Genomic DNA, 142,712 nt, shown 5'->3' with positions numbered 1-142,712 from the left:
TGAATGCTTAAGTAAATTAGATGTTTAATTTTCAATAAATTTGATAACATTTCTAGAAAAGTGGGTATGAATACTTTCTGGAGGCACTGTAGACAGACAAATCAGACCTGGAATGGAGACCTTGCCCAGGAGAGTGGAATGAAGAGGTCGGAACATGAAATCGCAGTTGAAATGTGAACTGAAGTTGAAGTTGGAATCAGATGGGGCCTTTTTTCTATCAAACCTGGTACCCAAGTTTTCAAAGAGGACAATTTTCTTCTGGCACATTTGTAGGGATTCATGTACTCAGGTAAGCAAAGGTTACAGTGCTGTGCAGAATGTAAACCTGGTTATAGTTTGATAGAATAGGGGCCTAAATCTGATTCCAATTTGGACATCTAGTTCTATGATTTCATCTCTTCCTAGGAATCCATTGTATTTTGCTTCCATGTGTTTTATGTTAAAACATATCCGCAATACAGCATGGACTGTAGCCCAGCACGCACACACACACAAACACAGACACACAGAGAGAGAGACACGCCCTTAATGTACAGCACATCTGGAACGGAGAGAGAAGGGTCCCACAACTCGTGTTCTCTCATGCTGACAGCTGCACATGTGTGACCAATTAGTGGCATATATTCATATACTGTACACACAGGTGGACACAGGGACACACACATACTACATACACACAACTGTGCAAACACACATACACAGAAATTGGCTCTCATACAGCTGCAGTACACTGCCCTACCATAGCCGCCGCAAGTAGGGGTGCTGAGGGTGCTGCAGCACCCCCTGAAAAATCTAAATTAAAAAATAAATACAAAATTGGTGAACTGGGCCTTTATTACTCCTGTATGAGTGGGGAAATTCACTTACAGTGTGTTACATTTAGTTTAGTATTGTGTCTCAAATTCCTAGCACGCAATGACTACTTCAAGCTTATGACTCTACAAACTTGTTGGTGTCACGACTTCCGCCGAAGACGGCTCCTCTCCTCGTTCGGGCGGCGTTCGGCGATCGACGTTACCGGCTTTCTAGCCATCGCCGCTCCATTTTTCATATATCCATTTGTCTTGTCTTGTTCCATACACACCTGGTTTTCATTTCCCCAATCAATCTACTTGTAATTAACCCTCTGTTTCCCATCATGTTCTGTGTGTAATTGTTTCATGTTATTGTGGTGTTTTATTACGCGCTTTATTTTTGTTATGTTCCGTGTTTTATGTAGTGCTCTTGTTTTTGGAACTAAAATAAAAGTGTGCCTGTTTACATCACTCTACTCTCCTGCACCTGACATCGCCTCTAATACACCCGTTGACAGAATTACACACCTCTAAGGAAGTCAGCAGGAGCAGGTACCCCGGTTAGAGGAGTCGAGGAGCGCGTCCAGGAACATTCGGCCATGTTACATCATCTTGGTGCCATGATGGATTGCGTTGTCCAGACCATGGACCGCTGGGAGAGACAGGAAGTCTCTCCAGTGCCTCGACCAGCACAACCGGGGTTACCTCTACCCGTCCCGTACGGATCCAGCTCCAGGGGGATGCGTCTCTCCCTTCCCAGGGAGTATGATGGAACGGCAGCACAGTGCCAGGGATTCTTGTTACAACTGGACCTCTACCTGGCCACTGTGCACTCAGCTCCCTTGGGAGGGGAGAGAGTGGCCGCCCTCGTCTCCTGCCTCACAGGAAGAGCGCTGGAGTGAGCAAACACCGTGTGGAGAGAAGGAGACACGGCGCCAGACCACTTCGAGGAGTTCACCCGTCGCTTCCGGGCCGTCTTCGACCATCCACCTGGCGGCAGAGCGGCGGGGGAAAGGCTCTTCCATTTGAGGCAGGGGACGAGGAGCGCCCAGGACTTCGCCCTGGAGTTCCGGACCTTGGCCGCCGGAGCAGGCTGGAACGACAGGGCCCTCATCGACCACTATCGATGCAGCCTACGAGAGGGCGTCCGACGTGAGCTGGCCTGTAGGGATGCCACCATTTCCTTTGACCAACTGGTGGATTTGTCCATCCGGTTAGATAACCTGCTGGTCACTCGCGGACGTCCAGAGGGGGCTCTGTCGGTTCCATCGTCCAGCACCCCCGCTCCGGTGCCCATGGAGTTAGGAGGGGCTGCTCATAGGGAGATTGGAGGAGGAGCCATCACGTGCGCCATCTGTGGCCGCAGAGAACACACTGCCGGTCGGTGCCGTGTTGGTTCCTCTGGGAGTCGAGGCAACAGGCAGGGCACTCTGGCGTCACCCCAATGCTCTGTCAATAAAATTCCCAGCTGCGCCTGAATCGACGAGCGCCTTATGCTGGGAATATGGGGAAAACCCCAGAAACTGGATCTCAGGAGTGCGTATAACCTGGTGCGTATCAGGGAGGGAGACGAGTGGAAGACAGCGTTCAGTACCACCCCAGGGAATTATGAGTACCTCGTCATGCCGTACGGGTTGATGAATGCTCCATCAGTCTTCCAATCCTGTGTAGACGAGGTTTTCGGGGACCTGCACGGGCAGGATATAGTGGTGTATATTGATGACATTCTGATTTACTCAGCTACACGCGCCGAGCATGTGTCCTTGGTGCGCAATGTACTTGGATGGCTGTTGGCGCATGACCTGTATGTCAAGGCTGAGAAATGCCCGTTCTTTCAGCAGGCCGTTTCCTTCCTAGGGTATGCATTTCGACATCAGGGGTGGAGATGGAGAGTGACCGCATTGCAGCCGTGCGTAATTGGCAGACTCCCACCACGGTAAAGGAGGTGCAGCGATTTTTAGGGTTTGCCAATTACTACCGGAAATTTATCCAGGGTTTTGGCCAGGTTGCTGCGCCCATTACCTCACTGCTGAAGGGGGGTCCTGTAAGGTTGCAGTGGTCGGCTGAGGCGGACAGGGTTTTTGGGCAGCTAAGAGATCTGTTTACTTCGGCTCCAGCGGTGGTCCATCCAGATCCCTCTTTGGCATTCATAGTGGAGGTGGACACGTCCGAGGCTGGGATAGGAGCCGTGCTCTCACAGCGCTAGCTCGGGCATACCACCGAAACTCCGCCCCTGTGCTTTCTTCTCGAAGAAACTCAGCCCAGCGGATCGTAACTATGATGTGGGGGACCGGGAGTTGTTGACTGTGGTTAAGGCGTTGAAAGCATGGAGACATTGGCTTGAGGGGGCTAAACACCCTTTCCTCATCTGGACTGACCACCGCAACCTGGAGTACATCCTGGCAGCGAGGAGACTGAATCCTCGTCAGGCAAGGTGGGCCATGTTCTTTACCCGTTTTGTGTTTACCCTATCCTACAGACCAGGTTCCCAGTATAAGAATGCAGACGCACTGTCCCGGCTGTATGACACAGAGGAGCGGCCAATGGATCAGACTCCCATACTCCTGGCCTCCTGCCTGGTAGCGCCGGTCGTGTGGGATCTGGATGCGGACATTGAGCAGGCTTTGCGTACACAGCCCGCTCCCCTCCAGTGTCCCGTTGGGCGTCTGTACGTTCCGTCTGCTGTCCGTGACCAGTTGATCTATTGGGCCCACATGTCTCCCTCCTCTGGTCATCTGGGGATCGGTCGGACGGTGCGCTTTCTGACTGGAAAGTACTGGTGGCCCACTTTGGCTAAGGACGTGAGGGTTTATGTCTCCTCCTGCTCGGTGTGTGCCCAGTGTAAAGCTCCGAGACACCTGCCCAGAGGTAAGTTACATCCCTTACCCGTTCCACAACAACCTTGGTCACATCTGTCAGTGGATTTCCTAACAGATCTTCCTCCCTCACAGGGAAACACCACGATCCTGGTCGTTGTGGATCGATTTTCTAAGTCCTGTCGTCTCCTCCCTCTGCCTGGTCTCCCTACGGCCCTACAGACTGCGGAGGCCCTGTTTACACACGTCTTCCGGCACCACGGGGTGCCTGAGGATATAGTGTTGGATCGGGGTCCCCAGTTCACGTCGAGAGTTTGGAAGGCGTTTATGGAATGTCTGGGGGTCTCAATCAGCCTTACCTCAGGTTTTCACCCCGAGAGTAACGGGCAGGTAGAGAGAGTCAACCAGGATGTGGGCAGGTTTCTGCGGTCCTATTGCCAGGACCGGCCGGGGGAGTGGGCAGCGTTCGTGCCCTAGGCCGAGATGGCACAGAACTCGCTTCGCCACTCCTCCACTAACCTCTCCCCCTTTCAGTGCGTATTGGGGTACCAGCCGGTTCTGGCACCGTGGCATCAGGGTCAGACCGAGACTCCTGCGGTGGACGACTGGTTTAGGCGCGTGGAGGAGACATGGGAGGCCGCCCGTGTCCATCTCCAGCGAGCCGCACGTCGCCAGAAAGCCAGCGTGAACCGTCACCGCAGTGAGACCCCGGTGTTCGCATCGGGGGACCGGGTCTGGCTCCCTGGCGTACATTGTTTGTTCCATCCTGGATTCGAGGCGTCGGGTGGGGGGCCTTCAGTACCTCGTGTAGTGGGAGGGGTACGGGCCGGAGGAGAGGTGCTGGGTTCCGGTTGCAGATGTTTTGGATCCTGAACTGCTGCGGGAGTTTCAAGGGGGGGTATTGTCGGTGACGTCAAGGGGGGGTATTGTCACGACTTCCGCCAAAGTCGGCTCCTCTTTTTGTTCGTGCGGCGTTCGGTGAACGACGTCACCGGCTTTCTAGCCATCGCCGCTCCATTTTTCATATGTCCATTTGTCTTGTCTTGTTCCATACACACCTGGTTTTCATTTCCCCAACCAATCTACTTGTAATTAACCCTCTGTTTCCCATCATGTTTTGTGTGTAATTGTTTCATGTTATTGTGGTGTTTTATTACGTGCTTTACTTTTGTTATGTTCCGTGTTTTGAGCGCGTTTGATTTATGTAGTGCTCTTGTTTTTGGAACTAAAATAAAGGTGCGCCTGTTTACATCACTCTACTCTCCTGCACCTGACATCGCCTCTAATACACCCGTTGACAGTTGGATGCATTTGTTTTGGTTGTGTTTTGGATTATGTTGCGCATAATAGAAATGAATGCCAAATAATGTATTGTGTCATTTTGGAGTAACTTTTATTGTTAATAAGAATGGAATAGGTTTCTGAACACTATTACATTAATGTGGATGCTACCATGATTGCTAAAAATCGTGAATTATTCGTGAATAAGGATGAGTGAGAAGGTTACAGAGGCATACAGTAAATATCATACCCCCCAATGACTGCTAACCTCTGAGAGATTAGTATGTTTTGGATGCTTTGTACAAAATACAACCAAAAGAAACTGCAAATGCATTCAATAAGTTTGTAGTCAGGAGTGTATCAGCATGCCCCAACCATAACACACAACCAAAACCACAGCCTATGTCAATACAACAAAGACAGGAACAAATATTCAATATACAGTACACTCATTGAAAAACAAATGCAAGCTCTCGATTTTTAAATGATCTGAAATAATCAACTGATTTACTCATCTATCCAAGGGCCAAGCCAAAGCCCAGCTCAGCCTAGGTGGGACAAGCTCTGTCTAGGCATCACATACAGTTACATAGTGTCATAGACAATGTGTGTGAGAGAGAGATAGAGGAGGTCTGAGCTGAGCTTACCTGCAGTCTGCAGAGAGACAGAACCAGCCAGAGCCCACAGAGACAGCAGCAGCACAGAGTCCATCCTTCCAGCCTAGACCCTGGTTTCAGCCGTTATGAGGGAGGCACACTGGGAAACAGAACACTTTGGGGAGAGGGGAACAAAAGGGAAAAGGGGGGAGAGAGAGGGAGGGATAAGGTAACAGCCCGGGAACACACATCTGGTTTGCGTTGAGTGTTTAGAACACTGGGGAAAATTCCATTGGAAGAGACCTTTCACCCATTTATGTTGATAGAGCTGAGAGAAGGGGGTCAAGAGGTCAAACATAGCAGCTGACATTACAGTCTCCCACTCACACACATACACAGAAACACACACACATACACACACACACACCTGTAATCAACAGGGTCTACTGATCAAAAAGTTACAGGTTCTATTATTACTACCTGAGCCAGATCACACACACAAACACACACACACACACACACACACACACACACACACACACACACACACACACACACACAAACACACACACACAATGATAAAGGTCCATAGACATCTGCTGATGTCATCTCTGTTGGACAGTTGTTTTTATTGAGTCACTTCAACAGTGTTACAATCAAAGAAAAACTATACCATTTTACAGTTACTACGATAGTCTTCTGTCTATATCCTCTTTTATATTTAAAGAAAATACATATTTTGATAATAATGGAAACATTATTGTCATATCTTCTTATCATATATTATATGAGTGTTTATATTATATGAGTATTTATATTATATTAGTATTTGTATGATATGAGTATTTATATTATATGAGTATTTATATTATATTAGTATTTGTTGTAAGGGGTGCGTAACTGGTGGCAGGGAAGTCAGACGCAGGAGAGCAGAACTAGGTAATAGCCGGAGCAGTTTAATTCCAAAACCAACGGCATCAAGAAAATAACAACTTGGGTACAAAACCCGACGCGCACCAGTCCACATGTGCACAAGCACTTACAACAAACAATACCACACAAAGACATGGGGGAAACAGAGGATTAAATACACAACACGTAATGAGGGAATGAAAACCAGGTGTGTGGGAAAACAAGCCAAAACAAATGGAAAATGAAAAATGGATCTGCGATGGCTAGAAGACCGGTGACGGCGACTGCCGAACACCGCCCGAACAAGGAGAGGAACCGACTTCGGAAGAAGTCATGACATTTGTATTATATGAGTATTTGTATCATATTATTATTATTGTTATTATTATAACAAGTGACCACAAAGCACATCCATCCAAAACAATATGTGTTTAAGGGTGAAATGTGATACATTTATGAATGATCTTGTCTTTATCTTTGGCCATAACCACAATGCCCCAGCACTGAACCATGCGTGTTTGGACTATCTGGCTTGATTACAGAAAGTTAGCTATGTGAAACTAAATGAAGTCTCATGGGACTGCTGTTTCACCACATGACATTGTTGAGTTTTAGTTCAATCTGTCAGGGGGCGACAGGACTTCCCATCAAGAATAAACAAGTTACAAGTTTCAAGAGTTTCACAGATGATTCGACACATGCACCGGATACAACAGGTGTAAAACAGTACAGGGAAAGTATTTCCCAACAGTGCAGTAATATCATTAATAAAGAAGTAGGATATAAGTTGAAGAAACACGAGAATGCAAATATATATATATATATATATATATATATATACAAGTATATATAGAGTCAGTGCGAGTACCTTATTCAGTGTGCAGGGGTACTGGAGTGGTTGAGGTGGGTTTAAACTTAAAAAGTGACTGGTAGCAGGATATACAGGTTAACAGGGCTGAAAAGTGACTGGTAGCAGGATATACATGTAAACAGGGCTGAAAAGTGACTGGTAGAAGGATATACTGTACAAGTACACAGGGCTGAAAAGTGACTGGTAGCAGGATATACATGTAAACAGGGCTGAAAAGTGACTGGTAGCAGGATATGCATGTAAACAGGGCTGAAAAGTGACTGGTAGCAGGATATGCATGTAAACAGGGCTGAAAAGTGACTGGTAGCAGGATATACATGTGAACATGGCTGAAAAGTGACTGGTAGCAGGATATACATGTAAACAGGGCTGAAAAGTGACTGGTAGCAGGATATACATGTGAACATGGCTGAAAAGTGACTGGTAGCAGGATATACATGTAGACAGGGCTGAAAAGTGACTGGTAGAATGATATACATGTAGACAGGGCTGAAATGTGACTGGTAGCAGGATATACATGTAGACAGGGCTGAAATGTGACTGGTAGCAGGATATACAGGTTAACAGAGCTAAAAAGTGACTGGTAGCAGGATATGCATGTAAACAGGGCTGAAAAGTGACTGGTAGCAGGATATGCATGTAAACAGGGCTGAAAAGTGACTGGTAGCAGGATATACATGTGAACATGGCTGAAAAGTGACTGGTAGCAGGATATACATGTAAACAGGGCTGAAAAGTGACTGGTAGCAGGATATACACGTAAACAGGGCTGAAATGTGACTGGTAGCAGGATATACATGTGAACAGGGCTGAAAAGTGACTGGTAGAAGGATATACATGTGAACAGGTCTGAAAAGTGACTGGTAGCAGGATATACAGGTTAACAGGGCTGAAAAGTGACTGGTAGCAGGATATACATGTAAACAGGGCTGAAAAGTGACTGGTAGCAGGATATACATGTAAACAGGGCTGAAATGTGACTGGTAGCAGGATATACATGTAAACAGGGCTGAAAAGTGACTGGTAGCAGGATATACATGTAAACAGGGCTGAAAAGTGACTGGTAGCAGGATATACATGTAAACAGGGCTGAAAAGTGACTGGTAGCAGGATATGCATGTAAACAGGGCTGAAAAGTGACTGGTAGCAGGATATACATGTAAACATGGCTGAAAGTTACTGGTAGAAGGATATACATGTAAACAGGGCTGAAATGTGACTGGTAGAATGATATACATGTAGACAGGGCTGAAAAGTGACTGGTAGCAGGATATACATGTGAACCGGGCTGAAAGGTGACTGGTAGAATGATATACATGTAAACAGGGCTGAAAAGTGACTGGTAGCAGGATATACATGTAAACAGGGCTGAAAGGTGACTGGTAGAATGATATACATGTAGACAGGGCTGAAAAGTGACTGGTAGCAGGATATACATGTGAACCGGGCTGAAAGGTGACTGGTAGAATGATATACATGTAAACAGGGCTGAAAAGTGACTGGTAGCAGGATATACATGTGAACCGGGCTGAAAGGTGACTGGTAGAATGATATACATGTAAACAGGGCTGAAAAGTGACTGGTAGCAGGATATACATGTGAACAGGGCTGAAAGGTGACTGGTAGAATGATATACATGTAGACAGGGCTGAAAAGTGACTGGTAGCAGGATATACATGTGAACCGGGCTGAAAGGTGACTGGTAGCAGGATATACATGTAAACAGGGCTGAAAAGTGACTGGTAGCAGGATATACATGTAGACAGGGCTGAAATGTGACTGGTAGCAGGATATACAGGTTAACAGAGCTAAAAAGTGACTGGTAGCAGGATATGCATGTAAACAGGGCTGAAAAGTGACTGGTAGCAGGATATGCATGTAAACAGGGCTGAAAAGTGACTGGTAGCAGGATATACATGTGAACATGGCTGAAAAGTGACTGGTAGCAGGATATACATGTAAACAGGGCTGAAAAGTGACTGGTAGCAGGATATACACGTAAACAGGGCTGAAATGTGACTGGTAGCAGGATATACATGTGAACAGGGCTGAAAAGTGACTGGTAGAAGGATATACATGTGAACAGGTCTGAAAAGTGACTGGTAGCAGGATATACAGGTTAACAGGGCTGAAAAGTGACTGGTAGCAGGATATACATGTAAACAGGGCTGAAAAGTGACTGGTAGCAGGATATACATGTAAACAGGGCTGAAATGTGACTGGTAGCAGGATATACATGTAAACAGGGCTGAAAAGTGACTGGTAGCAGGATATACATGTAAACAGGGCTGAAAAGTGACTGGTAGCAGGATATACATGTAAACAGGGCTGAAAAGTGACTGGTAGCAGGATATGCATGTAAACAGGGCTGAAAAGTGACTGGTAGCAGGATATACATGTAAACATGGCTGAAAGTTACTGGTAGAAGGATATACATGTAAACAGGGCTGAAATGTGACTGGTAGAATGATATACATGTAGACAGGGCTGAAAAGTGACTGGTAGCAGGATATACATGTGAACCGGGCTGAAAGGTGACTGGTAGAATGATATACATGTAAACAGGGCTGAAAAGTGACTGGTAGCAGGATATACATGTAGACAGGGCTGAAAAGTGACTGGTAGCAGGATATACATGTAAACAGGGCTGAAATGTGACTGGTAGCAGGATATACATGTGAACATGGCTGAAAAGTGACTGGTAGCAGGATATACATGTAGACAGGGCTGAAAAGTGACTGGTAGCAGGATATACAGGTTAACAGGGCTGAAAAGTGACTGGTAGCAGGATATACATGTAAACAGGGCTGAAATGTGACTGGTAGCAGGATATACATGTGAACAGGGCTGAAAAGTGACTGGTAGCAGGATATACATGTGAACAGGGCTGAAAAGTGACTGGTAGAAGGATATGCATGTAAACAGGGCTGAAAAGTGACTGGTAGCAGGATATACATGTAAACAGGGCTGAAATGTGACTGGTAGCAGGATATACATGTAAACAGGGCTGAAATGTGACTGGTAGCAGGATATACATGTAGACAGGGCTGAAAAGTGACTGGTAGCAGGATATACATGTAAACAGGGCTGAAATGTGACTGGTAGCAGGATATACATGTGAACATGGCTGAAAAGTGACTGGTAGCAGGATATGCATGTAAACAGGGCTGAAAAGTGACTGGTAGCAGGATATACATGTGAACAGGGCTGAAAAGTGACTGGTAGCAGGATATACAGGTGAACATGGCTGAAAAGTGACTGGTAGCATGATATACATGTAGACAGGGCTGAAAGGTGACTGGTAACAGGATATATAGATAAATACTAATGTTAATGGCAATCAATAACCAATGAACAGCAGCATAATGGTAGTAATACATCTAATCAATAATAATTTTAGCAGCAGTGTAGGTGTGTAGTTGTTAGACATTTAACAGTCTTATGGCCAGGGGGTAGAAGCTGTTTAGGAGTCTGTTGGTCTGGGCCTTGATGCACTGGTACCATCTGCCAGACCTGAGCATGGAGAACAGCCCATGTCTCAGGTGGCTGGAGTCTTTGACCATTTTTTGGGCTTTTCTCAGACAGATAGTGTACGTCCTGGATGGCTGGGAGCTCGCCCCCAGTGACGTGTTGGGCCGTCTGCACCACCCTCTGTAGGGCCTTCCGGTTGAGGGCGGTGCAGTTGCCATACCAGACGGTTCTATAACCAGTTAGAATGCTCTCGATGGTGCAGCTGTAAAAGTTCCTTGTGATCTGAGGGGCCATGCCAAATCCTTTCAGCCTCCTGAGGGAGAATAGGCACTGCAGTGTTAAGTCCTCAGTGATGTGGACAAAGAGGAACTTGAAGCTCTTGACCCTGTTCACTACAGCCCTGTTGATGTGGGTGGCCCCCCTGTTTCTTATAGTCCACGAACAACTCCTTGGTCTTGCTGATGTTGAGGGAGAGGTTGTTGTCCTGGCAGCGTGTCCTGACGGTCAGTGTGGCGGAGGTGTTGTTACCTACCTTCACCCCCTGAGGGTGGCCCGCCAGGAATTCCAGGAGCCAGTTGCAGAGGGAGGTGTTCAGTCCCAGGGACCAAAGTTTGGTGACGAGGGCACGATGGTGTTGAACACTAAGCTGTTGTCGATTAACACCCAGGTGGGAGAGGGCAGTGTGGAGTACACCTGAAATTGCATCGTCGGTAGATCTGTTGAGGCGGTATGCAAATTGGAGTGGGTCTGTAGGGTGACTGGGATGATGGAGTTGATGTGTGCCATGATCAGCCTTTCAAAGCACTTTATGATTACAAACAATTCCATTAACAATGATCAAATAGTTGCTTTAAGCCACAAACATTTAGTTCATGGAGTTCCACCTAAAAACACAACCACCCACACATACACCCACACCCATACACACACCCACACTCATACACATACACACACCCACACCCATACACACACCCACACTCATACACATACACACACCCACACACCCATACACACACCCACACTCATACACATACACACACCCACACACCCATACACACACACACACACACCCACCCACCCACCCACCCACCCACCCCCCCACACCCACACCCACACCCACCCCCCCACACCCACACCCACCCACACACACCCATACACACACACCCACACCCACCCACCCACACACACACACACACACACACACACACACCCACCCACACACCCACCCACACACACACCCACCCACCCACACACACACACACCCATACACACACACACACACACACACCCACCCACCCACCCACACCCACACACACACCCACCCACCCACACCCACACCCATACACACACCCACACTCATACACATACACACACCCACACCCATACACACACACACACCCATACACACACACACACACACACCCACCCACACCCACCCACCCACACCCACACCCACCCATACACACCCACCCACACACACACACACACACACACACACACACACACCCACCCACACACACACACCCATACACACACACACACACACACACACACACACACACACACACACACACACCCACACCCACACCCACCCACCCCCACACCCACCCACACACACCCATACACACACACCCACACCCACCCACACACACACACACACACCCACACACCCACACACCCACCCACACACTCACCCACACACTCACCCACACACACACTCACCCACCCACACACACACACTCACCCACCCACACACACCCATACATACACACACACACACACATATATACATGCACACACATATACTTAAATATTAGCTAAAATAAATATAAAGAGAGGACATCAAACTATTGCTAAAGAGTAGTACCACTACCAGTGACTTTGCTGATAAATACTTTGTTGAGGGAAAATGTACATGATACGATTGTGATGTGTTGTTGTCTCACCTAGCCACACTACATGACCAAAAGTATGTGGACAATTGCCTCGAAGAACGTCTCATTCCAAAATCACGGGCATTAATATGGAGTTGGTCCCCCCTTTGCTGCTATAACAGACTCCACTCTCTTCTGGGAAGGCTTTCCACTAGATATTGGAACATTGCTGTGGAGACTTGCTTCCATTCAACCACAAGAGTATTACTGAGGTCGGACACTGATGTTGGGAGATTATGCCTGGCTCACAGTCGGCGTTCTAATTCATCCCAACTGTGTTCGATGGGGTTGAGGTTAGGGCTGTGCAGGCCAGTCAAGTTCTTCCACACCGATCTCGACAAACCATTTCTGTATGGACCTCGCTTTGTGCGGGATCCTGAGTGGCGCAGCAGTCTAAGGCGCTGCATCGCAGTGCTAGAGGCTTCACTACAGACCCGGGTTTGATCCCGGGTTGTAACACAACCGGCCGTGATCTGGAGTCCCATAGGGCGGCACACAATTGGCCCAGCGTCGTCCGGGTTAGGGGAGGGTTTGGCCGGGGTAGGCCGTCATTGTAAATAAGAATTTGTTCTTAACTGACTTGCCTAGGTAAATAAAGGTTAAATAAATACATACAAAAATTGTGCACAGGGGCAGTGTCTTGCTGAAACAGGAAAGGGCCTTCCCCAAACTGTTGCCACAAAGTTGGAAGTCTAGAATGTCATTGTATGCTGTAGCGTTAAGATTTCCCTTCAATGGAACTAAGGGGCCTAGCCCAAACCATGAAAAACTGCCCAGACCATTTTTCCTCCACCAGACTTTACAATTGGCACTATGTATTGGGGCAGGTAGCGTTTTCCTGGCATCCGCCAAACCCAGATTCGTCCGTCGGACTGCCAGATGGTGAAGCGTGATTCATCACTCCAGAAAACGCGTTTGCACTGGTTGTGTGCGGCTGCTTGGCCATGGAAACCCATTTCATGAAGCTCCCAGCGAAGTTGTTGTGCTGAAATTGCTTCAAGAGGCAGTTTGGAACTCGGCAGTGTGTTGCAACCGAGGACAGACTATTTTTACGCGTTACATGCTTCAGCACTTGGCAGTCCCATTCTGTGAGCTTGTGCGGCCTACCACTTCGCGGCTGAGCTGTTGTTGCTCCTAGACGTTTCCACTTCACAGTAACAGCACTTACAATTGACCGTGGCAGCCCTAGCAATTTGATGAACTGACTTATTGGAAGGGTGGCACCCTATGACGGTGCCACGTTGAAAGCCACTGAGCTCCTCAGTAAGGCCATTCAACTGCCAATGTTTGTCTATGTGCTCGATTTTATACACCTGTCAGCAACGGTGTGGCTGAAATAGCCAAATCCACCAATTTGAATGGATGTCCACATACTTTTGTATATATAGTGTATCTTAAGATGAATGCACTAATTGTAAGTCCCTCTGAATAAGAGCGTCTGCTAAATAACAAAAATGTAAATGTAAAACGTGAGTAAATATAAAGAAAACAGAGAAGCAGTAAATAAGAACAATCTTTTATTTGTGTTTTCGGGGAAAGTTTGACTACATCCCCATTGCCAGCACTGAGTGGGCTGGAACAGTGGACACCACCGGTGCAGATGGGTAGTTGTAGTTCAATAAAAGTCACTATATGAGTTATCATCATCCACGTCAGGGAGATCAGGAACAACATCCAGTTGGGAGAGCATACATACAGTCACTGAGGTGAAAATAGGCTGCAGAAAACCAAGAGGAAAACTGTGGCTAGAGTGCATAGTCCATACACAACTAGAGAACTGAACAGACGTGTACAGTCAGAAGTGCATGGGATTCTACCGCTGTCGTTCTCCAGGTATGAGATGAGCCAGCGAGATTGTGGAATCCATGATCAACAGAGAAACCAAGATGGCCGCCTTCCTCTGGGAACTGTGTTTCAGTGAAGTCTGGTTAGAAACTGTACGTAGGGGTCATGAACAAACCAGCGGCCCTCGGGGGACCAAAACAGGATGTACATGGTGCAGGGCAGGAAGTGACATAAAAACAAGGATGCATTTCTGAATAGTCTCTCTGTGAGGATAGCTTGAGATCAAAGATGCTTCAATACGAAACAAATCATGTTCATCCAAAGAAATAAAATCATTCAATTATATATAACAGCAACAATAAAGGGGGGTAACAATCATCATAATCATAATAATAGTAATGGTAGTTATAACATGGTCGTTGAGGAAAAGAAGCACTATCACTGGGTTGACTGGGCCCTTTCTCTCCCCTGGGTTTAGTGAGTCGGTAGTGAAACATGACACTATGTGGATACTAAGACGATGCTCAACAACACAGAAATGCCGGAAAACTAACAGAAAGTATCAACAACCTTAATAAATCAACATTTAAAATTTTGGCTTTTTTATTAGTCCCAGAAATCTGAGAATTTAACACCATTCCGATCGATGGGGAGAGTAATAATAGCATAATCTCGAATGATAACCTATTCCCTATGTATATGGGAGAATAGGGTCACATTTGATATGACACCCTACCACAAACCCCATCTCCTGGAATACATTTGCATATACGCAGTCATACACACATCTCATCTCTGCAACATTCACACTTAGCATATACCTATGTAAAATACACAAACTGGTATATTTAATATAGACAATATTTATCTTCTACCAATAATAAGAATGCTAACTAAAATCATGAATATTGTACAGTAACACAAGTGTGCTTTTTCCTGGGTAGTTGGTGGACTATTTAGGAGGGTGTGAAGACATTGTGGTATTATGTATACAATCTACAACCACAGAGACCGGTTGTTAGGATCGGTTAAAGGTAAAAGTAGCCTTTTCGTGATTGGTTGTAGGCAACATTAACCATGTTGTAATTGGGTCAATTCGATATAAAAAACCTAGGAAGGAAGAAAACATCACAATGCAGAGAGAAGATCAAAACGGTCCACTGTAACCAGAACAACTAAAAAATCCTACCAACCCAGCTTGGGAAATATATTCTATATCAGTTAGAACTGACAGCAATCTAAAAGGACAAAAAGTGACAGAAAGAGAGCGAGAGAGAGAGATGGCCAAGGGCTCAGCAATATGAGTTCATAGTATACATAATAAAAACTAACAGTCGCCCCATCCATTAGCTGTAGTGTGATTGAATGCCCTGCTAGTCTTGGGGTCACATAATACAATTCTCTATATGACAGAGGAGATAGTGCAGCTATAATCAAACGTAAGAGCTGTTGCACCAAAGCCCAGACATCCAGACAACTACTAAACAGTCCAAACTGTTAGTAAAGGTTGCAAAAGTTGTAACAATATGAAGGACTTGTTATTTACAAACACAGGACAAGTGCTGAAGATTGTGCTGGGTTAATAGTGTTTCTCCCATTTCTCTCTCGCTCTCTCTCTCTTTCACTTTCCTACCATTTCAGCCCAACCCCCATCAGTTAGAAACACAACAAAGAAAACAAATTAAGTGCTTGAGTAAAATCCACAAAGAAATGTTGAACTGTACAATTTTAAAATCATTTTGCTCTCTATTTTACAGTTTAAAATGGCCGCCTTGCCTCCTAGTCCCTGACTCTGAATCCTGTCTAAAAATCCCTGTCTACCACCTCTAAAATAGCATCTCCTTTATCAATCTACTTTAAAAAGATATTTTGTCATAGCCCTCCATCTCTCTGTATCTTACATCTTTCCCATTCATATAGAAAATATACAAAAATTATTTCCAAAATTTGCTCCCCCTCTAGTCTTAATATAAAAATATACAATTCTCCGATATCAAAATCCTCAAAGTCAAGTCTTCTCTTCTTTCGTCTAAAGGGGCAACAGTCCTCCGGATTATGTAATCTCTCTGTCCCTAACCTTTAACCCTGCCCACTGACATCATCAAAATGTGACACCTGAGCTTCTTTATATCACCCTTCTCATCGTCTCATACATTCATCATCATCATCATCGTTATCATCATCATGTCACCCCATTCCACCCATCAGTTCGTTCTCTTTCTCCTCCTCTTCTTCACTGGTCTCCATGGCGATTCTCATATTTGTTGAGAATGTTGCGGCAGCGACCGAGCTCCTTCCTCATATCAGCCACTTCCTGTCTGAGTGCCTGGTTCTCTCTCTCCAGGAAGGCGGCGCGGACCGAGATCTGGTTTTCCTTCAAGCGCCGCGCGTCACGAGAACGCTTGGCTGCCTCGTTGTTCTTACACCGCCGGGACCAGTACTTATCATCCTGAAAGAGGGAGACACCGTTAGATATAGAGCTACTGACATTACCTTGTAGAGAATGATCTGACCCTGGACCAGAGGTTAGGGACAACTTCTACCAACTCTTAATACTTCTACCTACTCTCTGACTACCAACCTTGAGGTCTGCTGGCACCAGCATCTTGCGGGCCTTCTTGATCATGGGCTGTGGTTTGAGTTCGTCCTCGCTGAAGCGGTGTCTGCGGGGGTCGAAGGCGTCCTGGCCGGGCACGCTGGACAGAGCCACGTCGGCCGCATCGGGTTCAAAGCCACCCATCACATCTGGACCGTTGGATGTGGGCGTCATGAGAGGAGTGCAGGACGAAGAGGAGACAGAGGAACCAGGCGAGCCGCAGTCGTCGTTCATGCTCGATTGACTGCCTCCTGAAAGAGAGAGAATCGGTTGTTATTTTCTTATTAAACCTTTATATGAACTAGGAGATTCCATGTAGAAACATTATGACTCACTGACCCCTCAGGTCCATCAGATCGGTTGTTATTTTCTTATTAAACCTTTATATGAACACACAGCATTTATCTACAAGTCAAAATATGTAAAGTAAAAGAGCTGTAGAGCTGTTAGGCTGCAGTTACAGACCATGTCCACCAGGTGGTGGAAGAGAGCTACTTTCTGCTCTGAGTAACTAATAAACAGGAACGTTTTTCTCCCTGCTTTCAAGTGTGATTTCTACAGCCCAACGTCTTTCCAAGTATCATGAGCGTGCGTTTCACTTCAATATGAATCAATTATCATGGGGAAATTGAACTCAAATGGGAACTTTACATATGCTAGAGCACTTTTCTCAAGTTATCTTGTGTATAAACATTCAATATCACCCTTTTAGTCAGAGTTTATATTTCAATCCTGGTTTAATATTATTATTAACATGCCCAGACTCCTATAAGGCTGGTTTTGACAGTTTTCTTGAAATGTTTCTAAAACTGTTATACAACCGTCACCCCACCCCACCCCTTGAAATCAGTTCCCTATGTTCTATAAAGCTCACTCACCCCCTTTAGGGCCTAATGCACATAACACCTTGACATTCCTATCATAAAGACTCCAAACAGCCTTTTCCTCTTCCTATTCCTCCTTTACGAGAACACAATCAGAACACAGCCTACACTACACCCACCTCGAGTTAAGTCAATGGTCAGGTGTCTGAATGAAAACTCAAGATCATTACAAATACGTTCTCCTGTCTTGCCTCATAATTTGTGTTACACTGTAACGACTATGTAGCAAAAACATCATCCAACCCGCAATATCAATTTTGGCTTCGTCAATGCTTCTTTTACATAAATATCAGATTTATCTTGTAAATGTGAAAGTGTCGTATTTAACTCATGTCTAAACTGTCTAAAGTGTATTATTGTGACATTGGAATACAACTGGAATGCAGCTAAAAAACAACCAGAAGGGTTAAATACAATGGCTACTGACATTCTCCATCTACTGTACAGCAGCACATCTTAATCATTACTATCTCTGTAAATCTCTCTCTTCTGCATTCAAACATTCCATTTGAACTTCAGTATCAGCAGGCAATGGGAACCTCTTCCTCCCCCCCTCCCTCCCTCGCTCTCCCTCACTCTCCCTCCCACCCTTGCGTGCCTCTCCACTCCTCCCAGTTCTCCGCTTGGCCCTGCCTCTCGTTCTCTTGCTCCAGTGCTCACAGCCTCGGCACGTGAAGGGACGCTGCACGTGCACATTGCTGTAGCGTGTGAGGTGAGGAGAGATTTAAAGACACGCGATCACAAACACTCACTACACACACCTACTTCCGCTCCCTCCCCTCCTTATCTCTGTCTCGATCTCCCTATGTACAGTAAGACCTTAGTGTTCAGTAAATGGCTGGTTGGACCTGAATTGAACATAAAACCGACCAAACCAAACCCCTTTGTCAGCGCTGTGAGATTAATTTGTTAAATGTCTCCCCTGTCTCTTTCTCTCAGGCAGCCTAAATGTTAAACCTAGCTCAGTGTGAAGGGTAGTTGGTAGCCTACAGGAAATTCCTGTCGTTGCTTTCTCAACCCCTCCTTGTTGTTCCCTCTCTGTCAAGTTAACTCAGCGTTAAGGGATTCCATTTGGCTTCACAGAAAATGATGCTTGGTCACCATAGGAGGATGTCAATATGAGTACTGAGGACAACTTAAAGAGCTGAATCACATGCAGACTCTACTACAGCCTTCTCTCTAAGGACATAGCCGTCCTGTATTGATACAGGGTCACCATGGTATCTGCCATGTCACTGATACTCCATTTTAGTCCTTCATCTAGTTGCCACTTCACAAGGCCAAAACAACATGGCACCATAATCCTTGCTTCATTTGGCCAAACTGGACCACTGAATACATTGTCGATACCATGTAAACTGAGATACATTCACCAACCACCCACCACCCCTACAATCCCTTTCCATAGAATCACCATAAACCGTCTCAATCTCCACCCCTCTCCCCATTTTCCTATTGAAGATGTGTACAATAAACAGATGTACACTGTTCCGTATTGTATCTATGGGATAAAATCATCATAGAAATCCCTGCATGTTGCCCTCCCCTCCTCCGACACCCGGTTCAGGTTACTCACCATAGTCAAGTCCTCCCTGCATGTTGGACTGGGCCACCTCCAGGCCGATGAGTGACGGGGAAGATGATGATGACGAGGAGGAGGCTGAAGAGCAGGGTGGGGGCGATGAGGGGGGGCACTGGGAACTCTGATTGGGCACCGCCGACTGGGAACTCTGGGACGGGATCTGGGCTGTACTGGAACTGTTTTGGCCGTGGGCACCGCCCATGCCGTTCTCTGTGAGGAATTCCTCCAGGTCCATGTACTGCAGCTGGAAGAGGCCTCCTTCCACTGGCAGGGTCCTCTCCCACAGGAGGGGTCCCAGGAACGCAGACTGGTTAAATCCTCCACCTGATCCTCCACCTCCTCCTCCGCTGCCACAGCCGTTACTGTTACTGCTGCTCACCCCGCTGCTGCCGGTACGCATGTTGCAGCCGCCGTTCCCGCCACCCAAGGAGTCCTCATCCATGTCTGTGATGGTTCTGTCTTTGTCTGTGATGGTGGGAGAGAGACAAAATGGAGGTTATTGGTTAGTAAAGGATGGACAGGGGTTGGAACTCTCAAGAGTTGTTGTTGTCACATCAAATGTTTGACCCTTGGTGCTGTCAGAGGTGGTTTTGGGATTATAAGAAAATAAAAACAAAAAGTGTTATGGTATCCCACTAGATACACTCCCTCAAGTCTGGTTCCTCACAAGGTTTCTTCCATCTACACGCTTTGCATTTTAGTTTTGGGGGGGAATTTATTAGGGTCAAATGACAGGATATAATTATCTTATGTCCAAAGCTGTAGGCGTTCTTGTAAACCTATTTAATTTAATTCAATGAGACAAGAGGGTGCTATGGCCCAAGCCTCATAGCTGTTGAGGTCCAGAGGCACAATTATCCTATAGATGCATCAACTCTACAGATATTGAGAGATGGATGATATCTGTGGAATGGTGTGACAGTTGGATGCATCAGCTGCACTGCTCAATGCTTCAGTCAGACCGTAACAGATGGTCATACACGAAACTGCACAAGAATCAAAATCAGAATGCTGGATGAAAAGCAATAGGATTTTTACTACATGTATGCATGTCTATGTCTATATTTGGTGAGACAAATGAATTTGTGAATATAGGCATCCATACCACAGGCCTCGCTGGTACTGTTTAGCATGTCAGATATTATACCAAAAGATGTCGTCTTAATCTGCATGCTAATCTAAAACTAAACCAGGGGATTGGAGGGGCGGAGATTATAATCCATATGAGAACATCATGCTCAGCTCACAGCAGAGTGCAACATGGGATGGCACCATCATTCTATTGGACATTTGGGGGTCATAATTGGACAGTGAGTGACCTTTGTGTTTGGATAAAAGTGTTTGTTATGCTTAATGACCATGTAATAACGTAATGGCATATTGGTTTCCTTACCCTGTAAACTGTCTATGGATAAGGTATGACAGTAGTTCATGCTTCGGTTTAGTTTCCCTCTCATTGTTTCCACATGCTAACGTATTAGCATTTGTGGCACAAATCCTATTAAAGTCATGGGACCAATATTATGTCCAAATCATCCAAAGGTATCTCAAGTTGATTGTGAAGCTCAACAAAGTCACTTATAGATGATTTGAACATGATTACTATCCCATAATTTCTTTTCTGGTTTACTGCTCTATACTATAGGAGTGGTTGGATTCCATTAACATTTTCCAAAGAGCATTTGATCCTACACTCTTAGAAACAGGGTTCCAAAAGGGTTATTTGGCTGTCCCCGTAGGAGAACCCATTTTGGTTCCAGGTAGAACCCTTGTTGGTTGCAGGTAGAACCCTTTTGGGTTCCATGCAGAACCCTCTACATTGAACCCAAAAGGGTTCTACCTGGAACCAAAAATAGTTATTCAAAGGGTTCTCCTATGGGGACAGCCGCAGTACCCTTTTAGGTTCTAGATAACACCTTTTTTTCTAAGAGTGTAAGTTCTGTTCTGAGACAAAGTTTCCTATTGTGGTCCTGACCTGTATTATCAGAAGTAAAAATACAAACTGACCATGAATCAGTTCTAAAGGACAACTTCCACCGCCATGTATATCCTATGGTGTGTGTTGGTTGCAGAATGTCAATCATGAATCATTGTTCAGAGCTGAGTTCTGTACTGAAGAACCACACCAGTATACCTTCTCTGTTTTGTTTCCAAACAACAAGTCAGACAGTGGTGCGTGTGACAATGGCAGGGCCAGATATTAAGTTATGCTGGTGAGCACAGCTGTCTTCACTGTACTGTACTCAATTGAGTCAGGCAGACAATGGAGACTGGTAGATATGATTTCATTGAATGTCAGTTACAAAATATGCTAAATAACAGAAAAACAACATAGGCATGCAGTGTCTGTTAGCGTAAGTGCAGCAAACTCCATCAGCAACATTGTTGCACTGTAGAGCCTTCAGTGGTAACAGCATGATAACAATGTAACAATCAAATGAAATCAAAGTTATCTTCTCACCTTTAACGTCGCAGCAGTCTTTGACAATTGCACGGTCTCCCTTCATCGGATGCTGCAGGAGGGATTTCAAACTAGCCATGGAGTTGAGGTGTCCACCGCTGATGGAGCCACCAGACTGGTTGCAATTCCCGAACTGCGGGCTAGCGCCGGCTGGGAGGTCCGGGGTCAGGAGCTGGGTGAGCTGCCTGGACATAGTTGGCCGGACCTGGTTGTTGATTAGGATCCTGGGGCGCAGGCGGAGTCGAAACGACTGGCAGATTGATCACCGCTATTCAATTAACGAGAATATTGAAATAACATGTATTATAGTTAGAATTGGGTACAAACCAGGTGCAATGAATAGTCTATTGGAAATTACATTACAAACTTGTTGAAATAATATAAAACGCATATGTGAGTGCATATCTCGACAAGATATGAGAACATTTAAGTTTGATTCCCAGGCTCAGTATACCAGAGTGTAGCCTAATAATAACAAGCAATAGTTGCAAAACATGTCCCTTTGATTTGTTTAGAATGTCAATAAACATGTTCTTACCTTTCCCTCTATTTAGGCTATGAAGTGTTATTATATCCACTGTTGTATCATTATAATAAACAGTATTCCAGTAGATATGGTGCAACACTATATTATTTTAAATCCCCGGTGCAGATCAAGGTGTTATTCTCCAATAGAGACCAGTTGTAAACGTCAAACTAATGACTGGTGCCCATGGTCAATTCAAAGGTGGACAAAATAAAATCCGAGCTGGAGATCAATAAATTGTTGTCGAAAAATATCCTGAGTTGATCAACACCCCAAAAAATGACGATTCAAATATGACCAAAATGAAACTCGAAGCAAGGAAAAAGAATGTCCTGCTCCACAATGCCAAATTAACAAATAATGAAGAGCGAAAAGCGGAGAAGGCTCTGAGTACGCGCGCTATTTGTCGGGTGACAAGCTGTATTACTTTTTTCTTTAAGCTTTCCTGTCGCTCTATCGTTCTTTCGGGAGGGGGGGGTCCTCTTTTCCCCCGCGTACTTTGTGTAGCCAATGTACTGAAGCACGGGCTTGGATTTGGGCTGCGCGACGGCTGTCTTCTCAGCTGGAACGAACACGGGCAGTTCACGTGACGTCACAACTCATAGGGCAAGGCGCGAGAGAAGGCATGATTGGCTTATTTGTTCAATATGCATGACACAAACACACAACCCCCCTCGTGCCACACCTCGAGGGGGCACGCCAAGCACTTGTTGTTTGTATGCTCATGGACAGACGGACGAAAACAAATGGACAGTTAGCAATCACCCGCCACCGTTATCATCATGACTTTAAATGAACGTCTTTAAATGACACTAGCAACTGAGGGGACCTTGAGACATATCCTCTATAGAACGTTCATCTAGGCATAAAGATTATTGCCCAAATAGAGTGCCAATATGATTCTTTCATTATAATGGCAAAGGGCCTAGCACCATTCTATGAGAAAGCAACTGAGTGTAGACTACAGTTTTCCCAGTTCGCTTGTAATCCAGAGAAAACGTGAGTGGCTGCCGGGTTTTCAGGCGAAAGGAACACAGCAGCACGTTGCTTCCTAAAAGCAGAATAGCTGTAATAGCGCACATGGCCCAGTCACGAGGAGGTGCAACCCTTATGCATGTTGCTCTAGCTTCGATTGGTTGGAGAAAATAATGTCTCCTCCCCTAGTGAGCGCTTATTGGAAAGAACTAGGCCACCCGCCCCGCCCTACGGATTCCCCCCATGCTACGGCCGCGTGAGACCGATTCAAAGCAGAACAGCGCGAGGTGTATGCAGTATTGTATTTTAACCCACAGCCAAAGAGCCACAGGAAATTGTTTCCTTTTTTTTTTTTACTGCTAGTCGGACATCGGAAAAACAATATTTAGACAGATCCCAGGAACAATATACATCCTTATGAGGATATTACTGTGTGTACCACTCACTTGTTTTCTTTACAAATAGGCATATGCATGAGTATAATTAATGGGGAAACAATTGATACATTGATTGATGATAAACTATTATACATGTGTGTTTACTGCAGAAGTTTACTGCAAAACGAACCTTGCATGCCTTTATGCCTGACCTATTCATGATAATTAATCGGTTAGTACAATTTGAGAAGGTTTGAGAGATCATAGAACAGGCCTACAGAAGAGGTAGTTAGAATATAGAAAAGACTGACAATGACCTTAAATTACATTCACATTGTCTAAAAATTGTTTTCTATTTTAAATCGTATACTCTTGTTATTGTGGCAGCACCATCTCAACAGGTCAAATTCCTGTTACATGTAAATGTACTTAGCGAACAAAGGTGACTCTGATTTGATAGGTAGGCTATAATATGCTTCTTCGGCTGTAGTCCTACATGACATGTGGAAAATGCACTAACACATGAACAGACCATGGTATCTAGAAATTCAAATGATAGTTAGCATTTCATGTTTATTTTAGTATTTAGACATGAATGATTGATGTTTAGTAGTATTTGGTATTGAAACAGGGGGAATAAATCCTAATGAAGCTAAATGTGCATATCCCTCTGTAGCAGTTAGTGTGACAGTGCTGCTGCCACCTAAAACATACTTAAGTCAAACCAGAACAACAGACCACAGCTGTCATATTTCATTAAGGTGAACTCTAATACTGTAGTCTACATTACAATAGCCTATATTCACACAAACTAACAGAACTAGGTCAGTAGGGCAGCCACAACTGCCTTGCAATTCTGGATGAAGACTATGTATGTTTGTATGTATGCATTTATGTTGATGTTCTATCTGTGTCTTAAACAAATAGATTTATCTCACACTCGCATGCAAGCATGAGTCTGCAAACACACACACACATTTGTACACACTCGGTCACTCAGTCCCTCACATGCACGCACGGCTCAGACACGCGCACTCACTGACACACACAGCTCAGACATGGACACTGCACGTTCCGACTCTTGAATCCACCCCCTATCAGTGTAAAATCCATGTGACTGCCACACTCTAAAACACAGGGGCCAGAGTACAGTGAGCAGAAATGAGGTGCCTAATGCCATCTAGTGGATTTAACATAATACTCTAGGCTGTAGATGTCCATTATTTATTTATTTTGGGTGGTTGTGATTTGTGACCATTTCAAATTGGGGTCATGGAAAGCAAAGCAAAAAAAATAAGCATTTCTGGTAGAATATACAACATTAATTGGATTGACCTGCCAATAAGTTGGATAACCATAGTTGTGCTGGATAACCATAGTTGTGGTGCTGGATAACCATAGTTGTGCTGGATAACCATAGTTGTGGTGCTGGATAACCATAGTTGTGGTACTGGATAACCATAGTTGTGGTGCTGGATAACCATAGTTGTGCTGGATAACCATAGTTGTGGTGCTATAAACCATAGTTGTGGAGCTGGATAACCATAGTTGTGGTGCTGGATAACCATAGTTGTGGTGCTATAAACCATAGTTGTGGTGCTGGATAACCATAGTTGTGGTGCTGGATAACCATAGTTGTGGTGCTATAAACCATAGTTGTGGTGCTGGATAACCATAGTTGTGGTGCTGGATAACCATAGTTGTGGTGCTATAAACCATAGTTGTGCTGGATAACCATAGTTGTGTTGCTGGATAACCATAGTTGTGCTGGATAACCATAGTTGTGGTGCTGGATAACCATAGTTGTGGTGCTGGATAACCATAGTTGTGGTGCTGGATAACCATAGTTGTGCTGGATAACCATAGTTGTGGTGCTGGATAACCATAGTTGTGGTGCTGGATAACCATAGTTGTGGTGCTATAAACCATAGTTGTGCTGGATAACCATAGTTGTGCTGGATAACCATAGTTGTGCTGGATAACCATAGTTGTGGTGCTATAAACCATAGTTGTGCTGGATAACCATAGTTGTGCTGGATAACCATAGTTGTGCTGGATAACCATAGTTGTGTTGCTGGATAACCATAGTTGTGGTGCTGGATAACCATAGTTGTGGTGCTGGATAACCATAGTTGTGGTGCTGGATAACCATAGTTGTGCTGGATAACCATAGTTGTGGTGGATAACCATAGTTGTGGTGCTATAAACCATAGTTGTGCTGGATAACCATAGTTGTGCTGGATAACCATAGTTGTGCTGGATAACCATAGTTGTGGTGGATAACCATAGTTGTGGTGCTGGATAACCATAGTTGTGCTGGATAACCATAGTTGTGGTGGATAACCATAGTTGTGCTGGATAACCATAGTTGTGCTGGATAACCATAGTTGTGGTGGATAACCATAGTTGTGGTGGATAACCATAGTTGTGGTGGATAACCATAGTTGTGGTGGATAACCATAGTTGTGGTGGATAACCATAGTTGTGCTGGATAACCATAGTTGTGCTGGATAACCATAGTTGTGGTGGATAACCATAGTTGTGGTGGATAACCATAGTTGTGGTGGATAACCATAGTTGTGGTGGATAACCATAGTTGTGCTGGATAACCATAGTTGTGCTGGATAACCATAGTTGTGCTGGATAACCATAGTTGTGCTGGATAACCATAGTTGTGGTGGATAACCATAGTTGTGCTGGATAACCATAGTTGTGCTGGATAACCATAGTTGTGCTGGATAACCATAGTTGTGGTGCTGGATAACCATAGTTGTGGTGCTGGATAACCATAGTTGTGCTGGATAACCATAGTTGTGGTGCTGGATAACCATAGTTGTGCTGGATAACCATAGTTGTGCTGGATAACCATAGTTGTGGTGCTGGATAACCATAGTTGTGGTGCTGGATAACCATAGTTGTGGTGCTGGATAACCATAGTTGTGCTAAGTTGAAATGTATTTGTATATCCATGATGACATCCTGAAATCCATCAGGCCCACACAGCTATTTAACTATATCTGGGACAAAACTATTATACTGATTTTGGTATTTGTAACATTTTTCTCATTAAAGAGTCAATACCCACATGATTAGTTATCAGTAACTTTCCAGTTCTTCATCATTAGCCTTACATGATACATGGAGAAAAAGCACAGCAGAGAACACTTATGTTTTATTCAATGCTGAAGTATAATCAACAACTAACTTTGTTTTAAGTAAATAAAGTGATAGAAATGTACTTAGAACTATTATTTTTCTTTAGAAGATAAAACAAGGCTTGACAGGGTTATGAACATGATTGCAACAACAAAAAATAAGAGAAGAGGACAGGATAAAATCCAGGTTTGGCAGGTAGACAGATGGAGTTAAACACACATTAATACATGTAATCATAACTGTTTTTGCTACTATGAAGGAACAGTAAAAGCTAAATAAAGTACTTTGTGAAAAGAGAAACACAGCAGTGATAAGATATTAACACAATATACGTTACAGTGAGCTTTTTTCATCCTGTCTTGTCTCAATATCTTGGTATAAAAGCTACAATTGTTTCCACAGGCATGAAAATTAAACAAAGTGATCATGATTAACAAGGCTTTTTGTAAGATACACTTTTTTGTCTGGAAGTGGTATTCACTTCAATCTATTAAGATTCTCAAATGTATTTTTAAAGACGTGATTAAATCACTGGGACATTTATCAGGACTTTGTTAACTTCCGCTTAAAACCCGTCCTTTTTGGATGTACTGAATGAATCATCACATAGTGAGTTCACAACCTCCCCAACAAACTGACCAAAACACACACACATGCACCGACAGACAGACTGTCTCTCTACCAACCACAAGTCTGTGTCTCACCCTCTCCCTACTCCTACTAAATGCACTTTTTACATTAAAAAAATCCCCAAAAGGGCTCTAGGTGAACATCAACAAGACATAGTACACAGCAGAGACAGAGTTATCATACAGCTAGGGGTATAGAAGGGATGCTAGTAAGGCTGAGGGGGTAGAGTTAAATTAGCAGGTCAAATCACCTAAACATGTCTAATAACTGCACAGTGTCAGCCAAGCATAGTGTCAATGCACTTAAGGGTTAATGATCATATGAAAACAGTAATGTCTTTCAACATCCTCCCATACAGTTTGGATGGAAGAATTCCGGGTGATCCTTGGTTGATCTACAGTAGTTCATGTTGTTAAAACACTCGTTCTAACAGTCAGTTAGTTGAGTTGATGAGGTCCAGACAGACACCAGACCAATTCAATCGCCCCCCCCAAAGGCTTTTGTTTTTTAAAGTCCATCTTCTTATATGTATAGTCCAAAACTGATAACCTCTCCCTTTCCTATCAATGAAAATCTAAACACCACTACCTTAGAATTCAGCAAGCTCAGTATCTGTACTCTGTAAGCAGGGAGTGCGACATCTCCCCCTGCTCCTCTCTGCTCTTCCTCTCCCCCGCCCTCTTGGACAACTTCAGGCTAATAGCGCCACCTCGTGGCAGTCCCTTGGCCCTATGTCGGCAGGTCAGCTTGTGCCTGCGGAGGAGGGGGGCGTTCCAGAAGCGAGCAGAGCAGCGTCTGCAGGAGAAGGACCCTCGGGCGCGATGAGTCGCCCGGTGGATGAAGGCTTCCAGGAGCCTGTGAGACTGCTTCCCACACACACTGCAGCACAGACGCTCCTGGGGGGACAGGACTCTCTGGGTATGTTTAGCTGCCCTGTGGGCTAGCAGGCCGGCCTGGCGGGCGAACATGGCGTGGGGACAGATGGAGCATGCAAAACGTTTCACTGGGACTTTGAGAGATGACAGGATTTGTATCTTCATCCCTCTTGTTGTAACCAGCTCATATCCTCCCCCTCCCGCTTCCCCCCCTCGTCTAATCTTCAACAGAAGCTTTTTCTTCCTCAGCTGTTTTTGGAAAACAGACCTCCTCTTCCTCTGGTTTTTCCTCCCCTCGTCTCTGACGAAGCCTGAGGACTCCCCCCACATGTCCCCTCTTCCCTCCCTCCTGTCGGACTTTCTCTTCTTTTTCTTGTGCCTCCTCATGTCATCGTGTGATTGGATGTTCCTGTGGTGTTGTTGCTGGGACTGTGGCTCTGAACGGTGGTGGTGATGTGAAGAATGGTGGTGGTGGTGGTGGTGGTGGTGATGGTGGTCGGATGGCAGCTCCGTGAGGGGCTGGAATGGAGCTGTGGTGTGAAGGGTGTGACTACTGGACCCAGCTGGGTAAATGTGCTCCCCTTTCACCCTTGCTGGGGAATGCTGGTGCTGAGGGGGCATGATTGTGGAGTTGGGTGGCAGGGGCTGAGAGTAGGGAGGGACACTGGAGGCTGAGGAGTGGGCCGTACCAGCATCATAGAAAAGGGGGGAGTAGCCAGCTGGGGGCTGAGGTGGCTGTTGTTGATGACTGTGGGTGACAACACTGTGACTCTGCTGCCCCCCGTGGCCCTCAGTGGAAGGTGCCATCTGAAGGAGGGCGTTGGTGGCTGCCTCGCTCTCTGACGCAGTCCCAATCACTCCACCTCCAGCTGCACTGTTTACCCCTGACCCACTGCCGTCCCCTTGTGCGTTGTCAGGGCCGGTGCGAGCCAGGCCGTGCTGTGACAGCCTGTGTCGAGTGAGACTATTGGAGTAGGCAAAGGCCTTCCCACACACCTCGCAGCTGAACAGCTTCTCACCTCCGTTCTCATGGACCGTCTGGTGATGAGCCGTCAGGTGGAAGTGATGGCGGAAAGACTTCCAGCATATGGCACAAGTGTAGAGCCTGGGCGGGGGCTGGCTGTTGGAGCCTTGAGGCTTGACATCTTGGGGGTATGAATAATAGGAGGAGGAGCTGTTTCCTTGGTTCTGTTCCCTGTCTTGGCCCATCCCACATGACGGGTTTGTGTTGAAGTTGTTGAGGTTCTCCCCTCCTGGTGTAGCGGGGACCTCTTCCAGCTCCCCTTTCTGATGGAGCTTCCCGTGCCTCTTGAGGCTCTGGGAGTAGCCAAACTCTTTCCCACATAGGCTGCACTTGTAGTTCTTCTCCCCAGAGTGAACGGTGTGGTGCTTGGTGAGGTGGAAGGCCTCTCTGAAGTGCTTCCCACATGTACTGCAGCGGTGGGGCTTCTCCCCAGTATGGACACGGTCGTGCCTACGCAGGGTCTCGCGGCGTGCAAACCCCCTGCCGCAAACACTGCACAGATATGGCCGCGGGATGTTGCTCGACTCTCTGGGAGCTCTGGGGGTGTACTGCCTACGTTTAGGGGGAGCGTTGGGGTCTTTGGGCTTTCTGGGTTTCCGGGGACGTTTTGGTTTGGCAGCAGGGTTCTGTGGATCATTCCCCTGCTGTTGGTTGTGGTTAATATTACCACTCATACCATCCTGGTTCCCTGCTCCTCTATAGGTCTTATCCATCCCAGATGTTGATGAAGGGGACCCCAAGGGGCCTAAGTCCAGCCCCCCCAACAGCCCTCCGATGATATCCCTCCTATCGTCGCCTCTGTTCCCACTGTTCATATCACAGTTGGCGGCAGCAGCGGCGGCGATGGCTGAGATGGCGTTGTTGACAGAGCTGGTGACGTCGTCTTCAGAGTCATCCAGGAGAGAGGACAGGGGGAGGTGCTGCTGGTGGTGATGTTGGGTTTGACTCTGAGGGTGGGGGTGCAGCGTCGGGGCCAATGGTGCCTTCCTCAGCGCCGGGCCCACCATCCCACTGCCACAGGGGGAGGCTCCAGAGTAACACGGAGACGGGTTACCTTGAGAACGGTGGTCGTCATGGTAGCCTGTGTAACGATTCCGAGAGTAATCAGTGGGGTATTTACCATCTGGCCTGTCCCTGCTGTTAGCATTCCCTCCCCTCTCTGACTGAAACAGACCACCATCACACCCTAGCCTTGACTTCTGACCTCCCTCACCTCCCATGATCACACCCTCTTCATCTTCCTCAGTTTTCCCATAAATCACCCCTCTACTACCCTGGTAATCCCCACCTCCTCCACCTTCTCCTCCTCCCATTCTGCCCTCCCCTACAGCTCCTTCCTTGCTGCTGCCCTGTGGTTTTGATGCCCTACCTGGCTTGCCGCATGTGCCAGAGGCAGCATGGTTGAGTAGAGAGGTGCTCTCACGGAAGCATCGACCGCAGGCTGGACAGCGAAAGGGCTTGTCCTGGTGAATCTTCTCGTGTCGCGTCAGTGACTCACGGCGGTTGAAAGCCCGGGAGCAGATGCTGCAGCCATACGGGCGAGCCTCTGAGTGGATGACGCCATGCTGGAGGAGGTGCCCCTTTTTCTTGAAGTGCTTGCCACAATCTGAGCAATTGAAGGTCTTGTCAGGGCTGGGGCAGGAAGATGAGGCCTGGACTGAGTTGGATGATTGTTGGGAGGACAGCGAGTTAGATTGAGAGTTCAGATCCTGGGTGGAGTGTTCCTGGGTGGAGTGTGGGAGACTGGGGTCAGTTAGTGGTTGGATATGAGTCGGGTTTGGGTTAATACTGGCATTATTGCTAGTACCTGCTGCCGTAGACTCATGCATACGCAGGTGCCTGCGAAGGCTGGAGAGGTGAGTGAAGGTTTTGCCACACTCACCACAGTTATAGAGTGGCTCAGTGTCAGCCTGTGTAGATGCAGATGGCATTGAGCCCATGTTATCAGGTTTGGATAGGTGAGAACCATTAGTAACCAGGACTGATGCTGCAGTGGAGGAGGGGCCAGAGGAAGAGGAGGATGAGACAACTGATGATGATGATGATGATGAAGAGGCAAGGAGGGATGGATCTCCTCCCAAACCTGACATGCCAACCCCTCCGCCCCCACCCCCAACCAGCCCTGGGGAGGGGTCGTGGCCCAGCCCCCCTGCACTGCTGCTAGCATTGGGGTTCCCACTGCTGTGGCCGCTGCTGCTGTTACTGCCGCCATCTGACTTCCTCTGTGGCAGGTAGCCAGCCATCGCTTTCTTCCTCCTACTGCTGCTGCTTCCGCCCCCACTGCTGTCCCCCTTGCCGTCATCCTTGGAGAGGGACAGATGAAGCGGCAGGGGGAGTGGCAGGCCTGCTTCCTGCTGCATCAGAGAGGCCAGCTGGTTGGAGGAGAGCACTGGGATGCCCTGGAAGTCAAAACCACCCAGGGAAGAGGGCTGGGAGCCTGGGTGTAGGGGGTGGTGTGAGTGCGTGTGGGGGTGGGACAGGGTATGGGGAGGCAGCTGCTGCTGCTGTGGAGGCTGCTGCTGCTGTGGCTGAGCGGTAGAGAGGGAATGCGAATGAGAGGAATGCAGAGCTGGAGGAGGAGCAAGGCCTGAGCTGGATCCCTCACTCTGACCTAAACCTATCCCCAGGTGGTTGTGGGTTCCCTGTTGAACCAGAAACTGCTCTAAGCTAGAGTTAGCAGGCACCCCAGAGAGAAAGTACTGATTAGCAGCTAGCATGCAACTGAACTGCTGATGAAGGCTCCGTGCATCAGACTGGGCCCCAACCAGCTGGTGTCCCAGAGAGGTGACTGCACTGCTACTGGGGGGATTGTTAGTTACCACTGAACTGGAGGGGGAGGGGGAAGAGGATGAAGGGCCAGGTGATGCTTGGGGGACAGAGAGGCCCGGATGCAGAGGGGGTGGTGGAGGGGGGGCAACTCCCAATCCCCCAGCACCCCCACTACTGCTACCCCCAGAAAAGTGCTCGAAGCGGCCGACCCCAGAATGCAGTTGCTCCTGTGCCAGAGCTGCCTCTGTCGGGTGGAAGGAACGCAGGAACTGTGGGTAGCCCGACACATGGCTTGAGCTGCTGCTACTCATCTTGCTTGACTTGGATCTTGAGCTTTGTGAGGACGAAGAAGGTTGTTGTTGTAGAGGGGGAGGAGGGGCGCTCATTTTGGCAAAAATAGAGGCAGAATCGGAAAAGGCGTTGCTTCTGGCCCCTTGAAGGGACCCAAGGCCTAGCCCAGACAGGAGAGCTCCTGAGGTCTCGGCCTGCTGTTGTTGTTGCTGCTGGAGCTGGTGCTGGTGAAGCTGCACCTGCTGCTGATGCTGTAGCTGTCGTTCTAACCCAAGGCCTTTGAACTGATGGGCCTGGTGTCCGCTTAACATCTCTATTATGTCCAAATTGTATTTTCCAAATTGGAACATCTCCCACTCACTGGCACATGGGGGTGCAGGAGCCACACCTCCAGCACCAGGAGCAGCGACAATGATCCCACCACTGCCGCCAACGGACGAGCTTCGGCCGAGGGATCCTGTAGTGCCACTATTTGACCTGGAACTGCCTGAGTCGCCTCGGCTCGATCCCGAACTCCGCCCGATAACACTGCCGGTCCCCCCTGTTCGCGCACTTCGGCTGCTGCTACTTCCGCCCGATCGCCCACTGCCCCCACTCTCCATCCAACAGGAGAGGGAGCAAGTGTGTGGGGAATGGGGTTATTTAGTGTAAAGTGTGGGGGGGGGGGGGGGGGTCTCAAACGCGAACAGTTCTCACAGTTCTTTTCAACATGGATACCGTATTCTCTTTTTATCTTGATGGGTTGGTGCCATTTTATTTAGTCTTAAACACTTTGTACAGTTTCATGGGGAGAAAAGGCCTTGTTTTGGTGTGCAATCGTTGTTGGTCTGTTGTTGGTTGTTGGTCTCTTGGTGTTTTATGGCACAGAACAATCTTTATTAGAGAGCAGTTCATCCATATCATGGTTTCCCTTCATCCACGTCAGTTTATTCACTCATTCTCTGGGAAGAGATGATGTTTTCTTCTCCTCACTGAAAAACAGAGACTACATTAGTCAAAATACATATTTCTGTTTGATAAAAACTGTTAAATTGAACAGCTTACATTTGTAAATACACCAACATTTGTACCATTATGATACACCAAAGTATGTAGGATAAAATATAATTTTCTTTAGCTTAAAATAATTCACACACAACAAAAAAAGGTATATAATATATACACACATATATATTTTAAACAATGTATTTTTTAAATTATTGAAAAGGGATAAAGTAGGTCATGGAAATGCAACCACGAACCTTGAACATCACATTCATAGATGCCACAAAACAAATTACACATGGTTTTGTTAACAATGTGTATATTTATGTTGTATTATCCAGGGGGCAATTGAATAAGAGACCTAGGTCTCAAAATGTCGTACATGTTAAAATAAAGGTTAAATAAAATAAAACTTAGTAATGATATATTTTTTCAAATGTCAGTCTTACTAAAATTAATAGTTTTCCAAATGTAAGTATAGTATGCTGAATGACTATTTTATTACTACTGTTATTATAATGTATTTATTGTTTATTACTAGGGTATTACCGCATATAGTTTCGTATGAACTGAGCACTGTGTCACACTTTTTAAGTCCCCCTAACTGTAAATAAAACATTAATTATTATGAATTATTATTGCATGTTTATAAGACGTCAGCGAAATGTTGATCACGTTATGGAAAATCTTACCTTTGAATTTTGACAGATGTCAATGAGTCAAAATATGTTTTTCCCCCGACAGCGGAGGGAGATGGATTTTATTTCACAATCGCATCTTTTTGATTGCCTTTCACATTATGTAGATGACCAATCCTGTGTGGAGGACAGAAATTCAGAATCAGCAACTGTTATTCAGCCACTGCAAAAATTGCATAATTGCACAATACTAGCTACGGGAGCTACTAACTTTGGGTTGCACATTGCTTTGACAAACATTGGGGGTTTTGCAAAGAAGCGCTTACATGCAAAACTGACAGCTTTTGGTATAACATTCTATTTAGCTAGTAGATATCGCATGCAACCCATACAAATACACAACACACACGGCTTGCTATCTATAGCATAAAAAAATATGCATTCAAAAGCCAATGAATGCCTCTTGGCAGAATGAAATACGAAATTGCTTATTTACCTACACATCCAAGTATAAGTTCGGGATGCGGCCTGTCACGCCTTCCTACCATCTAGCTATCATTCGCTTAGCTCTCCATTTCTGCGTACTGTTTTCGGCTCGTTAGCCATAGCCATGTTCACTGATGCTGAGCTAGGTGAATGCTCGGCTCCCTTTCGCTCGAAATACTCAGTATTTGAGTCTGCAACCTTTTCCTCACCATTTGACAGCATCAATCCCCATTGGTAATGATGAGTTGGTGATGTTTTTGTCGGCTTAAATGTTTTGGACGGTCGGTTATAATTTTGGGGGGGTAAAAGGGAATGACGTGTGCTCACTTAACATTGGTCCTTTCCGGCCCGTGAAATATTTCCGGGTAGCATAACCTGTGGTTCAGTAGTTGTTTTGGATAGCACGCATGCTATCTATAGCTAACTGATATTTTGCGTTGAATTATTCTTATTTACATTTAGTAAAGATTTTTTATGGTATATTATGTCAAGTCGTCACCCGTGTATGTATCCGAATGACAAATAATGTGATAAAAATCCGTCAGAAATAGATTCAGACTCTGCGGGAGGTTGAAGCCATTTTAACTGGCTTCATGCTGCAGCTGGGCATAGCATTCACTAACCAGACTTGTTAAAATGGCTGCCGTGTATTTGCTAACTTGCATTTCATTGTCATTCATATAAAACCTTTAAAAAATGCCTAGATGTTTGGACATACAGTGGTATGCTTGTCATTCTAGCACGTGCGGGGTGACAGGCTTTGTCATGCAAATGTATTGTTTCATTGAAATGGTAATGTATACCTGGATCAGGGGTAACTCCTGAAGGCGACTGGTGCAGGCTTTTGCACCAAACCCGTGGTAACATACCTGATTCAGTTAATTAAGGTCCTGGGGAAGTTATAATTTCGTTGAAATGAAAGCTTGCAGGACAGTAGCTCTCCAGGGGGGCGGTTGCCCTATTAGCTAGTGATTTAGTTGTAGCCTACTGTAGATTTAGGAACAACTTCCCACAGAATGTCTAACATTTATTCAATCTTACCTGTCAGTAAAATCACTTCATATGAGAATAGTTGAGTAGGATGGCTAGTTTATCACTCCAAATATCATACAATTTCCTCAGTATTTGAGTAAAACCCTGATGAAAGAAACAAGTCTGACAACCTTTTCCACCAACTTTATTTTACAAATGTAGTGTTCGATCACTGCTGTATCCAAGGGGATCAAAATGCACTGGAGAAATTAAAAGTAGGCCTTAATATATTAAAATGAATAATAGTCATGAAAACATTCATGAAGTTCACTTGTAAATATCATCCCATACAAATCTATATAATCTCATACAAATCTAGATTTAGATTTATCCTTCGTCGTTCTACATAGGTTTAAATGAATTAATGATGGTGTCGAAACATACACCTATTCATTCATCTCTTTGTGTCTTATTTTATTCACCATCTATTACATGTGTTATTTGTCATTACTCATCAAAAATATCCCTGTTGCCACATAATAGGCTATATAGAAATATGTTAAATGTTAAGCATTTGGGTGGTCACTGTACATTCCACTAAATACTCACATATAATTTGTTGAAGCCTCAAATTAATGTGTTATAGAAGAGAGCCACAACCCATTAGAATATTCTGATTGTACTAGCTATAGAAAATACAATATACTTACACAAAAAAAGGTTTACCATGTACAAAATAATGGCAGAAGTGTATGTAATGACTGTTTCAATGGTTATGGCTTGTGGCGATAGTACAGACATTGCTACAGACTTTCTGTGACTTAAATACAAATCTAAAACTAGGTTAGCTGTCCTAATTCCCTGAAAAAAGACACTGTTACTGAACATTCAGGTAGTTACTGTTATACCCTTTTTACCTACCTGTGTTTAAGACATTAATGTAAACACATACATTGTGACATCATGTGTTAACCCTTTGGGTTTTATTGGGTTAGGCTGTGGTATTAGCAAGGGTTTCAATTTGGTCCCAGACCCAGAACTTTTCCCTCCCTAGTCCCTATCAATATTTTGTGAACGGTGAGTGTAATCAATCCACCCCAACATGTGGAACCAACACAACTTTTGCTAATACCTATGCAATATTTTCAAATAGTCTAGATAGAAGGCTCCATCTAGGGAAAGGGACTAGGGATAGGTTTGTAATTGGGCCATTGTCTCAAAACATACTGTAATAAAGCCCTGTATTCAGGCATATTGTCAATGCATTACCAAGGCATGGAGTTGACATGCATCAAGATTAGACAGTGTTAGTTTGAATCCCCATTTTGTGTTCAGATGTAACAAAAACAAACAAAATGTCATGAGAAAGATAGGTATCTAAAAACATGTAAACACTTAAAATCTCACTAAGAAAAATAACACCAACATCATAACTATAAGATAACCATTCATTATAACAACAATTATAATAATCATTAATAATAACACTTGTCGTAATCATGACAATAACCGACACAGACTACCCAGTGAACACCTTCTGACACCGACGTCCATGGACGTCTAAAAGATGCCATTTTGCTCACTGGGTAAGTTACCATTGTTTATAGGAAGATTGTCAAAAGAAAATCTGTATCAACATGTCAGTCATTTTATCTCCTGAATTATGTCAGATTTTTTTCTTCTGTCTATTTGTAAGCAATATGAGACACTTTGTATACTGTAGATGATATATATATATACAGTTATACTTCTCTCTTAGTCGAATACAAGTCTGTTCATTTTCTTAAGTCCCTTAAGTTTATCAAACACAGCCCCACGCATCACCAGTGACTGAGTGTCCTTTTTTGCTGAATGTAAACCACTAAGACATGATACAAAATATGTCTGTCTTTATCTGGTGCAAATATCAGGGGATTGTGCAAAAACGTTTCTGTCTTAGTGTTTCCCTCTTTGAACTGGGCTGGAAAAAAACTGCTCATGTTTTTTTTACAAGTTTGACTCCAGGTATCTACAGAACATTAGTACTCACACGTCAGTGACAATATCAACACCAAAAATTAAGTGAAAGCATTAATATGCTGTATTATATGGTCTAAAGCCACACATGTAGGATGGGATAGCCCTTAATATTAAGCATTATTATTGATATTATGACATTTCTACCTAATAGAGAACGGTTAGAGTGTGTTACTACGAACGAGCAAGGTCCTCTTCTGATGAAGGGCATCCTAGCCACCCAAGTCTCTTCTGAGTCTCACCCTCATACCTGACTGCTTCATCATTGGAGTCATCCTACAGTATGCATTATAGTCCACTGCCTTGTTACAGTCAATTCCCTACACACATACACTTTGGCTTGCTCTGAAGCCAATCATTTGTATTGTCCTGTAGAAATGTTGGCTTGTGTCAGTTCTCCTCTGGTGAGAATAATAAAATGGTGATTGTCAGACGTGCTTTCTCTGTGGTATTTTATTTGTATCCCAATGCATGGCTTTGAAGGTCAGTCGTATTATGAAGTGCAACACCTGCATCATACTGTACTTTTTGTGCTCTATGAAAGAAAATACCCTGTAGTTGCAGTAGCTAATCATCCTATTGGTAGGCTGACCAACTCAGAAGTTCCTCGTCAAACAAAGTGACTCATGGCTCAATCAGATTTGGTTGTCCTGATGAAGACAGGTGGGTCACAGGGGAGCTCCAGGTAGAAGTTGCACTTAGGCACAGATTTAGGATCAGCTCAACCTCCCCAAATGCTGAGCATAACTATTAGGCGGTGGTGGGATGCAAAACTGACCTCAGATCAGTTACTGGGGGCAACTAGAGAACGTATGGAAGCAATTTTCCCAATGTCACTCATTCATTCACACAAGAAGCAACTATCGACAGCTTCCTGCGTCACAATGAGGTCGGGCTCACTCGTACACCACTCCCCGGATTCAAAACCCTACATCATCCGACATTCCACATCATAGGTCATGAAGATCATCAGTTCAATGCTCCATGAGGAAAATAGCATCCTTTGAAACAAGTGTAACCTATTTTTCTATGTAACACTGAAGTACACAGTCTGGCCGTACACCACCCTTCTTTCTCTCATACTTAGATGTATTATCTTGGTCCCTCCTTTCTAATATGGCTCAAAAGTTTATTTATTCTGTAAAACATTTGATATAAAACACAAGGTTATGCATGAACAAACCAGTTTCTTAACTAAGTCCTAGCTATCTAATTTCTCCCACGTTTGTTCTTTTTCAGTTATTCATGGCATCAGTGTATGGCAATATGGCACATTTAGATATGAAATATGGCTGATGTATCACATATATAAAAATGGCAGGATAATTTCGTTCCTCTACCATTTTGACCTCTAAGCAAGTCCTTCATCTCCCTATATGTACAGATTGATTCACCATATTTCCTTCTCTACCCTTCCTATTCTCATATGTCTACTCTCTTCATGAAGACCACACACACAGTAGGTAGAATTTGCCCTAACCACTGATACAGAGTCAGATATTTGTTCATCCCCCTAATGGTTAAGGGTGGGTTTAGGGGTGAGATAATCTGATCCTAGATCTGCAGTTGATGGCAATTTCTACCTGGTGCACCTCACACTGTCACCTCATTCTTACTGCCTGTCCTGATGCCCTGACTGCCTCCCCCTCCTCCTCCACTTCCTCCTCCTCTACTTCCTCCTCCCGCTCCTCCGTCGCCCCCTCCTGGTATAAAATGTAACTGCTCAATAGTGTTCTGCCTCTTGGCAGCGAAAGCCATCCTCTTGGCGCTGTGGCCCCCTAGCGTCCCTGTTCCCATGACAACCCCCGCCCCGGGCATCTCGCTACCACCCCAGCCCCCCATGCCTCCCCCCATGCCTCCGCTCATATGCCCCGTCATGCCCTGGCTTCTCTCCTGCTCCCTCCCTGAGGTGGGGTGAGAGTTCATCTTGATCATGTGGTGGCGGTCCAGGGAGGGCGTGGCACATACATTCTGCTGGGACTGGGCTTTCTGCTGAGGGGTGAGACCACCCCGGGGGAGAGTGGGGACCATGCCTCCCCCGCCTCCATGGGCGTATGGATCCTGCACACCCACTCCCATCCCTCCGACCCCCCTACCCATGCTCTCCTCCAGGTGATCTGGGGACATGAGTAGGCGATCCTGGGGACGCTCCTGGGGCCAATCCTTGGGCTTCCTCGTCAGGGTCTGGTTGTTGGACTGAGGCCGCTCCTGGGGTCGATCCTTGGGCTTCCGTGTCAGGGTCTGGGTGTTGGACTGAGGCCGCTCCTGGGGTCGATCCTGGGGCTTCCTTGTCAGGGTCTGGGTGTTGGACTGAGGCCGCTCCTGGGGTCGATCCTGGGGCTTCCTTGTCAGGGTCTGGGTGTTGGAGTTCTTAGTAGCAGCAGCCATGGCTTTGTAGTACTGGTGCTGCTGGTTCTTGGACATCCTGGAGAGGGTCCCAGTGTTCCCGGGGACGTCCCCCATGTTGAGCAGCTGGTCCTGCGACATGACCTTCCTGGCAGGCTTGGACAGGGTGTCGTAGTTGGGGTTGTAGTGCTGCTCGGTTGGGTCCAGGGGGTAGGGGTTGACCGTGGGGGAGACGGGGGGTAGGCCGGTGGGTTGGATCCAGGGTCGGGGGGCGTGGCGGGGGAGGGTGCCCCTCCCACCCATGGTGTTGTAATCTCCGCCACAGGGGATGTGGTGACTGGAGGACTGGAGAGCGGGCTGGGCCGTGTGGGGACGCCTCTTGGTGGTGCAGTAGCCCGATGAATATTCATCAAGACCACTCTTTTCTGGAATCAAAAGAGGAATAGTGAAACAAGTCATAGAGCTATTGTTTTCTGTGTAACGGGGTCTATCTCTATGTTGCTACGTGGTACACTACTCACCCAGGCGTTTGAGCGAGGAGTATCTGTTGAGCTCTGGCTTGGTGGCGTTCTCATAGGATGGGGGGAGCTGTGCCAGGTTGTGGAGGGAGTGGTGGAAGGAGGGCTGTCCTTTAGTATTGTTGTGTTTGCTGGACAGAAGAGTGCCTCCTGCCGCCAGCTGGGCGTTGTTCATACGGGGGGCGTGTTCTGAGGGGTCAAAAGACAGCTATGTTATGGTGTGTTTGTTTCTTAATTGTTGTTTTTTGGACAACCTTTATCTAACCAGGTTGGTATCATTGACATCTAAGACATTATTGTGAATAACTGTAAAACATGGAAGGGCACCAGATGCATACATTGCAGTATGTCACTGGAACCAACAAATTACACCACCAGTTGACTTACCGATGGTAGCAGTGTGATTGGGACTGGTTCCTGAATGGATAAAATTGTGTTGAATATTCCCCACTGCAAAACAAACAAACAGTCATCAGCTGTGGAGCAACAGTGTATACATAATGTAGATGTTTGTGTGTACGTGAGTGAGACAGCAGAGGGATACACTGTATAATGTGTTCAATTGTGGATGTTATCAGGCGATTTCTAGCTTCATGGTTTATTAACCACATTAAGATCAAGGCATCCATTCTCTTTTACATTACCTGGGCCAATTCCCCTTTACACACTCACTCACTTATCATTTATTGAGCCTGTGGGAATCGACCAGGATATTGCACTGTGTTTCAAATACACATAACTGTCCCTCTTCAAAAACTTCTAAGTTCCTCGACGTACACATCTCCGATGAGATGAAATGGTCAAACCACACGGACACCGCAGTAAAGAAGGCACAGCAGCGACTCTTCTACCTCAGGAGGCTGAATAAATTTGTCCTGTCTCTGAGGGGCCTCACAGTGTTTTACAGGAGCACCATCGAGAGAGTACTGTCGGTCTGCATCGCATCCTGGTACGGCAACTCCACCGCCGCTGACTGCAAGGCTCTACAGAGGGTGGTACGTTCAGCCAAACGAGCCATTAGGTGCTCACTGCCTGCCCGCCATGACACCTACAACACCAGGTGTCGCAGGAAGGCCAAGAAGATCATCAGGGACCTCGTGGCACCCAAGCCATCATGGCCTGTTCTCCCTGCTTCCATCACTCAGACGCTGGCAGTATAGGAGTATCATGGCAAAAACTGTCAGACTGGCCAATAGGTTCTACCGCCAACCATCAGGCTGCTGAATAGCCACTAGGCAGCTACCTACTCCCTCCCCCTTGCTTTTCCCCCTATGGATATTCTACCCCCTCCCAATAGCACTTACCCTGCCCCTCCCCCCAATAGACATTATCATTCCTACAGTTGTAATATTATTTTTATTATTGTCTCATTCACTTGTCTTTTTTTGACCTGTGCTGTTGGAGCTCGGATCATAAGTATTTCACTGTGCCCAGCGATTACATCTGCAACACTGTGCATGTGACTAATAACCTCATCTAATCCATTTTACCCCTTCCCCTTTCTTACAAGACAGTTTGAAATAAGCCTAAAGCCCAACAACAGCACAAAACAGGAGAAACGACTTTGAAACAGAAGTGTACTATGTGAGCTTGTCCTCATTTCCCTTTTTCATTTCAAAAACATGTTTCCTGTATGTTCCAACTGAATGCTCCCCTAGCCACTCACGTCTGTTGTCCTTGCTGGGCAGGCCAGGGGCGTAGAGGTTTTTGGGAGGTCTGCCCAGCGTACCCTGTCCCTCCCCTGAACCACACAGAGCCACGCTGTTGTTCCTCTCATCCTGCTGCACTGGACTGGACTGGTGACGCAACATGTCCACCAGCGCTCTGAGAGGAGAAACCAAAAAGAGAATGTCAAAAATGTTAACGTATAAGTAATTAGCTGGTGTAAAATGTGTTTTATTGCCTGGAGTAATAACAGTTCCCCTCCTGGCATTAACGATATCATATCTTGTCTGATCTTATGAATGAAACATGCTATAAACATGTTATAACGACATTATGAAATTATTAAAGAATCTGTGTTTGTCTGTCTATCTGACTGTCCATCTGTCTATCTGTCTGTGTGACTGTCTGTCGGTCTTACGCTCTGTCTGTTCATCTGTCTGGTCTGTGACTGATTGACCCCTCCCCTCACCTGGGCATGTTGATCTCTCCGTTGTTGGCCTGCTGCGACACCTTGTTGAACATTATCTTAATCCCCACGGCAACCGCTACCATAAACACAATGACACCTCCAATCACAAAGCCTGTGTTGTGGCTCAGAGGCTGCAGAGGGTCCAGTTCCGGCTCATCATCATCCAGGAGTATGGCGTTTGGTGGCTGGGTCTTGGCCCAATCCGGGGAGTCGTAGTTGGTACAGCTGCTCTGCTCCAAACGACGGGTGGGGTCGGGGCAGCAGAAGCGGTAGTGGCAGCTGCCACAGCAGTAGATGAAGCTGTCCTTGGAGCAGTTGAAGGTGTTGTCCAACTGGCCCATGACGTCATAGTAACCATGGCACACATCCACGTCCACCAGTGTGCGGGGAGGAGGAGCCACCTGGGCCGTGCCCAATGGAGGAGCCAGGGCTCCCGCTGCCGCAGACGTCACGTTCTTGGGGAACATGATCTGGGCCAGGGGTCGGGGAGGGGTCTCCAGAACCCCAGGGGATTCTGGAAGTTTCTCTGGAGCTTTGGGCCTGCCCCGGAGGGCAGCGGGGCGGAGGTTGGCATGGATGGCCAGGAGGAGGAGAGGGGGGCTGGGGGCGGACTGAGGGGGGTCGGTGGAGCCCCCCTGGCGAGGCCGGGGGTCGGTACTTAGGGGAGAGGGAGTGGGAGATAGGGAGCTGTCCTCAGCTGTGGTAAGTGGGGCAGCAAGGAGAGAGAGGAGGGAGACGGCGAAGACTTGGAGATTGGTGGTGGGCGTCATCTTTACATGACTAAGAGCTCTATTTTCTGTTGTCGACTCAACGCTGTTACAATGCTGTCCTTTTTTCAGAATTAAACCACTAAAACACTATTTGAAACATTCAGGTAGCAGGTATGAGTTGTTTGGTACTCATAGTTTCAAAATATCTTAATTTAATAATGAATATGTCTGATGAACTTTGTGAATGAATTCTAGATACGCTTTAAGAGATGGAAGTCACGAGTGTCAACCAGTTGTAAGTGTCAACCATTGGTGACAGAGGTATTTACATGGCGTTCATTCTGTTACTATTATCTTCAACATCTTCGGTGATAATATTCTGCATCCCATTACAGTAAAATCAGATCTGTATAAACCTCACAGAGTAAACGAGGGTAAACTGAACATGATGATCTTGATCAAACCCAGATCGTCTATTTCTTCTCCTAGTTCTAGAATCTATCTACCATACAAAACCTAGCTATGAATCATGTGAAGTTAGTTTGAGGTTATAACATTCACATGCAAAAATACAAAAATAGATGCAATCTCCTTGGATGAAAGGTCAAACAGAGGGTTTTTACCTTCACCATGACGTATTCCTGAACACGTTGTGCTTTGTTTTGCTGAAGAAAAAAAGTAAGCTTCCTCAATGAGTTATGGCAATTTTATAAATTTCCTTTCGGTTATGGCACTTGTAAAATAATGTCACAAAATGACACATAGGCCTGTGTTTTAAGGGCAACAGTCCTCTGTAAACATTGTTCCTAAATTGTAAACGGTTAATGATTCAATCGTCATTTTGGCACTGGATACATTCCAAGTTTGCACTTAGAATCAACCTGTAAACTAATATTCTCTGAAAAAGTAGAAAAATCTCTACATATAAATGTCTAAATGTTTCAATATTATGCAAAATAAAAGATTTGTACTAAATAAATATTATGCTAAATAAAAGATTTGTACTAAATAAATCTTGTGCTAAATAAATCTAAATAATTTGTGTTCCTGTGCTTTCAGATGTTGCAGACCATTTGAATGGCAGTTGGAGAGGTTGTGGTTCTTAACGGGTCAGGGCACTGAATGGCTGTGGCGTAGTGTAAACATACTGTGTGACTGTAAAGCAGGACATTGCCCTTCCAGGCATATAAACATCACAGGTCACTAACTACATAATGCATTGGCCACTTATTTACTTAAATGTTTTATGGTCTTATCTAAAATGCATAGGCACTTACTGTTCCTCTGATTGAGCTGAAGGCTACAGAGCCAGCGCCCTACATTAAGGACAGAGGGCAGTGAATACCGCAAATGAGGAGAAAATATAAAATGGTATGACAAATCATATTATATCAAATAGACAGCTGAAAAAGCCATTTCATTTTAGCTAGTGGCTGGGTGGGTACCTCTGTTTTGAGATGTACAAACTTAGTATGTATGGTCTAGTATAGAATATACAAGGAAAAGAGCATGAGGTTTAGATGTAACTCTACAGATTGAATTCAGTTGTGTCTCATTATGATGGTTGAGGACTGAATAGCACCTCGTAGTTCACATGTGCCATTCCTTCAATAACTCTGATTATTCCTGATTTGGTCCTAAAACTGAAAGAAAAGCATTTTTGGAGAGAAATATGTAAATGTGTGGAGTTATTGTGTCTGAGGTTACAGGTGATAATAGACAGAGACAGCTCCGTCTCCCACACAAATTATAATTACATACAATTATCAAAACAGTTCTTATCTGTCGCTGAGCATGTAGGCATGGATAGGGGAGGCAGGGGGGCTGCTGAAATCACTGATGGCTCTACTTGTTTCAATACATGTGAATAAAAACAATGGAGAATACAACCAGCAGTTCTCACTGTTATTCCAAGTTTTGATAAAGAACTCTTCTGTTCCCTGAAAGTTCTGCTTGATTTCCTGGATCGTCTTCAGATTTGGATAAAGGGGATCAGGCCTGGAATGTCTTCACAGATTTGGATAAAGGGGATCAGGCCTGGAATGTCTTCACAGATTTGTGGATCCTGTATGGAACACAGAAAGAATCGATTAGGAGAGTGGACTTCAAGTCCCCCCCCCCCTCACACAAACACACTCACACATACCTCTCTCGTATTCTAACACACACCACAGCAACACACAGACAACACACTCTGTAAGACACTCATGAATTGCTAGCTATAAATTGGAATAGAACTTGTCAAGAAGTATGCACCATGCATACTGTATGCATCTAAATTTGTGTGTGTGTGTGTGTGTGCGTGTGCGCGCGCGTGTGTGTGTGTGTGTGTGTGCAGGGCAGCCAGCCATATGCCCCTGAATTTCAAATCAAATTTTATTGGTCACATACACATGGTTAGCAGATGTTAATGCGAGTGTAGCGAAATGCTTGTGCTTCTAGTTCCGACAATGCAGTAATAACCAACGAGTAATCTAACCTAACAATTTCACAACAACTACCTTATACACACAAGTGTAAAGGAATGAAGAATATATACATAAAAATATATGAATGAATGATGGTACAGAACGGCATAGGCAAGATGCAGTAGATGGTATAGAGTACAGTATATACATATGAAATGAGTAATGTAGGGTATGTAAACATTATATGAAGTGGCATTGTTTAAAGTGGCCAGTGATACATTTTTTCATCAATTTTTACATTGTTAAAGTGGCTGGAGTTGAGTCAGTATGTTGGCAGCAGCCACTCAATGTTAGTGGTGGCTGTTTAACAGTCTGATGGCCTTGAGATAGAAGCTGTTTTTCAGTCTCTCGGTCCCAGCTTTGATGCACCTGTACTGACCTCGCCTTCTGGATGATAGCGGGGTGAACAGGCAGTGGCTCGGGTGGTTGTTGTCCTTGATGATCTTTATGGCCTTCCTGTGACATCGGGTGGTGTAGGTGTCCTGGGGGGCAGGTAGTTCGCACCCGGTGATGCGTTGTGCAGACCTCACTACCCTCTGGAGAGCCTTACGGTTGTGGACGGAGCAGTTGCCGTACCAGGCGGTGATACAGCCCGACAGGATGCTCTCGATTGTGCATCTGTAAAAGTTTGTGAGTGCTTTTGGTGACAAGCCGAATTTCTTCAGCCTCCTGAGGTTGAAGAGGCGCTGCTGCGCCTTCTTCACCACGCTGCCTGTGTGGGTGGACCAATTCAGTTTGTCCGTGATGTGTACGCCGAGGAACTTAAACTTACTACCCTCTCCACTACTGTCCCGTCGATGTGGATAGGAGGGTGCTCCCTCTGCTGTTTCCTGCAGTCCACGATCATCTCCTTTGTTTTGTTGACGTTGAGTGTGAGGTTATTTTCCTGACACCACACTCCGAGGGCCCTCACCTGGGCCCTCGCCTCCTCCCTGCAGGCCGTCTCGTTGTTGTTGGTAATCAAGCCTACCACTGTAGTGTCGTCTGCAAACTTTATGATTGAGTTGGAGGGGTGCATGGCCACGCAGTCATGGGTGAACAGGGAGTACAGGAGAGGGCTCAGAACGCACCCTTGTTGGGCCCCAGTGTTGAGGATCAGCGGAGTGGAGATGTTGTTACCTACCCTCACCACCTGGAGGCGGCCCGTCAGGAAGTCCAGTACCCAGTTGCACAGGGCGGGGTCGAGACCCAGGGTCTCGAGCTTGATGACGAGTTTGGAGGGTACTATGGTGTTAAATGCTGAGCTGTAGTCGATGAACAGCATTCTCACATAGGTATTCCTCTTGTCCAGATGGGTTAGGGCAGTGTGGTTGCGATTGCGTCGTCTGTGGACCTATTGGGGTGGTAAGCAAATTGGAGTGGGTCTAGGGTGTCAGGTAGGGTGGAGGTGATATGGTCCTTGACTAATCTCTCAAAGCGCTTCATGATAATGGAAGTGAGTGATAGTCGTTTAGCTCAGTTACCTTAGCTTTCTTGGGAACAGGAACAATGGTGGCCCTCTTGAAGCATGTGGGGACAGCAGACTGGGATAAGGATTGATTGAATATGTCCGTAAACACACCAGCCAGCTGGTCTGCGCATGCTCTGAGGATGCAGCTGGGGATGCCGTCTGGGCCTGCAGCCTTGCGAGGGTTAACACGTTTAAATGTTTTACTCAAGTCAGCTGCAGTGAAGGAGAGTCAGCATGTTTTGGTAGCTGGCCGTGTCAGTGGCACTGTATTTTCCTCAAAGCGGGCAAAGAATTTGTTTAGTCTGTCTGGGAGCAAGACATCCTGGTCCGCGACGGGGCTGGTTTTCTTTTTGTAATCCGTGATTGACTGTAGACCCTGCCACATACCTCTTGTGTCTGAGCCGTTGAATTGCGACTCTACTTTGTCTCTATACTGACGCTTAGCTTGTTCGATTGCCTTGCGGAGGGAATAGCTACACTATTTGTATTCGGGCATGTTTCTGGTCACCTTGCCCTGATTAAAAGCAGTGGTTAGCGCTAATTTGTGTGCTGTTATGCGTGTGTGAGATAGCTGGCCCTCACATTGATGAGACAGAGATAGTGATATCGTAATAAATATTGTAGTTTTATTAAAAACACTTGCAGACATCCCAGCAGTCCCACTCACACACAGAACATCATCCTCCATTTAAACAAACTGAAGCGCTTCAGGCAGCAGGCCACAGGTGTGTGCAAGTGCAATCCGCTAATTAACAAAGCCTGAACACAGTCAGCTCACACAATTAAAGGGGCATGTCACTCATTCTAACGTTCAAACCAACAGGTAAAGGTTGAGCTCATGAATAAAGATCAATTAACTGGAAGGATGTGATAATTCATTGACAGTTTAGGATCCTATATAAATAAATACACAATAAATCCATGCATACAAAGCTACCCCTTCACGGTGTGTGCATGTAGGTATGCTAGGTGTGTCTGTGTGTTAGTGTGTCTGCCTTTTGCAGGAGCATCAGCTCCTGAAAAGCAGATGAGAGAGGGAGAGAAAGAAAGAGTGAAACAGAGAGAGAGAGAGCAGGGGGATAAATGTAGGGTCGGGATTTAAATGAGCAGAGAGTTGGTGGGGAGCGGGAAGAGCCAGAGGTATAGACGCAGAGACGGTGGTGAGTGGGAGGGCGGTGTGTGGGTGGCACAAAATCAAGTACATTTCTCCCAGCACTTACCAATATAACACAGCACAGCACAGCACATCACAGTTAGACAGACCCACAAATGCACAACCCAAACAACATAACAAGACAGGGTGACACAACAAGCATGAAATATGATGGAAGAGAGTGTTTGGATGTCCTTTCACTTGCATCTATAAGATCTGATATCTTCACAATGAACACTGTTAATGCTGTTGTTGAAGTGGCAGCATGTATGTCAGTCAGAGAGATAGTGTGTGTGTGTGTGTGTGTGTGTGTGTGTGTGTGTGTGTGTGTGTGTGTGTGTGTGTGTGTGTGTGTGTGTGTGTGTGTGTGTGTGTGTGTGTGTGTGTGTGTGTGTGTGTGTGTGTGTGTTTGTGTGTGTTTGTGTGTGTGTGTGTGTGCGACTGCAGTACACTCTACAGGCATTCTGAACCTTTCTGTAGTCTCTCCCTCTCTCCTTTCATTCCTCCTCTCACTCTCTCCTGTCTCCCATCTCCCTCGTTCTCCCTTTCTCTCTCTTTCTCAGATTTGGTGCGTGGGTTGAGGCAGCTAACTCTCTTAGAATAGCACTGCAGCTCTGTCTGTGTGTAAGAGAGAGAGATAGATGGAGAGAGAAAATGAGGTATAATCCAATCTACACCTATTAGCCAATTCTGAAACTTCTACCTCCATCATCACTGGTTGCCCATGATACCATAATATCTTCCATTTCATCCTCTATCCTCTATCTATCTACATTGTTCTATCTCCATCACCACATTACTTATCATTTCAACTAACAACATCTATTCTCATGAAAAGGCATCCCAACCTGCATTTTCCAGCAGGATATACTAATCCAAAAGACTTGTCACGACTAAAGACGCAAAATAGAGTGAAACATCATGCAGTTATAATTCCTGTAATGTATCACCAGTATGCTAACACACCTACAAGTAAAAATGACATATGCTGTAACATCAGAAGTTAGATATCTCTATAGTTATATCTCTATAGTTACCACTATATACTGTAAATTAGTCGCTATAGTTATATCTGTATAGATACCACTATATGCTGTAACATTGTAAGTTAGATATCTCTATAGTTACCACTATATACTGTAACATCAGAAGTTAGATGTCTCAATAGTTATATCTCTATAGTTACCACTATATACTGTAACATCAGAAGTTAGACGTCTCTATGGTTATATCTCTATAGTTACCACTATATGATGTAACATCGTAAGTTAGATAGAGCTTCAAATTCCTTGGTGTCCACATCAACAAAAACAAACAACAACACCAAGACAGTCGTGAAGAGGGCACGACAAAGCCTATTCCCCCTCAGGAAACTAAAAAGATTTGGCATGGGTCCTGAGATCCTCAAAAGGTTCTACAGCTGCAACATCGAGAGCATCATGGCCGATTGCATCACTGCCTGGTACGGCAATTGCTCGGCCTCCGACCGCAAGGCACTTCAGAGGGTAGTGCGTACGACCCAGTACATCACTGGGGCAAAGCTGCCTGCCATCCAGGACCTCTACACCAGGCGGTGTCAGAGGAAGGCCCTAAAAATTGTCAAAGACCCCAGCCACCCCAGTCATAGACTGTTCTCTCTACTACCGCGTGGCAAGCGGTACCGGAGTGCCAAGTCTAGGACAAAAAGGCTTCTCAACAGTTTTTACCCCCAAGCAATAAGACTCCTGAACAGGTAACCAAATGGTTACCCGGACTATTTGCATTGTGTTCCCCCCCAACCCCTCTTTTACGCTGCTGCTACTCTCTGTTTATCTTAAATGCATAGTCACTTTAACTATACATTCATGTACATACTACCTCAATTGGCCCGACCAACCAGTGCTCCCGCACATTGGCTAACCGGGCTATCTGCATTGTGTCCCACCACCCGCCAACCCCTCTTTTTACGCTTCTGCTACTCTCTGTTCATCATATATGCAGTCACTTTAACGATACCTACATGTACATACTACCTCAATAAGCCTGACTAACTGGTGTCTGTATATAGCCTTGCTACTCTTTTTTCAAATGTCTTTTTACTGTTGTTTTAATTCTTTACTTACCTACACACACACACACCTTTTTTTCTCTCGCACCATTGGTTAGAGCCTGTAAGTAAGCATTTCACTGTACCTGTTGTATTCAGCGCACGTGACAAATAAACTTTGATTTGATCTCTATAGTTATAACTATAGTTACCACTACATGCTGTAACATCATAAGGTAGATATCTCTATAGTTATATCTCTATAGTTACCACTATATACTGTAACATCGTAAGTTAGATATCTCTATAGTTATATCTCTATAGTTACCACTATATACTGTAAGTAAGACTCTATAGCTATATCTCTATAGTTACCACTACTGTAACATCGTAAGTTAGATATCTCTATAGTTATATCTTTATAGTTCCCACTATATGCTTTAACATCGTTAGACATCTCTATAGTTATATCTCTATAGTTACCACAATATACTGTAACATCATAAGTTAGATGTCTCTATAGTTATATCTCTATAGTTACCACTATATATTATATCGTAAGTTAGTCTCTATAGTTATATCTCTATAGTTACCACAATATACTGTAACATCAGAAGTTAGATATCTCTATAGTTATATCTCTATAGTTACCACTATATATTATATCGTAAGTTAGTCTCTATAGTTATATCTCTATAGTTACCACAATATGCTGTAACATCAGAAGTTAGATATCTCTATAGTTATATCTCTATAGTTACCACTATATATTATATCGTAAGTTAGTCTCTATAGTTATATCTCTATAGTTACCACAATATACTGTAACATCAGAAGTTAGATGTCTCTATAGTTATATCTCTATAGTTACCACTATATATTATATCGTAAGTTAGTCTCTATAGTTATATCTCTATAGTTACCACAATATGCTGTAACATCAGAAGTTAGATATCTCTATAGTTATATCTCTATAGTTACCACTATATATTATATCGTAAGTTAGTCTCTATAGTTATATCTCTATAGTTACCACAATATACTGTAACATCAGAAGTTAGATGTCTCTATAGTTATATCTCTATAGTTACCACTATATACTATAACATCTTAAGTTAGATGTCTCTATAGTTATATCTCTATAGTTACCACAATATACTGTAACATCGTAAATTAGATATCTCTATAGTTATATCTCTATAGTTACTACTATATATTATATCGTAAGTTAGTCTCTATAGTTATATCTATATAGTTACTACTATATGCTGTAACATCGTAAATTAGATATCTCTATAGTTATATCTCTATAGTTACCACTATATATTATATCGTAGGTTAGTCTCTATAGTTATATCTCTATAGTTACCACTATATATTATATCGTAGGTTAGTCTCTATAGTTATATCTCTATAGTTACCACTATATATTATATCGTAAGTTAGTCTCTATAGTTATATCTCTATATTTACTACTATATACTGTAACATCGTAAGTTAGATATCTCTATAGTTATATCTCTATAGTTACCACAATATACTGTAACATCAGAAGTTAGATGTCTCTATAGTTATATCTCTATAGTTACCACTATATACTGTAACATCCTAAGTTAGATGTCTCTATAGTTATATCTCTATAGTTACAACTATATACTGTAACATCAGAAGTTAGATATCTCTATAGTTATATCTCTATAGTTACCACTATATACTGTAACATCCTAAGCTAGATGTCTCTATAGTTATATCTGTATAGTTCCACTATATACTGTAAGTTAGTCTTTATAGTTATATCTGTATAGTTACCACTATATACTGTAAGTTAGTCTTTATAGTTATATCTCTATAGTTACCACTATATACTGTAACATCAGAAGTTAGATGTCTCTATAGTTATATCTATACAGTTACTACTATATACTGTAACATCTTAAGTTAGATATCTCTATAGTTATATCTCTATAGTTACCACAATATACTGTAACATCTTAAGTTAGATATCTCTATAGTTATATCTCTATAGTTACTACTATATACTGTAACATCTAAAGCTAGTCTCTATAGTTATATCTCTATAGTTACTACAATATACTGTAACATCTTAAGTTAGATATCTCTATAGTTATATCTCTATAGTAACCACTATATACTGTAAGTTAGTCTCTATTGTTATATCTGTATAGTTACTACTATACAATCAGTGGCCAGTTTACGAAAATAGTTTGCCACTACAGATTGAGTCACATGGTAGTGGCGTGCTATATAAAGCAAGCATCGAGGCATTCAGTTACTGTTTGATTGAACGTTAGAATGGGCAAAATTAGCGACTTAAGCATGGTATGATCGTCAGTGCCAGGCGCGCGGTTTCGAGTGTCTCAGAAACAGCTGGCCTCCTGGGCTTTTCACACACGACAGTCTAGGGTTTACCGAGAATGTTGCGACAAACAAAAAGCATCCAGTAAGTGGCAATCCTGTGGGCGAAAACAGCTTGTTGATGAGAGGTCGAAGGAGAATGGCAAGAATCGTGCAACAGGCAGGCCACAAACAGGCAAATAACGACGCAGTACAACAATGGTGTGCAGAATGGCATCTTGGAATGCACAACTCGTTGGTCCTTGTCACAGATGGGCTATTGCAGCAGACGACCACACCGGGTTCCACTCCTATCAGCTAAAAACAAGAAGAAGAAGAAGCGGCTCCACTGGGCACGTGATCAACAGCACTGGACAATTTAGGAGTGAGAACTTTGGCTGGTCCATCGAATCCCAGTTCCTGTTGCGTCATGCTGATGGCAGAGTCAGGATTTGGCGTAAGCAGTATGAGTCCATGGCCCCATCCTGCATGGACAGGCTGGTAGTGGTGGTGTAATGGCGTGGGAAATGTTTTCCTGGCACACGTTAGGTCCCTTGACACCAATTGAGCAATGTTTCCATGCCCCAAATAATTCAGGCTGTTCTGGAGGCAAAGGAGGTCCGACACAGTACTAGATGGGTGTACCTTAAACTGGCCACTGAGTTTATACTGTAAGATTGTAAGTTAGATTCCTCTCTATAGTTGTCTCTTCCTGACTAGAAGCATTGCAGTTGCATGAGGAGTGGGGGCAGAGGCAAGGCTGTCTCACATACATTGTTGCATGCTAAAGGACGGGAGGAAAGGAGGGAGGGAGTGAGAGAATACATGGGAACAAAAAGTGAAGGACAAAACACTCAGTGCTGTGCAGATCAGAATGATGTATCCATGAGTTCCATGTCCACTGAAGGAAGGACATCATGACATGACACTAATCTCATTCAGAACAAACACACAGGACTAATCCTGCATGCCATTGTATCACAGCAACAGCAGCTTGCTTATTGATTTATGATACTATAGTGTGAAGAAGATGTAACAAAACTTGTCCATCATGACTCATTGGTTTCAGATTGGTTTGATCCAATCTGGGTGTGGAGGGAAATATCTCCACACCCTCTGAAGAGCAACATGTTAAATGCTCACATTTGAACAACATTCCTTTCATATTCCATATTGAAAAACAATAGAGTCTAATATGCACCCTGCACAAAAAAATGGCTTTAGTTCTGATAAAAGGCCAGCAGAGAAGAAGTAGCCTAGTGCAAACAGACGTAAATTTGAAATGCCCATAGTGAGTTTAACTGCGCAATGAACCTGCCGCTGCTTGTGTACCCATATCTGGCTGTAACCGGTCTGTGTATGAATGGACTTCGGCACATCTATATATTTTACAGGTTAACAACTTGTAGCTCAGCCACTGCACGCATACATTATTGCATGTAGGTTACGGAGGTATGACTTGCATGTATCATTAAGCGTGCGTGGGTGTATAAGAACCCGAGTGTGTATACACTGACTGGCTGCGTGTGTGTAGTCTAATCACATATGAAGTATCAATGTATAAAAACTGTGTCAATGTGTATCAGCTGCGTCTTACAAGCGTGTTTATGTGATAAGTTGATTTCTGTGGCGCAGCTTTCAAATCAATATGTTTTGTTGCTGTATCCTATATTTATTCATATTGATAACAAATCACTTTGTGCCATATGTGGAACCCGAGGTAACGAGAAACACGAAGACAATTTAAACTATTACTGAGCATTTGTTTCATGACGTTCCTGTATAATTTTTTTTAAATATATTGCCATGTCTTACCTGAGCGTTCTGCCTTATAACAGCGGGGGAGACCGTGCGCACTGGATTGCTGCGATAAATTCGCTCTGGTTAGGCAATAACGACTGTCTTATAAACTGTTGAAGGAAGACTACTGTGACAAATCCCCCTCATTTTGTAGTCGATAAACTGCTGCCCAATGTTGTGTACCAGCATATCCGTCGACAATATGACATATCTGCACTATTTATTTTTACTAGCCTGAGCTAAACTCTTTTAGTTGACTCTATCGATGGAATAAACTATTATTAGAATAGCCTACAAGCTGTGCAATGGCTTTTATGGAAAAGTTTATGGAAATATTGTCTAACTTTTCCTGGTGAAATACATTTTGTAACTAAACGATGTGCATAAATTCCATGTGTTGCACATATAATTGTCTGGTAAAAAATCCGTAGAAGAAAACGCAAATCTAGCTATCCTACGAAACTCACTCTAGCGAGCAAGTGCAGCACAATAGGCATATCACACCGTCAAAAAGAAGGTCGCCAGATTTTTTTTTTCCTGAATTAAACTACACATTTTTCCTCTGCAAATTTACGTTCCATTTATTCCAAGCTGATATAAGAGTTCCGTCAGAAATTCCGACCGACCCCGATCATACAACGCCTATGGGATTGTGCGACTGGTCTCACTACGGTCCGTAAAGCTCAAGTGCGCTCCCATTGGTCGCTCGAACTGGTGTTGATGAGAGTTCTGTCCAGGGCTTTCGGATGCTGAATTCCAACCCATCCATGATGGTCTGTAATTGGCTTAAGGAAGTGATTATGGTTCCAATAGGATTGGTTCCAATACCAGAAAGACTGTATACAGAAGACATGAGCTATCCTTCTCAATGATGCACTGCAACTGCTATGCAGAGCCAGATTATGGACCATTATGGACGGCAAACATGCCAGGGGCCCCGACTTCCAGGGGGCCCCCAAGATAGCATATGAACACGTCATAAGCAATGGCAAAGTGTGTAGAATTTCAGGAAATCAGCTTTAAAACTGCAAAGTTTACTCTCAGCATAATGCCAAAATGTGTAGAATAGCAGGAAATTAGCTTAAAAATGCAACATTTTCTCTCAGCCTCATGACAAAACCCCCTGGAGGTAGGTGCCCGGGGCCCAAAATGAGGTAGTCCAGCCTTGCTGCTCTACAGTGTCACAGGTGTTAGAAGAAAAAAATGAAGATGAAAATTGACAGCCATCAGTCATCATGATGCTGCTGGTCATCAGATGATAAATGCACAAAAATACATCAAAATGGGGGCCTTTGATATTTTTCTGCCTTGATACATTCTCTCACTATCTTTTTTGTGTATGTCGGTATTAAAAGAGAGAGAGAGAGAGAGAGAGAGAGAGAGAGAGAGAGAGAGAGAGAGAGAGAGAGAGAGAGAGAGAGAGAGGTGCACCAACAGTTGCCACAGCAACTGTGTGATTATGTTGGTGGCAATTATGAAAGGGATGAAAACGGGGTGGGGGAAGAGGACAGGCGCAATCCAAACCAGAACACTGATGCGTGTGAGTGAATCTGTCAACCATGACGGATAGGCCTAAAATTTCAAAATGTGATAAGACGCTGATGTCTTCAAAGAAGTGAGAGAAGTTTGAATCCCTAATTCCATGTAATGTGCATAACACATAAAGGTATTTTTTTGTATGTGTTTCATTAGATTTCATAGAATAATGACTATGTTCATTTATTTTTGACAAAGCACATCATACTCCCAGAATACAATACTAGCTCTTGTAGCCTCTCAGCCAACAGTAAAGCATGGGGCTTATTCATGGTGTTAAACCCCGCAGATAATAAGAGAAAACAATAATAGCCCTGTATGACATATGTATGTTCTATACCTCTATGAACAGCCTGAAATGTTTTCCCAAATGAATAAGCCCATGCTGTGCAAATCCCAGAAAGAGAGAACAGTATTAGGTTATGGGTAAAAAGGGCTGGCAGAAGCCAGCAAAGGGTAGAGAATACAGACATTGTCCCCAACCACTGATACAGCAGGGTCAGATATTGGGCTTGTTTGAGTGGTAAGGCGAAAGCAACCGACTGTAGACGAAGGTTGAGGAGTGAAGTTGGGGGAGGAGCATCTGCGACAGCCAAAAGTCAGACACTGATGTGGTTTTCCTACAGCAAGGCTCAGTGTAACATGGCAGTGTTGCCATTGCGTAGAAAAGTTGTTCTTTATAATGTGGAAATAAACACGTCTCCAGCCCCCATATCACACACTCACTAACTGAAAATATACAGTGGCAAGAAAAAGTATGTGAACCTTTTGGAATTACCTGGATTTCTGCATAAATTAGTCATAACATTTGATCTGATCTTCATCTTAGTCATAATAGACAAAACACAGCATGCTTAAAATAATAACACACAAATTATTGTATTTTTCTTGTCTATATTGAATACATAATTTAAACATTCACAGTGTAGGTTAGAAAAAGTATGTGGAGTCAGGAATCAACTAACCTGGAGTCCAATCAATGAGACAAGATTGGAGATGTTGGTTAGAGCTGCACTGCCCTATAAAAAAACAACTCACAAAATGGGAGTTTGCTATTCACAAGACGTATTGCCTGATGTGAACCATGCCTCAAACAAAAGAGATCTCAGAATTGTTGACTTGCATAAAGCTGGAAAGGGTTACAAAAGTATCTCTAAAAGCCTTGATGTTCATCAGTCCATGGTAAGAGAAATTGTCTATAAATGGAGAAAGTTCAGCACTGTTGCTACTCTCCCTAGGAGTGGCCGTCCTGCAAAGATGACTGCAAGAGCACAGTGCAGAATGCTCAATGAGGTTACGAAGGATCCTAGTGTCAGCTAAAGACTTACAGAAATCTCTGGAACATGCTAACATCTCTGTTGACGAGTCTACGATATGTAAAACACTAAACAAGAATGGTGTCCATGGGAGGACACCACGGAAGAAGCCGCTGCTGTCCAAAAAAAAAACATTGCTGCACGTCTGAAGCTCGCAAAAGAGCATCTGGATGTTCCACAGCGCTACTGGCAAAATATTCTGTGGAGAGATGAAACTACAGTTGAGTTGTTTGGAAGGAACACACAACACTATGTGTGGAAAAAAAGGCACAGCACGCCAACATCAAAACCTCATCCCAACGGTAAAGTATGGTGGAGGGAGCATCATGGTTTGGAGCTGCTTTGCTGCCTCAGGGCCTGGACAACTTGCTATCATCGACGGGAAAATTATTTCCCAAGTTTATCAAGACATTTTGCAGGAGAATGTAAGGCTATCTGTCTGCCAATTGAAGCTCAACAGAAGTTGGGTGATGCAACAGGACAACGACCCAAAACACAGAAGTAAATCAACAACAGAATGGCTTCAACAGAAGAAAATACGCCTTCTGGAGTGGTCCTGACCTCAACCCGATTTAAAATACTGTGGCATGACCTCGAGAGCGGATCACACCAAACATATTTCTAAAATGAAACAGTTTTGTAAAGATGAACGGTCCAAAATTCTTCCTGACCATTGTGCAGGTTGAGTTTATTACTGCTGAGGGTCAACCAGTTATTAAATGCAAGGGTTCACATTCTTTTTCCACCCTACACTGTGAATGTTTACACGGTGTGTTCAATAAAGACATGAAAACGTATAATTGTGTGTTATTAGTTTAAGGAGATTGTGTTTGTTTATTGTTGTGACCTAGATGAAGATCAGATCAAATTTTATGACCAATTTATGCAGAAATCCAGGTAATTCCAAAGCGTTCACATACTTTTTCTTGCCACTATGTGTGCACATTTTACGATCAATTGACAAAGGAGAGCCTCAAATATCACATTCATTTGTACATATCCACTGTATACATGAATTGCGGCAAAGTTGGTTCCTGTTTCAGTCATGTCTTTGGTCACATTGGTGTGGGTCATATAAAAAAAACCTAATGATTGGTTGACAATAGAGCCTCCCACAATGCAGGTGAAGGCTGCAGGATGAAGTTGGTGAAGAGCACCTGCAGAAACTTACTGTCGACTGCAGTCAAACCTTCATGACCTTTGATCACATGATTTATGTAAAGTTGGGCACGTTCAAGTGGATCACTTTTGTCAAATCGTGACCATCGTTGGTCACTACCATTTAAAGTATGTTGCATTATAGTTATAAAAATTGTCCGCCTTTCACCTACATGTCATGTGATCAAACGTCATGCAGTTTCTGAAGAAGTCGCCGCAGTTGCTTCTCATCACCTGCACCATGCAGCCATCACCCCACACCATGCAGCCATCACCAGTATAGTGGGAGGCACTATTTGTCAACCAATCATTAGGGTGTTTTTGAATGACCCACGCGAACGTGACCAGACATTACCAACTTGCCACGATTCTAAAGCTCCAGGGGTTACAACTGAAAGTGATATGAGACTTTCTAATCATTTAAATGTACACACATTATGTTTTCAGTTTGTGATAAACTTTTACATTTATTCTTTAGAACTTTTGCAAAAAGCAGCTATGTTGGCACTGCCATGTTGATCTGAGCCTTGCTGTTGGAAAACCACTAGTGTCTGACTTTCGGCTGTTGCAGATGCACCTCCCCAGACTTCACCCAAGGACTTTCGTCTAGTCGGCTTCGTTAGGCTTACCGCCCGAACACACCCATTTTCTAGGCAGTGGCTGTCGATAAGACTTTTCTGGACCTCTCTTCTCCTCGCTTGTTTTTGCAGACATTGTTTCAGCTTTGATCTAACTTTATCTAAATGAGCACCAGTCGCAACAGTAGCCTGTTCTTTATTTGTAAAGCCAAGACTGTGTGTGAAGTAGAGAATTTCACACGAGCAAAAGCTTCGGGACCTTTAGCTGTTGGGAAGATGGGGCCAGAAAAGTTGGATCCGCAGCCACTCCGTATTTTCTATCCCCATAATTGTCAAGGTGGTAGGGTACTCTGATAGACGGTTGAATCAACCTTTCCACTGAGGGGGACTAGAAGGTGAAAAACCTTTCTAAACAGGGGGGTTTCCTAGCATCACCTCCAGCCCAACACCCAGGTGTCTGAGGGCAATTACCAGGATCAGGCAGATATTTCCACCCAGATGGGTAGCTGGTTGCTCTGCATGCTGCTCACTGCAGCCAAGCCAGAGGAAGAAGCCCTTCATTATGTACGTCAACTGACAGCCTGCTAGCTGGGGGCACATTCCACTAGACTAAACAGGTGTGTATGGAATTCATGACACAATGGGTGGAGCTCAACAGTGTAGTGGCTCCCTCCAACTCATTTCCCCTGTTGCTTTTTCACCCATCCCGTGTTCTCAGACCTTTACAGATGAAGAGGAAATTAAATCCTGTTTTTACTATGAAATATGCCCCAGATAGACAACCTACATTGGGGGCTCTCTAAAAATCTGATTTCTCCCTTCCCTGTCATTATACTACTGTACCACAGAGAGCAATGCTATTCACACCATATAACATGTTCAATATCTTACCAACACTGAAGAAAGAACTAAATGATACATTTTTCCAAATTTTCCTAATTTATTAATTTAAATAACTTAAAATGGACACAAAAATACCCACCCGTTAAGTTTCGCACAATGACTGTTTCCCAGGCACCTTCTCCCACCAAAGTAAAAGACAACTGTTGATTGTTTCCCTGGGAAATGTAGGAGCCAACATGCATTTAGAACGGAGGGAGAAAACATGCCCAGGAAACCCAGCCAGAGGAGACGATCAACTGGGGAGTTCCTTTCTATCAAATCTGTTGAGGCTTCCCTATTGACCATTACATAGTTTTTTCCCCAATTCTGGCCCATATGGGAACAGGATAGGAGCTGGATAGTGCATACGACTGGAGCAGGTATTTGATTCATACAAATCAAATGAAAAACATTTGACAATAAAAGGTTCACAAGTACACTATTGGCAAATTAGTACTAAAGACCAGATGTGCCGCTATGACCATATAAATAAATATCCATAATTATATATGGGATATAATTAATAATCAATGATATGCACAATCCTGCACCCTAACCTAATCCTGTATGGACAATAACCTACTTCATACACGCACCAAGACATCTGAATATAGACATGTCACTTTAAAACCACTCTGGCAAATACTGGACAATGAATAAACAATGACAATTTTGTAAAAATGCAAAAACAGAATAGTCATACATGGGGATAAACATTTACAAAAAAATAGGGGTGAAATCATTTTTAAAAGTAATAATCAGACCAAATGTTGCTCCCTTCGTGTCCATCTCATTTCGACCACTACTAGACAAACATTTTCTAGGAAAACTTCTCATTGTTGCTTCCTCATTTGACTACCCAATGAATGACCATCTCATCATGTTGCGTTTCACTCTATGAATCAAAAACATTGCATAATCTTCTAATAAGTCCTCTACCCTGACTCCCTTCCGACAACCTGATCTCGTATAAGGTAACTCAACTCAAATATGACAAAACATCTCACCAGTTTCCCAACACGAGGCTAGCTGGGCAGTACACAGTACCATTTCAGCAACAGAAGCCATGTCAAGAAGGGGGTGGGGTGAAGAAAGAGGAATTTTCTGTTTCTGCAAAATATCTAAGACATTTTGTTTAGTGAACACTGAACAGAAAGAAGCCTAATTTCAGATAGGGGAGATGAGTCAGACTGAAGCTCAAACAGTCTAGCTACTGTATGACACACACAATCACTAGTGCTGTGTATGAAACACAATAAAACCTCTCAGATCATGACAGTGAGGAACCATGGAGAGAACTAACACATAGCGGTGAACCTATTTGAATTCAGTCACTTTTTCACAACATCCCTTTTGTTTTAAACAAAACTTTCCGTACATGTTTTCCCATGTGCCATGTTCCCTAAATGCCAAAAACATTCAGGAGATAAAGGTGCTCAAAGTTGCCCCGTTTTGCATACCCCACCCAAACAAGAAATGACTAAATAGTCTGACAACCCTGTTTGCAAGCTTTTAAAACATATCAAATCTCAACCGTTTCTCTTTTCCAGTGATGTAGACATGGATGTCTCATTGTGTGGTGGGGTATGCAAAAGGGGGCAAATTTGAGCACCTTTGTCTTTTGGCATTCAGGTCCAAAAACTCATTTTTCTGAGCACTTCTACAACAGACAAATATGTACAGAAGGTTTCATTCAAATCAAAAAGGGGTGCTGTCAAAAAGTAATTGAATGCAAATGGATTTATCCACAGGGGATTGGGAGAATATATGGCAATAAGGAATGAACAGGGATACCAGATGCAATGAGTACAAAAGGGACAGTACAGAGTCAGGGGTATAGAAAGAGTCTGGGAGAGGGGAACAATATTCAGTATACACACACACACACACACACACACACACACACACAGAAGACTCCAAGCAGCATTAGAGTCGTCTCAACGCTCGCTTTTTATCAGTTTTCTTCTTCCCTACAACATTACTATTGCTACTACTACTGCTGGAGGTAGTACTGCTTCCATTGGCTCCGTTACCCAGAGCAGCAGAGGGGGCAACCCCTGGCCCCATCGCCCTCTTGGTAGGGTCCCCTGCATGTTTTTTGGGCTGGGGGCCATCGGCGGGGTCCTGGGGCACCCCCGACATCCCCCCGTGCCCCCCCATGGCATGGATCTCAGTCAGGAGGCGAGCACGGGACGCATACTCTGTATAGTCCTCCAGGAGCAGACGCCCCGCCTCCTCGTTGAGAGCCGACTCAGGGTTGGGATGGATCATAAGGCACTTGATAGTCTGAGGGGAGAGAGAGAATGAACACCAGTGAGTCATCAGGGTATATTTCAAGGTTTTCCTTGAACCACTAAACAAAATGTTAAGAATATAAAATTCACCAGATACAATATTTTCTTTCACCCATTGCTATTTTTGGATTATTAAGAAGCACCCATAGAGATGCTTAAATGTTTCTTACCAGTAATACATGTCTGAGTCCCAGCTCTGCCCTCCAGTCCCTCTTCAGGACGTTGACACAGATCTCTCCCTTGTGGCCCACATTAGGGTGGAAGATCTTGGTTAGGAAGTAGCCCTTCGGTGGTGCAGCAGGGAAGTCCTTCCCCAGGACCAGTCGCATCCGGAAAACACCCCCGGCAAACGGGGTTCCTTCTATTGAAGAACAATAAATAAACCACGTCAAGCAGGGGTTGACATTAGCGGTTGTCCAGGCCAGGTAAACTGAACAGTCGGTAAGGTGGAATCTGCCTTTTGTCCTGAAGACTAGCGTTCATTCACGTCGACTCGAGTTCCATTTGTTCATGTGCAAAAACGACTCAACAAAAAAATAAATCAAGCCAAGTGATCACAGTTCTCCCTACATTCTTTCACCTCCGTTACGCATCTCACTCCATTCAGATCCGACCGCTCCATCTACACAAGCGCAATGCGCACCCAAGCTCCCATTAAGACGATAGAAATTACTGCCTATAAAAATGCATCTAACAGATGGGATACACAAACAAAACTGTAGACAAGCTACATTCCTTGCCAAATCACGACAGCTTTATCACAAATTCGAAATGGACTGGTTGATTAAAGTAGGGAAATGTGTTCCAACTACGAGCTGCAGATTAGAAAAATAAATGCATCCGGTCTATTTAGCGAACTGCTAGTCTGTCATTTAGAATAGGTTACAGATGGACATATGTAACAAAAACATTGTTTTGATGTGAAGGCAAATAGCCAATAATAAGCTAATTACACCCTGTTAAAACAGGAGTAGGCTAAATGTGCAGTGATATTGATGAGAAAGACGCACCTGTTTCGGTAGCAAATGTCAGTGCTCAAATGGCGGTAGGAGTCCATAATTTAACAAATTACCTTGCAACTTAAGTAGGCCTAAGTGTTTTCCAGTTCAGACAGTGAAGATTGGACAACTAAATAAAATGTTTAGGCCTTTGTGCCAACTGCCTCTAGTAGTGTGTTAGATAGCCAGTGTGTAATCTGAGCATAGTTGAGGTCTAACCTGAATTAGCCACGAAATCTAGAGTTTAAAAGCGACTTTTCTGGAAGCTGTGCTGCACCATTTCCCCTACATTTTACCCCATGTGGGCCAGCCCCAAGCAATTAGCTTCAGCAAATGAGCTTCAGCAAATGAGCTTCAGCTCCTCACCATTTGAGTGACAGTCAACAAGATACACTCAGCAGAGCGATAGTATGCAATTTCCAAGTACCACTTTGGCTGCTGAGAGCTACTTTCAGAACTATTGTCTGAAAAGTACACAAAAGTACCGGAGACTTAAATTTCATGCCTCTATGGAGCATTTTACATGTGTGATCATTACTTCATACTTTAACACACACTTTAACCCTTTTCATCAGAAGTCTGTCAGAGTAAAGGCGTCTGCATGCTTCCCAGCCGAAACAGTTCGGAAGAGTTTGTGCATATATTAAGACAATATTTTGCACCGTTTTTATTAGTTTTGGACTTCGGTAAGTTTTTTCTTTCTTTTTTCGGGTGCACATTTTTTCTTGCGGCAAGCCAAAGTTGGTAGCCAGAGTCAGTAGCCGAAGTCTACACCCCTTTGTCAGTGATTGGCCAACTGTAGGGATTCTTCAGTAAAGTCGGTTGTCATTCAACAAGAGACGACTCGTTTTCATGAAAATGTTTCATTGCGAAATACTGCAAACATCCTTGTCAAAAACATCAAAACTATTGACAGATTTCTTGAGTTATCTTAGATTAATTCTGACTATGCTGAGGAAGTGTATACTGGCTATTGCGTTTAAAAATGGACAAACAATACTATTTCTGCTTTTTACTTGTTTTTCCAAGCGTAGGTCTTTAAGGGAGTATGCGAGCACACTCGTTTGGTTCGCCTAGCCGACTTCGGCTAACCGCCAGCCGAACTGAAGCATGCTGACGCCTTAAGGGAACTTCTTTACAGAATTAGCATGAAACGTGTGAAAAAAGGGTTTTGAATAGTGTCATTAGTGTGCTGACTCATTCAAACAATGTTCACATTTTTTACATTTGTACGTGTAAAAGACCATTTTAGTTTTTTGGGCAAGTGACTATAACCTTTGCCTGTACTTGCTCGATGGACAAGCACCTTCGATAGCTTAATGTCAACCCCAGCATGTTCTACATTACAGCTTGCCTAGGCAGCCAAAACATTTCCCATGACAGAGGTATGCGTTACCTGGTCCCTCAATGGCTGTATGGAGTTCTGTGATGTCTTCTTCGCTGGGGTAGATCTTGATGCCCTCAGGGGGATCTGCAGCTAGTGCAGACACCTCTTTGTACACCAGACGCAGAACCTGGGGCGGCAAGTTCTCTACATTGGAGTTCTATAAATGGGGCACACACATACATTACTATTCTGTCCCACTACCAACAGAAAGGTGCAAATATGGTAAATACTATAGGATATGGAACCCACACATCCCATGATCACAAACACAATAACAGGAAAATCTCAAATTTCAGTAAAGCTGTCACCAAAATGGTTGCTCAGAATCAATGTAGCTATCTACTGTCTGATAAGCCTTAGGCCTGTAGCCGATTAAACTCAACTCCACGATTTATGATGGAGATGAGCTGCGATTAGTGTGAACAGACTGGAGCTCCTTAGTCAAAAAATCTATTTAAATAAAAAACTAATTATTTCAACACCCATAGAATAGCCCACAATTACACACGTCTGTGTAATTGCGGGCTATTCTTTGGATGCTATAATCAGAAGTTTTTGATAAAAACGGAATTGTATGGGACTAAGAAACTCCAGTTTGCCCACACTAGTCGCTGCACAACTCCATCGTAAGTCGTGGAGTTGAGTCGTCTACAGTACAGGCCAGGTGGTGATTCACGTTAATATCATCATGAGAGTGCAGTGGATAAGCTGTGTGTCACAACTGACAACTGCGATTTCAGCCAATGTCTGGCAGTTTACTTCATTGATAAATGTACAAACCGGTCAAAGTTAAGATATTGTATTAGCATTTTCTAGCCATACAAAACGGACATCAAGTTAGCCATTCTGTCTTTGTCAAATAAAGCTAGGTTGTAGCTAGCTAGCGAATTAACAGTTAGCCGAAAGCTAGCTGATGGTAGCATTGCTGGCTAAAATGACTGACTAGTTCACATCATTGTCAAGTCAAATAGCTAATGTACCATTAAATCGCCAAATCGTGTAACATATTGATGTAGTTCTTATTACAGCTCATCAATTTAGCTAAAAGAGAGGAAATAAGATACCTAGCTAGCAAGCTAACATTAGGTAGCTAGCCAGCCAAATCATCATTAGGTAGCTAGCTAACTTGCATAGGTAGCTACATACGCCAACTTTGGGGTGTGCTAACATTATGATAGTTCATTTGCTGATAATTGTGTAGAAGTTAGTGATTGATCTTTATGTTGGACAGTTTGCCATTTAAATTGTGTTCGGGAGAAGTGTCAACACTGAACTAGCCTGCAAAATAAAATCGTAGCTAACGTTATCAGCTAACGCCAGTTAGTTAACTATAGCAAGCAAGCAAACAACCAACTAACGTTAGTTACCCAACTTAACTAGCTAGCTAAATTAGGTCTCGGCTAAGTAACGTTACTGTAGTTAGCTAGTTAACGTTAGCTAAACAGCTGGCAAACATTTTGACTTGCTTTGTTAGCTAGCTAAATAACTAATAATTGTATCCATTTATTTAAGTGTTTGTAGACAATTTTAACTTACCATGTCTTCCGAAGAATGTTAGTATTCAGGTGACTGGGGCTAGCTAACTCTGTGATCCTCGTCTAAATAGCAACGGTAGCTAACAACTAATAAATGCTTGCAGCTTATGCTTGATCGATGAGAAAGTGGTCCACGACACCTCAAATAAATGAATAAATGCAGTTATCGCCGACTATTTAGATCTCGAATGGCCAAGCAAGCGATCAAGTTATGCTAACGCGTTAACGTTAGCCAGCTGCAGCTTGCTAGCTGAAATTATTCTCCTCAACAGTTCAGACACACTGATAGCACATAAACTCCAGTTCGTTATTCTGCTAAAAACAGCCTGATTTTTGGGGTATACAGTGAAGGGAAGCGAGCTACTGGAAGAAAGTGTTTCTAGCCAAAGTTATGTGGTGGCCAAGTGCTAGAGTAGCTAGCCAGCTACTATTTTCGTTGACACGGAACACAACTACGTCTCCCAAATGAAATTGTGTTGTCTTGACCAATCGGGATTTTAGCCATACAACACGTGTACAAACAACGTAACCAACAAGACCAATCACATATCGTAGGTGCTCTGTCGTCATCATACTTGGCATTTCCACCAGCCATCCAAAGTCGAGAATGTCAAAAATGCTTCCAAGCCATAGGTGTGTTTGAAAAACTCATACCCACCCAGAGGGTAGGCCTTCATATTGACAGACAGCCGCACACAATATAAACTTTTTTCTAAACTTCAATATAACCTAACCCCAGTGAACCTAACTCTACCATACAGTATACCTATAGACGGCAGTGTCGGAGGAAGGCTTAACAAATTATCAAAGACTGTTCTCTCTGCTGCCGCAAGTGGTACCAATCAAATAAATGTTCCAGGTCTGGAACCAACAGGACCCTGAACAGCTTCTACCCCCAAACCAAAGAAGTCTCTGAGTGGTGCAGCGGTCTAAGGCACTGCGGCTCAGTACTAGAGGTGTCACTACAGAGCCTGGTTCGTTTCCAGGCTGTATCACAACTGGCCATGATTGTGAGTCCCATAGGGCGTGGCACAATTGGCCCAGTGTCGTCTGGGTTAGGGTTTGGGAGGCTAGGCCCTCATTGTAAATAAGAATTTGTTCTTAACTGACTTGCCTAGTTAAAATAAATAAGACTTCTAAACAATATTGAGAAATGACTACCTGCAGTGACTCTATGCACACTCACATATACTAACACACTCATGCATACTGACGCCACACACCTTCACACTCACCTCATACGCTACTGTCTATTATCTATCCTGTTGCCTATTCTCTTTACCACCATCTATATGTACAATACATAGCTACCTCAATTATGTTGTACCCCTTCACACTCCCTCGTTATTCACTGCATATTTATTCCTTGTGTTACTATTTCGATTTTATTTGTATTTATTTTATTTGACCTTTAACTATGCATTGTTGGAAAAGGACCCGTATGTAAGCATATCACTGTGAGTCTACACCTGTTTTCTACGAAGCATGTGACAAATACAATTTGATTTGATTTAATTTTAATTGAATACAACTAGTCGAGGTACCAGTCTTTTTAGCTAACATTCAACTCCTTGCCACTCCTGTCATTTGCTTTGGCAAGGAGTGGAATGTAATAGCTGAGCAGAGATACAGAGATGGCAACCAGGCTAGAATGCAACAAATCAGAGAGAATTTAGAACGTTCGATGCTATCAGAAGCATGAACTATTTGTCAAAATGTTAGATATGCTTGGGAATTGCTACAATAGCAACTTTGTGTAACAATATGGTCTTCATTCTAATGTTCACACATAACGCCATCCATTCCAAGACATTACAACAAATGTAGCTATTTCTCAAACCTGTCCACATAATTTTTTAGGATCTTCCACAAATCACCATTTCACTCTTCATGACTTTTGGTGAGCAGCACAATAAAACCTGGGTACGTAACCCCTTGTTGCATGAGGTAAAACATTTATTTGCCCATTGTTAAGGTACCAAACCATCAAGCACTGGCATCCAACATTATAATAAGGGGTTAAATATCTGTACCTGTAAGACTCTTATCACATGTATTACTTGCATGGAGGAAACTTTTACAGCTCACAGCAAATCTAATGTAAGTGTTGCTTCCGTACAAACAAAAAACAGAAAACATCACAGCCTGCCAACCCCAGTCTACTGACATCTGTGTGACTGAGGGGACATAACCTCAGATTGAATTTGAAAGCCCCTGGCCCTGACCAACCATCCTGAGAACTATGGTCACAAAGGCCAGAGTGGGAAAGTGCCTACCATGTGCCAGACAGAAAATTGCCTGTTATTTAAAAGTAAATTAATGTAGATGAGTGATTATTAATGCCATCCTCAAGATACAGTGATACACCTGAGATTTGAAAAGGTACATTCCAAGTAACATTACATTTAAATTATTCCTAGTATCCATCATTTTGGAAGGGAAGTTTTTGGCCTTTAACCCCCACTGAGACTTTTTCCTGCAGTATTTCTATTGACCACTAGAGTGCGCCTCATCACTACATTGTCTGCGTGTTTTTATTTTTGGATTCTGGTTCTGGATGTTTTCTTCGAATTATTTGTAGGAAAACAGTGCACAGAGATTTTCCCTTGTGGCCCTCTCTGCAATCAGAAAATGTTTTTCGATTAATGACATGTTTGCTTGTGTCATATGCAAATACTTTTTGTCAAATGTAATTTTTATGGCTGTTAATTGCGATGTTGTAAAAATACAATAAAATACAATAAGGTAATTCAATCATTTTTATTTACATTAAACAGCTAAACAGTTTATACTAAGGCACTAATTTGTAACGCTGTTGGACAGGATGTTTGTGGCTTTTCCCATAGAGATAGATAGAGGACTCTAGTGCCCAAATGTCTATTTTAGAATGGGCAGTGCCATTGAGCACTTTCACCATTTTGAAGTAGTCACTGGGTGGGACTTCCTATGGGTTAAGAAAGGATCACATAATTACAACCAGGTCACCAGGAGGGATCAGCCAATGCATTATACTTGTGAACAAACATTCCATAACTGCAGGTGGCAGTAAATTGGCAAGCTTTATACCTGTTCAAACAACGACTCCAGGTGGCAGTATGCACCAAGAGGCCAGGGTTCCGGTCAAGAAGAATGATTTTGACTGCTCCCACAGTTTTGCTTCTGTACCACAGTTTAATCTTAAGGACCGGACCCTTTTTTTCAATTTTCGCCTAAAATGACATACCCAAATCTAACTGCCTGTAGCTCAGGATTTGAAGCAAGGATATGCATATTCTTGATACCATTTGAAAGGAAACACTTTGAAGTTTGTGGGAATGTGAAATTAATGTAGGACAACATAACGCATTTGATCTGGTAAAAGATAATACAAAGAAATATAACATGTGTTTTTTAGTACCATCATCTTTGAAATCCATCACTCACAGCCGAAGATATTAACATTTTATATTCATCAAATGTCTGCTGTTTTTGGATGATGTGATGACGTCATCCCTGCTTGCGCTCCTTGTGCGGTTGCATCCCAGATATAGACCGTCCATGAAATTAATCAATGTATGCGAAAGTGAGTAGATTACCTTGAAAACAACGGGCGGACATATTGGATGTAGTCTTCAGTTCTTATTATATCTCAGTGGTATGCATACATTCAGTTTGTTTACCAAATCCTAGAAAATGGATTACTTCAAAATAGAGATACCCTCAATTGCGCTGCCCCTGCTCTCACAAACGCCATAATAGTACATATACAATGATGCGATGTCTATCTAAGTCTATGGGCTTTTGCAGGCGCGCCATCTTTGCTGGCACCACGCATAGTTCCTGGCTTTCAGCGCGCACTAATCACTGATTGGATAGCCTGATGCGCGTTGCAGAGAAATTCAGCGAGGACAAAAACTACGCTCGCTCCAATTTACTGGGCGTGACAGTTGAACAACAACAATCAAGCTTCCGGTTGTTCCCCATTCTTACTAGAGAGTTCACTAGCATGTTCTTGTGAGCGTAAAATCAACAAGTTTATGTATAATAGATTTACGTGTACGCTAGGTACATTTTATTATTTTGTTTGTCGTGGAATAAGAGCACCGAAAGAGCTATTACTGACTTTGATACACCGCTTTATTTGACCATTACACTGCGGACAACTTCCAATACGGTAAAGACTGATCTAGTTAAGTTAGCTAATAATTGAATGAAATTAAGCATTCTATTGGACTTCGAATGCACGTGTTTTTTTCTGGAGTATTACAGAGGAGATGGCTATTGTTTTGTTCACTTTTCACTGTTTTGTTGAAAGTTCATATATTCAACAATGTATTGAACAGCTGCAGTCAACATGCTTATGTTTTGTGTATTTTGTCCATCAACAGGGTTATTATGAGCGAAGGAGAGGTTTTCCATGAGAAGCAGCGACTGGAGTTGTGCGCCATTCATGCTCTAAACAACGTTCTGCAAGAACAAGTGTTCACCAAGGAGACGGCAGATGACATCTGCAAGCGGTGAGGTCACTTAGGTCAGGCGATGTGTGTGTGTAATGTCATCTTTAGGGGGTGGTGTTTTGGCTAAACAGGGTTCTTTGTGTCAATGATAACACACAGACTCTTCAATATGCAATCTCTGCATGTAAATCATCAAGTACTGCTATAAGCCTGTGATCCAAAGAGCACCCACCACACACTTTCTCCATGAGTTCCAAGAGCATGTGAATCTGTTTTTACCATGTTCCCCTCTTTCCCCTTCCTCCCCAGGCTAGCTCCACAATGTGTGGTGAACCCTCACCGCTCGATGCTGGGCACAGGCAACTATGACGTCAACGTCATCATGGCTGCCCTACAGAGCAGAGAGTTGGCTGCAGTATGGTGGGACAAACGCAGGTCAGACTTCAATACCTCAGGGCCAGACAGATTCGGAAGAGATGATTGGCAATGAAATACACCTGTGTAATAAATTCAAATCCAACCAAGTACTGCTACAGGTCACGAAGAGCTAAAGTTTTATTGACCAAGGAAAATATACTGATAAGAAAACTTGGCCACAGATTCTGTCTACTGTTCATCACTGTTCCTCCCCTCACCACCACTGTGGCTCTGTTGATTTTAAACCAACATCTCCTTCCCTTTTCCTATTTCTCCCTCAGAACAGTACAGAGTCTCTGTGTTGACAAGGTCCAGGGGTTCATCCTGAACGTTCCGTCACGTGTCTCTCTCGGAATTGTGTCCCTCCCCGTCAAGCGGCGGCACTGGCTTGCAGTGCGCCAGGTTAATGGACACTACTACAACCTCGACTCCAAACTAAAGAGTCCTGTCTGCATCGGGAACGAAGCAGGTCTCCGGTGAGTGAAGGGAGGGACGACGACTATGCAGACATGTATTGTACAACTCCTGATCAAAGACACAGTATCTCCAACTTTACAGCTGATAGTGATAAATGCAAAAATATACAAATGCTAAACTTGTCATGCTAATTGTTTGCAAACAGAAATGTCCCTCTGTAATTTTTATTTACGTAGAGTTACCCTGTCAGGAACTCTTGAACGCAGCCCACAATTTGACTGTGGTAGACTACTAGTCAGTTCGATCTCATCTTGTTAGAGGAGTGGTCACATGGGGCTTACCACAGTGTCTGTTTGTTACAGTTTGTACTTTGCACTCTTGTAAATCAGTCTCTCTCACTCTCCCATTCGTTCTCTCTCCTTCACAACACTCCTCTTCTCTCTTTCTCAGTACATTTCTCAGTGAAGTTCTGTCTCCGGACGTGGCAGAGATGCTCCTGGTTGTGAGGAGGGACGTGGAGGAGTACGGAACATGGCTGAACTCTGATGACCTTAGGAAGTGATTCCTCTGGCCTGGGCATTCCTTCATTCATTCAGCATGGGACTCAAAACTCCTGCTCTACTCTGGAAAAACAAATAACATTTTAGAAAACAAGAGGCGCTTAACAAAAAGTATATATTTCAGGAAATGCATTACCGGTTGCTGAGGAGTGTGGGGACTCTTACACACACACACGAAGTTCCAGAGAGAATTTAAGATGACGGGATTTCTGTCCCAAATGGCTTGTTTGTAACAGTTTACTGGCTGTTTGGATTTCTACACTACAGCTGCATCTATATCCTCCTTCTCTCTCTTCCTTCTTCCGCGGCTATGCACTGCACTGTCGAGGTAGATCAGTTAGAACTGGTTTGTCTTTGGTATTCTATGTACAGAGGAGGAACTGGATGTCATGTTGACAACTGACTGTGTGAAAATAATGCTTCTATGTTTGTGGTCTGTCTGCGTCTACATCTAACTATGCATATCCAAGTGAATGGGAGCACTGTCTTTCTGTTACACGCACTCAAACTACACGCACTCAAACTACGCGCACTCAAACTACGCACACACAAACTACACACACACTCAGAGGATATAAAGAAAATGTTATTTATATGTAACGATGTGTCTCGTCTTTGAGGTTCAGCAGTTGCATTCACAGTTGAGTGACTTAAACAAGGCCAAACTTTATTCATTGTTATTATTTTATTTATATTAGACTCTGGAGTGAAAAAGGATGCCATTCAAAAGAAGCATTGATTATACCATACAAACGCAATTCAAAGGTTAACAAGGTCAGTAGGCAAGGAGGGTGTTCAATGAAATCTGACATCACATATGTACATAACATCTTATAGAGACCCCGGAAACCCACTGCTATATAGTTATTATTGCTATTTACGGTAGGGCTACTGTAGCACCAGTGGCAGGAGTTTTATTGCTATGTGCCTACTGTCATTGCATGGGATTTGTAGTTCTAACGGTCTCATGGTTGGGAGTTGTAGTTCTCCATTCAGCCTACAAAGAGGAGGTACTATAGCCCTCTCTTGAATTTTCTTTTTAAGAGCAAAGTTTCATGAGGGGGTGGGCAACTCCAGTCCTTGGGGACTTGGCGCACATTCTGCACCTGACTCCAATAATCGCCTAATCATGATCATTAGTTTAGAATGCAATTAGTTTAATCACCACTCCGGCCCCAAGGACTGGAGTTGCCCATCCCTGATTTATATAATGTCATCAACAGTGAAATGTATAGTATCAGAAGGTAATACATGGGAGATACAGAATTTTCACCTATTAAAAAGTAAATCAAATAAAAATTGCACGTTGAACACCAAGTGAGGAGACTGCATATTCATTCACCCAAAAATGTGTCTTGTTTCTCTACAACAAGACATAGATAGAAAAACGTGAAAATAAACTGGTGCTACATTTAAAAAACATAGAACTACAATGTCGTAACGTCAATACCATTCTGGCTCGCCGCGCAACTGTTGACACTGGACAGACAAGGGGGATTGTAAGGGGTGACTGACCAAGTGAACCTGGTTCAGACCTCTTCATAATCATGCTACTTACTGTATCTATCTGACATTAGCTTACTGTGAGGTTCTACAGCAGGCCATTCAACCTTGTTGGTACTGATGTTACGCACCTTTAATTTACATCTAAAGCTCAATTTTGGGGGATTAGTTATTTTTTCTTCATCTCAGTAAAGTGTTCATTCATAAGAAAACGAAAGAAAATTCTATACTTTTTTAAACATAAAAAAAATTAGCGTGAATACAGGTTCCTTGAATGGGTGGAGTTGGGGTGTGTTTGACTACCCCCGTAACCAGTCAGCATGCTGGGAGAGTACTGTACTTTCAGAAACAGCATTTTGATTCGATATGGGGGAGCCGCCATTGAAGATCCACAGAGGAGGGTGTGCAGAGAGAAGGGAGACAAGAAAACAAGAAATCTCCATTATTCAAATTTGTTTCAAAATCATTTCATGTATGAAGATGAGCACTCACGTGGTCACGTTATTCCCCTAGCAACAGGCGTAGAGGAGGTAGAAGTTATCCACAACCACTGATCCAGGGTCTTTACCTCCAAATGGTTAAGGTTAGGAATGGGTGTCAGGTAATCTGATCCCAGATCAGAGGTGGATGGAGGCAACTTCTACCTCAAGCACCAGGGACTGTTGTAAAAGTTAGGACTGGGATGGTAATGCTAGAAAGGACAAAGGTAGGGTAATGGTTAGGGTTAGGTCTCAGGTTTGTGGTCAGAAAGCACTGTATTTACGTCCATTCTAGCATGTCCAAAGTCAGAGAGGTGACAACCGACGGAGTTAGTTGTTAGGGGCAGAAAGTGAGCCTTCCCATTCAAGCGATAGTACACATACTTTAGGTTAGTTGAATAAAAAAAAGAATGCCAGTTTACAGCAGGTGCGTAGACAGAATTTAGTTGGTAGATGAGCCTGCAGAAATTTGGATGGGCCAACGCTACCCAGGCCCACCCATGCCTACACTCCTGGCCTACAGGGCCCTGTGAGGTTGGAGCCACATCACCACCACTACCATCACCACCTTGACCATCACCACCACTACCATCACCACCACTACCATCCCCACCATCACCACCATCACCACCACTACCATCACCACCACCAGTTAGTTAGATCCAGAATGTCTATTATCGACTAACGACAAACGTACAAATAACACCTCAAGTGACGGTTTACATGCATAGTGATGACAAATGACACAGATTAGGAAGTCACGAATACAAAGGAACTCACAGAGGGGGGTGGGGACTGCCTGTCAGTCAGGGGTAGGCTCTCATAGCCAGGGTTGCCATTGGAGGAAACGTTTGGAGTCCTGTATAGAGACAGAAAGAGAGAGGAAACAAAAGGAAAAGGAGGAAGGCAGAAGAGGAGGAAGAGGAGCAGGAGTGGAGAATGAGTGAGAGAGAGGGGAAAAAGGGATGAGACACATTGAGAAAAACGAAAAGAGGGAGGTGGACCAAAGGACGGAACCGAGGTGGGGTAAGAAGAGAAAGGGAGGAAGAGCGATTAGCGAAATGGTGATGTAGAAACGGACCTCCTTATAACTGGTGGCATTAGTGTTATTAGGGCACTACATCTACGTAGGCAGCGGGATAGCTGGTGGTTTCAGCATGGGGGACACAGATATTATATACACACAGTCCACTCCTGATAAGTGCACTTTGGGAAATGCAAACTCATGTACAATGATGAAGTGCACATTTGTGTACAACGTGTACGTGCATTGCAACTTAAAACTTGAGACTTCACCAGTCCCAATTCAAAATACATTCATCTTTAATTGCTCTGGATATCCACATGCTCCACTTTAGTGCGTGCTTTCCAGACAGCCCCAAACCAGAGCATTTATCAGGAGTCCACTGCATTCTTATTGTTTATTGGGTACCTGGAATCTGAGTTACTTTACTCTGGGCAGTTTGGTCATGATACTGTTACTATTAGATCTAGGCTAGGGCCACTGACGATCAGTGTTTACAGCACCTGAATACACCAACTGGACTTGGCATTTAGTTATGTTCTACATGCTAAGGCATAAGGTAGGAAAGTACACTTCTTAGGGCATTAACTGAACTTGCAAAGTATAGAAAGAGAGTGAAAGAGAGGAAGAGACAGTGAGAGGGAGTGAAAGACCGAGAGAGAGTGAGAGAGTGATAAAGAAATAATAAAGGACAGAGACAGAGAGAGAGAGAGGTGAGAGTAATTTGAGAGACTTGATAACATGAGACTTGGACACCACAGTGTGGATGGTGGGTGAGAGTGATGGAGTTTTACCTAGGTCAACCTGAGCCTCATATCTCCGCAGTATTAAGGCCTGTGTCTCAAATGACACACTATTCCCGGACACTTGGCCCAAAGTAGTGCACTATATGGTGAATAGGGTGTCATTTGAAACACACTCAAGATCTGTGAGTGATCGATCGGACCGGTCTATGTCTGTCTTGGAAGGCGCAACAGACCGATAGACAGACACACAGAAAGACAGACTTCTGGAGTTGTGTCTGTTTCTCTGCCTACCCTGCAGTCCACAGTAGACCTGTCTGTGTGTCTGTTTCTCTGCCTACCCTGCAGTCCACAGTAGACCTGTCTGTGTGTCTGTTTCTCTGCCTACCCTGCAGTCCACAGCAGACCTGCCTGTGTGTCCGTCTACGTTGCGTGTGTTTGCTTCCCCTGACGAAGTGATCCGTATGTGTCTATATGGAGGCAGAGTGATTCTGACTACTCAATCACTGTACATGTATGGGTGGATGTGAGGTAGAACTATATCCAATGTGTTCCAAATGTCAAATGTTTGCCATGTGTGTTCATGTATGCTAACATTACAGGGTGTGATGAAGTAAATATGTGTGTCTTTTCAAGCTGTGCATCTAAAACCTCTGTGTGTCTCTGTTTTGTGCCTATCCTTCACTTATGCTCGTTAACATAGCAGACTTAGTCAGTAGGTCTGTGTGTGTTCATGCACGCTCCACTACTCTATACTGGGCCTATATGAGTGTCCTGATCTTGTTGGCTTCAGTTGGGAGCTTCGAGTTGAAGTTACACCAAGGCACAGATCTAGGATCAGCTTACCTCCCCCAAGTCTTCATCTTCAGCCACTATAGTAAAAAAACTGACCTTAGATCAGTGATTGGGGGCAACTTCATCTTATTCCTGGGGGGTCTCTCTGAGGCAACTCTGTCTGTCTGTCTGTCTGTGTGTCTGTGTGTCTGTGTTACTCACGGGAGGGGTGGCGCGCTAGAAAAGGGAGGAGTCCACCCGGCCCCCTGGTAATTATAGAAGGGGGGCAAGGCCCCTCGCTGAGACCCCGCGGCCGGCTGTCTACGTGCCTGATGGGAAGTGAAGGGGTCCTCGCTCTCGCTGTCCGAATCTTCATACTCCTCGGAATCACTGTCGCCCGTCGGAGAGAGGGGAGAGGAGAACTCATGAGAACAACAATTAGGGTTTTTAGTAACACTTTGTATGAACCTTTAAATCCTATGGAACATATACAGAACACACTCTTCATGTGTGGAAGACAGCCACAACATCTGTGTACTTTTACCCTACTGTACAAGAAAACAAAAAAAATGTTGTAAAATAGTAATATACAGTACTGTGTAAAAGTTTTAGGCAGTTGTGAAAAAATGCTGTAAAGTAAGAATGCTTTCAAAAATAGACATGTTAATAGTTTATATTTATCAATGAACTAAATGCAAAGTGAGCGAACAGAAGAAACATCTACATCAAATCCATATTTGGTGTGACCACCCTTTGCCTTCCAAACAGCATCAATTCTTGTAGGTACACCTGCACACAGTCAGGGATTTTGTAGGCATATAGTCAGGTGTATGATTAAACAATTATACCAAACAGGTGCTAATGATCATCAATTCATTTCTGCAAATGTTGGGGATTTGGTCAGAATTAATGGTCTCCTCAATACTGAGAAGTACAGGCAGATACTTATCCATCATGCAATACCATCTGGGAGGCATCTGATTGGCCCCAAATTTAATCTGCAGCATGACAACGACCCCAAACATACAGCGAAAGTCATTAAGAACTATCTTCAGTGTGAAGAAGAACAACGAGTCCTGGAAGTGATGGTACGGCCCCCACAGAGCCCTGATCTCAACATCATCGAGTCTGTCTGGGATTATATGAAGAGAGAGAAGCACCTGAGGCTGCCTAAATCCACAGAGCCCTGATCTCAACATCATCGAGTCTGTCTGGGATTATATGAAGAGAGAGAAGCACCTGAGGCTGCCTAAATCCACAGAGCCCTGATCTCAACATCATCGAGTCTGTCTGGGATTATATGAAGAGAGAGAAGCACCTGAGGCTGCCTAAATCCACAGAGCCCTGATCTCAACATCATCGAGTCTGTCTGGGATTATATGAAGAGAGAGAAGCACCTGAGGCTGCCTAAATCCACAGAAGAACTGTGGTTAGTTCTCCAAGACGTTTGGGCCAACCTACCTGCTGAGTTCCTTCAAACTGTCTGCAAGTGTACTTACAAGAATTGATGCTGTTTTGAAGGCAAAGGGTGGTCACACCAAATATGGATTTGATGTAGATGTTTCTTCTGTTCGCTCACTTTGCATTTAGTTCATTGATAAATATAATCTATTAACATGTCTATTTTTGAAAGCATTCTTACTTTACAGCATTTTTTCACACCTGCCTAAAACTTTTACACAGTACTGTATATATATTTTTTTATCTGTTAAATTAATGGGTTTGTGATGGTGCATTCAGCAATGTACTTTGGAATACAGACCTCCTGTTAATTTTACATCGATATTCGCAAATAGAAAAAATTAATCCCCTTGTTGATCCCTTAATCTGTTTTTCCCTTCATGTTTCTGGCTGTGACACAGTTGGAAGCTGTTTACTACAGACAGACAGAAGCTCTGACAGACCTGGAGGTACAGTAGTGAATTACATATCCATCCAGTACGTCAACCCACACCTAGAGATGCACCTCAATCTAGTACAACCTTATCTGACTGCTGAGCATGTTCAGAGGAAATGTTCAACTCTGATGTAGAAAACTTCAACAACAACATTATGACATCAATAACATATCTCCTTCTCTCTCTCTCACACACACACAGACACACACCTGGGGAAGCTTCTCCAGGCGCCGGGCAGGGAACAGAGGATGGCAGTGAAGGCCAGAGCCGAAAGGAAAGAGTAGAGGGAGAGGTAGAGCAATCCCTCCATCCCGTCATAGCACAGGCCTTTCAAAGAGTCAATATAATCCTAAGAAACAGAGACAGAAAAAGCAAAAAGACTTGAGAAAACAGCAAGAACACACCAGAGACCATTACACCCCATGTTAAACACTAGGCCTACCTTGTTGAGACCTCGACAGTTGAGTAGCGCCACTAGCTGGTGAAAGTTGCCCTCTGTGGCATTGAGAATCTGCTGAACCTCCCTGAGTGACTTCTACAACGACAATAGGTAAGGATAATATCACACTTAGTTTCATAAACATGTCACTGTGCTTTATATATTTGGCAGCCATTTTGTGTCATGGGTTGGACCCTGGCCCAGTGTGATGTACCTCTGCCTTGGGGACCTGTGGGAGAGCATTCCGGTCCAGGCTGGATAGGTGTGTGTGGATGCTGGAAAGGGCCCTCTGTGACTGGGTCAGCAGCTGCAGACAACAGGTCATTGAAAATATTGCTTCGCTTAGCATCATCATGCTAACACTGTATAATCTATAAACATCCTGATCAGTACCTATCAGAAAATACAAGTTTACTTACTGTCCTATATCAGTGTCACCAGGGTTGGAATTACAGAGCTGCCCAGAAATAATACTAACCCCATATATTTACATTGGTCCAGCCCACTAATTTCAGGGCACTCAGAAGAGTCCATGTGTTATTGAAACCCTGATCCCCAAACACCACTACGTGAGACACAGCATCTACAGAGAACAGTTACTACCTGCTGGAAAGGGCTGTTCATACGTCTGCTGCAGGTCAGGTAATAATCCAACACGTCTGGATAGGACAGAGGACAGCAGCAGACCATCAATCAGCAATGAATACAGTGTGTCAGGGCATTTCAGCATCAAAATGAATGGCTATATGAATGAAATGATCAGAGACTCTTTGTTAGTGTGCAGCGATGCACTACTGTACCTGAGCTGGTCCCAGAGTTGAAGTGGGTGGAGTTGAGCACAAACGTGTTGGGATCTGTACAGAAGTCACTGACAGCCTGGAGATGCAGAGAGAGGTAGAGGGGGAAGACAGGTAGAGAGGGATATAGAAAGAAAGACATAGAAAGAGAGAGAGGTAGAGATATACAGGGTGAGAGAAATGGAGGGAGAGATCACAAGGGAAAAGTTAACAGAGACACACTGATTGACTGACACACTTCCCTCAGATATCTGACTGCAGCACTTGGCCCACTGCCAGATCTATTGATTTACTGAGTGAATCACATGCTGCAAAGATCTACTGTCCCTCTCATACTGCATAGACCTACTGTCCCTCTCATACTGCATAGACCTACTGTCTCTCTCCATACTGTATAGACCTACTGTCTCTCTCCATACTGTATAGACCTACTGTCTCTCTCCATACTGTATAGACCTACTGTCTCTCTCCATGCTGTGCAGACCTACTGTCCCTCTTCATGTTGTATAGACCTACTGTCCCTCTCATACTGCATAGACCTACTGTCCCTCTCATACTGCATAGACCTACTGTCTCTCTCCATGCTGTATAGACCTACTGTCTCTCTCCATGCTGTATAGACCTACTGTCCCTCTCCATGCTGTATAGACCTACTGTCCCTCTCCATGCTGCGCAGACCTACTGTCCCTCTCCATACTGCATAGACCTACTGTCCCTCTCATACTGTATAGACCTACTGTCCCTCTCATACTGTATAGACCTACTGTCTCTCTCCATACTGTATAGACCTTCTGTCCCTCTCCATATTGTATAGACCTACTGTCTCTCTCCATACTGTATAGACCTACTGTCCCTCTCCATACTGTATAGACCTACTGTCTCTCTCCATGCTGTATAGACCTACTGTCCCTCTCCATGCTGTATAGACCTACTGTCCCTCTCCATGCTGCATAGACCTACTGTCCCTCTCCATGCTGTATAGATCTACTGTCCCTATCCATGCTGCATAGACCTACTGTCCCTCTCCATGCTGTATAGATCTACTGTCCTTCTCCATGATGTATAGACCTACTGTCCCTCTCCATGCTGTATAGACCTACTGTCCCTCTCCATACTGTATAGACCTACTGTCCCTCTCCATACTGTATAGACCTACTGTCCCTCTCCATACTGTATAGACCTACTGTCCCTCTCCATACTGTATAGACCTACTGTCCCTCTCCCTACTGTATAGACCTACTGTCCCTCTCCATACTGTATAGACCTACTGTCCCTCTCCATTCTGTATAGACCTACTGTCCCTTTCCATGCTGTATAGATGTACTGTCCCTCTCATACTGTATAGACCTACTGTCTCTCTCCATACTGTATAGACCTACTGTCCCTCTCCATACTGTATAGACCTACTGTCTCTCGCCATGCTGTATAGACCTACTGTCTCTCGCCATGCTGTATAGACCTGCTGTCCCTCTCCATGCTACATTGACCTACTGTCCCTATCCATGCTGCGTAGACCTACTGTCTCTTGCCATGCTGTGTAGACCTACTGTCCCTCTCCATGCTGTATAGACCCACTGTTGCTCTCCATGCTGTATAGACCTACTGTCCCTCTCCATGCTGTATAGACCCACTGTCCCTCTCCATGCTGCATTGACCTACTGTCCCTATCCATGCTGCGTAGACCTACTGTCTCTTGCCATGCTGTGTAGACCTACTGTCTCTCGCCATGCTGTATAGACCTGCTGTCCCTCTCCATGCTGCATTGACCTACTGTCCCTATCCATGCTGCGTAGACCTACTGTCTCTTGCCATGCTGTGTAGACCTACTGTCCCTCTCCATGCTGTATAGACCCACTGTTGCTCTCCATGCTGTATAGACCTACTGTCCCTCTCCATGCTGTATAGACCAACTATACCTTTCCATGCTGTATAGACCTACTGTCCCTCTCCATGCTGTATAGACCTATTGTCTTTGCCATGCTGCATAGACCTATTGTCTTTGCCATGCTGCATAGACCTACTGTCCCTCTCCATGATGTATAGACCTACTGTCCCTCTCCATGCTGTATAGACCTACTGTCCCTCTCCATACTGTATAGACCTACGGTCCCTCTCCATACTGTATAGACCTACTGTCCCTCTCCATGCTGCATAGACCTACTGTCCCTATCCATGCTGTATAGACCTACTGTCCCTCTCCATGCTGTATAGACCTACTGTCCCTCTCCATACTGTATAGACCTACTGTCTCTCTCCATGCTGTATAGACCTACTGTCCCTCTCCATGCTGCATAGACCTACTGTCCCTATCCATGCTGTATAGACCTACTGTCTCTCTCCATGCAGTGTAGACCTACTGTCCCTCTCCATGCTGCGTAGACCTACTGTCCCTCTCAATGCTGTGTAGACCTATTGTCCCTATCCATTCTGTATAGGCCTAAAGTCTCTCTCCATGCTGTATAGATCTACTGTCTCTCTCCATGCTGTATAGACCCACTGTCCCTCTCCATGCTGTATAGACCTACTGTCCCTCTCCATGCTGTATAGACCTACTTTCCCTTGCCATGCTGTGTAGACCTATTGTCTCTCTCCATGCTGTATAGACCTACTGTCCCTCTCCATGCTGTATAGATCTACTGTCTCTCTCCATGCTGTATAGACCTACTGTCTCTCGCCATGCTGTATAGACCTACTGTCTCTCTCCATGCTGTATAGACCTACTGTCTCTCGCCATGCTGTATAGACCTACTGTCTCTCGCCATGCTGTATAGACCTACTGTCTCTCTCCATGCTGTATAGACCTACTGTCTGTCGTCATGCTGTATAGACCTACTGTCTCTCTCCATGCTGTATAGGCCCACTGTCACTCTCCATGCTGCATAGACCTACTGTCCCTCTCCATGCTGTATAGACCTACTGTCTCTCGCCATGCTGTGTAGACCTACTGTCCCTCTCCATGTTGTATACACCTACTGTACCTTTCCATGCTGCATAGACCTACTGTCTCTCACCATGCTGCATAGACCTACTGTCCCTCTCCATACTGTATAGACCTACTGTCCCTCTCATACTGCATAGACCTACTGTCCCTCTCCATGCTGTATAAACCTACTGTCCCTCTCCATGCTGTGCAGACCTACTGTCCCTCTCCATGCTGTATAGACCTACTGTCCCTCTCCATGCTGTGCAGACCTACTGTCCCTCTCCATGCTGTATAGACCTACTGTCCCTCTCCATACTGTATAGACCTACTGTCCCTCTCCATGCTGTATAGACCTACTGTCCCTCTCCATGCTGTATAGACCTACTGTCCCTCTCCATGCTGTATAGACCTACTGTCCCTCTCCATGCTGTATAGACCTACTGTCCCTCTCCATACTGTATAGACCTACTGTCCCTCTCCATGCTGTGCAGACCTACTGTCCCTCTCCATGCTGTGCAGACCTACTGCCCCTCTCCATGCTGTATAGACCTATTGTGCTTTTCTCTTTCCATCTCGCTCTCTCCCTCTCTCATCCTGCTTTTCTCCTCTCTCAACTGTTTCCTCCCTTTATTATCCTCTCTCTCTTCATTTACATCGATCCCTTCCTTTTTCCTCCCTCCTGACTCCCACAATGTAAAAAGAACTGCAGGCACACAGACACAGAGCAAGCTGACCAGGAGAGGGAGTGAGACACACACACAGAGAGAGAGAGAGAGAGAGACACACACAGAGAGAGAGAGAGAGAGAGAGAGAGAGAGAGAGAGAGAGAGAGAGAGAGAGAGAGAGAGACACACAGAGAGAGAGAGAGAGACACAGAGAGAGAGACACCGAGAGAGAGAGAGAGAGACACACACAGAGAGAGAGAGAGAGAGAGAGACACACAGAGAGAGAGAGAGAGACACAGAGAGAGAGAGAGAGAGAGAGAGACACAGAGAGAGAGAGAGAGAGAGAGAGAGACACAGAGAGAGAGAGAGAGAGAGAGAGAGAGAGACACACAGAGAGAGAGAGAGAGAGAGAGAGAGACACACAGAGAGAGAGAGAGAGACACACACAGAGAGAGACACACAGAGAGAGAGAGAGAGAGAGAGAGAGAGAGAGTGAGAGTGAGAGTGAGAGTGAGAGAGGTGAGAACTTCTCCAAAGACTCACCAGAACCCACAGAGAGAAAGAGAGGGGGTTGGAGAAAGTGTTTGTTTAGGGTGGTGTAGAAATGGGACAAGTGGGACAGCCAGTGACAGTAAAAAAAACATTTGATTCTATGCTATGACATGATCTTGGCCATTCTATTGATTGATGCCTACCACAACACCACAGACCATAAGACATCATTACAGTAAAAGCAACAAATTATTATGGCATTTAAATAAAGGTTAAATATAAATCAAATAAACATTTGGAGGGAATAGAGAACACAGAGATCTTTATTCAATATTGCTTTGATAAAGAATTGGCAGCGAGCCAAGAATATAGAACTGTTGATGACATTTGCTGAGACAACTGCCAGGGAGTGTTCTTTCTTGCAACTGTCCCATTCCAAATCCATGCCTTGGAAGTTTGTCAGGAGAGAGGGGCAGTGGGGGGAGACATTGTGTGTGTGTGTGCGCGCCCCTGTGTCTATTGAAAAAGGTGCGCGCCCCTGTGTCTATCAAAGAAGCTTGAAAGGCCTGGAGAGAGAGTGGTTCAAGCAGACCAGTGTCATGTGGAGCTGGCTGGAGATGTCTCAGAGCCCGTCCAGCGGTCCACACAGAGCCCTTCTGTCCCTGGCCACTGACAGACAAACAATGACCCAGCTGTGGGTCTAAACTGCCCTGGACCGACTCTCTCTCTCTCTCTCTCTCTCTCTCTCTCTCTCTCTCTCTCTCTCTCTCTCTCTCTCTCTCTCTCTCTCTCTCTCTCTCTCTCTCTCTCTCTCTCTCTCTCTCTCTCTCTCTCTCTCTCTCTCTCTCTCTCTCTCTCTCTCTCTCTCTCTCTCTCTCTCTCTCTCTCTCTCTCTCTCTGAAAAGCACTTGTATTCTTCTTCCATCTCCCTCCAAGCCACACGCACACGCACACACGCACACACACACACACACACACACACACACACACACACACACACACACACACACACACACACACACACACACACACACACACACACACACACACACACACACACACACACACACACACACACACACACACAGAGAGACAGAGACAGAGACAGAGAAAATACACAGAACACACCTACACACTCATTTCTACCCCATTTTCCCTCCTTCTTGGTCCCCTGCCATGACTGCAGTGTTCCCTAGGAGGCCAGTCTTTTCACAGTTTAGCACAATGGTCACAGAGACACACTGAATGCAATACAGAAACACATACACACACATGCAGACAGACACCAACAGAAGTACACAGCAATTCTGTTCTGGCCTGGACTTCTTTAAGACATTCCTGAGATACTCTCGAGCCAGCCATGAACGACCAACTCCCTCCCTTCCCCTCAACAACACACACCACCCCTCCTCCTCTCCTCCCTTTATCCGTCAGTACTCACCACCACAGTGGCAGTCTCCAGGCCCAGGGAGCCCCAGCTCAGGAACAGAGCCAGCCAGGCCAGCACCGTCATCCTGGGAGGAGAAAAACCACACACACAGGGGTCAGCTAAGCACCAAACAGCAACCATCATATATTACACAGCCTATATAACACAGAGTCACAGAGCATTACAAACTCAGTGTTGTTCGATGCAATACAACACACAGTGTGTGTGTGTGTGTGTGTGTGTGCGTGTGTGTGTGTGTGTGTGTGTGTGTGTGTGTGTGTGTGTGTGTGTGTGTGTGTGTGTGTGTGTGTGTGTGTGTGTGTGTGTATATATGTATATGCTTACAGGATGAGGAGCCAGCGGGCCTGTTTGGCTAGCCCCAGCAGGATGAACAGACACACTAGGAGGTCCAGCAGCAACAGCAGCACGTAGGACAGCCACCTACAGCCCAGGAGATAACAGCCATCTCAGCAATAGGACACCATAGAACCACCCAATGCAGGGAATACACTTCCAAATACATTTCTATGGTGCTGAACGCAAAACTCAATCTTTCAGCAAACCACAAGGGAGTGATATACTGACACACGCTATGTGTGTTCTTAACACCCATTTTAAAACATTGAAGAAGAAGACACTCCCACTCCCTCACCTGTAGTCCTCGTTGACCATCAGTGTGTTGGCTGCCCAGCCAGGGGAGAAGGGGCTTGGCATGACCCCTCCGACTGGTGCCACTGTGGGGGCCATGGAGGGGGGCACAGGGGTGAGGGCTGCTATGGGAGGATCTCCGCTATTGTTACTGTTGTTCCAGGCACCCCCGTCAGAGGAGCGAGCCATGGTCAGAGAGGTGAGCAGGGACACCACGTTCTCTGACAGTCTCCTACAGTTCCGGGTGGACACCAAGTAGGGCTTACTGCCTGTAAACAGCTCCTCCATGGTGGTCAGGGGCCCGGCGATGGACAGCTGTAGCCCAGAGACTGTGTCTGAAACCTGGGGAGGCGGAGAGGGAGGGGTGGGGCAGGACAGGGAGGTGGAGGTTATGAGTCATACAATCAATCTCATGGTCATGTAATCATAGAGAGTTTGTAGTTGTATAATCAACAACATGGGGTGGGTGGAGATTGAATTACAATGAAAAACATGTACAGAGGAAAGAGGGCATCCATCACCCAGACAGATAAACCACTAAGTGACCGTGTGGGGACAGACATGACATATAAACCACTGAGTGACCGCGTGGGGACAGACAGATAAACCACTGAGTGACCGCGTGGGGACAGACAGATAAACCACTGAGTGACCGTGTGGGGACAGACAGATAAATCACTGAGTGACCGCGTGAGGACAGACAGATAAACCACTGAGTGACCGCGTGGGGACAGACATATAAACCACTGAGTGACCGTGTGGGGACAGACATATAAACCACTGAGTGACCGCGTGGGGACAGACATATAAACCACTGAGTGACCGCGTGGGGACAGACATATAAACCACTGAGTGACCGCGTGGGGACAGACATATAAACCACTGAGTGACCGCGTGAGGACAGACAGATAAACCACTGAGTGACCGCGTGGGGACAGACATATAAACCGCACGCACGCACAGTGCAGGGTAGATATTGTGCATGTCTGAAATTTGCTGGGAGGGAGGAGCTGGAGTACTCACCAGCAGATCGATGGAAGCCAGTGTGTAATTGGCTGTGAGAAGAGACGATGTTAACTGATATATCCCATCATTAGCCTCGCTGTTGCCATAGAAACCAACGCCTATGGCAACACTGCGAAAAGGGGAACAGGGATTGAGGGAGAGAGGGAGGGAGAGAGTCATGTTTAATTCAGTTTGTACTGTATGTACATATAAAATGAATTTGACACAATAAGATGGAACTGGCGAGAGTGATGTGAAATGTGAGAAACGGATGAATGAACGACCACAGGAAAACATAAAATAGATTAGAAGAGTCTTAGCAGTGTCTGCATCTGCAGTCTTCAGTCGGCGTGATGTTAGAAACATAAAAATAATCACATATATATCTCTCTGTTATTCAAATATTCAGATTAAAGTTTATGCCAGATGTTCACCAAATCCCCTCGCACCCGAGAGCAATGGTATGACCCAATCTCCCACAAAGTATGTGACCCAGATTAGAAAGCGGGAAAAAGAGGAGTGTTGTGTTTCATACAGTCAAATGTGTATGTTTTCTATGACAGCATCATGTGTGTCATATATGTGCTCTGATGCACAACTTGAATAATAGGGTGCCATTTAATATTTTCCCACAATGCATTTCTAAAACTAAGATGTCTACTACCATGTCTCCCCTTTTTCATCTAAACAGCAAGAAGGTCGTGTATCAGAGAGAGAGATGACATCATCACGGCCGCAGAGGGGAACAGGACCACCATAACACATTGTGCTGTGTGATATAAAGCAGTGACATCATCTCAGGCTGACAATGCAGTCCGATAACATGTGACATATGACAACGCTATGCTGCTGAGACGGGAGGGGACATCAACATCATGCGGCGTCAGAGCTCAAGGTGTTTAACTGTGGGTTTTCTATACGAGAACCCAATCTGGCACAGTAAACCCCGCAAATTCTAATCTGGACCTCTAAACCAGTTCCACTTCATTCTTCTCCTCTAATCAGGGACTGATTAAGACCTGGGACACCAGGTGGGTGCAATTAATAATCAGGTAGAACAGAAAACCAGCAGTACTCCGGACCTCGTAGGGTAAGATTTGAATACCTGCTGCAATCTCCTCATGCAAACGTAAAATTAACATCCTGTCACAATGTGACTAAATGCCCTCATGACAGTGGATGACAGCATAGTCACCAGAGAGGGAACAGAGGAGAGATGATTCAATACGCTGAGATGGAACTTATGACATCATCGTCACGGTGATAGGAAACCACGATTACATTTCCAAACCACAAACATGCTGTCACAAGCCCAAACACCTAACCTCAGAGGCCTGGTCCCTGTGGTCAAACGACAACTTGACCACGGTCAGTTAGGTCAACTGTCTGTGTCAGAGCAAAAGACTAACACATTGTAAATCAGGGACTGGACACTACTTTCTACAGTGCTCTGAAAAGAACTTACATTGGGAAATAATGAAAGTTAGAAGATGGTACTTCTGTATTATAAAAAGGATTCCCTTTCCTCTATCCTTGTGACAAATGGTCAAATGGTTTGGTCACAGTTCATGAATACAACACTCATGACACTGATGTCACAAAGACGACAGGACATCACAATATCCCAATGGCCCACTTAAAGAGGTCACAATGACATCACATTGACCATGGCAGTGATGTCACAATAACCTCTCTTACTCACCAGCACAGTGTGACAGCCGCCACCGACACCCAGGTGACGCAGCAGATACCCCGCCCTTTCTTGCCTCCGTATCCGTGGCCCGTGCTGCCCTCTTCATCCTCCTCCTCTTCCTCAGATCCCTCGCTCCGGTCACCACGGCGACAGCAGCAGTAGTGTATAAGGAAGGAGATAATGACGAGGAGGGAGAGAACGAGAGCAATGGCCGAGAGACTAGAGAGGACCAGTAGAGTCTGAGAGAGAGGAGGGGGGCGGGGGTCAGTAAATCAAATTAAACACAGCACTTTACAGACTGATGCTATGGTAACACTGTCATTGTACTTGATTGCATAATGGAAAATGCATTGCTAACATGCATTTTAACATGCTAACAGTAACATTATCCCTCTGGGCAAAAACCTGACATAACATAAAATCAATGTCCATATTCGGTTGATATTTAATTGCATTATCAACATGTGAATAAATCAACCCTTGAAATTCTGTTGTTGATTTACGGTGGAAATCTGGTTCAAATTTGTGTACGTTTTATTTCTTCATTTTTCAACCCCCCCCCCCCCAAAAAAAAAAATTTGACCTAAAAATGTTGACAGATGACATTGATAAAATGTTGCTTCAACATATTTTTGCCGGCGGGATAGAATTGTATGTCAGAGACACATCATGCACCACTGTCTAACTAATAGAAGGAATGAAACTCCCATGAGCCTCCTCCACACCATTTGAGAGTCAAATATTGAGCCCAGACTGTAGCAGGGCTGGGTAAATGTATCAATATACTGTGTTATGGATAACAACAGGGATTCAGAGCAGCTGGGAGGTGCACGTGTCAGTCATGAGGACATCAGTGTATTCCCAGCCTTCATCATGGGAACCTCAATATTCTGCAAGAATCCCTACAGTGTATTTATGCAAAATAGCTAAATAACAGGTTGATATTGTGATACTGAAAATCGCAATATTAATTTACTGTATATGCCATTTAGCAGACACTTTTATTCAAAACAACTTACAGTCATGCGTGCATACATTTTACGTATGGGTGGTCCCAGGAATCGAACCCGCTACCCTAACAGTACAAGCGCCATGCTCTACCAACTGAGCTACAAAGGACCACAACATTCTTTGGTCCTATAATTCCACCGTGACAAATGGCGTACAGTCCTACCTACCCAAGCAGTGGAAGTGAAAAGTGATTAGAACATATAGTGTATAAAGTTATCCAGGGGACATCAACTAAAACGCTGGAGGATTTTTTCACACACACACACACACACACACACACACGCACAAACGCACACAGGCACACAGGCACACAGGCACACACACAAATGCATAGAGCATACCTACTGCATTCATGAACCAGTAATTGAATGTAATAATATCATTCCTGACTGTTTAACATACATACTGAACATGCTTAAGGGTTAAAAGCTCCCTTGTCTCGCCTCACTACTACCTCAGCTGCAAGCTGTAGTGAACATTAACGTTACTAAGCCCTGTCACATCTCTCCTGCATCTCATCATCAGCCTGCACTCTGACATACTAACATCTATCATACGCAACTTTACTGGAGAGTGCATTTAGCCAGAACACATATCTACAGCATTATCCCTCTCCATCTGCCTTTCACTCTCTCCCTCCCTCCCTCATTTTCCTCTCCTCCACCTTATCTCTCATCCCTCTCTCCGCTGCCTCCTGCTCTCTATAGCCCCCCCACCCATCCATGTTCCCCCTTCTCCCTCACCTACTTTCTTTCTCCTCCACTCCCCCTCTCTCTCCCCTCCCTCTCTCTCTCTCTCTCTCCCCCACACTCCCTCTCCCCACTCCCTCTCTTTCTCTCTCCCTCCCGCTCCCATCTCTCTCTCCCCCTCCCTCTCTCTCTCTCTCACACTACCTCTCCCCACTCCCTCTCTCTCTCCCCCCTCCCCCGCTCTCTCCCTCTCTCTCTCCCCTCCTCTCTCCCTCCCTCCCTCTCCCCCCTCTCCTATCCCCCTCTCTCTTTCTTTCTATCCACGCCACTGCAACTCTATTAATAATCTGTGACCTACTTAAATACATTCACTGCCACCCTCACTTTCTCTATCCCTTTTCACTCTCTCTTTCTGTCCTGTCTTCTGTTCCCCACTACCTCCTCACGTTACTCATCCTCTCCTTTTACTCTCTCTTTCTGTCCTGTCTTCTGTTCCCCACTACCTCCTCACGTTACTCATCCTCCCCTTTTTACTCTCTCTTTCTGTCCTGTCTTCTGTTCCCCACTACCTCCTCACGTTACTCATCCTCCCCTTTTTACTCTCTCTTTCTGTCCTGTCTTCTGTTCCCCACTACCTCCTCACGTTACTCATCCTCCCCTTTTTACTCTCTCTTTCTGTCATGTCTTCTGTTCCCCACTACCTCCTCACGTTACTCATCCTCCCCTTTTTACTCTCTCTTTCTGTCATGTCTTCTGTTCCCCACTACCTCCTCACGTTACTCATCCTCTCCTTTTTACTCTCTTTCTGTCCTGTCTTCTGTTCCCCACTACCTCCTCACGTTACTCATCCTCCCCTTTTTACTCTCTCTTTCTGTCATGTCTTCTGTTCCCCACTACCTCCTCACGTTACTCATCCTCTCCTTTTTACTCTCTCTTTCTGTCCTGTCTTTTGTTCCCCACTACCTCCTCACGTTACTCATCCTCCCCTTTTTACTCTCTCTTTCTGTCCTGTCTTCTGTTCCTCACTACCTCCTCACGTTACTCATCCTCTCCTTTTTACTCTCTCTTTCTGTCCTGTCTTCTGTTCCTCACTACCTCCTCACGTTACTCATCCTCTCCTTTTTACTCTCTCTTTCTGTCCTGTCTTCTGTTCCCCACTACCTCCTCACGTTACTCATCCTCCCCTTTTTACTCTCTCTTTCTGTCCTGTCTTCTGTTCCCCACTACCTCCTCACGTTACTCATCCTCTCCTTTTTACTCTCTCTTTCTGCCCTGTCTTCTGTTCCCCACTACCTCCTCACGTTACTCATCCTCTCCTTTTTACTCTCTCTTTCTGTCCTGTCTTCTGTTCCCCACTACCTCCTCACGTTACTCATCCTCTCCTTTTTACTCTCTCTTTCTGCCCTGTCTTCTGTTCCCCACTACCTCCTCACGTTACTCATCCTCTCCTTTTTACTCTCTCTTTCTGTCCTGTCTTCTGTTCCCCACTACCTCCTCACGTTACTCATCCTCCCCTTTTTACTCTCTCTTTCTGTCTTGTCTTCTGTTCCCCACTATCTCCTCACGTTACTCATCCTCCCCTTTTTACTCTCTCTTTCTGTCCTGTCTTCTGTTCCCCACAATCTCCTCACGTTACTCATCCTCCCCTTTTTACTCTCTCTTTCTGTACTGTCTTCTGTTCCCCACTACCTCCTCACATTACTCATCCTCTCCTTTTCACTCTCTCTTTCTGTCCTGTCTTCTGTTCCCCACTACCTCCTCACATTACTCATCCTCTCCTTTTCACTCTCTCTTTCTGTCCTGTCTTCTGTTCCCCACTACCTCCTCACGTTACTCATCCTCTCCTTTTTACTCTCTCTTTCTGTCCTGTCTTCTGTTCCCCACTACCTCCTCACGTTACTCATCCTCTCCTTTTTACTCTCTCTTTCTGTCCTGTCTTCTGTTCCTCACTACCTCCTCACGTTACTCATCCTCTCCTTTTTACTCTCTCTTTCTGTCCTGTCTTCTGTTCCCCACTACCTCCTCACGTTACTCATCCTCTCCTTTTTACTCTCTCTTTCTGTCCTGTCTTCTGTTCCCCACTACCTCCTCACGTTACTCATCCTCTCCTTTTTACTCTCTCTTTCTGTCCTGTCTTCTGTTCCCCACTACCTCCTCACGTTACTCATCCTCTCCTTTTTACTCTCTCTTTCTGTCCTGTCTTCTGTTCCCCACTATCTCCTCACGTTACTCATCCTCCCCTTTTTACTCTCTCTTTCTGTCCTGTCTTTTGTTCCCCACTACCTCCTCACGTTACTCATCCTCTCCTTTTTACTCTCTCTTTCTGTCCTGTCTTCTGTTCCCCACTATCTCCTCACGTTACTCATCCTCTCCTTTTTACTCTCTCTTTCTGTCCTGTCTTTTGTTCCCCACTACCTCCTCACGTTACTCATCCTCTCCTTTTCACTCTCTCTCTCTGTCCTGTCTTCTGTTCCCCACTACCTCCTCACATTACTCATCCTCTCCTTTTCACTCTCTCTTTCTGTCCTGTCTTCTGTTCCCCACTACCTCCTCACGTTACTCATCCTCTCCTTTTTACTCTCTCTTTCTGTCCTGTCTTCTGTTCCCCACTACCTCCTCACGTTACTCATCCTCTCCTTTTTACTCTCTCTTTCTGTCCTGTCTTCTGTTCCCCACTATCTCCTCACGTTACTCATCCTCCCCTTTTTACTCTCTCTTTCTGTCCTGTCTTTTGTTCCCCACTACCTCCTCACGTTACTCATCCTCTCCTTTTTACTCTCTCTTTCTGTCCTGTCTTCTGTTCCCCACTATCTCCTCACGTTACTCATCCTCTCCTTTTTACTCTCTCTTTCTGTCCTGTCTTTTGTTCCCCACTACCTCCTCACGTTACTCATCCTCTCCTTTTCACTCTCTCTTTCTGTCCTGTCTTTTGTTCCCCACTACCTCCTCACGTTACTCATCCTCTCCTTTTTACTCTCTCTTTCTGTCCTGTCTTCTGTTCCCCACTACCTCCTCACGTTACTCATCCTCTCCTTTTCACTCTCTCTTTCTGTCCTGTCTTTTGTTCCCCACTACCTCCTCACGTTACTCATCCTCTCCTTTTTACTCTCTCTTTCTGTCATGTCTTCTGTTCCCCACTATCTCCTCACGTTACTCATCCTCCCCTTTTTACTCTCTCTTTCTGTCCTGTCTTCTGTTCCTCACTACCTCCTCACGTTACTCATCCTCTCCTTTTTACTCTCTCTTTCTGTCCTGTCTTCTGTTCCCCACTACCTCCTCACGTTACTCATCCTCTCCTTTTTACTCTCTCTTTCTGTCCTGTCTTTTGTTCCCCACTACCTCCTCACGTTACTCATCCTCTCCTTTTTACTCTCTCTTTCTGTCCTGTCTTCTGTTCCCCACTACCTCCTCACGTTACTCATCCTCTCCTTTTCACTCTCTCTCTCTTTCTGTCCTGTCTTTTGTTCCCCACTACCTCCTCACGTTACTCATCCTCTCCTTTTTACTCTCTCTTTCTGTCCTGTCTTCTGTTCCCCACTACCTCCTCACGTTACTCATCCTCTCCTTTTCACTCTCTCTCTCTTTCTGTCCTGTCTTTTGTTCCCCACTACCTCCTCACGTTACTCATCCTCTCCTTTTTACTCTCTCTTTCTGTCCTGTCTTCTGTTCCCCACTATCTCCTCACGTTACTCATCCTCTCCTTTTTACTCTCTCTTTCTGTCCTGTCTTTTGTTCCCCACTACCTCCTCACGTTACTCATCCTCTCCTTTTTACTCTCTCTTTCTGTCATGTCTTCTGTTCCCCACTACCTCCTCACATTACTCATCCTCCCCTTTTTACTCTCTCTTTCTGTCATGTCTTCTGTTCCTCACTACCTCCTCACGTTACTCATCCTCTCCTTTTTACTCTCTCTTTCTGTCCTGTCTTCTGTTCCCCACTACCTCCTCACGTTACTCATCCTCTCCTTTTTACTCTCTCTTTCTGTCCTGTCTTCTGTTCCCCACTACCTCCTCACGTTACTCATCCTCTCCTTTTTACTCTCTCTTTCTGTCCTGTCTTCTGTTCCCCACTACCTCCTCACGTTACTCATCCTCTCCTTTTTACTCTCTCTTTCTGTCCTGTCTTCTGTTCCTCACTACCTCCTCACGTTACTCATCCTCTCCTTTTTACTCTCTCTTTCTGTCCTGTCTTCTGTTCCCCACTACCTCCTCACGTTACTCATCCTCTCCTTTTTACTCTCTCTTTCTGTCCTGTCTTCTGTTCCCCACTACCTCCTCACGTTACTCATCCTCTCCTTTTTACTCTCTCTTTCTGTCCTGTCTTCTGTTCCCCACTACCTCCTCACGTTACTCATCCTCTCCTTTTTACTCTCTCTTTCTGTCCTGTCTTCTGTTCCCCACTATCTCCTCACGTTACTCATCCTCCCCTTTTTACTCTCTCTTTCTGTCCTGTCTTTTGTTCCCCACTACCTCCTCACGTTACTCATCCTCTCCTTTTTACTCTCTCTTTCTGTCCTGTCTTCTGTTCCCCACTATCTCCTCACGTTACTCATCCTCTCCTTTTTACTCTCTCTTTCTGTCCTGTCTTTTGTTCCCCACTACCTCCTCACGTTACTCATCCTCTCCTTTTCACTCTCTCTCTCTGTCCTGTCTTCTGTTCCCCACTACCTCCTCACATTACTCATCCTCTCCTTTTCACTCTCTCTTTCTGTCCTGTCTTCTGTTCCCCACTACCTCCTCACGTTACTCATCCTCTCCTTTTTACTCTCTCTTTCTGTCCTGTCTTCTGTTCCCCACTACCTCCTCACGTTACTCATCCTCTCCTTTTTACTCTCTCTTTCTGTCCTGTCTTCTGTTCCCCACTATCTCCTCACGTTACTCATCCTCCCCTTTTTACTCTCTCTTTCTGTCCTGTCTTTTGTTCCCCACTACCTCCTCACGTTACTCATCCTCTCCTTTTTACTCTCTCTTTCTGTCCTGTCTTCTGTTCCCCACTATCTCCTCACGTTACTCATCCTCTCCTTTTTACTCTCTCTTTCTGTCCTGTCTTTTGTTCCCCACTACCTCCTCACGTTACTCATCCTCTCCTTTTCACTCTCTCTTTCTGTCCTGTCTTTTGTTCCCCACTACCTCCTCACGTTACTCATCCTCTCCTTTTTACTCTCTCTTTCTGTCCTGTCTTCTGTTCCCCACTACCTCCTCACGTTACTCATCCTCTCCTTTTCACTCTCTCTTTCTGTCCTGTCTTTTGTTCCCCACTACCTCCTCACGTTACTCATCCTCTCCTTTTTACTCTCTCTTTCTGTCATGTCTTCTGTTCCCCACTATCTCCTCACGTTACTCATCCTCCCCTTTTTACTCTCTCTTTCTGTCCTGTCTTCTGTTCCTCACTACCTCCTCACGTTACTCATCCTCTCCTTTTTACTCTCTCTTTCTGTCCTGTCTTCTGTTCCCCACTACCTCCTCACGTTACTCATCCTCTCCTTTTTACTCTCTCTTTCTGTCCTGTCTTTTGTTCCCCACTACCTCCTCACGTTACTCATCCTCTCCTTTTTACTCTCTCTTTCTGTCCTGTCTTCTGTTCCCCACTACCTCCTCACGTTACTCATCCTCTCCTTTTCACTCTCTCTCTCTTTCTGTCCTGTCTTTTGTTCCCCACTACCTCCTCACGTTACTCATCCTCTCCTTTTTACTCTCTCTTTCTGTCCTGTCTTCTGTTCCCCACTATCTCCTCACGTTACTCATCCTCTCCTTTTTACTCTCTCTTTCTGTCCTGTCTTTTGTTCCCCACTACCTCCTCACGTTACTCATCCTCTCCTTTTTACTCTCTCTTTCTGTCATGTCTTCTGTTCCCCACTACCTCCTCACGTTACTCATCCTCTCCTTTTCACTCTCTCTCTCTTTCTGTCCTGTCTTTTGTTCCCCACTACCTCCTCACGTTACTCATCCTCTCCTTTTTACTCTCTCTTTCTGTCCTGTCTTCTGTTCCCCACTATCTCCTCACGTTACTCATCCTCTCCTTTTTACTCTCTCTTTCTGTCCTGTCTTTTGTTCCCCACTACCTCCTCACGTTACTCATCCTCTCCTTTTTACTCTCTCTTTCTGTCATGTCTTCTGTTCCCCACTACCTCCTCACATTACTCATCCTCCCCTTTTTACTCTCTCTTTCTGTCATGTCTTCTGTTCCTCACTACCTCCTCACGTTACTCATCCTCTCCTTTTTACTCTCTCTTTCTGTCCTGTCTTCTGTTCCCCACTACCTCCTCACGTTACTCATCCTCTCCTTTTCACTCTCTCTCTCTTTCTGTCCTGTCTTTTGTTCCCCACTACCTCCTCACGTTACTCATCCTCTCCTTTTTACTCTCTCTTTCTGTCCTGTCTTCTGTTCCCCACTATCTCCTCACGTTACTCATCCTCTCCTTTTTACTCTCTCTTTCTGTCCTGTCTTTTGTTCCCCACTACCTCCTCACGTTACTCATCCTCTCCTTTTTACTCTCTCTTTCTGTCATGTCTTCTGTTCCCCACTACCTCCTCACATTACTCATCCTCCCCTTTTTACTCTCTCTTTCTGTCATGTCTTCTGTTCCTCACTACCTCCTCACGTTACTCATCCTCTCCTTTTTACTCTCTCTTTCTGTCCTGTCTTCTGTTCCCCACTACCTCCTCACGTTACTCATCCTCTCCTTTTTACTCTCTCTTTCTGTCCTGTCTTCTGTTCCCCACTACCTCCTCACGTTACTCATCCTGTCCCTCTCATTCTCTCTCCAAAAGCTTTCCATTTCTTTTGTCTTTCTCTACTGGCGGATCATTTGAGAATTCCTCTCTCGGTACCATAGACATGTTGTAAACATGCAATGTGTGTGACGTAGGGAGTAGGGACGTAGAGCCACTGGAAGGGAATGGTGAAACCTAGAAATGAACAACAACACAACAAAATGGTGTGTTTTCTACCACAAAGACAATACAACATGTTGCTGCTACTACTACAGTGTCTCCAGATTAAAACACTCAAACCAAATCCTACTCAAACCGTACTGTGGAACTTTTACAATTGCATAACAATGATGAGAAGGAATGTGAAATAAGATGGAGTCTGTAGTGGAGCTGAGGGATGTAAACTGAACTGTAGTGGAGATGAGGGATGTAAACTGAACTGTAGTGGAGCTGAGGGATGTAAACTGAACTGTAGTGGAGATGAGGGATGTAAACTGAACTGTAGTGGAGATGAGGGATGTAAACTGAACTGTAGTGGAGATGAGGGATGTAAACTGAACTGTAGTGGAGATGAGGGATGTAAACTGATCTGTGGTGGAGCTGGGGGATGTAAACTGAACTGTAGTGGAGATGAGGGATGTAAACTGAACTGTGGTGGAGATGAGGGATGTAAACTGAACTGTAGTGGAGATGAGGGATGTAAACTGAACTGTAGTGGAGATGAGGGATGTAAACTGAACTGTGGTGGAGCTGAGGGATGTAAACTGATCTGTGGTGGAGCTGGGGGATGTAAACTGAACTGTAGTGGAGATGAGGGATGTAAACTGAACTGTAGTGGAGATGAGGGATGTAAACTGAACTGTAGTGGAGATGAGGGATGTAAACTGAACTGTAGTGGAGATGAGGGATGTAAACTGAACTGTAGTGGAGCTGAGGGATGTAAACTGAACTGTAGTGGAGATGAGGGATGTAAACTGAACTGTAGTGGAGATGAGGGATGTAAACTGAACTGTGGTGGAGATGAGGGATGTAAACTGAACTGTAGTGGAGCTGAGGGATGTAAACTGATCTGTGGTGGAGCTGGGGGATGTAAACTGAACTGTAGTGGAGATGAGGGATGTAAACTGAACTGTAGTGGAGATGAGGGATGTAAACTGAACTGTAGTGGAGATGAGGGATGTAAACTGAACTGTAGTGGAGATGAGGGATGTAAACTGAACTGTAGTGGAGCTGAGGGATATAAACTGAACTGTAGTGGAGCTGAGGGATGTAAACTGATCTGTAGTGGAGCTGAGGGATGTAAACTGATCTGTGGTGGAGCTGAGGGATGTAAACTGATCTGTAGTGGAGCTGAGGGATGTAAACTGATCTGTGGTGGAGCTGAGGGATGTAAACTGAACTGTAGTGGAGCTGAGGGATGTAAACTGAACTGTAGTGGAGCTGAGGGATGTAAACTGATCTGTGGTGGAGCTGAGGGATGTAAACTGAACTGTAGTGGAGCTGAGGGATGTAAACTGATCTGTGGTGGAGCTGAGGGATGTAAACTGAACTGTAGTGGAGCTGAGGGATGTAAACTGATCTGTGGTGGAGCTGGGGGATGTAAACTGAACTGTAGTGGAGCTGAGGGATGTAAACTGAACTGTAGTGGAGCTGAGGGATGTAAACTGATCTGTGGTGGAGCTGAGGGATGTAAACTGAACTGTAGTGGAGCTGAGGGATGTAAACTGAACTGTGGTGGAGCTGAGGGATGTAAACTGAACTGTGGTGGAGCTGAGGGATGTAAACTGAACTGTAGTGGAGTTGAGGGATGTAAACTGATCTGTAGTGGAGCTGAGGGATGTAAACTGAACTGTGGTGGAGCTGAGGGATGTAAACTGAACTGTAGTGGAGCTGAGGGATGTAAACTGATCTGTGGTGGAGCTGAGGGATGTAAACTGATCTGTAGTGGAGCTGAGGGATGTAAACTGATCTGTGGTGGAGCTGAGGGATGTAAACTGAACTGTAGTGGAGCTGAGGGATGTAAACTGAACTGTAGTGGAGCTGAGGGATGTAAACTGATCTGTGGTGGAGCTGAGGGATGTAAACTGAACTGTGGTGGAGCTGAGGGATGTAAACTGATCTGTGGTGGAGCTGAGGGATGTTAACTGAACTGTAGTGGAGCTGAGGGATGTAAACTGAACTGTGGTGGAGCTGAGGGATGTAAACTGAACTGTGGTGGAGCTGAGGGATGTAAACTGATCTGTAGTGGAGCTGAGGGATGTAAACTGAACTGTGGTGGAGCTGAGGGATGTAAACTGAACTGTGGTGGAGCTGAGGGATGTAAACTGAACTGTGGTGGAGATGAGGGATGTAAACTGATCTGTGGTGGAGCTGAGGGATGTTAACTGAACTGTAGTGGAGCTGAGGGATGTAAACTGAACTGTGGTGGAGCTGAGGGATGTAAACTGAACTGTGGTGGAGCTGAGGGATGTAAACTGATCTGTAGTGGAGCTGAGGGATGTAAACTGAACTGTGGTGGAGCTGAGGGATGTAAACTGAACTGTGGTGGAGCTGAGGGATGTAAACTGAACTGTGGTGGAGATGAGGGATGTAAACTGATCTGTAGTGGAGCTGAGGGATGTAAACTGATCTGTGGTGGAGCTGGGGGATGTAAACTGAACTGTGGTGGAGATGAGAACAGAACAGTGTAATTAAGTGCTAACAGTTTTGAGGAGACAGCCAGGTGGTGTAATATTTCTGATGACTTGAAATCCAGGTCAAGATTCTTCTGAGTAGTCTGGGCTCGTTTCCCTGTCAATAACTAGGCCACTTGCACCACTAGCATGAATAAGCTGTTTAAAAGCTCTAATAATACCACTAGGATTCTGCATATGCCGCTGTGCAAAACAGAGAGGGATCTTTATGGAGCAGTATTTAACATGAGGGGTGGGGGGGTTATGTATCATTGCGGTATCAAACTTGGTTCTCATTCTTACCAAGTGCAATACATCTTTTTCATTGAATCTTAGCTGTCTTTTATTGTCAATCTTGTTGTTTGAACCAAGAGATAACTTGAGATAAATATGAATCAATCAGTCGTGCTGTGTGATTGGCCAGTTGTAGTTTGCGATGGATGTGATTGGCTGTGGGTGTTTTCTGTTACCTGTTGGTACTCCCAGCTGTCGGGGATGAAGAGGTTGTCTCTCATCGTCATGGTGAGGTCCAGCCGGGGGAGGGCGTGGCACATCCTCACCCATAGCGAAGGGGTGTAGCTGGGCACGGTCGCCATGGCAGCCATACTCTATCGCCTAACCCCCCCTCCTCCACCCTGTTGAAAGGAACTAAGAGAAGGGTTAGAATATCAAAGGTGTGTAAGTGATAGACATATTCCACATTTCCACACCAGTGGCGGACCAATGATAAATACTATGAGTAAACAAAGCCTTATGCTGTATGTGGTGCCAGGTGATGGCTATTGCAACTGAAATGTTGTCTGTCTACCACTCCTTCTTACACACTGTGGTCGAGACAGGGAAGAAAGATAAGATGTTTCAGAACAACCCTGCTGAGGAGGCAGGCAGGGAGGGAGGGAGCGAGGGAGGGAACTAGGGGACATCACCTCACCAACCACCCCCCCTCCAGTCTGTGGGAGAGCCAGCCAATGGTTGAACAGTTGCCAGCCTGGCTCATGTTCACTGAAACTTCCTATTTCATCAATCAGTGTACTGTAGGTGGGTCAGGACAATGTGAAGTTTCTCCTAGACTCTGATCTAAGGTGATGTTTACATTGTCTTCTTCTAGACTCTGATCTAAGGTGATGTTTACATTGTCTTCTTCTAGACTCTGATCTAAGGTGATGTTTACATTGTCTTCTTCTAGACTCTGATCTAAGGTGATGTTTACATTGTCTTCTCCTAGACCACATCAAACTCATTCCACAGAGTTCTGAGTGTCTGCGGGTTTTCGCTCTACCCTTCTACTTGATTGATGAATTAAGGTCACTAATTAGTAAAGAACTCCCCTCACCTTGTCTAGGTCTTAATTGAAAGGAAATAACAAAAACCTGCAGAAACTAGGCTGTCCGTGGAATGAGTTTGACACCCCTGTCCTAGACTCTGATCTAAAGGTGAGGTTTACATGGTCTTCTCCTAATGCTTAAAGTAAGGAATTGTGAAAGTCAAGGTAATCTAATCCTAGATCAAGCCTAAGGGCTTGTACCTGGAGCGAGGAGGTATGCAGGGTGAAACCCTGTGGAGCACAAACCACAAACCAAGAACAGACATTGATAGTTATTTTTGCTCAGCTTCTAATCTACATTTGGATCAAGGTCGTGGTCAATTCCATTCCAATTCATTCAAGGACAGAAGTGAAATTCATCTGGCTGAACTAACTGAATAGAAATGGGACCTGCCAAAAACCTGGATTGGATGTGCGCGATTCCTCTCTTATCCAGGGGACATCAACTAAACCACCTACCCCGTCATCTCTACTAACATCCTACTTCATCATACTCCTCAACCTATAGGAGCAGAGTAGGGGAGATAGTGGGAGGTCCAGTGGCAATCTCAGCCACACCACACAACCAGCACTATATAGTGGAGGCAGAGTTGGGTCAATACAAGAGGGAGATTCAACCGCCATCAGACCAACTATCAACACAACACCCCTCAACCATCCTGGAAATTAGAAGATACTATGAGAGATAGTATGTCTACAACAATGATGCACTGTAGCAGACTTCACACAACCACCCTCCAAAGGGAAGGAGAGGGGGGGGGGGGAAACAAGGGAGAATAGGTCAGTCTTCGTAGCCAAACTCCACCACCACACCCTGCTGAGAGACACTGCTTCCCCTCCCCTCCTAAAGCCCAGCCAATGGGGAGAAAGTAGGGTAAATACAAAGGGAAATCCGGTTATCCCAGATAGACACCGCAATCTACATTACAATCACAGAGCTATGAAGAGATGATGGGGGGGGGGGGGGGGGGGGGTAAGGGGGCCACAGCACTGATTGTGCAGATTAAGAGAATACCAGGGTTTTACAGTTGAAGACAAGAGGGTTTCAAGAGAGCCTATGAGATGAGATCAGCACAGACTAGACCATTGACAGGAGTTGTACTGAGGAGTAGAGACAGGGGGTTGTACAGTATTGCTCTACATACAGCGAGACACAGAGGAACGTTGAGTAAAGACACAATAGTGTATTTGATGGCGTCTATCAGGGAGGGATTCTTAGATTTGGATTCTGCACCAGGCTCCTATCTTGGTTTTTCTGTCTTTGAATGTTTAGAACATTCAGCATTGTATCACATGAATTCTCAGCCTTTTTAATGATCCATCTGTATGAGCACACAACACTACATTTGAATAGAAGCACTACACAATACTAAATATGATCAAGAATCGCATAGGACCATATCTGATCTATTTTAGAAATATCAATCCAGTCTTTTTACTGTAGCAGCCATTTCAAATCAATGACGCCTCAACGGACATAATAAGTCCAGGTGTTGGGGTCATTGTTTGGGATGTGTGTGTGTGTGTGTGTGTGTGTGTGTGTGTGTGTGTGTGTGTGTGTGTGTGTGTGTGTGTGTGTGTGTGTGTGTGTGGTGTGTGTGCATGTGGATTTGGGACATCCCTGTCACAGAGAGGGTTAAACAGACAACCAATCCCAAACTCATTAGAATAAGCCTGTTCACCTTAATGGCTCCAAACCCCCAATTGTCACTAACAAAATGGTTTCACTCTGCCAACACTCTGTTTGACTTATGAACAGTGGGATCAGAATGGTTTCACTCTGCCAACACTCTGTTTGACTTATGAACAGTGGGATCAGAATGGTTTCACTCTGCCAACACTCTGTTTGACTTATGAACAGTGGGATCAGAATGGTTTCACTCTGCCAACACTCTGTTTGACTTATGAACAGTGGGATCAGAATGGTTTCACTCTGCCAACACTCTGTTTGACTTATGAACAGTGGGATCAGAATGGTTTCACTCTGCCAACACTCTGTTTGACTTATGAACAGTGGGATCAGAATGGTTTCACTCTGCCAACACTCTGTTTGACTTATGAACAGTGGGATCAGAATGGTTTCACTCTGCCAACACTCTGTTTGACTTATGAACAGTGGGATCAGAATGGTTTCACTCTGCCAACACTCTGTTTCACTTATGAACAGTGGGATCAGAATGGTTTCACTCTGCCAACACTCTGTTTGACTTATGAACAGTGGGATCAGAATGGTTTCACTCTGCCAACACTCTGTTTCACTTATGAACAGTGGGATCAGAATGGTTTCACTCTGCCAACACTCTGTTTGACTTATGAACAGTGGGATCAGAATGGTTTCACTCTGCCAACACTCTGTTTGACTTATGAACAGTGGGATCAGAATGGTTTCACTCTGCCAACACTCTGTTTCACTTATGAACAGTGGGATCAGAATGGTTTCACTCTGCCAACACTCTGTTTGACTTATGAACAGTGGGATCAGAATGGTTTCACTCTGCCAACACTCTGTTTCACTTATGAACAGTGGGATCAGAATGGTTTCACTCTGCCAACACTCTGTTTCACTTATGAACAGTGGGATCAGAATGGTTTCACTCTGCCAACACTCTGTTTGACTTATGAACAGTGGGATCAGAATGGTTTCACTCTGCCAACACTCTGTTTCACTTATGAACAGTGGGATCAGAATGGTTTCACTCTGCCAACACTCTGTTTCACTTATGAACAGTGGGATCAGAATGGTTTCACACACTGCCGTCCATCCCCTCACACTGAGGCTGTCAACAGACTGGTGTTATTGTTGTAGTCTCACATTATTATGGCTGACTGATGGTATATCAACAAACAGGATTTTTCATGTTTATAGTCTTGAATTATTCGGCTGTGAGGGTGGTAAAGGAGGTTGTCACATTAGGTGAATTATAGGAATGTTGTTGTGTGGTTAGACTATAGTGTGAATTGAAATTCAATTCATGTTACTTGGAAAAGTATACATTAATAATTTTTGGCAATTATCATAAATCTATCTATCTGTCTGTCTGTCCACAACCAGATGTGGTGTCAACAATGGGAACTAGTGCTAACACGAACCCAGAAAGGGATTGAGGGGGCACCAGGGAGGGAGCACCTTGGAGGGAGCAGCCTGAGCTGAGCAGTGGTCCAGCAGTAGTTGTCAGAGGGAGGCAGGGAGGCAGGCTCAAGTTGACGTGATGCTTCCTGCCAGCTTGTTATCATGCTGGTTACCATTGCATAACTGAAGGCAAATAACAGGGAGTTTGCACTCACGTGATAGGGGGAGCAAGGAGAGAAGGGGAGAGGAGAGGGAGACGGAAGAAGGAAACCCAAACCACAGCCTTCTGTGCTGTGCACTAGCTGCTTCAAAACCAACAAGAGACTCCCAGGAACAACAAAGCCGAGGAGAAATGGATAGAATAGAGTAGAATAGACATCAACTATCTGTCACTGCACTGAACCAAGCCGAGTGACTCAGCCCTGGGAATTGCTCTGTTATGAAACAGTCACTCAGCTATTTGTATTGAGGGAGACTCCAGAATATGTTTCTCCACGAGGCCATTTTGTAAGGCGGTTAATGAGGAAGACTGAGGATGTGCAGCTGGGAAGAAAATCCTCTTCGGACAGTAGAGCCACCTTCTCCTTTATCATGTATTGCACCACATATTCTCATTACTACACATCACAAACAACAGCTTTCCTCTGGGCCACTGGGTATGAATAATGACATGCAACAGAAATCATCATGCCACACGTTAAGGCCCAATGGTCTCCCTAACGACCCCTTAAGGACACTCTTAATGATTGCAGTTTATGAGACAGTTAAATGGCCCTGTGATACACACCACAGCCCAGTTATCATCAGTCAGTGAGGACATGAACGGCCCATTCAGTGTGAGGACTGTAATGTATCTACACTACCGTTTGGGGTCACTTAGAAATGTCTTTGTTTTTGAAAGAAAAGCACATTTTTTGTCAATTAAAATAACATCAAATTGTCAGAAATACACTGTAGAGATTGTTACTGTTGTAAATGACTATTGTAGCTGGAAACGGCAGATTTTTTATGGAATATCTACATAGGCGTACAGAGGCCCATTTCAGCAACCATCACTCCTGTGTTCCAATGGCACGCTGTGTTAGCTAATCCAAGTTTATAATTTTAAAAGGCTAATTGATCATTAGAAAACCCTTTTGCAATTATGTTAGCACAGCTGAAAACTTTTGTTCTGATTAAAGAAGCAATAAAACTGGCCTTCTTTAGACTAGTTGAGTATCTGGAGCATCAGCATTTGTGGGTTCGATTACATGCTCAAAATGGCCAGAAACAAATAACTTTCTTCTGAAACTCGTCAGTCTATTCTTGTTCTGAGGAATGAAGGCTATTCCATGTGAGAAATTGCCAAGAAACTGAAGATCTCGTACAACGCTGTGTACAATTCCCTTCACAGAACAACGCAAACTGTCTCTAACCAGAATAGAAAGAGGAGTGGGAGGCTCCGGTGCACAACTGAGCAAGAGGACAAGTACATTAGAGTGTCAAGTTTGAGAAACAGACGCCTCACAAGTCCTCAACTGGCAGCTTCATTAAATAGTACCAGCTAAACACCAGTCTCAACATCAACAGTGAAGAGGCGACTCCGGGATGCTGGCCTTCTAGGCAGAGTTGGAAAGAAAAAGCCATATCTCAGATTGGCCAATAAAAATAAAAGATTAAGAACGGCAAAAGAATCACAGAACCTGGACAGAGGAACTCTGCCTAGAAGGCCAGCATCTCGGAGTCAGTTGTTTTGCGGGTACTATTTAATGACAATAGTCATTTTAATTTTTTTAATTTGTAATTTTACCTTTATTTATACAGGTTTTTTCTCATTGAGATAACATCTCTTTTCCAAGAGAGACCTGGTCCAATAGCATCAGAGGGAACAACATTTCAGACAAAACAACTTACATACAGTAACACAACATTCAACAAAACTATAAACACACATACAGTACAACAAAAACATTGTACATTAAAAACACAAACGTCTTGACTAAAAACAGCTGTCCTAAAAACAATTACACTCTTTGATGATATATACATCGATCAAGTGTTTAAACTCCACCAACGAAACTAGATCATCACATTTTAAAATGTTCATGACAGAATTCCAGGACCACGGAGCTAAGTAACTAAAACTATTTCTACCATGTCCTGTTCTAATTTTTGGTACTGTTAGAAGCAAATCAGAATGGGACCGTAATTTATATTTATTTACTGACCTGACTAAAAAAGAACAGAGATAAAATGGTATTTTACCCAATATGGCCTTATAAATCAGTGTATACCAGTGTTTAAGCCTATGCAAGGTCAATGATGACCAGCCAACAGCGCTGTAGAGATCACAATGATGTGTTAGACGTTTCTGATTTGAAATGAACCTGAGGGCTGCAGGATACACTGAATCAAGTGCTCTCAGGGTAGTGGCTGAGGCCTGCATATATATAACATCACTAAAATCTAAAACCGACAGTAATGTGCATCGTACCAGCTCCTTCCTGGCCTCAAAAGAAAAACATGCCTTATGCCGGTAATAAAATCCTATTTTCAGCTTGAGCTTCCTTATCAAGTTCTCTACACCCAAATATTTGTACACTTTAACTTGCTCTATAGTATGTCCAGCCAATGTAGCAATGACATGATTTGTAACATGCCTGGCATTTGAAAATACCATGCATTTTGTTTTACCCGAATTTAGAATCAGCTTTAAATCATACAGATTCTGTTGTATGATGTTAAATGCTCTTTGGGCATTTACAAAAGCTAAAGATAAACTACTACCACTTGAATAAAGAACAGTATCATCTGCATAAAAATGAACATCCTCTGTTTCAATAAGACCCCCAATGTTGTTGATATACAAAATGAACAACAGTGGGCCCAAAATAGAACCTTGCGGAACACCTGAGCACACCTCTATGGACTCAGATTTACAACCATCCGCCATTACACATTGTGTACGATTTGATAGGTAATTTATAAACCAATCTAGAGCATGACCTGTAATTCCACAACATTTTAACCAACAACATTAACAACGTCTACACTGTATTTCTGACCAATTTGATGTTATTTTAATGGACAAAAAATTAGCTTTTCTTTCAAAAACAAGGACATTTTTAAGTGACCACAAACTTTTGAACGGTAGTGTATAAATACACATTTCCTTTTCATAACCACAACAGACTCTACGAGAGGTTGAATTGTTTCTTATAAAATTCATATTTAAGTTTCAGTTGAAATTCATGTTTGTGTAAAAAAGAATGTCCCATCAGGATCACGTACGTGCACACACACACACACGTTTGTTTTACTATCCTTGTGGGTAACGAAGAAAAAATACATCCATTCAAAATCCTATTTTCCCTAACCTTTAACCCTTAACCCTGACCTTAACCCTAACCCTTATCCTAATTGTAACCCTAACCCCTAAGCCTAAAATAGCCTTTTTACTTGTGGGGACCAGCAAAATGTACACAATTGTCCAAATTTTGGATACAAGGATAGTTAAACCAAACCATACACACATACACACACATTTCCCCAAATCAATGAAGGATTGAGTGCATTCAGCTGCAGGCTACTCAGTGCTTGTAGAATCAATAAATCCAACATGGAGCTTTGGAGTGTACAAGAGTATAACATACAGTACCAAGAGGATGGACAAATGCTCCCACACTAACAATCTCATTTAGAAGCTTGCACAAAGTCAAATGTAGCATTTGAGAGAGGTTTGCTGAAGATGAAGCTAAGCAAACTATTCAGTGGATACAATGTGATATTTTATTAATATAAATAAAATATATCTTATCAACTATGATAAAGTAGAGAGATTGACAAAACAATCCAAAACAGAGTGAATCAAACTAACATGGTTCAACCTCAATGTTTATAAATCATTTCCTAATTTCAACATCAGCCACTTCACACACATTGCGTAAAAATCCAAACATTTGATGTAAAACCCAGGCTTCTCTCCACCTTCCATCATTGAACATAAATTGCAATGGTCTAACAGTGCATGATGAATCTATTTCACTTGACTGCCCATTAATCTTGTAGAATACACAGACAATTCACCCATGGTGAATGAGTGATTGAAGTGTGATCCGTTTCTTACCTTTGACTGTAGCGTTGGGAGGGTGTTCTGCTATCTCTTGCTCTTCTCTGGTGTTCCGTCAAATATCTACACACTCACTGAGGTATACTGTTGCCAACCATCAACGCTAGATCCTCTTGGGAAAAAAACTGATCCTGAAATATATAGGTTTAGGGACATGAACCCCAAAAATATGTCAAATGTAAATAAACAACAAGGTCTGTTTTTGTTTTTGAAATATTAAACAGCCTGTGATTGTATGGTTGTCTGGTAACAGTGGAGAGGTGATTGTGTTGATGGATAAGAGAGGAGCCCTCAGCGCAAGAGAGAGAGGAGAGAGAGGGAGGAGAGAGAGGGATTAGGATTGAGAAGACACCCCAGAGGGACCCTTATCGTCATGTCGGAACCCCATGCAGGCAGCAGATCGCTCAGCCAGGCGACTTCACAACAAGGCAACGACACGATTGTGCCCAGCGATAATGAATCTGTTGACGGGGATTAGGGCTCCGTCCACTCTCAGCTCACACAAATGATGATGCTGCTGGGCGATACAGACACAGCTCTAACTGAAACCCCCATCAACACCCAGTCACACACACAACATACCAATCTCTACACTCTCAGATTAGGAGGCAAAAATCTGACCAAAATCAACAAATCATCATAAAAAATCTACGATTGTCTAAATGCAAACATACAAAACGAGAAAAGATCCAATTATTTGAGTTTGAGTTACATTTCAGATTTCTGCACAAACAATCCACAAAATATTTGTTGAAGAAATCTCCTGTGTGGTTAGGCAGGGCAGTGTTTGGCTGTGTTGTGCAGAGAGGAAGGGAGAGGGAGAGGTAGAGATGCACATATATTTAGGCAGAAGCAAATAAGCACACCACTTAGATGGATACTGAGAGCAAGAGAGAAGGGGAGGGAGGGAGCAACAAAGATATTGTGAATAGGAAAAAAGATGGGTTGTCAACTGGGCAGTGAGGGAATGTGAGAGAAAGAGGGAGGGATGGAGAGCGATGAATAGAGGGAGAGGGGAGTTGCAAAACCAGTTTCGAGTGGAGACTGCAAAATAGTATCAACACCATGATTCAACAACAAGCAGAAAAAGCAGAGATGGAGAGAATGAGAGTGATGGAAAGATGAGAGATGATCTTCCATGACCGTGGGTGATTTGACTGAAAAAGAGGGGGATTACAAATAAACAATAAAAACAAAGTGAGAGCGGGTGGAATGAGAGACCAGGGTGTTTGTGTGCCATTGGAGGATGGGGGAGAACGAGAGAGCGAGAGGGAGGGGTGGCGTTCGTTTTTCTGTGTCACTGAAAGGGAGTGGGGGAAGGGAGTCAGAGAGATAATGCGAGCAAGGGAGCGTACGGGAGTGAGAACACACTAGTGTGCGTGTATCTAGGAGGAAAAGGGGGGAGAGACAGAAAATTAAATTACGTATGCAAGAATTACTCAGAGAGTTAACCGAGCCTCCATGGCTCTCATTCAGACCCAGCACTATACTGTAGCAGCCCATCCTCTATCTCCTCTCTCAAGCCCCTCATCCTATCCTCCCTTTGTCCCTCTCTCTCCTTTGACATCCGTCCCTCTTCACTCTCCATCCCCCTCTCCATCTATTTCTCCTCTCCATCTCTCGCTCCTCTCCATCCCTCTCTCTCCTTTCTCATCCCTCCCGCTCCTCTCTCCATCCCTCCCTCTCCCCATCCCTCCCTCTCCCCATCCCTCTCTCGCTTCTCTCCATCCCTCTTTCTCCTTTCTCATCCCTCCCGCTCCTCTCTCCATCCCTCCCTCTCCCCATCCCTCTCTCTCTCCTTTGTCCATCCCTCTCTCCATCCAGCTCTCTATCCCTCTCCTCTCTCTCTATCCTCCCTCCATCCCTCTGCTGTTACACAGAAATATCACCACTCAGACATTCACAAAAATTACAAGTTCAATATTTAATGTCCTTGGCAAACCAAATCCAAAAGGTCATAATTCTTTGTAAAAGCAGACATTTTACATGATCAACGTAGCAGTGATCAGTGGGTTTCTGTTGGATTATATTAAAATATTCATATTAAATTAATCTTATTACAATTATAAAATCATCTCTGTAGCTGCAAAGTAAGAATTGATTGGTTGAGATGCAGTTACCATGATGGAAAGATAATATTTCAGCCATTATTATATTAAATACATTACATTATTACATCAGTAATAAAGTCTGCTAAATGAAATGTAATGTGGGTGTCCCTCCCTGTGAAAGCTATAGACATTGATGGATTCTATTAAAATGTAACATGTTTCAAGTTAAACTGTAGTTTGTTTGTATCCTGTGTAGTGAATGATTACTGTGAGTATTAATGGTGTTCAGGCCATGAAACTGTGTGTATGCTCATTTAGAAAGGTTGTTGACCTAATCAGATAACAGGAAATTACCTAGGATCAGAGAGCAGGGTCAGGCCCAGAACAGAAGATGGACGGGGATTCTCTTGGTAATAAACACTTGAAACTTCTCTTGAGTTTTTGGTCTCAATTCCTTATTGCAAAGAGGTTGTAATAGCATTTTTCTTCTTAACAACAAGGTACAGTAAATTAGTCATTACAATTACAGCTACTTCATCATGGTCCGTAGCAGATAGAGGCACTTCAGGAACATTGGGATTTCATATTTTAATCAATGGAGTAATTTTCAAGCTGCAATACGAAACTTTTAGGAAGAGCGACCAAATTCACATAGAAATGTGAGTTATAGATCTGTCATTGTCATTGAAATCTAAGAAGTGGTAGATCTGTTCTGTGTGCTATTTCTATGCTCCCCATTCTTAAGTTTCATTGTTGTGTCTTTTACTTCCGGTTTTGTACACCAGCTTCAGAAAGCTGAAAATACAATATTTTATATCAAAAGATATTTCACAGCGGTTTAGATGGTACAATGACTCTCTACACAAAACCAGCAATGATTACTTGTTTTGTCACAAACTGAAACTATGGAGACTGAGGTGTGGAAATGTGGGTTCTGTGCTTTGTAAAATAGCACCTCCATACCTAAACAAACACACACCTACATCTCACCGGAGATTGACCAAACACAGTGTCTCATAAAACCCATCCCCAGTCATCCCCATGCTACACAGGTGTAGCCTATTTATAGGCAGTCGCCCAAAATTCACCCCCTTACCCACCTTCAGCTCCCCCACCCCCTCAAACACCCTCGCCCCCTCCCGGTCCTTCACCTTGGCCAGGGTGAGATGGTAGCGTGGGTTGAAGGAGTCCCTGTGCAGCCAGCCCTGCTCTCTGAAGGCCTCCTGTAGGCCAGCGTTCAGCTGCTGGAGGTGGGGCTGAGGCTGGGGGCTCAGGTAGAGAACCTTCCCACCAAAGTTCTTCAGTTTCAGGGGGAAGGAGACGGCCACAGGGGGGTTGCGGTCCAGGTAGGCGAAGCGTTGGAGCATCTCCCCAGCAGCAGTGACCTCGGCTGGGCCGGGGAGGACCAGGAGACAGAGGGTGACGTGGAGGGAGGAGGGGGGCAACCAATGAGGGGCGGATGAGGGGAGGAGGGAGGTGAGCTCCTCCTGAAGGTGCTGGAAGGAGGAGAGGATGGAGGGAGTGTTGGCCCGGAAGGTGATGAAGTGGGTGGGCTTACGTTTGGAAGGCCGGCCTCCACCCCTCTCTGTTCTCTGCTCCACAGGCACAGACGGACACTGGGCTAGGTCTGGGCTTTTCTCTCCATCCCAGTAATCTTTCCATTCTTCCTCCTTCTCACCTTCCTCCCCCCTGCTCTCGCTTTCTCTCTGGGATAGAGACATCTGGTCTGCTATGACGACTAAAACGGAATCCTTCCCAACTTCCTCTTCCGAGGGTTCTGATTCTCTTCCTGCTTCCTGTTGGTTCAGTGGAGTACTTCCTGTGCCTGGTCTGGTCGACTCAGGCATCTGAATACTTGTCTTGCTCTGATTTCTTTCCTCCATGTGTCCGTTTTCAACATCCTGTTTTATCAGGGACTCGTCACTCTCTTCTCCCTCCTCTGTAGTGATGACGCCATCTTGTTCTTCTCTTGATTCACGGTGGTCGTTTTTTGGGTCTTGTTGTTCAACATCTTGTGTCCCTGCCAATAAACAAGCAGATTTTGAAGGTTAACCAAACATTATGACAAAAACATGTTATAGACTAGCAAAGTGAAGTAGAACAGTATGTTAATCCAGGTTCTAGAGCTGTGGAAATCCCAACCTTCCTGCCTACCTTCCTCCCCTACCTCCCTCCCCCCCCCCCTCTCCCTCCCTCCATTCCTCGCCCTCTGTCCCTACCTTCCTCACCCTCTCTCCCTACCTTCCTCACCCTCCCTCCCTCTCTCTCCCTACCTTCCTCACCCTCCCTCTCTCTACCCTCCTCCCTCGCCTTCTCTTCCTCCCTCCCTCCCTAGCCCTCTCTACCTACCTCCCTCGCCTTCTCTCCCTCTCTCCCTCCATCCCTCGCCCTCTCTCCCTACCTTTCTCCCCTCCTCCCTGCCTCGCCCTCTCCCACCCTCCCTCGCCCCCTCCCTCTCGCCCTAACTTCCTCACCCTCCCTCCCTCTCCCCACCCTCCTCCCTCACCTTCTCTTCCTCCCTAGCCCTCTCTCCCTACCTCCCTCGTCCTCTCTCCCTACCTTTCTCCCCTCCCTCCCTCTCCCTCTCTACCTTCCTCCCTCACCCTCTCGCCTTCCTTTCCCTCGCCCTCTCTCCCTACCTTCCACCCTTCCTCGCCTCCTCCTCGCCCTCTCTTACCCTGCTCTTGCTCCTCCTCCTGCCCAAAGGGGGGCGCCAGACACTGTCCAGTGGATCCAAACACCCTGTCAGTCCTGTTGTTGCGGTCCCAGACTCTACGCCCTCTATGGGTGAAGTACTGAATCCTGTGTCTGGGCAGGGCTAGCTCAGAGGAGTAGTCACAATCGCAGGGGTCGGTGTCCCAGTTGAACTCAGAGAAGGGCCGCTCCAGCACCCCAAGGAAGCGGTCCACGTACCCCACCACAAAGTCCGCCGGCTCCACTGACGGGTCCCACAGGATCCGAGAGATGACGTCATCGGCTGTACGCATGCGGGGCTTCTTGGTTGATCCTGAGGGGAGATACACTTTCTTAGTTTGTTATACTTAGTTTGCAGTAAACAGGTATTTTAGTGGGTTCTCATATGTTCAGTTAGATTTAATGGAGGGAAATTGTACCTTTTCCCTCTGTGTCTTTTGGCTGGTTTGTTTTATTCCCTATTGCTTTCTTCTTGAGTTTTCCCTCTTTTTCTCCCTTCTTCCTGTTTTCCTGGTCTATAACAGCCTCTGGGTCGTCTAATGTTGGAGTGCTGAGAAAGAGGGATTGTATTCATCACTCTGGTCAATGTAAGAGCTAACCTGTTAGTTCTTCCTCATACTGATAGGACAGTGACCTTCAGATGGATGTATTTTAAGAAGTTTATCTAGATGTCTAAACAGATACATTCATTTAACTCTGCTATTCTACCTCTTCACTTTCTTATCCTATGGAATTAACTACCTATCTATTATATTTCTACTGTGCTACATGACTTGATTCCCACTTGGTTCAGAGGCTCTGTTTGCTGTGAGGGCAGATCACAGGAGGAAAAACTATATCTTCTTCTGAAGATTCCACTGTCGCCAGGCAGAAGGATTAGTGATGAGAGGGAGGACTCTGAGATTCTGAGGGCCATCTGTTTAGGGCTGGCAGCTATATGCTTTGAAGATTTCTGTCTTTCAGTCTTATTTAGTTGTTCAAGTGGTTAGAAGTCTGAAATATACTGAACATTGAGTAAATATTAGCCCCTAACCCCTGGGCATTTTCAGTTGTTCTAGGGCTGCACAAACATTATGCATCAGACAATTTAAATCATGCTTGTTAAAAATTGCATGAATGTAAAGGCATGTTTAGACATCACAGTAACAATGGCATCATGGCACCATCAAAAGTCGAAATGCAATGTTACTTAGCCATTGCCCTGTCATAGTTGTGGTATATAACATAATTTTCTTACAGGTCAGTGGTGATCGTGTTAGCTACAGACCTGTGAGATCGACGACACCTGTTTCCAAAACGACACTTTCCCAACAGGAAGAACTGACAGACACCTGCTCCCTCCTCCTGGCCTGGTACATCAGAGAGAGAGGAGAGAGGAGGGGGGGGGGGGCAGTTATTTAGCAGCATGTCTCACCCAAAGTCAGTTACAAAACAACATATAATATCTGTATGGCCTTATATAATATCTGTATGGTAGTTTGTCCTTCCCAGTGTTCTCTGTGTTATCAGTGTCCTTGGATTTACCTAGTTTTACATTGAGAACACATTTTAAATTCCCATGTATAGGTCCACCAAGACCCATGTGTATATACTGTAAAGAAGGGGGGTCGCTGAGCCCAGTAGACTAGATTAGTTCATGGGCTCATGGAGAGATTGGAGCAGTCAGGGAGAATGACATCACTCAACAAGGTCATGATGACCCCGAAATGAACCCCAGACACGCAACCTGCCAGACCAGCCAACCTGACCAAGTCTTTACTGAACTGAAGGAGCTGAGAGAGATGGTGGTGGAACAGAGAGTGGAACTGAGGAACATGGTGGTGGAACAGAGAGTGGAGCTGAGGAACATGGTGGTGGAACAGAGAGTGGAGCTGAGGAACATGGTGGTGGAACAGAGAGTGGAGCTGAGGAACATGGTGGTGGAACAGAGAGTGGAACTGAGGAACATTGTGGTGGAACAGAGAGTGGAGCTGAGGAACATGGTGGTGGAACAGAGAGTGGAGCTGAGGAACATGGTGGTGGAACAGAGAGTGGAGCTGAGGAACATGGTGGTGGAACAGAGAGTGGAACTGAGGAACATTGTGGTGGAACAGAGAGTGGAGCTGAGGAACATGGGGGCCAGAGTGACAGCTAGTGAGAGCCAGGTGGAGGAGCTGCAGAAAAAGGTGGTGAACCAGAGAGTGGAGCTGAGTCACTAAGACTGAACTGCACTTCCACAAGAACAAGGTGGAGCCAATGCAGGTAAGAAAAATTGATTAGCTAATATTTAAATTGAACAGACAATGAACAAAATAGCATATTGTTCTGTATGTTATTGCAGTCTCTGAAATAAATATTAAAGAGCTGAAAAGATAATATAGAATTTGTATTAATTTATCATTCTAACAGTTTAAGGATCTACAGCTCTCAAAATATGTTCTCTGTTTTTGTTCTTTCTAATTCCAGTCCAAGCAGCAGAACTGTCAGCCATGCAGGCCAGGGACAGCCAGTGAGAATGAGAACTCAGGTACAGTACTGAAAGAGCTTAATGACGACAGATGAATAATTTGTTTACAGTAGGTAGGATTATTCATTTCCCCCAGTAGATCATTGAAGAGTTCATATTTGCTCTGAAATGTCTCTCTAGCCCAGGAGGCCAGACTGAGTGCCAGTGAGAGAGGTGGAGGAGCTGAAGAAGGAGAATGCAGGTTAGAAAACACACAAATGTAGTCACTGCGCGACATTCACATTTTCTTCACAGGTGTAGGATTACTGTGTATACTATATCATATAATGTGAAATAACATACATGAAACTGTATTCACAGACAGGCAAAAAAGTGTCATTCTACGCTGCTTTGACTTACTCTGGGAGGATAGGACCCTTCAATGCTGACGTCCCACTGGTCTACAGTAAAGTCTTCCCCAACAAATCGGAAAGGCCTACAACTCACTTACAGGTAATAGCTACAACTACCGACCTACCTACATGTATGGACATGAGAGTACATTCTGGGCCAGCTAATGTTACTGAGTGCTGATGGAAATTGTTGATCTCTTCCTGTTTCGGTTTCTGCTCTGGTGCAGATATAAGTGATAAAAGTCGACTAAATCAGATTCACTGCCAGTGATGCCCCTAGCCCAGGAGACATTGGTGTTTACATATACAAGAATGACAAGATAATCATGTTTAATTATGCACACGGTCCTGGTGGAAATGGTAGATTTGTGGTAAATGCAGTGACTCTAGAGCTGCAGGTGGGTGTGGTCTAAATGAGTCTCCCCTCAGGCAGGGGGCTGTATGATGATTCAGATAACCTCAACGCCAACAGTGGCGTCCTGCTCTTCCCTATGTGAGGGGAATCATTTCAAATCATAGGCCCAATAAAACTATATAACTACCAATGAAAACTCTTAAAACAATTATATTTCTGAAAACTGATGAGAGTGATATCTAATCTAAATCACATACCGGCACACCTTGAATGATGTCATAGTTGAGGATTTAATGAGCCTGTTGTTGTGCAACTTCTGATTAGGACAACCAGGACACATTATGTCAGGGGTGTCAAACTCATTCCATGGAGGACCTAGTGTCTGCTGGTTTTTGGTTTTTCCTTTCAATTAATACCTAGACAACAGGGTTGTTAATTCATCAACAAGGGAGGAGTGAAAACCTGCAAACACTCGTTCCTCCGTGGAACGAGTTTGACAAGTGCATTATTGCCTTTCCATTCATAAATCTCCCAACGTATTAGCTGTCACTGATTTCCCAACATGAATGTTACACAGTATATGACACACATCTACAGTATTACTGGTGTGTAAGGCACATATTTTGTCCTTGCAGGAGGGGTTTCCCATAAGAAGTATAATAGTGCATAAAACATTGCACGTCTAATTCCATCCGTTCTTGGCACTGACAACATTTGGACTGGACTGACTTGGCTTGCAACCTAATGACACTAGAGGGGGTACACAGACAGTTTGGTTGGTTTCTCCCTTTCCCAAAAGTAGGAGTAGGAAGAACCCAGCCCTAGACACTGACCTAGGTTAGTTCTGTGTTTTCCTTAGAAGTTAGCGACAGTGAGCTGATACTCTGTGCTTCAGCACAACTTCTACCAGGAGCTTTCAGAGAGAGTGGAGGGGTAACAAGTGGGAAAAACACTGCTTTCTCCCAAATATCAAATCGAATGTTATTAGTCCCGTGCTTGGTAAACAACAGGTGTAGACTAACAGTGAAATGTTTACTTACGGGCCCTTCCCAACAATGCAGAGAGAAAGAAAATAGAGAGATAATACAAAGGTAATAACAGGTAATAATACAAGCAGATCTCAGAGAGATCATACTGTCTGATGAATACACTGTTCGATTCTGGGTTAAACTTGGAACATTATTATACTCAGAAGTATAGTATCTGAGGAGTGATAGAGACTGGTTTTTACATCAGAAGTTAATGGTTATCTGTAGGAGCCAGATGGCTTTGGAATGTGCTGGGTGGACAGGAGGAAGTCACAGGATTGCTATAGGGGATACGGGTGGAGATTAGAGGTCGACCGATTAATCGGAATGGCCGATTAATTAGGGCCGATTTCAAGTTTTCATAACAATCGGAAATCTTTTTTTTTTTTTTTTTTACACCTTTATTTAACTAGGCAAGTCAGTTAAGAACACATTCTTATTTTCAATGACAGCCTAGGAACAGTGGGTTAACTGCCTTGTTCAGGGGCAGAACAACATATTTTTATCTTGTCAGCTCGGGGATTCAATCTTGCAACCTTACGGTTAACTAGTCCAACGCTCTAACCACCTGCCTTACTTTGCACTCCACGAGGAGTCTGCCTGTTACGCGAATGCAGTAAGAAGCCACGGTAAGTTGCTAGCCAGCATTAAAATTATCTTATAAAAAACAATCAATCAATCATAATCACTAGTTATAACTACACATGGTTGATGATATTACTAGTTTATCTAGCGTGTCCTGCGTTGCATATAATCGATGCAGTGCGTATTCGTGAAAAAGGACTGTCGTTGCTCCAACGTGTACCTAACCATAAACATCAATGCCTTTCTTAAAATCAATACACAAGTATATATTTTTAAACCTGCATATTTAGTTAATATTGCCTGCTAACATGAATTTCTTTTAACTCGGAAAATTGTGTCACTTCTCTTGCAACAGAGTCAGGGTATACGCAGCAGTCTGGGCCGCCTGGCTCATTGCGAACTGTGTGAAGACTATTTCTTTCTAACAAAGACAGCCAACTTCGCCAAACGGGGGATGATTTAACAAAAGCGCATTTGCGAAAAAAGCACAATCGTTGCACGACTGTACCTAACCATAAACATCAATGCCTTTCTTAAAATCAATACACAGAAGTATATATTTTTAAACCTGCATATTTAGCTAAAAGAAATCCAGGTTAGCAGGCAATATTAACCAGGTGAAATTGTGTCACTTCTCTTGCGTTCATTGCACGCAGAGTCAGGGTATATGCAACAGTTTGGGCTGCCTGGCTCGTTGCGAACTAATTTGCCAGAATTCTACGTAATTATGACATAATATTGAAGGTTGTGCAATGTAACAGGAATATTTAGACTTATGGATGCCACCCGTTAGATAAAATACGGAACGGTTCCGTATTTCACTGAAAGAATAAACGTTTTGTTTTTTCGAGATGATAGTTTCCGGATTCGACCATATTAATGACCCAAGGCTCGTATTTCTGTGTGTTATTATGTTATAATTAAGTCTATGATTTGATAGAGCAGTCTGACTGAGCGATGGTCGGCACCAGCAGGCTCGTAAGCATTCATTCAAACAGCACTTTCGTGAGTTTTGCCAGCAGCTCTTCGCAATGCCTCAAGCATTGCGCTGTTTATGACTTCAAGCCTATCAACTCCCGAGATTAGGCTGGTGTAACCGATGTGAAATGGCTAGCTAGTTAGCGGGGTGCACACTAATAGCGTTTCAAACGTCACTCGCTCTGAGACTTGGAGTAGTTGTTCCCCTTGCTCTGGATGGGTAATGCTGCTTCGAGGGTGGCTGTTGTCGATGTGTTCCTGGTTCAAGCCCAGGTAGAAGCGAGGAGAGGGACGGAAGCTATACTGTTACACTGGCAATAAAGTGCCCATAAGAACATCCAATAGTCAAAGGTATATGAAATACAAATCGTATAGAGAGAAATAGTCCTATAATTCCTATAATAACTACAACCTAAAATTTCTTACCTGGGAATATTGAAGACTCATGTTAAAAGGAACCACCAGCTTTCATATGTTCTCATGTTCTGAGCAAGGAACTTAAACGTTAGCTTTCTTACATGGCACATATTGCACTTTTACTTTCTTCTCCAACACTTAGTTTTTGCATTATTTAAACCAAATTGAACATGATTCATTATTTATTTGAGGCCAAATTGATTTTATTGATGTATTATATTAAGTTAAAATAAGTGTTCATTCAGTATTGTTGGTATTGTCATTATTACAAATAAATAAATAATTAAGGGGCCGATTAATCGGTATTGGCTTTTTTTGGTCCTCCAATAATCGGTATCGGTATCGGCGTTGAAAAATCATAATCGGTCGACCTCTAGTGGAGATCTTTGGATTAGGCATCAAAAGGGTTGAGGTCAGGTCAGGTCCCCTTAAGGGAGAAACAATGGTTTATTACCCTATCACGTCGTCTTCCTGTCGAACCATAAAATATGTAAGGATTAGAGAGAAGGAGGAGTGCCTAAATTTGAGTATATATACTTGTGTTGGTGGAATCATGTTTTGTCTAATGCAGCTGTATTGATCCTCTGGGAAGAAATACACTTGGTTAAGCTTTCATGGTGTCCATTGACTTATTTACTCTGAGAATTAGAACCTAACAACACAAATCAAATCAAATTTGATTGGTCACATACACATGGTTAGCAGATGTTATTGCGAGTGTAGCTAAGATACAATCAGTGTGGAATTTCTGTGGAACATATCATTACTCAGGCAAACCCAGACTTCCTTTACAGAAGATGAGGATGGGGTGAACACCAGTGGAGGCTGGTGGGAGGAGCTATAGGAGGATGGTTACATTGAAAGGGCTGGAACGATATCAAGCACATCGCACATATGAAAAGCACGTTTGACTCCGTTCCATGTATTCCATTCAAGCCATTACAATGAGCCCGCCCTCATATAGTTCCTCCCACCAGCCTCGACTGGTGAACACCCAACTTCCTCGGTACCTCGATATTAAAAACGGTCCTTCATAATTTGATCATACCTTGATAAACTTCAGTGTTGTGTAATTATCAAAATATGAACATTCTCTTTCACTGTCATTTCTGCTCTGCCTCTAAGGAAGCGTATATGCCCTAGTTAGGCCTACATCTCATATGTGTACACGTACCAGCAGTGCACACAGAATCCAACTGAATGACAAAACATTACCTGCTGTCACCTGAGGTCCATCTTGGCTGGGACTGGCTGGGACCTCTGTCTTTGGCCCCTCTGTAGCTCTATGCTCCTGTGCTCTCCTGTCCTCCAGGTTCTCAGCTGAGCCCAAAGGCACACCTGTCTCCTCTGACGCCATAGTCAATCAACCTGTGGGTGTAAAAGATTATTATACAAAAGTGTTAACTCTGTTTCTCACTGTTAACATAGCAATACAAGCACAACCATTTAATAAATCAATCAATTAAGCAATAATTGATTTTGTAAATATAGTAGCTATATATTTAGAAGTAAGTTGTCCTAAAGTATCTATAGTAGCTACCTAAGCTAGGGAGAACTGAGAGGTAACCTGCCCTAACGAGGATGTAGCTACAACACACCCAAGAGTCAAGATAACAAGTTATACAATGCAACCAAAATGTTAAACATTAATAAAACGATAATGTAGTACTGTATAATATATGCATTATGATACATTATTGTTGTTAGTTACCTGAATGTACACCCTCTGACTTATAAACAGATATATCACAGAATCCGTCTGAAGCTACCGTAAATGTGCACTTTGACCTTTGTTATGTTTGTACTGAAGGGACTTGTGGGAAATGTAGGTCTATGTACCTCAGTGATGAGAACAGGCTTTCTTCTCTTCGTTTAAATAATCATTCAAATCCTCAAAACAATTGATACTATAATATTTTCTATACTAGGCCGTTTATAAATTGACAATAGTTTGTTATAATTTCTTACCGAAGAGAGTATACCAAAACTATGAGTCATCTGTGCGGTCCTCCTGGATCCAAAGCGCATGACTCCCCTCATCACATGACGACTACCACTAACCTAGAGAGCGAGCGTACCAGAGCAGTGAAAAAGTATAAGCAAAGGCTAATACAGCAACAAGACTACTTTTGTGAATGAACTAGCAATTAGAACTTGCGTGTGCATTGGCGACTTATTTCCCATGCTTTTAAGAAAAATGATCATGATCTATTTTCGAGACATTTGTTCGTGCTGTGCTAGGGGTTAGCTTGTCAGTAATGTCCTTTTGTGATGTTTTGATGCAATCTGATCGCCTGTAATTTGTTGCAGTGATTGTTCACGCTGCTTTAATCAAGGTAAGTGTGCTTGACTTATAGGTTTCCATTTAGAAAGGTTGTAGGAAACTTTCCCCAGCAATTAACTTTGATTACACAGAAAGGTAATACATCATCAATGTTTACACTGAATCCAAAGACAAAGCATTGACAATAACACACCTCTGATCACCAGTCATCTATCCCAGGCCAGGTATTGGCCGTTCTCTCCCGGGCCAGGTGTTGGCCGTTCTCTCCCGGGCCAGGTGTTGGCCATTCTCTCCCGGGCCAGGTGCTGGCCGTTCTGCCGTAATAGGCCAGGCAAAACAAATTGTCGATCTCCTTTACTTTACGCTATGTATGGATACAAAGATGAAGCCACTGATTATCATGACAATTTAGCATACTGGGTGAAACTCCTAGGCAGTAAGTAGGCTTGAGTGGTATCCAGATTGTATCAACATTGTATGGTCCTGTGTGGCTCAGTTTGTAGAGCATGGCATTTGTAACGCCAGGGTTGAGGGTTCGATTCCCATGGGGGACCAGTATGAAAATATATGCACTCACTACTGCAAGTTGCTCTAGAATAGTTTTTTAACTAGGCAAGTCAGTTATGAACAAATTCTTATTTACAATGACTGCCAAACCCGGATGACGCTGGGCCAATTGTGCACCGGTTGTGATCCAGCCTAGAATTGAACCAAGGTCCGTAGTGACGCCTCTAGCACTGGGATGCAGTGCCTTAGACCGCTGCGCCACTCGGGAGCGTCTGCAAAATAACAAATAAAAAAGTTTTTTTAAATACCAACCTTGTGCCATTCCAGGAAATTTGGTAATAGCGGCATTGAACACAGGGGGTGCTTTTTTCAAACCACACTGATACACTGAAATCCGAAGGTTAACAATGGTACCAAGTGCTTGTAAAATCCCATAGAGAATGCTAACGAAATGCTAATGAGCGCATTGCGAACATTTCGTACAGTTTCTGACCTAAACTATACAAGTAACTCAAAAATGCTCTTCACAGTTTGTTGCACGCACACAAAAAATATTAGCCAGGAGGGGATTCTCTGCTATTACCAAGAAAATGTTGATTTTGGAAGAAGCTAACCACTTAGCTAGATAGATAACAAGCTACTAAATTAGCAAACCAAATGCACAACTGCAGAGCATTTAGCACATTTTAGTCAGTTAACTTAATAGTTATAAGATATCTAGCTCGCAAGCATTTAGTTGTGAATTCCATACTGTAATTAGATCACCTGGCGCATGCTGCACAACAGTGAGTGACTCACAAGGCTCCGGTCTCTCATCGTTGTGTGCTTGTAAACGAACACCAAGTGGCACGTGACTGGAAACTACAGTAAGCTTCATAATAATGTGGTAGGTGAAATGAAGAACGCAATGTTCTTTATCTCCTAACGTATTGCACAAGTTGACTGCAGGTATTTACTTAAAAAGTTGCTACAAATATTCAAATGTATTAAAAAACTTAAAATAAATAGTTTCAATGGTATTTACGCTATTGAAAAACCATCCAGTGGCTTTTTCCAACTACCCTGGTATACAGTATACCGCCCAAGCCTACTAGACAGCAGCTGAGTAGCCTGATTGTTCATTCCATATTGTCCATTTTACTTTGACCTGTCCTGTTTTTAACTTCGGGATAGGTGTCCCTTCCACGGGACGGTTGAGCTAACGTAGGCTAATGCGATTAGCATGAAGTTGTAAGTAACAAGAAAATTTCCCAGGACATAGACATATCTGATATTGTCAGAAAGCTTAAATTCTTGTTCATCTAACTGCACTGTCCAATTTACAGTAGCTATTACAGTGAAAGTATAGCATGCTATTGTTTGAGGAGAGTGCACAATTTTGAACATGAAAAGTTATTAATAAACAAATTAGGCACATTTGGGCAGTCTTGATACAAAATGTTGAACAGAAATGCAGTGGTTCATTGGATCAGTCTAAAACTTTGCACATACACTGATGCCATCTAGTGGCCAAAATCTAAATTGCACCTGGGCTGGAATAATACATTATGGCCTTTCTCTTGCATTTCAAACATGATGGTACAAAACAAATACAAAAGAACGGTTATTTTTTTTCTTTGTATTATCTTTTACCAGATCTATTGTGTTATATTCTACTAAATTCCTTTCACATTTCCATACACTTCAAAGTGTTTCCTTTTAAATGGTACCAAGAATATGCATATCCTTGCTTCAGGGCCTGAGCTACAGGCAGTTAGATTTGGGTATGTAATTTTAGGCAAAAATTGAAAAAAGGGGCTAATCCTTAAGATTTTTAAGATATATTTGTTAACATGCCATATTCGAAGCACTTAATTTTTTTTGGTTGGGCGCAATTTAGGTTACGCTATTTGATTCGGAGAAACGTGCATGATGTGCATGATGTAAAAAGTGTCTGTCTCATGACATTGTCATAAATTTGATCTCTACTCCAGCCTGTATTCTACAGAAAAGGCCATATACTCTTTCTACCTTATGCTATAGGCTACATGATTTATGTTAGATGATTTGTTGACGGTATGTTGGAGTGCCGCAGCGGTTCGTCTCTCCAACAGCACCCTGGAGAGACACACTCGGCATGGACAAGAAAAATATTTTGCTTCCCTGCTTTTGACAAAGTGAGCACTGCTTATCACATGGCGGCATCGGCATTCACCTAAATAGCCCATGTGCCAAAGGGTGAGATAAATTGTCATTCTTTTTGGGCAGATTTATGTGACGTTTTATGTGTTGTTGGTACATCTTGGTCAGTTTAGCTTGGAAAATGCCACCCTCGTCAATCTGCCACAGATGTAAAAATCTGCCTAATCCTGCCTAATGGGTGGGCCGGCCCTGTTCTTTCCCCCTTCAGATGAATGCTCTGGTAGCTCTCTGTCATTTCTGTGAGCTCCATGGCCCCCGCACCCTGTTCTGCACCGAGGCTCTGCACCCCCCATCCCCCACACCCTCCCAGGCTGGCGCCCCCATACCCGGGGACAGGGAGTCGGACAGAGAGGGAGAGGGACTCACCATGAGGGCAAACAGCTCAGCTACACAGAGAGGAGACATGTGCGAGGTGAGTGGGAGATGTGTGTGAGATGAGTGAAGGGCTGAACGGACAGAATAGAAATGACATTGACTAATTTGTTTTGTCTAATAACTATTCTTTCTGGTCATCTCGTTTTCTCTCCCTCTCTTCCCTTCTCAGTCACTCACTCTCACTCTCTCTTACTTACTCACTCTCTCTCATTCACTCCCTGTCTCTCTCCATCTCTTTGTCAGGGCTGCCGGTCTCTCCCAGCGTCTCACCCTGGCTTCGTCAGTGTGGACAGTGAGACAGGCATCCGGTTCCTCAGCCACCAACAACCTAGACAACCCCAGCTCTTCAGTGTGGTCCGCCAGGCCTGCGTACGCAGCCTCAGCTGTGAGGTAACCACCTGTGTGTGTGTGTGTGTGTGAGTGTGCGTGTTGCCATTTTTCTTGCATTAAGACTCATGACTGTTTGTCAATACATAAGCCTTTAGTTAAGGATGGCAGGTAACCTAGTAACGAAAAGGTTGCTGGTTCCAATACCCAAGCCGACAAGGTAAAGAATCTGTCAATGTGCCCTTGAGCAAGGCATTTAACCCTAATTTTCTCCAGGGGTGCTGTACTATGGCTGTACTATGGTTGACCCTATAAAACAAGACATTTCACTGCAGCTATCCGGTGTATGTGACAATATATATCAGGGGTCTCCAACCTTTTCTAGCGTGAGAGCTACTTAAAAAAAAAAATCGCAAGCTACTAAGTTTATTTTCACGCTTTCAAATAGGCACATTTTTCTTCTATCCTCTGCAACTCTTCCCCGGGTCCTTAGTGTACAATAGCAAGTAGTGCACTATGTTTTCTGTCAATATACCTGGTAAAATAATGGTTAAACAACTCTAAGGGGGGCCCTTTCAAATATTTTAAATACAGTTGAAGTCGGAAGTTTACATACACTTAGGTTGGAGTCATTAAAACTCATTTTTCAACCACTCCACAAATTTCTTGTTAACAAACTATAGTTTTGGCAAGTCGGTTAGGACATCTACTTTGTGCATGACACAAGTCATTTTTACAACAATTGTTTACAGACAGATTATTTCACTTATAATTAACTGTATCACAATTCCAGTGGGTCAGAAGTTTACATACACTAAATTGACTGTGCCTTTAAACAGCTTGGAAAATTCCAGAAAATTATGTCATGGCTTTAGAAGCTTCTGATAGGCTAATTGTTATCATTTGAGTCAATTGGAGGTTTACCTGTGGATGTATTTCAAGGCCTACCTTCAAACTCAGTGCCTCTTTGCTTGACATCATGGGAAAATCAAAAGAAATCAGCCAAGACCTCAGAAAAAAAATTGTAGACCTCCACAAGTCTGGTTCATCCTTGGGAGCAATTTCCAAACGGCTGACGGTACCACGTTCATCTGTACAAACAATAGTATAAACACCATGGGACCATGCAGTAGTCATACTGCTCAGGAAGGAGATGTGTTCTGTCTCCTAGAGATTAACATACTTTGGTGCGAAAAGTGCAAATCAATCCCAGAACAACAGCAAAGGACCTTGCGAAGATGCTGGAGGAAACAGGTACAAAAGTATCTATATTCACAGTTAAACGAGCCCTTTTTCGACATAAACTGAAAGGCCGCTCAGCAAGGAAGAAGCCACTGCTCCAAAACCGCCATAAAGCCAGACTACGGTTTACAACTGCATATGGGGACAAAGATCATACTTTTTGGGGAAATGTCCTCTGGTCTGATGAAACAAAAATATAACTTTTTGGCCATTATGACCATCGTTATGTTTGGAGGAAAAAGGAGGAGGCTTGCAAGCCGAAGAACACCATCCCAACTGTGAAGCACAGGGGTGGCAGTATCATGTTGTGGGGGTGCTTTGCTGCAGGAGGGACTGGTGCACTTCACAAAATAGATGGAATCATGAGGATGGAAAATTATGTGGATATATTGAAGCAACATCTCAAGACCTCAGTCAGGAAGTTAAAGCTTGGTCGCAGATGGGTCTTCCAAATGGACAATGAACCCAATCATACTTCCAAAGTTGTGGCAAAATGGCTTAAGGACAACAAAGTCAAGGTATTGGAGTGCCCATCACAAAGCCCTGACCTCAACCCTATAGAAAATTTGTAGGCAGAACTGAAAAGGCGTGTGTGAGCAAGGAGGCCTACAAACCTGACTCCATTACACCAGCTCTGTCAGGAGGAATGGGCCAAAATTCACCCAACTTACTGTGGGAAGCTTGTGGAAGGCTACACGACACGTTTGACCCAAGTTAATCTATTTAAAGGCAATGTTACCAAATACTAATTGAGTTTATGTAAACTTCTGACCCACTGGGAATGTGATGAAAGAAATAAAAGCTGAAATAAATCATTCTCTACTATTATTCTGACATTTCACATTCTTAAAATAAAGTGGTGATCCTAACTGACCTAAAACAGGGAATTTTTACTAGGATTAAATATTCAGGAATTGTGAAAAAATGAGTTTAAATGTATTTGGCTAAGGTGTATGTAAACTTCTGACTTCAACTGTATATTCCCAAATTATGTTCTCAGTTTGAATTTTCACTCTGAAAATTACAATTGTTCATAGAGAAACAATGAAATTGGATGTGCTGAGTCCATGTCAATGCCTAAATCACAGCAGAAGACAATTTTTGGGGGGGTCTGGAAGAAAACAAACTAATTATTTTGAAGTGTAGTTCCACTTTTATTTTCCAGTGTAGTTCCACTTCCCTTTTAATCGTGCATCTAGGGAGTGAGGAATGTGCCGGTTTAGCGGTGGTTCTTTGCTCATTTCATGGCAAAGTTAGCAAATAACCAAATAATAGATACAAATGATATACTTACTCATGATATACTTCTGCCAGGTAAGCCTACTTTGCAGTTAACATTTAATTGAGAAGGTTTTGGGGGAAGTGTTACTATCAACCCACGAGATGGTTATCACATCAACTGGCTACACACGGAGTGATGAACAAATGTGTGCCCCACACAGACAGACAGGTGCAATATTGCTGGAAATTAATTGGCAGCTATTGGGTGTGGCTTTTTAAGCCAACTGGGCATAACATTTACTTTTTAAGCCAACAGGGCATAACATTTACTTTTTAAGCCAACAGGGCATAACATTTACTTTTTAAGCCAACTGGGCATAACATTTACTTTTTAAGCCAACTGGGCATAACATTTACTTTTTAAGCCAACAGGGCATAACATTTACTTTTTAAGCCAACAGGGCATAACATTTACTTTTTAAGCCAACAGGGCATAACATTTACTTTTTAAGCCAACAGGGCATAACATTTACTTTTTAAGCCAACTGGGCATAACATTTACTTTTTAAGCCAACTGGGCATAACATTTACTTTTTAAGCCAACTGGGCATAACATTTACTTTTTAAGCCAACTGGGCATAACATTTACTTTTTGGGCCACCAGCCACTGTGGCAGGTAGATAAAAAAATCTACCAGCCACTCAGAATTTTTACCAGACAAAATATTTTTCTCCCGCTAAAATTACACCAACAAAACACTCAAACAGATGACATGCTTTTTAATGTTTGTAAAACAATAAATGTATTACTAGTAAGAAGTAATTATATTGTTTAATTTCATTCTTTTAACCAAAATGTTCACCTGCACATTTAGGGTAATGTGACTTTAGGCCCTGGTGGCTAACCAGAGGTGGGATAATGTCAATGTTGCGTTGATTAGATAGTAGCTGGGAGCTTGCAGTGCCTGAGTCTACTTGTGAGATTTGTTTGCGGTGGAAAATTGCATGTACTTTCAGAATTGTTTGGTGAGCTACTCATTGGTGGGCTGCGAGCTACTGCATGATCTACCTGTTGGAGACCCCTGATAGATAGATATCACAGGAGGTTGGTGGCACCTTAATTGGGGAGAACGGGCTTGTGGTAATGACGGGAGCGGAGTCAGTGGAATGGTATCAAATACATCAAACATGATTTCCAGGTGTTTGATGCCATTCCATTTGCTCTGTTCCTAATGTCTGTTCTCCCCTCAGTACCCTCCCTCTCTCATCTGCCTCTCTCCCTCCCTGCCTCTAGGTGTGTCCAGGTCGTGAGGGTCCTATCTTCTTTGGGGATGAGCAGCATGGTTTTGTGTTCTCTCACACATTCTTCATCAAGGACAGCCTGGCCCGGGGCTTCCAGCGGTGGTACAGTATCGTCATGGTAGCCATGGACAGGATCTACCTCATCAACTCCTGGCCCTTCCTGCTGCGCCACCTCAGACTCACTATACAGAGTCTACAGAGCACAGCACTGAAGGTAAGGACACACACACAAACTAACACACCATGTTAAATGTATGGGACATAGATATATACACACACATTAAAACACACTTACTATTCATAACGTGAACATTAAACATAAGACAAATAAACATGAACACTAACTCTTACTACCAGACAGAATAGGGGGGCCATGTTTGACTTCTCTCCCTCTAATTTCTCCCCCCTCCCCCTATCCTCTACAGGTGTTTGACAGTGAGCAGTGTGTGTGTCCTCAGAGGGCGGTGAGGATGAACAGTGTGTTCTCTCCTGCTGTCTTCCCCCACCAGAGGAGTGGTAACGCGGCCCGCTCCCTGCCCTCCCTCACCCAGCACACCAACCTCTGGGCCAGCCTACACTCCTCCTTCAGCTGGTGAGACAGCTAACTGTCGCTAACGATCACTAAGGTTACTAATCTAAACAATAGCAGACATACAGTCAACATCAGGGGTGGTCGTGCAGTGTTCTATCTGTCTATCTTTTCTCCTCTACTGCAGGTTACTGAAGGCCTGTGGTAGTCGTCTGACAGAGAAGCTGCTGGAGGGAGCTCCCACAGAGGACACTCTGGTTCTTATAGAGAGACAGACAGGTACGCACGCGTGCTCATAGAGAGACAGACTGATGCGCACTTGTGCTCATATAGAGACAGAGAGGTACACACGGGTGCTCATAGAGAGACAGACAGGTACACACAGGTGCTCATAGAGAGACAGACAAGTACTCATAGAGAGACAGACAGGTACGCACTGGTGCTCATAGAGAGACGGACAGGTGCGCACGGGTGCTCATAGAGAGACGGACAGGTGCGCACGGGTGCTCATAGAGAGACAGACAGGTGCTTATAGAGAGACAGACAGGTACACAAATGTGCTCATAGAGAGACAGACAGGTGCGCACGGGTGCTCATAGAGAGACAGACAGGTGCGCACAGGTACTAATAGAGAGACAGACAGGTACACACAGGTGCTCATAGAGAGACAGACAGGTGCGCACAGGTACTAATAGAGAGACAGACAGGTACACACAGGTGCTCATAGAGAGACAGACAGGTGCGCACAGGTGCTCATAGAGAGACAGACATGTGCGCACAGGTACTAATAGAGAGACAGACAGGTACACACAGGTGCTCATAGAGAGACAGACAGGTGCGCACGGGTGCTCATAGAGAGACAGACAGGTGCTCATAGAGAGACAGACAGGTGCGCACAGGTGCTCATAGAGAGACAGACAGGTGCGCACGGGTGCTTATAGAGAGACAGACAAGTGCGCACAGGCGCTCATAGAGAGACAGACAAGTGCGCACAGGCGCTCATAGAGAGACAGACAGGTACGCACGGGTGCTCATAGAGAGACAGACAGGTACACACAGGTGCTCATAGAGAGACAGACAGGTACACACATGTGCTTATTGAGAGACAGACAGGTACACACTGGTGCTCATAGAGAGATAGACAGGTACGCACTAGTGCTCATAGAGAGATAGACAGGTACACACGGGTGCTCAAAGAGAGACAGACAAGTGCGCACAGGTGCTCATAGAGACAGACAGGTATGTGCTGGTGCTCATAGAGAGACAGACAGGTAGCCCGACTGGTGTTCATAGAAAGACAGACAGGCAGACAGACAGGATAACTCTAGAGGTGGGAGACACCGTGAGACCAGTTTAACACTAGTCAGTGAGACATATTACCCCATATGGCTCAAGTTAAAAGAAGTGAATAAAAAGGGTGTGATCTGATATCATGGTAAAACGTTTCTGACAGCATTATCATGAGAAGTCATGTGCTTGCCCAGTGTGTCAGAGTGGAACAGGAATCCGTATCTACATTTACATTTAAGTCATTTAGCAGACGCTCTTATCCAGAGCGACTTACAAGTACATTCATACTTTTTTTTTTTGTACTGGTCCCCCGTGGGAATCGAACCCACAACCCTGGCGTTGCAAGCGCCATGCTCTACCAACTGAGCCACACGGGACTGAGCCACACGGGATCTACAGTAAACGTGTGATTAACACGGTTAGACCATGAGGACAGAGAGCTACGATGTGACTCACTCAACCATATCACACAAATTCCATTCTGATTACCATTTTTGGGACAAAAATGTTTCCATTGCTCCCCCCTGTTCAGCTCTGATATTGCAAGTCGCTATGAAACTTGAATACTTCCAATCAGGAAAATAGTTGCAATTGTTACTTTGTTTACTATCCTGGCTAAATCAATTAAAATAAAATAACAGTATATATCTTGGAATTAGTCCCGATATTGGGTGTTTTGTATGTCTTTTTAACAATGTCCTGTTGTCTTCTCAGAGCAAGAGGAGGAAATGAGTTGCTGGGAAGGAGCAGAAGGGGGCGGGTCTAGACCCCAGTGCCACCAATCGGAGAGCGAGCTGTACAGAGACTTCTTGTTTGACGAGGGGAAAGCAGAGTGGTATCCTGGTCCAAAGTTCAGGTCCTTGAGACATTTAAGACAGGTAAACATTAGTGTGCCTTTCTCCCTACCACATCATGAACACTTTCATTTCTAGCACATCATACGCCATACTTAATTCTGTTAACCACTTGGTTTCAAAAACAACAACTTTGTGAGCCAATTGGTTATAGAGGGAAACCAATATCCTCTTATTTTGTGAATGCATTTCTTGTCTGTTTCCTTGTGATGATATCTGTTATCTGATTGGTACACAGGTGCTCGGGACCACTGATTTCCGCCAGCTAGCATGGCACGTGCTCATGGGAAATCAGGTCATATTGAGAGGGGCTGACCCAGGGCTCATCCATTCAGCATTCACCATGCTGAAGGTCAGCCAATCAAAAGTTTACTCATCGTATCCCCCTTTAATAAAGAATATTCCTCCTAACATTCATCGCTAATCACATGGTTTGGTATATATCCCATCAGGCCTTGCTCCCGGTGGGCTGTGTCCGCTCTGTGACGTACAGCGCCCAGTATGAGGAAGCATACCGATGTAACTTCCTGGGCCTCAGCCCTGACGTGCCTATCCCCACACACGTCAGCTCCTCAGGTACACAAACCCAGAATACATCACTGTGGTTACTGCTTTATTTGGAGGTCTGCTTATAATCACTATTACATATGCTAATAATAAAATACTGTATGATAATGATATCAGTTATAAGTGCGAACAGAACAATTAACAAATAAAAGGTTTTCATAAGGTTTCGAATCCTAAAATACCCATAAAATATGTCCATCCTGCTGTGTCCCTTCCCAGAGTTCTCAGTGTTGGTGGATGTGGTCAGTGTGGAGAGGGGCTCTCTGTACTCTGCTGCTTGTGGTGAAGACATCCTCTCACTCTACCAGTTCAACATCAGCAGTACCAACTCACAGCCTACAGATAAAGGTGAGGATATACCCCATCTGGACAATATACTGTATACATCATCAACATGAAGGTATACATTATACATGTCTTCTTCAAGGCATCTCTAGTTGTTAACAATCATGGCAAAGGTCAAAGACAATTAGTTGTGTGAAATTTCCCTCCATTAACTTTCCAGTTTCAATCTATTGACCTGCATCTCTCGTGCTCTCTCCCTGTCTCTCTTCACCCCTATCACTCTCCCTCCCTTGCTCTCTGTCCCTCTCTCCCGTCCTCTCTCTCTTCCCCCCACCCCTCTCTCAGGTCCCACGTTGTTGAATAAGATCGAGGTGGCGTTGTCCAATGAGAACCTGTCAGTGGACGTGGTCTCTCACTGTCTGCTGTGTCTGAAGGAGGAGTGGATGAAGTGAGTAACAACAACCCCTCTGATAAGCAGGAAATTTCCCTAAACTTTGAAGTTTCATTTCTTTGGCTTTTTCTAAACAGAGGTATGCAACTGTAGATAGTGGGGCATTAAAGAGTCAAACAAGTCCCCCAATGAAACCCCCCAAAGCCCCAGCCTGGTTACATTGGCTGTGCAGTACAGGATGATGTGGAATGCTTAATGTAGACCAGAATCATTGGGAAATTCCAATAACTCCTCTCCCTCCCACTTCTATCCATACCCATCCTCCCCTTAACCCCCTCTCTTTATCCCTTCAATTCCTTAGTAAAGTGAAGGTGCTGTTTAAGTTCTCCAAGGTAGATGGGCGTGGGAGGGAGGACACCCAGAAGGTGTTGGCCCTGCTGGGTGCCACGGGGTCTGGGGAGGAGGACAACGTCAAGCTGCTCAAGTTCTGGATGACGGGACTCAGCAAGACCTACAAGAGCCATCTGATGACCGCTGTCAGAGGAGGGGAGAGGCCCCTTAGCCAGTGAGAGAGCAGTGGAGGAGAAGATGAGAGGTAGCGGGAGAGACCATACAGCTGGAGTGAAATATACTGTATCTCAGTATAGGAGACTGGTGGGAGGAGGTATAGGAGGGTGGGCTCATTGTAACGGCTGGAATCGATTAAATGGAACGGAGTCAAACGTGATTTCCATATGTTTGATGTGTTTGACACCGTTCCATTTCTACCTTTCCAGCCATTACAATGAGCCCGTCGATTAGCTCCTCCCAGCACCCTCTGCGTGTATCTACTACTGTATTTGGACAGACAGAGAGAAAGGGAAAGAAAACGAGTGTGAATGAGTGAGTAATGACAGATAGACTGACTGAAGGATATGTTTGTGTCCAGGTGCTGACTTGATTAAACCCCATCCTTCACCATAAAGAACAAAAAGCCACTCCATGGGTCGGTTTTAAATTAATAATTAATTCAGATACATTACGTAAAACGTAATAAGTAATTTGTATCTTTTTTTTAGTAATCAAAAGGGAATTATTATAGGAACACTGTCCACAATTTTATGTCTGACTTATTATAAAAGTTTCAATAGTTTGTTAACACATTGTACAGAGATATTCAAATAAAATAACTGCTTGAGCTGAAACTGAAATATTGGTGTGGCATTCATCCTTTTTCCCAACTGGCACCATCTTGTGGAGAATCATTAAATCAAAGAAAGAAGGGAGAAGAAAAAGAGTGGAGGGGAAAAAAACTTGTGTCCTTTGCCAGTTCCCTCTCACATGCTTTTTTTTACAATGAGTGGCTGTCAGCCAAGAGACCTCAAGTGGTGTAAAACAACAGTTCTAGGTCTTCGGTGACACGCAACATAAAAACCCTTGCATAACGAGCTCTCAGTCCCTCAACATATCATTGTGTTGTATACTACCACATCAGCAGGGGGCTTCTTCACTAACAAGCTAGTAACTCATTATTAGAAGTAAATAACTGCAAAGCTTTTTGTGTTTTCGCAGTTATTTGATCCCTTTCAGAAGGCTTTTGCTGAAGTCTGCAGACTTGTAAAATCCAGTAGCACGAGGCTTTGTTCAAGTTCATGCCCTGTTTTTTTTTTACTGTGTATGTATATAATGCTTGAGCAAATTAGGGAGTATTATAACATACATTTTTGTGTGTAGTTATACTTCTACTCTTGCACTGCATCTCAGTGCAAGAGGCTTCACTACAGTCCCTGGTTCGAATCCAGGCTGTATCACATCCGGCCATGATTGGGATTCCCATAGGGCGGCGCACAATTGGCCCAGCGTCGTCCTGATTTGGCCGGGGTAGGCGGTCATTGTAAATAAGAATTTGTTCTTAACTGACTTACCTAGTTAAATAAAGGTTAAACATTTTTTATTATAGTTCTTAAAAAGAGTGGGTGAAATTTGAGCTTTTAAAAAATATATATATAAATAGAATGTACCAGTGAATCATACCTACTTAAAGTGTGTTTTCAACACAGAACAAAGAAATACAGTTGGTTACACATGACCCAGTCAATGTTTGATTTGATATTGTAAACTGTAGGCCAGCCCGCTGGTGGAACGTTAGGTCTTATAATATAGTAGATTAGACAATAAAACAAAGTTACAGATGCAGAAATATCATACCCCCAAGAGATGCTAACCTCTCACCATTACAATAACATGGAGGTTAGCATTTTTGGGGTGTATGATATTTGTGCGTCTAACTTCCTCAATCATCATTATTTACAATTCATTCAGGATTATCCATAATCATGGTAGCATCCACATTAATGTAGAAGGGTTTAGAAACATATTATATTCTTATTTACAATGGAAGTGACTCAATGAGACAAAACATTATTATTTGCAATTAGTTTCTATTGGGCACAAAATAATCTGAAACACAACCAAAACAAACCACAAATGCATCCAACAAGATTGTTAAGTCACAAGCTTAATGTAATCATTGAATGCAAAGAATATGGGACCAAATACTAAACTTTTGACTACTTTAATACACATATAAGGGAATTTGTCCCAATACTTTTGGTCCCCTAAAATGGTGGGACTATATACAAAAAGTGCTGTAATTTCTAAACAGTTCACCCGATATGGAGGAAAATACCCACAAGTTAAAGCTGACAGTCTGCGCTTTAACCTCATAGTCATTGTATAATTTCAAAACCAAAGTGTTGGAGTATAGAGCCAAAAGAAAACATGCTTCACTGATCCAATAATTACAGAGTGCACTGTATATACACTCTGGGTAGAAGCTCTTAGACACAGATCTAGGACCATCTTATCATTACCACATACTAACCTGAACCATAAATTAAGAATATGCTAAACTGACCTGAGATCATGGATCATCCTACAGCCCTATGCAGAGGACCAAGGTGAAAAGAGTTAGGACTGAGGGTGAAGAATGTTGGTCTGTTGGACTGCAGAACTCTGTCTTCCTTTTCCCTTTGGATCTCTGGAACATTCACTGTTTCTCTTGGCCCATGTTCAAAATGGAAGTGACACAAGAAGTAGTACTACAACAATTGCTACGTAAAACCTGAACATGACAATGTACTAATTGATCTACTTCTGATCCCCACTCACTTTCCCAATACTAGTTTGTCATAACTAAAATATCTGTGTAGCACTTTAAATAATAAACTAGTGTACCACAAATTAAAGTGCTATCAAAATGTGAGAAAGTATCTAAGCCTCCAAACTGTGGGATATTAAACTTTTCCATTTCAAATCAACGGTCATTTTTTTGTTATTAATTTATTATTTTGTTTTGAGAAGCAACATCAGCTTCACTGTCATGATGATTATTGGCTTTGCACACTTGAATGACTTGCAGCTTATGTCAGTCAGTGTTGCAATCCTTTTAGCGACCCAAAAATACAAGATAATTCTTGATTTATGAGATCCTCTGGTGACTCAACAGGGTGAGTATTACTAACTGGCTCACTGGAGACAAGGAGGCAGGCACACGCTCAGGCACACATGGGGGGATTGAAAACATATGGCATGACTTAAGCCTTCTGAGGACTCATTTGGATTGTGGGTGGGGGGTGGCAGAGAGAGAGGGAGAGAAACTTCTGTATGTGTAATGTTAACTGTTAATTTTTATTGTTTATTTCACTTTTGTATATTATTATTACCTCACTTGCTTTGGCAATGTTAACACATGTTTCCCATGCCAATAAAGCCCCTTGAATTGAATTGAATTGAGAGACAGTGAGAGAGAGGAACTTTTGTGAGTGTAATATTTACTGTTTATTTTGTATTGTTTATTTTACTTTTGTTTATCTATTTCACTTGCTTTGGCAATGTAAACATATGTTTCCCATGCCAATAAAGCCCCTTGAATTTCATTTCATTTAATTGCGTGGGAGAGGGGGCTTGGTCAGTCAATAGGGAGGTGAAATGACTGGTGGTGGGAGGGGCTGAGAGATTTACAGGGAGCAGATATCAAGCACTTTCCCTTTCAGGCTAGCCTCTGTCTGAGCTCACACAGACAGACTGCCCAGAGGGCGAGAGAGAGATAGCGGGTCTGTTTCTCTCACTCTGTCCATTAGCCATTTAAAGGGTGAGAAGAGAGTGAGGTCTGTAATATACTGGGTCAACAGGGAAACAGAAAGGGAAAGGAGAGAGAGAGAGAGAGAGAGAGAGAGAGAGAGGCTGCAGCTTGACAAACTGGGAGGTGGGAAAATCCAAAGTGAGATCGCAGTGCAGATTGAGTGAGAGAAGGGGGTGTGGAGATTTGGAAAGTACCAGGGAGACAAAAGGAGGAATTCTAAAAAAAGAGGTCAACTAAGCTGGAATCTCAACAGTAGAGGGAAAAGACTCAGAGCTCAGAGCTCTCTCTCTCTCTCTCTCACTCTGTCACACACTTGACGGAACCGCTGAGGAAACTTTGCCTAGTCAGACCAGAGGATTTATTTGAGCTGCGAATTGCATGGTTTCAACCACAGAAATGGAGAAGTGGCCTTTCTCATGAAGATAAAAGGATGTCACGATCAGGTAAGAGGAATTCAGTGATGACATCAATTCAGAGTATGCAAAAGTGAATTGATTGATTCGTGGATTTGTATTTGTTTAATTAATTTGACCAGATTAGTGGATTTGTATTTGTTTAATTAATTTGACCACATTACCATTGTACTGTAATTCCTATAGTGATTCTGTAATTTGGGTTTGTAGTTAATTTGCTCAAACTATTAATTAAAGCAATAAGTTAACATGAAGTCATGGTGTTTCTCATTAAGCATGTGGCTGGAACCACATGGACAGGACACATACATTTTCCATCCATTAACCTGCTGCATTTCTCTCTCTCTCTCTTTACTTCGATCTCTCACAGTTTTACTGTTGCTATCAATATTGACACTCCAAGGTAGCGGATGTGATTACTTTTTGAGGGGGGTTGTCGATAATCTTCAAACCACCATTAACTCAGACCACTCTGGATTTGTGAGTTGAACGTTGTGGCTATCCTTTTGTACCTGCATGCACCCTGAGTAATGACAGTGGTTTAAACAAATATGCTTTCACTTCCTAGTGGTTACATTTTTTATCAATTCGATGTTTTGTCTATTGGCATAGATACTCTTGTGAATACTGTGATTCCTGAACCAGTTTTTTCCTCCAAGCGCAAGGTGTTCCCTAAAGACTATTGGATTTCCCACCACTACAATGTCAACCTGCTGTGCAACACTGATCCGGTGAGGCACCATCTATTGATTAAATGACACCATTTTAGTAAATGATTTATTCTCGTGTTTTATACAAACATGTCACACTTAGTGTATCTGCTGTCTATCATTAAATCCTTCATTCTGATTCTCTGTTGAGCAATGCGGGAGGACCGGCTCATGGTAATGGCTGGAACGGAGTTTGTGGAATGGTATCAAATATACAGTATCAAACACTGGTTTTCCATGTGTTTGGCGCCATTCAATTCGCTCCCTTCCAAACATTATTATGAGCCGTCCTCCCCTCAGCAGCCTCTACTGGTTCCAGTACTCTAGTCTACCTTTGTGTTGTTGTCAGCGTTACTGGGCAAGATAATCAATAACCTCTGATTAGCACAATGATGATCAGCTCTGTGTGGTGCGCCGTCTATTCAAATCATCAGCGTAACCTCTGTGTCTAAAATCCTACTTCTGCCTCGGCTGTCCCTCCAGTGTTGTGTGTTCCGAGCTGCGACTGTTCTCTCTGATTCCTGGCTCCAGCTCCGCAGCCAGCTGTGGCCAGAGCATCATAGCTTCGAATTCATCTCCAACCTTATACAAGCCCTGGATGACAGGGGTATGACAAAAGGGGTAGGTATACCATGTCGTGGACATACTCCAGTTATAACCGCGGGAGGTATGGGGGCTGAGGGTGCAGCAACCCCCCCCCCCCCCCCCCCCCCCCAAAATGTAACTTTTTTTCACTAAAGTCGTGCATTGGTCCTGTATTAGCGAAACAATATAGCCGTCTGTATTGCCAGAAAATCTTTCTTCCCCAAACTACTTCCCGAGGCTGTGACTAGTAGTCTATATGAACTGTTTTGGATAGAGAGAGTGTACTGTAGGTTGCAAGTGGGGGTGAACAAGTAGCAGCATGTACTCAAAAGAGACGTACACAGCAGCCTTAAACATTTTGGACTAAGTTATGTAAAAATAAAACAACTATGCCCTGGCAAATGCAACAAAACACTATAAAGATGCCTTATTGTAGTAAAAAATGACAGAAAATGGCTAAAACAGGGGAGAATAACGTTTTTTTCCAGGGATGCAAACTAGTCACCTTTCGGCGAAATTCGCGGTTTTGAATCCAAAATAGGTGACCTACGTGTTCGTGTAGATCCGATGAGAAAAGGTGGGGGGGCTTTGGATGACTGCTGGCTGTATGCGAACGAGTGATGCGTGTTTGGAGCAATACTGGCTGCACTGTATACAAGGCTCAGCCAATCGTTCACATAACAACAGAATGCAGCACGCGACCGTAGAGAGAAAAGACAACAACAGCGCGCGCTCTGGAAAGAGAGTGGAAGGCAGGTTGCAAGTTAACTTACAGCAGCGCGTCCCCTGAACGATAACGAGAGGTAGGTGAGAAGCCTGACCACGGAGACGGGGGTGAGAAGGTGATGAAGTGTACTTCATGAGCTGGAACCGAAAAACAACTGGTATTTGGAAAGTTTGAGATGAGGGAGAAAGTGTGGTGAAACAAATATTTTAAGTATCTTGCTAACGTTAGCTGGATCGAATTACCCGTTAGATAGCCAGGGAAATGTTGAGCAACATTAGCCAACTTAACTGATCAAATAATTGAGTTTGTGGTGTGAAAATTAGCTGGCTAATGAAGTCAGACAGCTACAACATCAGATGAGCTAACGTTTGTAACCTAACCATTTCGCTATAGTATTAACTGGTAACGTTAAAGCAGTTAAGTGGAGCTGGGCCTGATTTAGCTGGATGTCACTATAGCGGTGAAAGGAACACCACACACTTTCCCTCTTTCTCACTTTTTCAATACAGCGCCAGTGGATAAAAAAGGGTATGCCAGGTGTACTCTGCCTGAAAGAGATCAATTATGCCAACAAAAGGCATCATGCTCTGCTGGCACATTGAAGAACAGATGTCCACAGGCAGAAAGTGTACAATGTAATAATGTGCAGTGTAGCCAAAATATATTGCTTTTTTTGTGTTGAATTTAACAGTAACACGTGTGTGAGTGAGGGGGTATTATTTAATTTTTTACTCAGTGGACGTTATTTTTGCACACATGTAGCCTTGTGCACTTGACCGATACCTGCTATAGTGGCCGCTATAATAGAGCAAAAATATAATGCCTGTGTTTCGTTCTATTTGTACTAAATATGTTTTTTGTGCAATATTTAGATGTGTGTGGTCACAAGCATTCTATTATAAAGGCTGTCATGGCTAACTGCAATATTAGTGTCTTGTTTTTTTCTCAAGACTCGAGTGTCATTTGCAATAAAGTCTAGGCAACAAATAACATTGGATTTCTTGCTTTACATTTTTTAGCTGTGAGTTAGGTTCACTTTAACCAGTTTTTATTTTGCACACAGAGACTGATCATGTAGATCATATTATTTGTTGTTTAATTAGTTAAAACCTGCATTTGCCCCGAGCATTTTCTTTTGTTGCATGTTTCAGGGAGGGGGGGGGGTGTCACCTTTTTGGGCCCTCACCAGTTTGCATCCCTGTTTTTTTCTTGACCATGTGGCTTGACTATGCTATGACCAGTGCATAGTTTTCCTGTTTAGGTCACTTATAATGTACACAATGTATATCACAGAGGTTAACTCCCCAGAGAAACGGCTATCAATCAATGACAGTGCTTGCACTGTATGTTTGTTTAATAACAACTCCTCTCCTCCCTTATCCCCCTTTCCTCTCCTCCCTTATCACATCCCTCTCTCACAGAGATTTGAGGATCCTGACCCTTCAGTTCTTCCCTCCGTCTCCTCCTCTCCAGAGAAACTTCTCAACTTCACTTCATCTGTTTTCTCCAAATGGCTGGAACTGGGGTGCTCGGCCCCGGTGGACACTTGTCCCTTCCCCACTCTGGCCTCTCCTGCTGGGGAGGAAGAAAGGGCAGCTTTGGAAAGTAAAAAAGTGAGGTTATTAACCACACGAGCAGTTCACAGGGAGAATGAAGGGGAAACAGGGATGAGGTTACACACACCTCCAGCAACCAATAGGAGCCCAACATCCAAAGGTGGGCTCCTATTAGTTCTTTCTGGGTCTTTGTTTTTTAAAACTTTTATTTAACTAGGCAAGTCAATTAAGAACAAATTCTTATTTACAATGACGGCCTACATTGGAGCCTCCTGGATGCTACTGTAGAGCGGTTGCTAAAGTTACTGAAGTGGATCTCTTCAATGGCGCACACAAAATGGTTTGGAGCACTGGTTGGCTTTTTCTTCTCAGTCTGTCCATTCTAGCTGTTCTAATGCAGTAAGCTTTGTCAATCAAGTAACTGACATGCACACTTAATTGTTGCACTGAATGTACAACTGCAGTCAAGATTATGTATAGAATAACAACCTTTTAATTTACTGTCTGCACACCAGAGTTCTATTATAGCCATAAGAAACCATTATGTACCTATACAACATAGCCATATGTATAAAAAGCCATATTCTACACAAGCTAACTAAACACTAACAAGTGTTTTATATTGAGCAAGCTACAGAACATAAATGATTGTCCAATATTTCTGATCAAATTCATATGATATTTACAATGCAGTGGAATGAATATTTTTTTGTCTGCTCGTCTTCAATGAATGTTTTTTTTTTTTATGAACTTTTGTACATACTGCATCTTGTAAATAAAAACCATGCAGCCATTATGAGTTTCTCTGATGTAGTTTTGTGCTGACTGTTACCATCCCCAGTGGTTTTTGCCCTTAGTGCTGACTGTTACCATCCCCAGTGTGGGGAGTATTTTGCAATTGCTGCACTGCTGTCTGATTCTCAACAGCTATCCTTTTTCTTTGTCTCCTACAGGAAGACTTCTGTCATAAGTAAGTTGTAGTTCAATATCATTTTTATGTCTGCAGTTACTGGGTAGGCCTACAACTGAGCCAAATCACTCACATTAATTACACACATCAGCTATATGTATGTATGCCAATACATGCACACACACATTAGACAGAACACTTGCAAAATCTTTGATACAAAAAGAAGGGGCCCCTTTTTTCCTGCTGTTTAAGACAGAACTTCCATTAAACTCAGCCAGGTGCTTTCTTTAATGCACACAAACTTTAAAAAACAAGGCTCAGAGACCGACAGCAATACCCCCAAGGCATGTCTCACATTCTTTTGTAAATGTAGAGGCAGCAGAATAAGCATCAGCCTTTCTGAGAAACTATGATAAACCTCTGCAGACACAATAGAGAGAGTAATGGTGAAGGTGTAAACTTGGCAGTAGAAAGCCTAAACAGTATATTTGACCTTTCAGCTTACCTATCAAATCTAAAAATGTCAAACAGACAACCTAGAAACTGAAGTGAAATGTCTACTATTTGCTGATGATCTGGTACCCTTCTGTACCCAGCCAAGGAGGACCTATAGCAGCACCTAGATCTTCTGCACAGATCCTGTCAGACCTGGGCCCTGGCCTCCCGAGTGGCGCAGTGGTCTAAGCTGTGCCACTAGAGATCCTGGTTCGAGTCCAAGCTCTGTCGCAGCCGGCCGCGACCGGGAGACCCATGGGGCGGCGCACAATTGGCCCAGCGTCGTCCGGGTTAGGGGAATGTTTGGCCTGCAGGAACGTTCTTGTCCCATTGCGCACTAGCGACTCCTGTGGCGGGCCGGGCGCAATGCACGCTGACACGGTCGCCAGGTGTACAGTGTTTCCTCCGACACATTGGTGCAGCTGGCTTCTGGTTTAAGCGGCCGTTGTGTCAAGAAGCTGGGTTGTGTTTCGGATGACACACGGCTCTTGACCTTCGCCTCTCCCGAGTCCATACGGGAGTTGCAGCGATGGGAAAAGACTGTAACTACCAATTGGATACCACGAAATTGGGGAGAAAGGGTGTTAAAAAAAAGAAAGACTTGGGCCTTGACAGTAA

The 142,712-nt window shown here is 44.1% G+C and overlaps 10 protein-coding genes across 17 annotated transcripts in view; 3 read left to right on the top strand and 7 right to left on the bottom strand.

Annotated features, from left to right (window-relative positions):
- The window catches only part of LOC120048743 (beta-2-glycoprotein 1-like), a 22,630-nt gene extending 16,877 nt beyond the window's left edge, over positions 1–5,753 (bottom strand). Inside the window, exon 1 of one of the 2 annotated variants that reach the window (XM_038994930.1) lies at positions 5,539–5,753. In XM_038994930.1, the coding sequence (XP_038850858.1) occupies positions 5,539–5,602 (64 nt within the window). In that variant the 5' untranslated portion in view covers positions 5,603–5,753. Of the gene's footprint in view, positions 1–107; positions 404–5,538 lie in introns of those variants that run through there. The other variant, XM_038994929.1, reaches the window with a different exon arrangement.
- An 8,426-nt stretch (positions 5,754–14,179) lies between these two features.
- LOC120048742 (hepatic leukemia factor-like) lies at positions 14,180–23,188 on the bottom strand. The gene is made up of 5 exons (XM_038994928.1): positions 22,522–23,188; positions 21,984–22,251; positions 19,517–19,987; positions 17,042–17,307; positions 14,180–16,909 (listed from the first exon to the last, which is right to left on the bottom strand). The coding sequence occupies exons 2-5, from the start codon at positions 22,174–22,176 to the stop codon at positions 16,694–16,696; spliced, it is 1,146 nt and encodes a 381-aa protein (XP_038850856.1). The 5' UTR covers positions 22,177–22,251; positions 22,522–23,188; the 3' UTR covers positions 14,180–16,693.
- A 3,823-nt stretch (positions 23,189–27,011) lies between these two features.
- LOC120048741 lies at positions 27,012–35,047 on the bottom strand. Of its 3 annotated transcripts, XM_038994927.1 has the most exons (4): positions 34,725–35,047; positions 34,283–34,405; positions 30,916–33,577; positions 27,012–30,627 (listed from the first exon to the last, which is right to left on the bottom strand). In XM_038994927.1, exons 3-4 carry the CDS (start codon positions 33,206–33,208, stop codon positions 28,253–28,255), a joined length of 4,668 nt encoding a protein of 1,555 aa, XP_038850855.1. In that variant the 5' UTR covers positions 33,209–33,577; positions 34,283–34,405; positions 34,725–35,047; the 3' UTR covers positions 27,012–28,252. The 3 variants fall into 3 exon arrangements, with proteins under 3 accessions (XP_038850855.1, XP_038850853.1, XP_038850854.1); XM_038994925.1 differs by having other exon boundaries at positions 27,012–33,577; XM_038994926.1 differs by having other exon boundaries at positions 27,012–33,577; positions 34,924–35,047.
- A 4,248-nt stretch (positions 35,048–39,295) lies between these two features.
- On the bottom strand, positions 39,296–55,275 carry LOC120047269. The gene is made up of 6 exons (XM_038992797.1): positions 54,678–55,275; positions 42,701–45,475; positions 42,233–42,390; positions 40,954–41,016; positions 40,570–40,755; positions 39,296–40,473 (listed from the first exon to the last, which is right to left on the bottom strand). The coding sequence occupies exons 2-6, from the start codon at positions 43,468–43,470 to the stop codon at positions 39,296–39,298; spliced, it is 2,355 nt and encodes a 784-aa protein (XP_038848725.1). The 5' UTR covers positions 43,471–45,475; positions 54,678–55,275.
- Positions 50,585–66,797, bottom strand: LOC120048740 (ubiquitin-conjugating enzyme E2 S-like). 2 transcript variants are annotated; one of them, XR_005477038.1, is made up of 5 exons: positions 66,348–66,797; positions 64,821–64,968; positions 62,597–62,787; positions 62,009–62,418; positions 50,585–50,599 (listed from the first exon to the last, which is right to left on the bottom strand). XR_005477038.1 is itself a non-coding variant. In XM_038994924.1 (4 exons), exons 1-4 carry the CDS (start codon positions 66,348–66,350, stop codon positions 62,059–62,061), a joined length of 702 nt encoding a protein of 233 aa, XP_038850852.1. In that variant the 5' UTR covers positions 66,351–66,797; the 3' UTR covers positions 60,181–62,058. The 2 variants fall into 2 exon arrangements, 1 of the variants encoding a protein (XP_038850852.1); XM_038994924.1 differs by lacking the exon at positions 50,585–50,599 and having other exon boundaries at positions 60,181–62,418.
- A 3,476-nt stretch (positions 66,798–70,273) lies between these two features.
- LOC120048739 (josephin-2-like) lies at positions 70,274–73,493 on the top strand. The gene is made up of 5 exons (XM_038994923.1): positions 70,274–70,499; positions 70,714–70,842; positions 71,092–71,217; positions 71,481–71,675; positions 72,067–73,493. The coding sequence occupies exons 2-5, from the start codon at positions 70,721–70,723 to the stop codon at positions 72,176–72,178; spliced, it is 555 nt and encodes a 184-aa protein (XP_038850851.1). The 5' UTR covers positions 70,274–70,499; positions 70,714–70,720; the 3' UTR covers positions 72,179–73,493.
- Positions 73,494–76,917: 3,424 nt separating this feature from the next.
- On the bottom strand, positions 76,918–100,378 carry LOC120047268 (protein tweety homolog 1-like). Its single transcript, XM_038992796.1, has 12 exons — positions 100,244–100,378; positions 88,698–88,927; positions 87,014–87,125; positions 85,995–86,332; positions 85,688–85,783; positions 85,355–85,427; positions 79,837–79,912; positions 79,640–79,695; positions 79,251–79,343; positions 79,040–79,132; positions 78,807–78,946; positions 76,918–77,089 (listed from the first exon to the last, which is right to left on the bottom strand). Exons 1-12 carry the CDS (start codon positions 100,376–100,378, stop codon positions 76,918–76,920), a joined length of 1,614 nt encoding a protein of 537 aa, XP_038848724.1.
- A 9,800-nt stretch (positions 100,379–110,178) lies between these two features.
- On the bottom strand, positions 110,179–121,211 carry LOC120048738 (leukocyte receptor cluster member 9-like). 2 transcript variants are annotated; one of them, XM_038994922.1, is made up of 6 exons: positions 121,190–121,211; positions 120,437–120,589; positions 114,288–114,369; positions 113,440–113,570; positions 113,004–113,333; positions 110,179–112,346 (listed from the first exon to the last, which is right to left on the bottom strand). In XM_038994922.1, the coding sequence occupies exons 2-6, from the start codon at positions 120,576–120,578 to the stop codon at positions 111,313–111,315; spliced, it is 1,719 nt and encodes a 572-aa protein (XP_038850850.1). In that variant the 5' UTR covers positions 120,579–120,589; positions 121,190–121,211; the 3' UTR covers positions 110,179–111,312. The 2 variants fall into 2 exon arrangements, with proteins under 2 accessions (XP_038850850.1, XP_038850849.1); XM_038994921.1 differs by lacking the exon at positions 121,190–121,211 and adding an exon at positions 120,933–121,014.
- A 66-nt stretch (positions 121,212–121,277) lies between these two features.
- Positions 121,278–133,765, top strand: LOC120048737 (folliculin-like). The gene is made up of 12 exons (XM_038994920.1): positions 121,278–121,557; positions 124,402–124,605; positions 124,812–124,958; positions 128,652–128,873; positions 129,085–129,251; positions 129,376–129,467; positions 131,193–131,356; positions 131,571–131,684; positions 131,785–131,908; positions 132,119–132,247; positions 132,530–132,632; positions 132,937–133,765. Exons 2-12 carry the CDS (start codon positions 124,402–124,404, stop codon positions 133,142–133,144), a joined length of 1,674 nt encoding a protein of 557 aa, XP_038850848.1. The 5' UTR covers positions 121,278–121,557; the 3' UTR covers positions 133,145–133,765.
- Positions 133,766–136,616: 2,851 nt separating this feature from the next.
- On the top strand, positions 136,617–141,491 carry LOC120048736. Of its 3 annotated transcripts, XM_038994917.1 has the most exons (5): positions 136,617–137,141; positions 137,482–137,591; positions 137,771–137,842; positions 138,305–138,442; positions 140,555–141,491. In XM_038994917.1, exons 1-5 carry the CDS (start codon positions 137,129–137,131, stop codon positions 140,900–140,902), a joined length of 681 nt encoding a protein of 226 aa, XP_038850845.1. In that variant the 5' UTR covers positions 136,617–137,128; the 3' UTR covers positions 140,903–141,491. The 3 variants fall into 3 exon arrangements, with proteins under 3 accessions (XP_038850845.1, XP_038850847.1, XP_038850846.1); XM_038994919.1 differs by lacking the exon at positions 137,482–137,591; XM_038994918.1 differs by lacking the exon at positions 137,482–137,591 and having other exon boundaries at positions 137,724–137,842.
- The last annotated feature ends 1,221 nt before the right edge of the window (positions 141,492–142,712 follow it).

Source organism: Salvelinus namaycush, chromosome 5 (assembly GCF_016432855.1).
Source record: "Salvelinus namaycush isolate Seneca chromosome 5, SaNama_1.0, whole genome shotgun sequence".
Classification (NCBI taxonomy): domain Eukaryota; kingdom Metazoa; phylum Chordata; class Actinopteri; order Salmoniformes; family Salmonidae; genus Salvelinus; species Salvelinus namaycush.
Note: the sequence above shows the minus strand (reverse complement) of the source record. Positions and strands in the feature narration are given on the sequence as shown.

What these genes read in the sequence shown, in the direction of transcription:
- LOC120048742 (XM_038994928.1), bottom strand. Translation starts at nt 22,176, where the DNA reads ATGTCCAGGCAGCTCACCCAGCTCCTGACCCCGGACCTCCCAGCCGGC. An exon ending in AGACTGCTGCGACGTTAAAG is followed by an intron (nt 19,988 to 21,983) that starts GTGAGAAGATAA and finishes CCACCATCACAG; the next exon opens with ACAAAGACAGAACCATCACA. An exon ending in TGGTGCCAGCAGACCTCAAG is followed by an intron (nt 16,910 to 17,041) that starts GTTGGTAGTCAG and finishes TCCCTCTTTCAG; the next exon opens with GATGATAAGTACTGGTCCCG.
- LOC120048741 (XM_038994925.1), bottom strand. Translation starts at nt 33,208, where the DNA reads ATGGAGAGTGGGGGCAGTGGGCGATCGGGCGGAAGTAGCAGCAGCCGA.
- LOC120047269 (XM_038992797.1), bottom strand. Translation starts at nt 43,470, where the DNA reads ATGACGCCCACCACCAATCTCCAAGTCTTCGCCGTCTCCCTCCTCTCT. An exon ending in GGAGAGATCAACATGCCCAG is followed by an intron (nt 42,391 to 42,700) that starts GTGAGGGGAGGG and finishes TTCTCCTCTCAG; the next exon opens with AGCGCTGGTGGACATGTTGC. An exon ending in CTCCTCGCTCAAACGCCTGG is followed by an intron (nt 40,474 to 40,569) that starts GTGAGTAGTGTA and finishes TTTTGATTCCAG; the next exon opens with AAAAGAGTGGTCTTGATGAA.
- LOC120048740 (XM_038994924.1), bottom strand. An exon ending in TACAGCCATTGAGGGACCAG is followed by an intron (nt 62,788 to 64,820) that starts GTAACGCATACC and finishes GTTCTTCAATAG; the next exon opens with AAGGAACCCCGTTTGCCGGG. An exon ending in GACTCAGACATGTATTACTG is followed by an intron (nt 62,419 to 62,596) that starts GTAAGAAACATT and finishes CTCTCCCCTCAG; the next exon opens with ACTATCAAGTGCCTTATGAT.
- LOC120048739 (XM_038994923.1), top strand. Translation starts at nt 70,721, where the DNA reads ATGAGCGAAGGAGAGGTTTTCCATGAGAAGCAGCGACTGGAGTTGTGC. An exon ending in GCAGATGACATCTGCAAGCG is followed by an intron (nt 70,843 to 71,091) that starts GTGAGGTCACTT and finishes CTTCCTCCCCAG; the next exon opens with GCTAGCTCCACAATGTGTGG. An exon ending in GGGAACGAAGCAGGTCTCCG is followed by an intron (nt 71,676 to 72,066) that starts GTGAGTGAAGGG and finishes TCTCTTTCTCAG; the next exon opens with TACATTTCTCAGTGAAGTTC.
- LOC120047268 (XM_038992796.1), bottom strand. Translation starts at nt 100,378, where the DNA reads ATGGCTGCCATGGCGACCGTGCCCAGCTACACCCCTTCGCTATGGGTG. An exon ending in TGGAGACTGCCACTGTGGTG is followed by an intron (nt 79,913 to 85,354) that starts GTGAGTACTGAC and finishes CTGCATCTCCAG; the next exon opens with GCTGTCAGTGACTTCTGTAC. An exon ending in ACTGTCGAGGTCTCAACAAG is followed by an intron (nt 78,947 to 79,039) that starts GTAGGCCTAGTG and finishes TCTGTTTCTTAG; the next exon opens with GATTATATTGACTCTTTGAA.
- LOC120048738 (XM_038994922.1), bottom strand. Translation starts at nt 120,578, where the DNA reads ATGGCGTCAGAGGAGACAGGTGTGCCTTTGGGCTCAGCTGAGAACCTG. An exon ending in AAAAGACACAGAGGGAAAAG is followed by an intron (nt 113,334 to 113,439) that starts GTACAATTTCCC and finishes ATCTCCCCTCAG; the next exon opens with GATCAACCAAGAAGCCCCGC. An exon ending in GGAGGAGGAGCAAGAGCAGG is followed by an intron (nt 112,347 to 113,003) that starts GTAAGAGAGGGC and finishes GTTTATTGGCAG; the next exon opens with GGACACAAGATGTTGAACAA.
- LOC120048737 (XM_038994920.1), top strand. Translation starts at nt 124,402, where the DNA reads ATGAATGCTCTGGTAGCTCTCTGTCATTTCTGTGAGCTCCATGGCCCC. An exon ending in AGAGAGGAGACATGTGCGAG is followed by an intron (nt 124,606 to 124,811) that starts GTGAGTGGGAGA and finishes TCTCTTTGTCAG; the next exon opens with GGCTGCCGGTCTCTCCCAGC. An exon ending in TACGCAGCCTCAGCTGTGAG is followed by an intron (nt 124,959 to 128,651) that starts GTAACCACCTGT and finishes CCCTGCCTCTAG; the next exon opens with GTGTGTCCAGGTCGTGAGGG.
- LOC120048736 (XM_038994917.1), top strand. An exon ending in TGCTGTGCAACACTGATCCG is followed by an intron (nt 137,843 to 138,304) that starts GTGAGGCACCAT and finishes CTGTCCCTCCAG; the next exon opens with TGTTGTGTGTTCCGAGCTGC. An exon ending in ACAGGGGTATGACAAAAGGG is followed by an intron (nt 138,443 to 140,554) that starts GTAGGTATACCA and finishes CCTCTCTCACAG; the next exon opens with AGATTTGAGGATCCTGACCC.